General features: G+C 33.5%; 1 protein-coding gene across 4 annotated transcripts; it reads right to left on the bottom strand.

The window, feature by feature from the left end:
* Positions 1–815: 815 nt before the first annotated feature.
* Positions 816–63,464, bottom strand: NAA35 (N-alpha-acetyltransferase 35, NatC auxiliary subunit). 4 transcript variants are annotated; one of them, XM_051966067.1, is made up of 24 exons: positions 63,169–63,464; positions 61,781–61,915; positions 51,419–51,452; positions 49,262–49,376; positions 48,638–48,712; positions 47,587–47,739; positions 43,585–43,752; positions 35,068–35,134; positions 34,931–34,974; positions 32,879–32,929; positions 32,082–32,165; positions 29,888–30,002; positions 22,715–22,893; positions 21,678–21,737; positions 20,802–20,908; positions 15,891–15,957; positions 12,898–12,996; positions 12,070–12,248; positions 10,293–10,429; positions 9,238–9,305; positions 8,981–9,121; positions 7,724–7,846; positions 2,349–2,429; positions 816–1,251 (listed from the first exon to the last, which is right to left on the bottom strand). In XM_051966067.1, the coding sequence occupies exons 2-24, from the start codon at positions 61,908–61,910 to the stop codon at positions 1,192–1,194; spliced, it is 2,337 nt and encodes a 778-aa protein (XP_051822027.1). In that variant the 5' UTR covers positions 61,911–61,915; positions 63,169–63,464; the 3' UTR covers positions 816–1,191. The 4 variants fall into 4 exon arrangements, with proteins under 4 accessions (XP_051822027.1, XP_051822016.1, XP_051822032.1 ...); XM_051966056.1 differs by having other exon boundaries at positions 63,029–63,464; XM_051966072.1 differs by lacking the exon at positions 47,587–47,739 and having other exon boundaries at positions 63,029–63,459.
* Positions 63,465–111,121: the final 47,657 nt, after the last annotated feature.

Genomic DNA, 111,121 nt, shown 5'->3' on the forward strand with positions numbered 1-111,121 from the left:
GACCTGTCCATGACTTTCCTAAATCTTCTTTAATCATCCCTTCATCATAGTTTCTTGGGGCATGAAGGTGACCTGAATGTTCTAAGAGTCAGATAGCAAGAAGAAAAAGGCTGTAATGCTTGTAAGGGGAAGAGAGCACCAATAACTTATAGTTTAAAGAAAGAGTTGTATCCCATATGCAAAAATAGCATTATCTGGGATGGGTATCAATTCCCTATTAAGGGAAGGCTCAAAAAGGGGAATAGAATAAAAAACTTTTCATTTGTATGGTCATTTTTAAGTCTGTGATTCACATGGCAGATGTTGAACACATAACCAAAGAATGCTGGTATGGGCATCATGCAAAAGAAAATCATATTACTAAACTTTGGGGGTTTAGTAATGGGGGAAGAAAATGGAGGGAAAAGTTCAACATTCAGTTATGTGAAATCAGCTCCCAAATGTAAGCAAATTCTTTTTTAAAAAATGAAAAATTTGCATTTTCAGAGATTATTATTATTTGGCTTTATGTTTTATCATCTTCTATATTTTCACCTTCATTAAGTCTAAGATTAAAATTTATTACTTAAAACCATGTCTCCTATACATTATGCTTTCTCCTTACCGTTCAAAAAGCCTTGTTAAAAGGTACACTTGAAATTTAAAGAAAGGAACTAAATCCAATTTTAAGTATGAACAGGCTTGCATATAAATGTATTCACTGGCCAACAAAAGCTTTTATCCTTTTGTTTCTGAATGACCAAACCTTTAACTTGATAATAAAAATAGAATAACTTCTCAAATGTAAAAGATCAAAAACACATCACTCAACTGTATATCAACAAAGTGCTATTGTATTTTCTCTCAGGCAGTGCATTTTCAGTCAAGAATTTTATTAACCTTTACAAACACCATTTCACTCAATTCATTCATAAAAAATGATTTATGATTAAATCTGTAACAAAACCATACAATGTTGTTCATCAATAAAATCAGTTTCATCCATGGAACATAACAACAAACCACTTTAAAACAGCAGTTTTCTTTCAGTCATGTGAAGCTGTCAGACTTAAGTACTCCGTATGAAGGTTCTTTATATAGAAATCCATTTCACCTCAAGTATGTGGTAAGATTGATAGATATCTGTCTGCTCTCTGGTGGAATTAAAAAGTTTATGTTCTATCTCTTTAGGGTCAGTTCTTAAAATCCCTTTCAAACAAGTTTCACAACTGGAAAGTATTTGTGAGCAGTGAAGTCAAACTCAGGGGGAACCTGAAAGGAAAAATCACAAAGTCAATTCATCCATTCACAAACATGAATTGTATCAAATGCTTTTTGTCAGTGCACAGTTTTGATTTCTGTATCTTGTTACTACAGGGATGACACAAGAACTAGAGATGAGAAGAAATAGGTTTTGTGAGAAAAAGCTAAAGGAATTAGAAACATTATTAGGGAATACATATTGGCTAAGCTGTTTTTCATCTCAGTACTTAAACAAAAGGAAACAGACTGAAATTTGGTGAGTTTAGCAATTTAACTAACTCTGAAAACCACAAGGAGAGCTTAACAATGTCAGTGGCATTTGATTCATTTGAAAAAAAAATGAAAAGAAAAAAGGGAGAGGACAAACATGGAATGAAAAAAAGGAAGAGGAAAAAAAGGGGGGCAGAGAGGGAGAAACTAGTATATTGAGTATTACAGAGCTCCAAAAACTTCCTCAGATGTCATTCAGTTGTATTAATGTAATGTCATAGGTTAAAACTACCTAAATGGTAGAAATTTCCTATGAGGGTAAACCCTGGAATCTGAAGAATGCTATCAATAGAAAACAATGGATAACTGTTTACTTAGATATTCTTCTGCTTGGAGGCAGAAGAGTTCTTAAAAAATGTCCCTTTTGGCAATATATTTCTATGAATATTTTTTTCACAATTTGCATTCTTACATTTTTTCCTGAAATATAAAACCTTCTAAAATTTATAATTTTATTCAACTACATTTGTAACTCCCAAATATTAACGATTGATATAAATACAGTACTTTTAGGTATCTGGGCCTCAGCTAAATATGAAGTGAGTTGGTCCAGCCTTACTAAAGAAGGGTCAGAGTTAGCATTCAATCTTTTATCTTTCCTGACTTCAAATCCAGATTTCCTTCCATCATGTCACACTGCTTCCAGGTTTAGTGCCTCTCTGCTTTTGATAAGACATTCTATAAATGTTAAATTAACTCTTTTTTGGACAGATACTCTATTGGGTTTCACATTGTTGAGCAGACATTCAGTGCAACATAATGTGTAATGATTATATGAAAATATATTTTCATAGGTAAGAGATAAGGGCATTTCGGGTTTTCTGTAATGAACTTACCTTAGATTCTTTTTTGTGCCCTCCTGCCAACAACTTCATGACCACAATGTTAGGTTTGGCAACTTTTAGAATCCGACTGACCTAAGCAATAAGCAAAACAAACTGTCAGAACACAAAAGATATGGTCACTGTGTCTTACTTTTTAAGACACCAATTAAAATATTTGTAGTATGACACCATTAGTTTTTCACAGGAAAAAAAAAAAGGCAGAACATATTCTGAATATTGGTATCTAGAATTAATACCTTTTGTTCCAGAAGTACCCACTTCTTTAATTCTAATTTAAGATAAAAAAGAAATTCTGGGGCTTTTGAGCATACAAACAAACCAAGTCTCCATAAATCAATGGCTTAGCCATTATTGTCCCTCTCGATAATAAATATATTTTTTAAATATAAAGAAAAAAAGTATAAGGATATAAAAATAGACCATCAATAAAGCATGAACAACATGTTCAACTATGTAATGTTCCATTACATTTAAGATGAGACTTTTTTGTGAAGGATCCAAGCAACTGTTTTCTATTCTTTCTGATGTAAGCACTCTCAGAAAACAGAAGACTAAATAAAGTGATAGTTCATATAGACTCAATACAAAATACCAAAAGTCCAAATTTTATTTTCAACTCTGGGAAAGATGAACTTGTCAGTTCTTTATTCATCAGATTCTTTTGGTTCACTACACTCTGCCGTCTTTCAGCCTCCAAATAAGCTGAATGACTCTCTCCTCCTTGGGAAACTTCATTAGCCTTAGTGCTTCCCAGATTCACTTAAACCTAAATATCTCCTAAATCATTCCATTCCAATTCTACTGATGCTGACGTTATTCAGACTACTGCAGAGTTTCACTACTATATTCTGAGTTTTATTAGCTACACTGAGTTGGGTTTTTTCCTTTCCCCTAAGACATTTTTTTTCATTTATTTTATTTTAAAATAATTTTTTGTTGACAGAACCCATGCCAGGGTAATTTTTTACAACATTATCCCTTGCACTCTCTTCTGTTCCGATTTTTCCCTTCCCTCCCTTCCCCCTCTCCCCCAGATGGCAAGCAGTTTTATACATGTCAAATAGGTTACAGTATATCCTAGATACAATATATATGTGCAGAATTGAACAATTCTCTTGTTGCACAGGGAGAATTGGATTCAGAAGGTATAAATAACCCGGGAAGTAAAACAAAAATGCAAGCAGTTTATATTCATTTCTCAATGTCCTTTCTTTGGGTGTAGCTGCTTCTGTCCATCTTTGATCAATTGAAACTAAGTTAGATCTCTTTGTTGAAGAAATCCACTTCCATCAGAATACATCCTCATACAGTATCGTTGTTGAGGTATATAATGAAATCCTGGTTCTGCTCATTTCACTTAGCATCAGTTCATGTAAGTCTCGCCAGTCCTCTCTGTATTCATCCTGCTGGTCATTTCTTACAGAATCCCCTAAGACATCTTAAGAAATTTCTTTTTTGTTTACTAATACCGCTTCTGTACATCTTTCTTCTGCTACTGCTACTTTTTTGGTATTTGGTTTTTGTTGTGGTACAATATTCTGGAAGTAGAATATCCATGCCCAAACACTTCAATCAACATTTCTTTTACCTTCTATTTAAATATAAATCTGGCTTTCCATAAAGACACCACTACACTAGAGGTCACTCTTTCTATTTCTCGATTCATAGAGCCAGGAAGGGAAGTTGGTATATTCCTAGTCTTCCCTACCATTTCTCTATCATTTATTTATTAATAACTTGTTCCTTCTAGAACCACTTAAAACCCATAACTTCTATCTTGTTACTACTACCTACTATATTCCGCATTGACTTTCTAATGATTTTAGGACTTTGCTCATGGTCTCCACCATCCCATCGGCTTATGCTCAGGTACTTTACGTTAACAACTTCTCTAACAAACTGACCACAAAATTTGATCTCATCGGTTCTAATGAATTCCTTTACTTCAGCTCAATCAACTATACACAGTCATTAAGCATTTAGGAAGTACTTGCCATGTGTCAGCCACAGTGCTAGGGACAGAAAGAAAGGCAAAATCAGTCCCTGACCTCACAGAATTAACATTTTTACCAAGGGAGACGATACAAATAAATAAGTATATAAAATATTTAAATAGAGTGTAGGCAAAATAATCTCAGGTAGGAGGAAAGCATGGGAAGCTACAGAAATTAAGAAAGACATCCTGGTGAAAAGTGAGTTCAGTCTGACGCTTGAAGGAAACCAGGGAAGCTAAGTGGAGGTGAGGAGGAAGGACATCCCAGAAAGGGAGAACAGCGACTGCAAAAGCATGAAGAGGGGAGATAACATATTATGTGTGAGAAAGATCAAATGGGAAAGCAAAGACATTATGGAGTACATGCAGGGGAATAAAGTAGAACACTGAAAATGTACAAAAAGTCAGATTAGAAAAGCTTTAAAGTTACCAAACAGTGAACTTTAGAGGTAGTAAGGAGCCAATGGAATTTGAAGACATGGGAAGCTGACATAGAACTGTTATTTAGGAAAATCACTTTGGCAACAAGAGGATAGGCTAGAATTGGGGGGAGATTTGAGGCAAGGAGATCAATTGGGGGCTATTTCAATAGTCAAGACTAGCAGTGTCAAATGCTACTGAGCTCAAGAAATGAGGATTGAGAAAAGACCTTAAGAGTTGGCAATTAAGAAAACATTGCTAAGTTTGTAGATAAATATGATGAGGTCAGAAGAATAAACACTTTGCTATTTCTTGAAACTAAACTGGTAAAGTTTACTAAACTATAAGATTCAAGATGATGAAATTCAAAAATCTAATTAAAACCAATCCTCTCTTTTTGCTCACACAAAATTTCACTATGAGATTTTTGATACCTGAATCGATCTATATTAAGCCAAAATTTCTCCTCTACTTTGACTTTACTTACCTCTATACACAGCTTAAACTCCATAATTTGCTATTTTAATACTGTTGGCTTCTACATTTAGAATCCTTTCTTTGTCCCTTGGATTTTCTACTATTAGTAATCTATTATTACACCTTATCCTTTAGGAATATCAACCATCTAATTTCATCATTAATGTTCTTCAAATAAAAATCCCTAGAGAGTCACAGTCATAATTATTTCACCCACTGCAAATTCCATGGACCATAACTAAGCCTTGCTACTAACAGACAATTCATCTGCTCTATTCTTAATGATTTACTCCATAACAACTATTTCAAATTTTTTTGCTCAAACTCCTACCCCTCATACTTAATGCAAATGTCTTGGTATCCTATTGTACTGAAATGATGGCTTTCTCAAGAAAACCCCTTCAATATTCTGTCTCAACAAAGAAGAAAGCTTTTTTTTCAATCCTCACCTCTCTGTGTAGCATATGACACTCCTGAGTGACTATGCCCTACTGTGGGATATTCCTTCCTCCTTGATTTTAGACACACCATTCTCTTTGTACCCAGCTGTTTAATGCTTTTCTGCTTTCTTCACTGGCCTTTTATCTACTTCCAATCCCATGAGTTCCCAACTGTTCTATGCTCAGTTCTTTTATTCATTCTGCTGTTATGAGCTCTCTTTTCCATCCATTCTCCATAGTGCTGCCAGACTAATCTTTCTTATACATAGATGGAAATGTCTCATTGTTGTGTTCTTCTTCATAGATTTCTTATTGTATACTGAGTAAAATTCATTCTTTCTGCCTGATACTAGAAACCCTCCACAATACAGGATAGCCCTATTTTCTCAGATTTGTTATTTTTCCTCCAAATATTCTATACTCCACTTTGTTCCTCCAACATATTATTAATTTCTTGTTAGTGCCACTGTTTACACTACACTCAGAATGCCTTCTCTCCCACTCACACGTGTTACCTACTGGATTCTTTAACCACCTTTTATAGCCCAAATCACATGCTCTCCCAAGTTTTGTCTGAAGCTTGCTTCTGGTGACAATTTAGATGCTTGGATCTCACACAGCACTTTATTCTGTCCCTCTTTAAAATTGTATCTGTTTTTTCACTTCATCTTTTGACTATACTGTAAGATACACAAGGGTAGAAAACATACCTCATCTAAACTCGTACACCACCTAGCATTTTACAAAGTAAAAAGTATGCTGAATTAGTTCACTGTTAATCCAATAAAGATATCTGACTGAGGCAGAAGTACAAACATCATCAAAATTTAGTTGGATTTAAAAAAATATTACAGCAAGCTTTCACCATATAAACACAGGCAAATCCGTATATTATATATTAATATATGTATATAGATACAGTAAAGCAAATCTTAGTGAATTCATAATAATAAATTTTACTATACACACACACACACACACACTAAAAGCTTGCTATATATAATGTGTGAATACTGCGTAAAAGCTTACAAAAGTATCTAATTTATACACATGTATAATTTATAAATTTACACATAAATAATACTAGTATTTTAAGATAGCATGATAACTGATCATTTTTTTTAATGACATTAGTAATTTCAGGCTATGATACCCCTTGGGTCAAACTATCTGAATAAAATTTTGAACCTACAGAACTTCCTAAATCTTTTGACAAAATATGCTCTACATACTTGGGTAGAAGGCAGTTTTTTCCCTGAACCAAAGATACCTATACAAAGCCAGAAAAAATATAATTATATTTTTAAATGGTAGTACTGAAGAATGTGGGGATGGAGGGAGTGGAAATATAAAGGGGAGAAAAGAAGGAATAGAGACAAACAAGAGTAATAGTGAGTGTGTGTGTGTTTGTATGAGTGCGAAAGAAAAAGAAAAAGAGAGCAAGCATATTTTTATGCTGTCCAATTTCAATTTTAATACACCAGTTTTTATATTTAATAAATTGTGGCTAAAACAAGTAAAGAGAAAACTTTAGCATAAAAAGTTGCAGGAAGCAAGAACCTGGTTCTTAGTTTCTTACTACTTTTCTTACTGCTTTAAGTTTAGGTTGTATCTTTAACAAGGCTTATTCAAAAGCCATAATTTTAGTCAAATTGGTCTGCAAGAATGTGTTAAGAGAACAATCAAAACTTTTTAGATTCTTGACAATAACATGGCTTCATAAATGAACCAATGCTAACTGGTTTGACTGTAAAATTTATAGGATTATTTCTGTCATACAACAATGTATTACAAAAAAGTCATCCAACTTCTCTATGTATCAGTTTTACTTACAAAATGGTAATAACAATATTATGATTGTAGTGATATCTGAAAAATTCAGAAAAAAGTAATAGATATTTTATCAATAATAATCTTTAATTATTGATTTTTAAAATAATTCCAATTTTCATCAAGAACTGGGAAAGAGGGAAGGGGAGAAGCAATGTTCTGAAAAGTTGAGTTGTTTCTAATATCACCATTTCATTTGGTCTTACCTCATGGTCTGGATTTGGGATATTCTCCAGTATCATTTTTGCCTGTTGAAAGTGTTTACTAGCTGCCATATATAGGTCAGCAGACTGAGGAGGTGGACTATATTTATTAAGGTCAGACATTTCCTAAACAGAAAAAGAAAACACACTGTCTAGAATATGTACTATATGCAAAACCTTAAAATAGTCTTTTTCAAAGGCTTTTACATTTGTTGACTTTCTATTTTTATGAATCATAAATACATTACACTACCCTATTTGTTTTTCCGAATACAATTCAATTTCCTACCTTTATAAAATATAAAAAAGGCCATTATAATTTAAATTAAAAATCTTTAAATAGAGATAGTACAGCGAAGTGCTAGATCTTCAGTAAGAATATTTTGGTTCAAATTCTATCTCTAATTGCTTATTCTTTGACTTCAGGCAAGTAACTTAACTACTCTGTACCTTTTCCATCAAGTTCATGCAGTAAATCAAAGATGCGTTGCCATCTGCATTTGTGGAAGGTTTCCCACAATGGGAATACCCAACACTTTTCAAAGTAAAGGCTGTTCATGTATTCACAAATTCTTTTGTTGTTCAGTCTTTTCCAGTCATGTCCAACTCTTTATCATCCAGTTTTTGGGTTTTCTTGGCAAAGATACCAGAATGGTTTGCCATTTCCTTCACTGGCTCATTTTACAGATGAAGAAACAAATGGAGGCAAACAGGATTAAGTGACTTTCCCAGGGTCACACAGCTAGTAACTACCTGAGGACATATTTGAACTTGGAAAGATAAGTCTTCCTGAATACAGGTCCAGCATTCTACCCATTGTATTATCTAACTGTTCCCAATGAATTCTTTAAGATACTAGCTGTTCCCAGTGAATTTTTAAAGATACAATAAATAAAGTGTTGCTAAACAAAAACAAACAAATAAAGCCAAACAATTTTTAGGTTTTTCAAAATCTTGCCTCAACATTATGACAAGATTCCACATACTATTCAAAATAACTGATGGTGCTTAGACTGGACTTTATGATAATAGACCACATTGACACAGTGCTTTGAGAATTACAGTGTTTTCCTCATAGTATCTTCAAGATAAGAAGTGCAAGTAAGATCCATATTTTGCACACAAAACCCTGATGCTCAGAAAAGTGATCTGACAAGGGCCAGTGCTGGAGTTGGAAGGGGATCAGGGATCCTGTGGCTCTATCACACCAAGCTGCCAGGTATATAGAAGCAAGATTATCATTCAAATACCAAAGTTTACCTTGAATTGCAAATAGTGCACCGGGGGTGGTGTAATAACACTGTTGAATGGAGCAAATCTATGTTCATATCGAACCTGTTCACTATCCAACTCAAATTTGGGTTTTCGTACTTTACCATCCATGTCAAAAGCTATCATGGTCTAAAAGGAAAAAGAATGGTTATATCAATATCAAGTGCAATCACAACTATACACACATAGTTATACAAACAAGAAGCAATAAAACATAACTTCATATTCGCCAAACTGTCAATTACCTTATACATTCCAGCACACATGTTCTGATATGCTTGACTCATTGTGATTTCTCGACTCAATGGGCGAACTATAATATAGAAAACAATTTCTGATGTATACAAATATCTTGTCTGTTAATACAAAAACAAAGTTTATTACTCAAGGTTAAATTTCACTTTAAAAGAAGTTGTGAATAAGATGGCCAAGAATTTGGGTACTAGTCTCTATTTTCTATGCTATTCAGTATGAGAAGATTTCAGCATAAGATAATCTGGACAGAATCTTTGAATTTACTGTGATGTTTGCCTCAAGAATAACACACACACAAGGTTACTTGAGGGCAAGGATTATTTAATTTTCACCTTATAAATGCATCTGCCTAGTTTGGTATCTTGTGCAGAGTTAACTACTTCATTTCATTTTGAAATGAAAAAAAATAGCATTCTGTTATCTACCCATAATTATGTAAAGCAGTCTCATTTGGATATTAAAAACAATAACAACCAGTCAAATTCTTACACCCTCGCATACCTAAATTTTAAAGAAAAGCAAAAAAACGAAGCTTCCTAGTTCCTACCTTCATGGATCATAAGTATAGACTACTGAAAGTTCCTTAACCTTCCTAAGCAAACTCTCAAGTCCTAAGATATCCAGAACACAGTAGCACACAACTTCCTCTAACATTGTTGGTCTATCCCGTATCAAGAGAGGAAAGGAGCAGAAAAAGTCAATCTTGGTCTATCCCAACCTTTTTGGTTTAATGGAAAGGCTGAAGTTAGTGAACTTGGAACCTGGAACTGGGAGTTCTAAGCTGCAGTAGGGCTAACACTACTCTAAGCACCAATACAATGAACCCACAGGAGCAGGTAGCTACCAAACTATCCAAGAAGAAAGGAAACAGTCTAAGCAGTAAAGAGACAAAGTCAAAATTTCAATGTTGATCAGTAGCCCATGACAGGGAGGGAAGGCATAAACATCTATTAAATGCCTGTTATCTGCCACAAAGAAATCTTTTTTTTTAATGTCATTCCATAAATCTTTAATTCTTTTTATGTTTTAAAATAACCCACAGTACCTTTTTTCTTTTTCTTTGTTTTTTTACTACTACGACCTTTTTGCTGCTCTTCCATTATTCTTTCCTCTGCCATTTGTGAGCTATCAGCACGACTCAATGTTGACATCAACCAGGCATAAAGAAATTCAGATAGATACCTAAAATCAGATAATCCTTGGTTTAACTATTAAACAATTTTATAACTATAATTTCACAGATGCTATTTAGTGATAATTTACTAGGAAATATTCAAGTTATAATCTGTTAAAAAAAATTTAACTGGTTCTTATTTTAACAGTATAGACCTAAAAAAGGAGGTTTGAAGAGTAATTAGTTCGATTTCTAATTTTCATGGTAAATCTGTGCTATTGTAAGAATTTTCAGTTTCAAATTTTAGAAATTGACATTTCATATGAGGTTTATTTCAAAAATATTAATGAAATGTTTTCTATTAAGTTAACAGTTGAATCTAACTCAAAATACTTATAAGTCTAAGTGAATTTTTCATGTTAAATGTTTTATTATCTAAAATGATTCAACGGTACCTATATTATGTATAATATAAAAGAAATGAGAAATGTTTTTCACTATTTCACAATTAAAAACATCATTTTTATATTTATACTTCAGTTTACTCATCTCACTGGAATACTAAAGAAGTACAATTCTATGTACTTTTTTTTTTTTTTTTGGTATTATAAGCTAGCATCACATTATATTGTATTGAAATAGTTTAAACTCTTTGTGTATTTTGAAATTATCTAAACCTCTACAACACTAAAGCTCAATATATGTAATCATTTGAAACAGACCAGAGCATTATGTTTGTTTTTAATTCCTAAAGATATTTTATCTAAATACATTTTAAATTCCATTCAACTGCCTTCTAGGATGCATAAAATAATTTTCATCATCATTACCCAATGCAAAAGAACCACAAAATGTCTACTATAAATCCATGGCAACTCTCATGGCAAAATCATCAAAATGCAAATTCCATCTATCCTTGATGGACTAGATTATAAAATTAAATGTTATCAACTGCCACAAGATGGCAATATTGCTAGTAATTTTTCCATTTTGTTGAATATTAAGAACTCTAAATTAAGAAGTATCATCAAACTTCACTAGACCAAGAAAGTGAGTTTTAGAAGACTGAAATATTAGCTCTGCCAGCTGTTTTTCTCCAATGATTCCACTTCTATACCTGGAACTTCCCAAATAACATACTTGCTAGGCCTGCCACAGCTCTCATTATCAAGAGAAATGTATTATTTCAAAAACATCATTTCTAAGTTAATTAATTGTTAAGATATGGAACTAATCTTTTATTCTAAATAGCAGTAATTCAAATCAATGTGTAATTACTTTTTTTAGTAATTTTTTTTAAATTACTAATTCCAAAATATGAAAAATCTATTCACCAGGCTATCTGAATCTTATGGCTTAAAAAGATAAAGCAACAGTAATATAATCATAGATAACAACTTTGCATTTACATAGAACTTTAAAAGTCTTCCAAGTTCTTGTTTTACAGAACAAACCTGTTTAGTACTTAGGGCAACTGCTATCCCCTATCTTGTGAATGACAAACATGAAGATCAGAGAGGTTAAATAACTTGCCTATGGTCCCAAACCTATTAAGTGTAAACACTGAGACTTCAACAAATTGATCCATTTTTCAAGACTTATTTAAGTCTTCTATTTGGCTCCATGAAAAAGTAACTTGTAAAAATATTTTGCAATGATCTCTTCTTTCTATTTCCTTAATACACAACTTTAAACAGTGTTCCCTTACCAATATATGTAGTAGTATTCATGCATACTGTACAGTTCCAATTCAAAGCCACTTAGAAGATATTGTATCATAATTCGAAGGTTATGATAAAGGACCCAGGTACCTAAACAGGCCAAATGCTGTCTTTGAGGTTCCTGTTTCAACAACATACTGTGAAGTGCAGCATCAACTTTTTCTGCCTATGAGAATAAAATATTTTAAAACATTGTCATAAAATATAATTTTAATTAAGATAGTAAAGAAACTTAAAGAAATGAAGACAGGACAATAAATTACACAAAAATAAAGTACAATCCCATCTTCCCATAAAAATTGTATTTTCTAATGGGCTTCATATCACCAAATTCTAATTAAAGAAAACTAATTCTGTTCAATGCTTTTTGCTATTATCATCTCCATATGTTACAGAAGATAAAATGCAAAAAGAGAGTTTCAATCAACTGTGCTCACCACTAAATAATGCTTTATTTAGAAGTTTATGAAATTTAAATCTTTTAGCATAAAGTAAACTTGGTACAAATGCTAAAACCCAATTTATAAATTTCTTTTTTTTTAATGTTGAAAAAAACCCTTCATTTTAAAAATATCTATTTGCAAAGTCATTTCACTGAAAACATTAAATTAAATTTTAAAAAATCAGATTTCTTTCATAATGAAATATTTTATATTTGTTCTTTAAACACAGTCTATTCTGTGAGATGCATTAAAATAGAAATGCTGGCTCAAATCTGGAATGGTTTTTAAGAATACAATCATTTTGCTGACAATTTTATTTGTAAATTTTTTTTTCTAGTAGAAAAAAAAAAAAACTTCTTGGTTCTTACTTACCTCGTCCTGCAAGGTAGCAAATTCTTCAAGAATATGACCCAATTTATCTCTCTGACGAGCCCTGTTATGTCCATGGATCTGAATAAGACTACAGAATGGCTGAAAAATATATCACTTGTTAATCATTAATGTGAAATTAAATCCATAGAATTCACATTATAGAAATTTGACATTTACAAGATTTTTAATATTTGGAATTAGGATAAGATGTCACATTACTTCATATACCTATTATATATATATAGCATATACATGTATATATGTGTATGTATACATATATGCACATTATATATATATATACACACATGTATCAGTTACCAACAATGATAATAAAGTAGCTACTTGTGAAGCTTCTATGTGTCCTGCAATTGCCCATCAATCTATTAGAAATTTTTAAAATTGTAGCTGATATGAAGAGGTGCAAATACTAAAAAGGATAGAGTTCCTTTACTGTTTATTTAGGCCAGTCTGTGTTAAGTGCCTTATCTCACAGGCAAGAGACTTGAATATTGGTCCTTTCGATCCTACTAATCCCCCCATAGTATGCTTGAATAAATATAAACTAAAACTTAAATCATATAATTTTTAGGGGTTAGTATAAAGGAGTGGGGAAGAGAAAGAACAGTATAATATTTTCTGAAATAATCTATCACTTTATATTTTTATCTTAAAAATCTTTCATAGAAATTATGTGATTTACACAATCCTGTAATATGGGTAAATACAATTATGATTACTCTCATTTTGGCAATATAAGCCAAGTGATTTGCCTAGCGGTCACACAGTGAGAATGAATAGCAAGGATGGGATCCATTTCTTGACTTTTGTTGTTTTGTGAATTATATCATTTAGACCAGAGGTGGGCTATGTTTTTCTGCCTAGGCTAATTGGATATTTATAACAATCATTTGTGGACACTCAAAATTATCAATGTGTAGAAGTCAAATAGTGAGAGATTGTTGTACCTAGCTTTTAGCTCATCACCACCTGTGGTTGCCTTAGCAAAGGATTTCTCAGACCTTATATGGCTTGTGTGCCAGATATTTCCCACCAGATTTAAGCCATTTTACATCATATAGCACAATAAATTCCAAATGTATTATGTGACAAATAGAAATGGTCACAATATTAAAAACAAAACAAAAACTGAGGAGAATGGAAAGAGGTATTTCAAAGAAGTTAGGGGAGAACTCCTATCTGAATAAAATAAAAGTTTGACAATCAGAATATACAGGGGATTAACAAACATATAAAGAATCATTCTATAATATAGAATTAAGTAAAAAAATACAGTTTTCAGGAGAATAAAATGAAAATGATCACTAAGCTTACACAAAAAAGTACTCAATCATTCCAAGTTTAAAACTCTAGATTTCATTTCACACTCATAAAATCAGCAAAGATGACTAAAAATACAAACATTCAGTGAAGCAATTATAGGAAGACAGAGCATTAAGGAACTTTTGCTGAAACTATGAATTGATACAATGTGCATAATCTTTGATCCAAAGATCTACTGAAAACTCCAATGAGGTTAATGGCAAAAAATAAAATAAAATAAAATAAAAATCAATGACAGGAAAAACATGTTATATATTGTGAAATATTCACATCCGTACCCTGTGGTATCACAAAAAACGGAAACAAAGTAGATCCAACTGACTGAAAAACAATTGATCAAATTGTGGCATGGGAACACAGAATAACAGAATGCTATAATAAACAACAAATATAAAGTATTCAGAAAACTTGTACAAATTCATACAGAACAGAGTAAGCAGGAATAAAACAATCATATTACACAATAAGCCCAATAAAGTGAAAGAAAACAAAGACAACTCAGATAAAATGCAAGGTCTTGAGGATTGAGGAAACATACCTACTTTCTCCTTCTACTGGAGAGTACTATTATGAAATAGTAGAGGTATTTTTTAAAAAAGCATTACAAACAAAAAACCTGCTTGTATGATTAGGAATAAAAAGGAACAAAATTATACGAATATGTATTTGCATAATATAGTAACCTTAATAAGACCAAAGAGCCACCTAGTAAAGTGCTTCATTATTTTAAATCATACAAATTATTAAGCACAATAAGTAACACCAGCTCCAGGAGGCTGCTCAAAATTTTTTATCTCCTTAAGCATCTACTAGGAGGCACTTACACAGGAGGCACTTAAACTTAAGTGTCTATTTAATGTGTCAATTCAAAGTACTTTAAAAAATACTTGAAGATGGCTCCCAAAGAATTCATACTTGAGTAATAACCTACTGAACATCTTAATTTCAATCTTTCCCCCCCAAAAAAAAATCTTACTTGTACTATTAATTAGCTCAGCAAAACCATTTATTTGGAGGTAATATGGCAGTAATTGGGAAGCAGCAGGTATAAATTTAACAGAAATCCCACATTAGTGGTACCAAAATTTTTTTGAAATAAAAATAATTTATTATTTTTCAAGTTACTCCTACATTGTAGCTTGGCTTTAGAATATTACAAGCAACATTAAAAAGTGATCTTTCTGCTTTGGAATGAGGTATCCTCATAAAGGAATTTAGAGGTTGATAGAGGAATATGGCAAATGTAAGGTTTCAGTTTGGGGGAGATATTTAATTTCAAGTAAAAAAAAATATGTTCTTAACATGCTTTAAAAAGAAATAGGAATGATTAATGGCATACTTATACCCTTATTTTTACAAGGAAAAATATGGTTATTTTAGACAGAATATCTACTGAAGCTTATCAAGTAAGAAGTGAGAGAAATCTATTCACTACTGGTGAAGCTGGATGACAAACCAGTTTGGGCAGCACACACTACAAAATTCTAATATTGAAAGATTATATATATATATATGTGTGTGTGTGTGTGTGTACACACACACACACACACACACACACACACACACACACACACACACACACACTACATTGTATTTTACCAACATTATAGTGACCTGTTAGTCTATGCTGTCTATACTAAGTGAATTCTTACCCGAACACAGTGAGTAACAAAGGAGTCAATACAGTCCTTAGCCTGGTGATTATTATACAGACAGCACCTGTAAGACATTGTCAGGAAATAAAATTAAACTGTATTTGGCTTGGGACAAGAATCAGCAATTTCTTTAAATCTAAGTACCATCAACTGGACTATATGCCTGTGATTATCTCTGGCAAACCTAAAACAAAAGTAGAGGAAAAAGGAAAAAAAGTACAAGAAAAGAAAATAGCAGGAATAGTAAAATATCAACAAATGTCACCTTACATACTGTTATGGAGCATCAGGCCAAAAAAATTATCTTATCATAGGAGCCCTGATGAGAAAAACTTGAGATTTATGATAACTTGAAATTCCATCAATTTGATGTCCACTTATAGTAAGGACTCCCTAATCTCCTTAATATATGTATTCTCTCTCCAAAACCTCAGATCACAACCCACATGTTTTCTTATCCTGTGAACATCATATCCAAGGGCTCCAATAAATTCTTATGGGAGTTCACTCAATTGGTTTTGGGGTCGTCTTCTCGGTTTCAATATTATACAAATTCTAGTTTAACACACATTATATTTTGTTATCTGATCAATTTTCTTTCTGGTCATATCTTTTTATTTTACTTATTGCATACTATGTGTTATTGATGATATGTTTACAGTCTGCCTGCCATATGTCTCTACCAATGTCTTTTGAGTAACTCACAATTTTGATTCTTCAGAGATTTTTTATTCCATGGACCACAGTCACCTTAAATCAAATTTTGTTTATAAAAGATGATTCTTTTGTCATAAGGGCAAGGTTTGGGGTTATCAAAACCTCCTATACAATTACACAAATGTAATTGAGCCCAATAGATTTAAATTCAATTCGGGGTCTACATTCTTATACAATTGCACCACCAGAGACATATGTAAACATATATACATACATACATATATATGTATGTATGTATATGTATATGTATATATACACACAACACAAGGATATGGATAGTTATAAGTAGATAGTCCAACTATATAAACCATGCAACTATATGGATAGTCTGGACCACAGATATTTTTTATCCATTTAGTTTTTCCTCAATAGACTGTTACATCAAACTCTTGAGTATTTTAAATCTCATTCAGGAGACTTTCCAATTGTGTATGGCCACACAATCAACATGTCATGCATAAAGAGGAACAATTGGAGAATCTCATCATTAAAAAGGAAACCCTAATGCTTTGTAACTGACAAATAGATCTGGCAAGCATATACCTACCTGTTTAACATTTTATTAACAATCAGCAGATCAATGAACTAAGTTCTCTCTCATTTCTATCAAGACATCTTAGTATCTAACTGGATAACTTTAATATATGCCTACAGAATAACTCTGAAGGATCTATTTTATTCTGATGACGCAAATGTTTTTCAAAAAAACAAACAACCCTTCTCCCACCCCATAATCAATAAGCACTCAGGTCTTATATTCTATACATCTTTTCATCAACTTTATAATTGTAAAAATGTAGTTGTTCATAGCATTCTCATTCTTTCTGTTGTTGTTTGTTTGCATTTTGTTTTCTTTCCCATTTTTTTTCCTTCTTGAGCCAATTTTTCTTGTGCAGCCAAGATAACGGTATAAATATGTATACATATATTGAATTTAACATATATTTTAACATATTTAACATGTATTGGACTACCTGCCATCTAGGGGAGGGGGTGAGGGGATAATTTGGAATAGAAGGCTTTGCAAGAGTGAATGTTGAAAAATTACCCATGCATATGTTTTGTAAATAAAAAGCTTTAATTTAAAAAAAATCAAACAAGGAAGAATAAATGTATTGCCACATGTAAGAAAAAAAAAAAAGTTAAGATATTATCTCTAGATGTCGTTGACCCTGTTCAAGAAAGAAGAATAACAATAAGCAATGAGTAGGTTTCCTTGAAATATCTTTGGTTTAGGAGAGCTGACAATGTTCATCCTTTTATTCATTACTTGCTAGAATAATTAATAAAGTGATTAATTACCCAGAAAATAGTATAGTTGTTAAAGATATTGGAAAAAAAATTCTTTCTACCATAAACAGTTATAAGTAGAGTGCTGAATTGGTTCAACTTTTCTGTAAATCAATTAGGAATTATGTATGAAGTTGCTAAAAGTAATCATACTCTTTGATCCCCAAGACACATTACAGAAAGGCTTCATATTTTGAAGTCAAAATACTCATAGTATCATTTTTTGTGGTAGCAAAGAAATGGAAACAGAGTAGGTACCCATCCTGGAGAATGACTGAATATGCTGTGGTATGTGAATATAATTTAAAAATTACAGCATCATTATCAACAAATATGAAGAATAACAAAAACACAGGAATACAGGTATAAGCTGATGTAGAATGAAGCACACAGACTAGGAAAACAACATGCATAACTACAATAGTGTTTACACAATAAAATGAGGCCAGTCACTATTTATAATGATCAGATTTTGATTTTAGAGAAGAGGTAAAAAAATGCCCCATCGTCCTTTTTTGGGGGTGGGGAAAAGAATACAGATATAGATTGCATCAGATTCTGTTTCTGTGCCAACTAGGGCTGAGATGCCATAGTTGTGGCAATTGGGTTTTATTTAACTGTTTTTCTGCTACAAGACAAGGCTCACAAAGTGAGGAATTCGGGGAGAGTGGTTTGAAGCTGGAAATTATATTAAAACAAAAGGTGCTCTCAGTATGTGTAGATTGCTCTCAAAATTTTATAGATAGGCTAGTAGGTACATGAGTATAAGTATGGGGAAAACTGCCTTTTCTTCACAGGATTATTGTCTATGTTTTCCAATTCTTTGTGCCCCACTGTATTCATCTTCAGAACTTTTCCCTTAATATCCTTAAAATTGTGTCACCTCTACTGCTGATCTTCTTTCTCTATACTTACTTGGCTTGGTCCAGTGGTAGTTTCTATCTTGGTTTTCTTTAGTGTCATTTCTACTTCTAACATAGGATATTGAAAAATTAATGCTAGAGTTCAAATATGATAAATCCACTGCCAATAATGAGGGGGGGGAAGTTGATTATAAAATCCTGTCAATTTTTTCCTTTTTCTGTTCACTATCTTCTTTACAATTTAGTGTAAAATATTCTGGGTAAAACAGTTAATTGGATCTGAATCTAAGAATTCTACATTCTTCCTCCCAGTGCTTCTCATTGATATAACTATTCATACTTTTCCACCATACTCCACCACAAGACCTCTCATTATGCTTGCTTACCATACATCTGTATTTGGAAAAGAATTTGTTGGCTAAGATGTTACCTAAATAATTTTTGGCTTGTGGCTCTAAATTTTACATGAAGTACACTACCACAGGAAATGGTAACAGTATATGTTGATAAGTTTCCTTATTCATTCCCCATTTTCTTATGTTTAGCATCAATATCCTCTTTAAATGGCTCAGGTAGTGTAGTGTATCTTCTTATCATCTTTATCTTTTCTTCTACTTTGTGCTTTCATATTGTTCCAACAATTTAATAGTCTGGCTATGAGAAAGGGGATGATCTGGGAACATCTCCTCATATCAGTAATGAGTTAAGATAGAATTAATAAAATTCTTTGTGATGTTATTCAGACATATCCAGTTCCTTCTAACTCTCTTCTTGAAGAAAATATTTATGATCTATAAGTATGACAACTTCTATAAACATTAATTTAAATGCCATGGTTCTTGAAAGATCCTTTTCCAGTGACTAAAAATCTAACTTATTATTTTAATTCAACTATCATTTCAATATTGTTATATACTTATTATAGATGAAATCAGAATATAGGAAGATTAGACTAAATGGAAGGTTGGTTCAGTTTTTTAGAAAGGTAGATAACAAAATTGGCTGAGATGACTTTATTATGGATCCGAAGGCAACAAGAATTCATTTCACAGGACACTTGGATCATCTTACTTTGTGGTGCTAGGGATGAGCATTAAATAAAACATGCCACAATGAAGATAATCATGCACCATTTATTTGTCAATATTTATCATGGAGGATACCAAAGTAGGGAATTCTACAAAATGCTAAGACCTTACAGATTAAAACCAATTTTTGTTTTTTGTATTCAATGACATTACTAAGAGTAAAGACGCTATCAGTGACTTATACATTTATACATACTATTATTATTTCTTCCCTTATAATTTAGCAAGAAATTTTGGAGCACAAAACACATTGGGGTATAAAAAAGGTTCGATGAGTTGCTGCAGTGAGGGCATTTAGGGCAGTACAAAAACACTGAATACCTAAAGAGAGAACTATGATGTCAGAACAAGGTACAAAAATGGAAGAAGTCTAATGAAAGGGGATGGGGGAATTCCATTCTTTCTCTTCCTCTCTCCTGTACTAATTGGCTCCCAGGACTAGGGATCAGGTTAATAATATTTTTGGGACTTGTAGGTTGGATCCATGAAACTACCATTTAGATGACCAACATTCTATAAGAGAAAACTCCAAAACTGCTACCCAATCTGCTCATCTTGAGAATTATAACTCAATCATAATTTGCACAATATATGCATCATATTTACAAATATATTTCATTATTATAATGGCGTTTCTACTTTTATTTTAAACTCAGTACAAATTTGACCTCTTAGAACTGGGACAAAGGAGATCAAATTAAAAAGAATAGAGTCCCATGCCTAAGTCTTTTAAGTTTTATCAAACTTGCCTGATCAAAGTGGTCACTTTGATTGATAAAGAATTTTCTTTTTCTAGGTAACAACAAATTTTCTCTTTTCTCTGTACTTTATCACAAGTCTAATATGGAAAATATAATCTTTATCTGCCTGATAAAGACAGATGATTATCAAATGATTGAGCCATTTGCTTTAAGTAAACACTTCATAGTAAAATTTCTTAAGATACTTACTTAGGAGAAAGCACCGGAGGACTGACAAATGACCGAAGTGCATCTTTCACCATGTCTTGCATGAGATGGGTCCCAAAGACCTTTTTATTATCCACTAGAAAAGTAGTCTTAAAGGAAATGTTAATTTATTAGAAATTTTCCCACAATTATCACTACTACACACAGCTGCCATTATTGTGAAATGAAAGACTGTTTAGACTGCTATAAAGAAAGATACCAGGAGAATGAAGAACTGTGACTAAAGTGTCTAACTACACAAAAACAGTATGTTATTGATTCACTGATAAAAGTTGCAAATTATTTTCAAACTGGGTCATAATATGGTATAGGAAGAATAAGAAAATGGTGCTCCTTGCTCTCAAAGTAAAGTTAACTAAAATATAAGAAATAAAAAAGCACATAATAATTTCACTGAAAAGTCAGAACTAGACTATAAAGCTAGTAAAACTAAGTTGAACAGTGAGGTAATCTAAATATGTTTAAATTAAATCTAGTAATAACAATATCATATTGAAAGTAGTATTACATATGTAACAGAGGGTTTTATTTGTAAGGATTTTTTCTGTTCTTGTACACAGAAATATTCAGATTTGTTAAGTACACAGTAAAATAGGAACCCAACAGTACTTCAAAGTAACTTTCTTAAGCATGCCAAAAAATAAATTCTTAACTACCAACAATATTTTGCATAGCATTTTAAAATATTTAGCACACAGTATTGATTTACTGATACTTACATTAAAAAAATCAATTTTTCAAGTAAAAGTACAGTTTTACAATAACTGAATTTTCTTTAAACATCTACTTTGCTTATTTTTAAAAACACATAACAATAATTCAGTGGATAGGGAGATAATTCAAAACTAACTAACTTACTTGAAGCAGTGATCTTGAAAGAACACAGGGTGATTGCTCACTAAATTCACAGAAAAAATCCTAATACATGTTCAGGGAAAAAATTATATTATTAATAAAAATTCAAAAGATCACACAATTCACATAAAAATTAATGACATGGATGTAGCTAACACTTTTTCATGGCTACAACAAACGTTTCAAGATGACAATCTGTCCATTTTGCAAGAACTACCAAATTTTATTTATAAGCACAATGGACAATTTTAAGTCTTTTCCCTTATAAAATTAGCCAAGCTTGATACAATCCAATAGATTCCAAAAGTTATTTTTAATTTTTACCAAGTATAAACATTGATATGTCAATATTGACAAATGCTTGCTTATTTCAGAGCAAAACAAAGAACTGGAAATGGTTCTTCTAAGTTTTTATCACTGAAGTTGCTAACTACTGTAAAGACTTGAAAAATATTTACATTTTTGTAAAATTATTCTAAGAATATAACATTTCAAAAAGAACAACAATACACTTCAGCTTTATGAGGTCCAGAAAAATATGTTTTTGTTGATAATTTAGTAAGGGTGGATAATTAAGCATATCATCCTTGCAGAAAGAAAGAGGATGGAACTCAAATATAAAAGTTCTAATTTTTTCTCTTACTAAAAAAAGATAACCAAGGGACAAATGACTACTATCAAGCCTCATTCCTTCAGTGATTCTTGGTATCTCAGTTTTTAATGTAAAAAAAAAAATCTGCTTGGGCCTACTTCTACTTGTGTTTAATTTCCTTTTCCCTCCTTTTTTATTCAATTTCTCAAACCTCTTGTTTACCTCTGCATGCTACCTTTACTTAATATATATAAGAAGTCTTCTATAACCTGACTTCTGCTCCCATTTCTGTAATTAAATAGTTCTAAGGTGACCACTAACTTCCTTCTTGGGAAAGCACTTTTTTTTTTAGTTCTCAACCATCCCTAAAAGCTCAGAGTTCCATTATCAAAAATTCATATGAACTAAAGTGAAGTTCTTTTTCCACACCAGAAATTTCTCTACTTACCAGGATACAGTGTAAATTTGTTAGATTGACAACTTCACAGACAGTTTTTATTCTATCTATAAGTTTTGCAAAATAGTTGACCATTTCTTCCCTTTTGATTATTTTTGCATATCGAGGGAAGGTAGGAGGAAGCAATCTCTGGTTAACAAGAGGCTCAAAACCCATCATAATAGGATGATCTAAAAGAAAAAAAAAGATTTTTTTCCTTCATCTTTCCTTTTAATTTTAACCTCTGCATTAAATAAATTTAAATATATTAAGTGAACCTCTGTAAAGCAGAGCAAGATGCCAGCTTGAAAGTTTCCCAAACAAATCTAGATGTATTTTTTCCATATGTTTTGCAATTTTCTGTTCCTGAACTTGCAATAATAAATAAAACTGTTATTTAGGAAATTCAGTACTACAATAGGATTCCTATTACCTTTAAGCAGTGTTACAGTCTGTATAATACATCAAGTACTTTAATTTGATTATATGTATGTATGTGAATATATATATGTGGTGCTCTTGGAATTCATGTAATTTCAACTAAAGACAACTTATGTTAAGAAGACAGAATAAGGAAGAACTAGTCTAATCCATTCTATAAAAATACTTTTTAGGCTGATAGATACAAATCACCTGCCTAAATCCCACCTCTCAAATTTAAAAGTGAAGTAAGTTGTCCTTGAAATAAGCTAAATAATCAAGCATTTTGTTTTTAAAGAATTTCTCTGCTGTACTACATGCAGAGACAGGATTCAAACTAGGTCTTCTATTTCCAAGTATACTGCTGCTCTTTACATTACATATAACACTGCATCTAATGACTATGTTTACTATGACAAATACTTAGTGTCTCTCTTTATTTTACATAGTTTTAGAATATTTGAGAGTATACTATCAAGTAGGTCTTCCCTCCCATATTATCTTGACATTTATTATAGATAGGTCAAAGGACAGATACCTAACTTTTCTTAATCAGCCTCTACTTTCACTCTCTCATCTCTCTAATACAGCTTTCACATAGCTGCCAAATTAATATTCTTTAGCCTGAGGTGTAACCCAACCACTGTCCTGCTTAGAAATTGTCATTCACTCTTTAGAATCTTTAAAATACAAAATTCTCAGCCTGACATTTAAAACCTTCCTCAATATAGCTACCACTTACTTTTCCAGAATTTTTATTCTCTTTTGTGCATTCTATTTACCAACCAAATTAATTTGCTGGTCTCCAAAGTCACTATTCCATTTCCCATCTCTGTGACTCTTCACCCTCTCTGGTTACCTTCAAGATACAGCTCAGTTTTCTCATAACTACTGGAATTTTCTCCTTCCTCAAATTATGAAATTAGCTCATACTTATTGATCAGTATAAATGTTTTACCTCCTCTCTAAATTGTAAATCAAGAGCAGGAAATGTTTCAATTTTGTCTTTGTACCCCTGGTTTCTATCACAATGCCTTGCCTATATGTAAAAGTGCTGTTCAGTAGTTTTTTGTCATGTCCAACTCTTTGTGATCCCTTTTGGGGATTTTACTGGAGGAGGCACTGGAGTGGTTTGCCATTTCCTTCCCAGCTCATTTGATAGATGAGGAAATTGAGGCAAATAGAGTAAAATGACAGGCCCAGGGACACAAAGCTAGTAAGTATCTGAGGCCACATTTGAACTGAAGGCCTCCAGGTCTGGAACCCTATTTACAGCACCACATACCTGCCTCATATATAAAACAGACAATTTTAAACTGTTTGTTGAACTGAACTGCATCTTTGAACATAAGTATAAACATTTTCATTTCCTAAGCATTATCAAATATACATCTGAAATGATTAACCATAATTACTTTTTAAAAATCTTATTTATCTTAACACCACACTTCTAACTTTGAAATATAAGCAGTAGATTAAATAATAAACACAAACTCGAAGAAAACTAAAATATCATGGTAAGTAAATATTAATGAGAAATGATTACTATGAACATGTTTGTATAACATGTTTTTCTTGCTTAACAACAATCTAATTTAACATCCATTTTTAAACCAATTCCTTAAAAGTATATAAAATCCTCTGTCCTGCTTAACTTACCAAAAACAAATTATATACTAATCAAATAAATCTCATTTCTTGTATTTAGTTTTTCATCTTAGTTCAGCTGAAAGATGTTTATACATTATTACTCAGTAACAACTAAATTATATGTACATGACCAGCAATAGCCAAACAGGAAAAGAAAGAATCAAAGTTTTTAATTGTAAAATTTCTAGTAAAAAAAAATTAATTATCTTCTTAAATTTTCAGTTCTTTGATAGTCACTTAGTCTCAAAGTCTTTAATTTTTTACCTAAAACCAAATCTTTCTGGTCATTTTTCAGACAGATAGTTTGCTCAAATTACACACCTGGAAAAAAAAATCTTGTTTTCTAAATCTTAATTAAGAATTGTGTCAAGTTGACGTAAGTACAAAGTTTAAACATCTGTTGAAAACATCCTAAGTCCCTAGACTTAATGTAATAAAAGTGCAAACATATAAACATGACACACACATACACACATGTATGTGCACATACAGATATACAATATATGCACATATATAAGTTTGGTACAAGATTACTACCAAACTGGAAAAGGAAATGAAAACTAGAATGTAGAAAAGAGATAAAGAAGAAATTATTTATATCCTATTAGGTTCCAAAAAGGATTTAAAGAAACACACACACACACACACACACACACACACACACACACACACACACATACACACACATGAAATATGACACTTGAGAGTTTAATTCAAGAAAATTTAAATAAATTGTATTCAGAGGGTATAAGATCTTCAAGTCAGTTGAGAATATATATATTTTATTACTGGTTATCGAAGTAACCTTGAAGGTTTTTAATTATGCAGTCACAATCAAAATAAAACACATGGAGATTTTTTTAAAAACTTAGCAAACTTGAAGCCAGAAAGACTAGAAGTTTTGTTAGAAGTATACTTTTAATTTTGTGTTTGTGTGTGTGTGTGTTAAACTCCTTTAATCTATGTTTACACTGAAAATCTACATCACTTAACTTTTTGCTCCCCATTCCAATTAAATTATAAGCACCTCTGATGCAGGGAATATCTGCTACAGTTTTCCCTCCTCACTAAATTACTTTGAATAGACACTACATATTTAAAACAGACATTCAGTAAATACTAATCAAGCTTAGAATAAAGTTACAAATAATCCAAAAGTGAAATTATCAGAGGCCAGTTAAAGTATAAAGAAATAAAAATAGGGAAAAGGGACACTGCTGCCAAGAACAAAATACCAAAATATATGAATCTGATAAACCACCACACAATGATGCTTCTCCATTGGAACAGAAACATGGTGATTGTTGATTTAAGAGTATAACAGGTTTTTTTTTTTTTAATCCTAATTATGCTACAAATTAGAAATATGTACTTGGCCAACTCATTCAGCAACTCTGACCCTCTGAATTTTCTCACCAGTGAAATGAAAAATTTTTTGATAGTCTTACTTGCTGTTTATTAAAAATTAAGTTAACAGCCTAAAAGCTGCAGAATAAAAATAAAAACATGGTTAAGAACAAAAATTCAAAGTTGAATTTCAAAGTTATAAATAATTAGCTCTTTTAAAAAATTGGCTCATTCCTTTCCTTTGCCTTTTTGTTTCTTTTCTTTTTTGGAACCCTCTTAAATTTTTCCTTTTTTTTTTTCTTCCTGATAAGACTTTTGACATTTCTGTCATGAAGCCAATCATGTCATTCAACTCCCCACTCAAGTTGTTTGATACTTGCATTGTATTTATTAGCTCTGGCATTCATCCCAACATCATCAAACTTGCAACCAACATTTCAGCTGGCCAAACACTTCACCTAAAAAAAAAAAACCTGGAATCACTGAAGAACTGCTTCTTTTTCTGTCTTAGTCCTCAAATTGATCCAGCAAAGTCAATATCATCTGCTCTTTTCCATGTTTTTTTAAAATGCTGACTTTGCTGCTGACTTTGTCATTTAGATTTCCTTCATTTTCTTCAACCAGCCCATTCATGAATGTACCTTCATCAATCTCCTGAAATTCTTCATTCATATGAACACCAAGGAAATCTAGATCCCTTCTTCATCCAAATCACTGAGTTCATCATCAAATATGATTAAATCTAAAATGCCCTGTTGGATATTTAAAGCCCCTACTCAATAAATTCTATCATCTCCAGAATCGAAATCAAAATTCTACTTGGCATTTAAAGTCCTTCACAATCTAACCTCCTTCCATTGTCTTCCCCTCCCAACCTTTCCAGTCATCTAATCTTACACTCTCCCACATATTCTGCAATCCAATGACAGTGGCCTCTTTGCTGTTACTTGCAAAGAAATCTCATTTTCCAACTCTCAGCATTTTCACTGACAGTTTCGGGCCTGAAATTCATCTCTGCCTCCTTAGCCTTCCTTCAAATTCAAGTTCAAGATAAAGCCCCACCTTCTACAAAGTCTTTTCCTGATAATTTTTAATTCTAGTTCCTTATTTTGGTTACTTCTAATCCTCTACATAGCTGTTTGCACAATGTCTACCCTATTATATTATGAGAACATGGACTAAAAGATTTTTGTCTTCTGTTATATTCCTAGTAAGTGGCATAAAGTAGGCATTTAAGTGTTTACTGACTCACTACCTCACTGCTGCTACCTTTCCAAGTATCTTACATCAATTCTCCTCCATGTACTCTAATATCTAGCTAAACTGGCCTATATGCTATTTCTTGCACATGATGACTTTTCATCTCATAACTTTCCTTTCTCTGATAGTCTTTTCATTGGCAGTGCCTGAAGCTTAGAACTCTGACTCCCAGCTTCTTTATATTCCTTCAAAACTCAGATCAAATGACAGCTTTTGCAGGAAATCTTTCCCAGTTCCTTTCCTCCCCTCTCCTGCCTCACCTAATGGTTTCTTAATAATATTTACACCTTCCATCTACATTGGATTTATTATATATATATAAAATTACTTCTGTTGTTTCTCCCATTAGAATGTAAGCTCCCTGAAGGCAGGAGACATAATTTTACCTTCTTTGTATCCAAAGTCCTTAAGCACAGTGATTGACAATAAGGTTTCATATTCTAATGAAGGATTTTCAGAAATTAATGAAATAAGTATTTTTAAAAATAAAGATCTAGTTAGAAGGATTTTTATTCTTAAATAGAAAATAACACAGCCTTCTTGGATTAAAAAAAGCAAGTTGGTAACATGTTCTGTTTATACCTGAGCAGAATAAGTCACAAGACTAAAAAAAGAATCAAATTTCAAAATTAAGGTTTTAAAAATTGATTTCTTAAGACCACTTTTAAGTTATTCTCTCTTATGAAATAATTTTTCCATAATTAGGTAGATGACATAAAATTAGTAGTTATTAAAATAAAAATCATCATCATATACACTGAACTAAATAGGTTTAGGTTGGAAAGGATTTAGAAAACAGTTAATAGGTTGCGAAGGTTTTGTTACATTGCCAGTTCCTGTCTATTTGATTCCTGCCACAAGTTTCTCTTTAAAAAATAATCACATGAAAAGGCCAATGACCACATTTGGACCTTGTGAAATTGTTCTGATTAAATATACAATCTCTAAGATAGATTAAAATAACCTTAAAATGGATAAAGCCAGATTATATTTTAAGATACTTTAAAATTGATCATTTCATAAGGCCCAATTGCTGATGCTCTTTCATTGATGTTTTTAAGCATCTCAAGAAGTTCAGCTTGGTGTACCATGTCGGCATTCAGATGTACACAAGCAAACAAGTTATCTAGATTCACAGGGTATATAGTATGATGACATTCAATCTTTAAAATAATCTTGTTCCAATTAGACCAACTAGGCTGCAGATAGACTAAATTTTTCTGTAAGATTGCACAAAATAACTCTCCATCCTTACTAACTAGCCTTCCTTCTCTTCTATGGGTAAAGAATCACCCACCCCTACTCTTTATCACCACTACCATCAAGATAGGATACATTCAGATTTTCAAACACTACCAGTTCCAATGTCTCAACCAAAGTAGTGGGATCTGCAATGACTGTGAAAGGAAGACAAAATATATACAAAATAGATTTTGTCCCTCACCCCTATAACTTAAGTTCTTCTCACCAGTTTCAACCATCCAACAATAGATGACAGCCTTAGAGCAAAGGGAAAGGCAAGAAAATTCCATAAATCTACTTAATTAATCTGACTCCCAGCTTCTTTATATTCCTTCAAAACTCAGATCAAATGACAGCTTTTGCAGGAAATCTTTCCCAGTTCCCAGTTCTTAATTAATCTACTCCCATTCCAAGCTCTCAATCCCTACTTTTCTGCTTTAGTTCTAGCTGTTTTGAAGGAGAACAGGAGAAAAAACATTGACTGGACATGTTTTCTAATGATATCTTCCCAATCCCCCTTAAGCTACTAACTTAAGACATATAAGTCACAGCCAGTGCCTTGAGACTGAAAAGATCTGTGTTTCTATTGTCAAGGATGAAGAAAGGAAGAGGTATCCCTGGCACCTCTTGCTGGAATTCAGAATTCATTTCCCTACAGGAATATTGTTACAGATTGTGATATGAAGTTAGATTCTATGGTATCTAAGAACATAACTTAAAGAGTCAGGATTCCTGGGTTCAAATCCCTGCTGACAATCATCAACTCTGTGATTATGGGCAAGTAAGTCACTTAGCCTCTCTACATTAGTTTTCTCAACAATGAACAAATACATACGCAGACTATCTCAGGATTGTTTTTTTGTTTTGTTTTGTTTTGTTTTTGCTGAGGGAGTTGGAGTTAAGTGACTTGCCCAGTGTCACACAGCCAGGAAGCGTTAAGTGTCTGGACCAGATTTGAACTCCGGTCCTCCTGACTTCAGGGCTGGTCTCTATCCACTGCGCCATGATTGTTTTAAGGAAGGGACTTTATTAAACCTTAAAACACTATAACGATTAGTAATGAATCATTACTATTCTTCAGTTAATATGATGATTAGAACAAGCTTTTAATCATTGACTTGCGCATTTAATATTTTTTTTATTGTTCTTATAGGAAAAAGCACTGTAGATCCAAGAAACTTACATACTTGTGTTTCAAAGTTTGTCTAAATTGAATCGTCTGGTATTATATTCCTCAGAAAGAACAGGAAGAAAAAGCATGATTACCTCCTTTTGTAGTATCATTCTGTGCCTGGATCCCATGATGTAATGAATTGTGAATTGCGGACAGAAGATCTGCTGCTTGAATCATCAGTTTCTGAGCTTCTGCAACAGCACTTGTCTGAAAAATTAATGCAACAATGTTTCAATATTAGGAAATAATTACCATAATTAATCATATTTGAAGCAATAATATGTATTCATATCGTGAAGTTCAGCACAGAAAGGTTAAGTGATTTGCCAAGGATTCACAGAACCAGGATATGTCAGAGGCAAGACTTGAAAACAGTTAGTGTTGACAAAGCCATTGTGCCATTCTGTCCCTCAGGGAATTACGAATGTGAAGAAATCAAAGAAATGCCCAAAAAATGGGTGAACCAATAAAGAGCAAAGAAGTATTATGAGAAAATAATACACACATAATATAAAATAATTACAGCAATGTACAGACATCACTAGATAACAGAATTTGTTATTGTGCACAATGTATTCCTGTTTCACTCAGCATCAGTTCATGTAAATCTTTCCAGGCCTTTCTAAAATCAGCTTGTTCATCAATTTTAATAGAACAATAATATTCCACTACTTTCATATGCCATAACTTAATCAGACATTCCCCAAATAATGGGCATACACTCATTTTCCAATTCTTTACTACTACAAAAAGAGCTGCTACAAATATTTTTGCACATGGGGATCCTTTTCCCTCCTCTATAATTTCCTTGGAATACAGACCCAGTAGAACTGCACTGCTGGATCAAAGGGTATGCAACTTTCTAAGTCTTGGACAATGACCAAATTACTTTGGAGGCAAACGTAGGCATATGTTAATTATGGTATCAGGAAATGATTGTAGCACAAAAAACAATGAGGATAAAATATTTTTTAAAATAAATCACTGGAAAATGAGTGGATGCTCATCAGTCAGGGAATGGCTGAATAAGTGATGGTATGAATGGATTGGAATATTATTGTTCTATAAGAAATGATCAACAGAATGATTTTAGAAAGGCCTGGAAAGACTTATGTCAACTAATGCTAAGTGAAGTGAGTAGAACCAGATATCATTGTACACGGCAACAAGAAGATTATATGATGATCAATTCTGATGGACGTGGCTTTTTTCCAACAATGAGTTGATTCATATCAGTTCCAAAGATCTTGTGATGAAGAGAGTCATCTACCCAAAAAAGAGGACTGTGGGAACTGAATGTGGATCACAACATAGTTTTTCACCTTTTTTGTTATTTGCTTGCTTGTTTTTCTCTCTCACTTTTTTCTCTTTTTCATCTGATTTTTCTTGTGCAGCATGATAATTGTGGAAATGTGTTTAGAAGAATTATACATTTAACTATTCGACTGCTTGCTATCTTGGGGAGGGAGGAAGACAAATTTGGAACACAAGATTTTGTAGGGAGGAAATGTTGAAAACTATCTTTGCATGAATTTTGAAAATAAAGCTATTATTGTTTAAAAAAAAAGTCACAAAGTATCATTACATATTTTCATTGATATACAAGATATCCCAAAAATTTTTGTGCAATTTTAAGCTATTAAACTTTAAAGCAGCATTTGGGAATACTGTATGATGGGGAAAAAAAAAAAAAGACAAACTCATTCCATTTAAATGCTTTAATAATATTTTTGGTTTTTATAAATGAATGATTTAATACAAGACTATCCAAATCCAACTAAGCAAAGAACCAACTATTTACTTCCATTTTTAGCATCTAATTATTTAAAATTCTATTATAAAATATTCTTGGCTTTTTAAGGCATATTTCTATACAATTTAAGCCACATGAGATTGTAAGAAATCGACAAATTGAAGTAGTGACATTTCTGTTTTAGTGTAGACTACAGTTTTAAAAAAATTGGATAAGGTAGAAAACATTTGGAAGACCACAATTATAACAATTAGGTGTATGGATGAAAACTGGCTCTTCACATTAGTGATAACTTGATTATTTAAAAAACTTTATTGTGGAATCAGTAGCTAGTTCCATACCAAACAAATTAAAAAAAAAAAAAAACATACCCAAGTTTCACTTTTTGTTCATGGATATTTCAGCTGGGCATAGTAACAATCATTACTTGATCAAAGAAGAAAGTTTGGCCTATATTTTTAAGATATAACTTTTCTAGCACATAAAGATATTTCATCAGAAACAAATGACAAAATGAAAGAGAGTGTCCTTACCTCCTTTTTAGTAAAAGCGATGAGAACTGTCAGTAGCACTCGAGTAAATTTCACTCTGCTAAATACAGCTAAACATTGCTGATGCTAAAACAAAAGAAATGCCTCGTAATTAGCAGATGTTTTCCAACACTACTAAATTATTTATTTTAAAATACTAAATATTCCTTTAATTAGAAAGTCTTTTTCCATTGTAAAACACTACATTCAAAGACATTCTTGTATGCTACTTTGAATTCTTTTGAATTACTAACCACATAGCAAACTCTAAACCTAAATTCTGATCTATGAGTCCACAGAAAAGATAAACTTCCAATTTATAAAAATGATTATTCCTGTGTGACTTCAAAATACCATCTTTTACAAAAATCTAATTTATCTAAATCCAAAAAACCAAAAATGAGCAATTAAAAACAACTTTAGGCAAGAAGTAAGAAGTTTAGACTCCTTTTACCATTAATTTTGTGATCTTGTGCAAAATCCTAGGACCTTCTAAATCTTAGTTTCATTAACTATTTGGAAAAAAAACATAAAACTTCTTCCTACCTCATACAGTAGGATATCTGAAACAATATATTTGAAAATGCTTTGGCAGTCTTTGGAAGAAAACACTAGATAAGCCCAACAGATTATTATTATATCAATATAAACACAAGGGAAATAAAAGCCCCTTGCAAGGTCCAATTTTTTGAAGAAATACCTTAAAAAGAGCTTCCATATATTACAACGCAGTTCATAAAACTATAATATTAAGAGGTAGACTTCTCTGATATTATCTACCAGAAAATAAGTTCAATTACTTCAAGTTCAACTTCTGGATCTCTTTCTTCTCCTTGTCGACTTCGAGTGCTCTAAAATTTAAAAAGTTTGAATTACAACCCCAAACAGTGCATAAAGTAGAAAAAAAAAAAAAAGAAGAAATGTCAATAGGATATAGCTATCATCAGTTCCATATTAAATTCCAACCAGCATTAAGGAGTATTTAAAAATAAAAGCAAAAGATTTTCTTAATATTAATTCAATTTATAAAAAGTACTTATTAGGAAGAAAGCTACCAAGAGTTGCCTAATATAAATAAGACAATTAAAACATGAACAATAACTAGGCAAATGCACTGTCATTTTATTTCTTGCTATTCATAGAATGAAAACATTGTAAAAAATATATTTCACAAATCTCATGGGTAGAAAAAAAATAATAACTTAAATGTTCCCATAGCTATTTCCAAAGGATAGTTCCTACCTATGTCAAGTTTAGACATATCTGGGAAGAGTAGGCTCTTTTTTTTTTTTTTTTTAAATATAAAGCACTATGGAATTATTGAAAGGGCATTACACAAAGAATCAGTGAAGCACATGAGTTCCACTATCACTTATTAATAGTAAAGTAAATGTATACAAATCCTAAGGCCTTTGAACCCAAGTTTTCTTATTTGTAGAAAGTGAATAATATCTGCTTTGTGTATTTCACAGGATTACTATAATGATCAAATGACATCATATGTTATATACCTAGAATGCCCATCCCTACACAGCTCCAAAATCTTTTGAAATCTTTCTATTCCTTCAAAATCAGTTCAGATGTCACTTCTCCATGAAACGTTCCCTGATTGCACCAGCTGAAAATGACTGGTATATATCACCTCAAAATTTTTTTAGGATTCTCTTTTGCACTTATATTCTACTTTCTATCAATATTCATTTGTGTATGTCTTATTCCTCTTTGTCCATATATCCATTACTTGAATAAATTCCTTGAGAAAAGGGGCAATGTCACTTTTCACCTATCACCTAACATAGGACCATGCATATACAAGAAAGTAGTAAGGTACTAAACAAATCTTGTTAAATGAAGAAAAATACTGTTCAAATTCAAGAAAGTATCATAATTAACTATAAAAAGGTTACTGCTATCAGCAATTTAGTGATAGATACCTATAAAAATTCTCTTAAGCTTTCTCTTCAAGGGACAAACAGATAAATGTCTTCTGCTTAAATAATAAATGGAGGTTTTTAGTTTTTTTTAAGTTCAGTAAGAATAGGTCAGATATTTCCTTTCACAATCATTGGGACATCATCTTTAATGGAGTTACATAAAAATATGACACTTATTGTGTATTCAATTTTTGCTAACAATCTTATAACAAAGTTATAAGATAATTAGATTTTCATCAGTTAAAATAAAATCAAAGTCCTCAATATTAGTTCACATAATCAGAATAATTTAAATAACCAATAATTCTTACTACTATCCTTTAGCACCTTGTAGTGTCTTTCATACAAGAAACATTTAACAAATGTTCCATGAATTCAACTAAATTGGTATTAACATCCTGATTAACACTAAAAGTATTTTAGTATTTTTAATTAAAATTAAATATAAATATCTCAAACTCTCCCAAGACTTTGAAGGAATTAATCCAACAACAAGGATTTATTAAGCACCTACACTAAGTACCATGCATTGTAGTGCAGATATACCATACAGATGTATGGTATAAGATTTCAAGGAGCTTTTACTCTAAAAGCAGACTATAATACATATAAAGTAACATCCAGGAAAGGAAGTTATTCATCTAAACAGGCACAGGGTTTGAGAAAGGAACCCACAGAGTAGCATATTCTCACCCTTCCAGGAGCAGGTGCATTATTATGTGATTACTATTTTAATAGCAAGATGGGGAAAAAAGGCACAGGAGCAAGATAAATACTAAGGTATCCATGTTGGATGATATCTAGTGTGTCAAAGTAGTATCTCCTAAATTGTAACCTCAACTTGCAAGAAGTAAAAATATACTCTAATAATGAGGACAAAGACATGATGATAAAGAAAAATAAGAGGAAAATGCATACCTTTACTCTTCTTTGCATGTCATCTTCTACATCTTTTAGCATGCCTAAAATAGACATATTGTGATTAAAAGGTAACATATTAGTTTCATGAAGGATACATGTAAAAATATAAGGCTACTTCACATAAAAAGCCTCACCGGTAACTCGAAGATCTGTCACACTATTTGCCATTTTAAATCCATAGGTCATTGACTGAAAATCTTCCTAAAGAGAAAAGGAATATTGATATTAAAATTCAAAGATTGAACTGCTAAGTCATTCATTATATTTTTCTAATATAATTATTCCTTGTTTGTGAAGAAGTATTTCATGCTGTTTGTTTAAATACATAAAAATCTAAACATTCTTCCTAAGAACGTACTTGAAGTAATGAATATTAATCCTATGTCTGTCCCTAACTTATTGTTACTCTATAGGCAAGTTAAACATGCTTACCATTTAATAATTTCATTTGTGAAGTATAGTTATTATTAATTTTAATTCTTTAAGTGAAGTGAAAGTTCATATTAATAAAGAATTCAGATACCAAAGATGAAAGGTGAATTTACAATTGTTGTTACAAGATAAGAGTGCAGTTTCAAAGATTACTATGGAGCAAGAATGCCTCAATTGCTAATAAAATTATGATTTACCTAGGCTAATGAAAAGCAAAAATCAAATACTGAAATTGGGTGGAAAGGGAAAAATTATCCACCTAGTTCATTCCACTGATCCAAGAAAAATTTCATGAATCACATTTAAATATCATTCTTTTTGGTTCCTTTTTGGTTCCAAATTCCTTTTTGGTTTTTAATGAATCAAAAATAAATTTCTGTCATCTAAGATTTAAATATTTGTTAAAATTTAAAGACTGTTAATTTAATATTATCCAGTTGACTGAATTAAAAAAGATATCATAATCAATACAGGTTAGCTTAGGCATGAATATAATTCTTACTTAAGGGTGTATATGCAGATCTTCCTAGAATAATCTATCTTAAATTCTTTAGAACTGCAACTCTTAAAACTTTCTAGTTGTACTTAAATCTAATGAGAATTATCTTACACCTTAAAATTTTGGGGATGAAATGGTTATTGTATTTATGTTAAATCAGAATAAAGAAAAAGCCTAAATATATATATTAGATTCTACAGAGAGACAAAGCAACTTGTATCTGCATTGACAAGTGAGTCTTATTGTGACTATTAGTGTGTGTGTGTGTGTCTCAATCATCCTACTAGCTTCCATAAAAATGCAGATTATACAAACAACTCCTATATACAGGGATATAGATTTGTAGACTTGAGGATAAAATTGTCAATGTTGTTATCTAAAATGTAATTCAAAAAAGAAAGAGAAGAGAGATACATGAGTATAAAAATATTTATAGCATCTCTTTTTGTGGGAGTAAAAAAAAAAAAAAAGAAATTGAAGGAGTGTCCATTAGCTGGAGAATGACTGAACAAGCTAAAATATAGGGATATAATGGAATATCTTAAGAAATGAAGAAAGGGATGGTTTCAGTAAAACCTGACAAGACTTGTATGAATCAATATAGAGTGAAATGTACAGAACTAGAACAATTTACAACTATCCTTTCCACATGGCAATTTTCCCCATTTTGGTTTCCATATATTGCAGGCTAGCTAAGAATGGGAACCGTTTGGGAATTTTGCAGAAGCCCCAGCTGATGTGTGAAGTCCAGTAGATGACACAGAGCCTATGACTAAATATTTAATCCAAATTTTACAATAAGGTACAATAAACATCTCAAAAAAGAAAAAATTCAGACTTTTTTTTCTGTTATAAAGGGAGGGCCAAAAAATTTTACATGAATTTTCCAGATCATGAAGACACCATACCTTGACTCCATGATGTAGAAGAGATAATTGTACATAATAACACTCTAGGGGAAAGGGGGGGAAAGACCAGTGCACCCAAAACATAGAGGAGCCAAGATGTGGAGCGGGAGTAAGAACTTAGCAGAACTTTCCAAAATTCCCCCCAATTTAAAATAGTATCTCAAATTTAATTCTTGAGCAGCAAAACAAACAAACAAACAAAAAAGGTCAGGTCAAATGATTTCTGGCCTAAGACCAACTTAAGGAGTTGGCAAGAAAGGTCTGCTTTGCCCAAGGTAGAGTAGCTGCCTTGATACCAGCAGCAGACATTGAAGGCAGCTACAAAAGCTTCAAATGGTAAGGATGTCTGACAAATGGTCAGAAGGAAAATACAGGGGACTCTTTGCCTGTTGTATTGCCAATAAGCAGTTCTGGGGTGAAGCACTAGCAGTTGCAGAGGAACAGGGCTCTGGTCACAGTTCAGAGAAGAGAAATTCCAGTTCAATTTCAGAGAAGAGTGCTTATGACCACTCACAAAGGAGCATGGGTCCTTCTCTCAGTTCTAGTGAAAAGAACATTAGTAATTACAACTTCAGGACAGCAGGGGGACCTTTTTGTCACAGTGCGCCAAGAGAAATTCTAACACTTTTGATTACAGAGTAACAAGTTCCCTTTTTAGGTAAAGATCATAGCACCATGGCCACGGTGGAGAACAGCAACCACACCTCTCTCTGGATCACACAACCTTGGAAGCAGTGAAAACCTTCAGACTCTTAGACCTATCTCTGAAAGTAACAGCACAAAAACCCCTGAAACTGGGAAAGTTCCCACTCCATCCCAGAATTGGAGCCCAACTTTAATATAAAATTAAAAAGTCAAGAAGCTAGAAAATTCAACAACAACAACAACTTGACCTTAAAGAATTACTTAGGGGGCAGGGAAGCTCAAGACAAACTCAGAAGAAAACAATGTCAAAACAGCTATAAGCAAAGATTCAAAGAAAAATGTGAAGTTGACACAAGCTCAACAAGAATTCTTAGCAAGAGTTCAAAAAAGATTTTAACAATCAATAAAAGAGGTAGGGGAAAAACTGGGAAAAGAAATGAGAAAGATGCAAAAAAAAATATGAAAAGAGAGCCAAATGGCTTGATAAAAGAAGTACAAAAAATAAAGAAAAAACACCTAAAAACTGGTCATGGAAAAGGAGAGGTACAAAAGCACAATAAAAAAATTTTTTCTTAAAAATTAGAATTGGGCAAGTGGAAATTAATGACTCCCTGACACATTACGAAACAACAAAGCAAAATCAAAAGAATGAAAAAATAGATGAAGTAAAATAGCTCAGTGGAAAAACAATTGACCTGAAAATCAAATTGAGGAAGAGATAATTTTAAAATTATTGGACTGTCTGAAAGCCATGATTAAAAAAAGAGCTTTTACATCATATTTCAAGAAATTATCAAGGAAAATTGCCCTGATATCCTAAAACCAGAAAAGTAAAATAGAAATTGAAAGACTCTATCAATCACCTCTTTGCAAGAAATCCCAAACAAAAATTCCTGAGAATACTATAGACAAATTCCAGAGCCTCCAAATCAAAGAGCAATATTACAAGAAGCTAGAAAGAAATAATTCAAATATAATGGAGCTGTTTGTAGTGGCTAGAAACTGGAAAATGAATGGATGCCCATCAATTGGAGAATGGCTGGGTAAATTGTGGTATATGAATGTTATGGAATATTATTGTTCTGTAAGAAATGACCAGCAGGATGAATACAGAGAGGACTGGCGAGACTTACATGAACTGATGCTAAGTGAAATGAGCAGAACCAGGAGATCATTATACACTTTGACAACGATATTGTATGAGGACATATTTTGATGGAAGTGGATTTCTTTGACAAAGAGACCTAACTGAATTTCAATTGATAGATGACGGACAGAAGTAGCTACACTCAAAGAAAGAACACTGGGAAACGAATGTGAACTATCTGAACTTTTGTGTTTCTTCCCGGGTTATTTATACCTTCTGAATCCAATTCTCCCTGTGCAACAAGAGAACTGTTCGGTTCTGCAAACATATATTGTATCTAGGATATACTGCAACATATCTAACATATATAAAACTGCTTGCCATCTAGGGGAGGGGGTGGAGGGAGGGAGGGGAAAAATCGGAACAGAAACGAGTGCAAGGGATAATGTTGTAAAAAAAAATTACCCTGGCATGGATTCTGTCAATATAAAGTAATTATTAAATAAAAATTTTAAAAAATACATATAATGGAGCATGGTTAGGGTCACATAAAATATTCCATTTTAAAATATAATTAATTGTGGTGATCTTTTTCTTCTTTAAAATATATAAGATGATGGTTCTCTCTGGGAGAAGGTAGGTTTCTCGGGAGAGGTTTTCTGGAGGCAGTCTTAGTTGCAGTTGAAAGTAATAATCACTCAAATGCAGCCAGCTGGTAAAAATACAAACGTTTATTTTCTCCTTCCAAAGTAGCCTGGTTAGTTGAAGCCTATATCTCTGCTTGGTTCCAAGAGCTCTTGCACACTGTCCTTTGCTTCTGCCTCTTGGTTCCAAGAGTTCCCTCCAAATGTCTCCAAACCCAGAGGTTTGTCCTTCAGTCTCTGCCTCTGCTTCCTTCTGCCTCCAGCCAGCACAAAGATGGAATGAATCTCTTGTCTCCTTCACTTGGGGCTCGGCTAGCTTTCTAGTGAGTCTTTCAGACCAGCTTGGTCTCAGTGGGGGAAGTGCAGGAGCCCAGCCACCACAGTGGTGTGAGATGAAGATGAATCTGGTTGTGCCTCCAAGAGAGTGCTTCTCCTCAACTGAACTGATGCTCCCTTCTCAATCTTCCGCTGAACTCTCGACTCGTAGCTTCTTCTGACTTGACGCTCCTCTCTCCATGTAATTCAGCTGAATTCTGTCTGAGAGCCTCTTTCTGTATCTTATATATGAGAGAGAGAAATTGTGGGATACGAGAGAGAGGGATTATGGGTTTCTTCTCAGAGTGCTCTCTGGCCCTAAGAGCTTCAAGGGAGGTGTGAATTCACAAAGTTACAAAGTTTACTTTGTGAATCTCCCATACTTGTGAACTCCAATGAGTAAAGGTGTCAACACAAGCATTGTATCAATTAGTTCTACTTAGTATATTGTTTCAGGTTCTGGCCCAAAATATCTTCTTGTAAGATCAGATCAATAATCTTATCAACTCTAATGAGTTAGCAGTTTGTAAAGATTCCAACAATTAATAATATAATTAAAATATAATATTCCATAAAAAAGGATCAGAGGGTTTGGAATATAATATTTTGGAATACAAAAGAACTAGAATCATATAACTTATCTACCAAACTGAGTATAACTCTTCAGGAGAAAATATGGACATTCAATGAAATAAAAGATCTTTCAAGTATTCAAGTTTCTACTGAAAAACAAATTTTTGAAGAGGGGAAGGCGAAAGAGTATAAAGAAGTTGGGAAAAAAAGAGAAGAAAAAGAAGAGAAAGAGGGGATTAGGGGAAATACAAAGTAATCCTAATTGTGAATGTAAATGGGACAAAATCATCTACAGAACAGAAATTGAAAATTGAATGCATTAAAAATCAGAATCCTACAATATGTTAGAAACATACTTGAAACAGAGAGATGCACTGAAAAAAAAAAAGGGTAAGGGCGGGGCTGGAGAAGAATCTATTATACTTCATTTAAGGCAAAATAAAAAAGCAAATAATTACAAAAATAAAAAAGGAGAGATAGCAATGAACTAAGACTCAATTCAAAAGCAAAAATAAATTTAATTGAAAGAAGTAGGGAAGTTACATTTTGCTAAAAAGTATTATAGATCAGGGCTTCTTATATTCTTTCCACTAATGACTCCTTTCCGTCTGAGAATTTTTTATATCACCTTGAATATATACACATATAAAATAGGTAAACAAATGAAACATTTAGTGATAATAAATCATAATTTCATGATCCCTACATTCAGTGATAAGACCCCATATGTGGTCATGAACCACAGTTGAAGAAGTTAGATCACACAACTCTTGAGGTACCACCTCACATCTCTCAGATTGGCTAAGATGACAGAAAAAAATGGTGATAAATGTTGGAGGGGATGTGGAAAACTGGGACACATGCACTGTTGGTGGAGTTGTGAAATAATCCAACCATTCTGGAGAGCAATTTAGAACTATGTTCTAAGGGCTATAAATCTTTGATCCAGCAGTGTCTCTACTATGTATCTCAGAGAAATAATAAAAGAGGGAAAAGGACCTACATGTGTACAAATGTTTGGAAAAGCCCTTTTTGTAGTTGCAAGAAAGTGGATACCCATCAGTTGGGGAATGATTGAATAAATTATGCTATATAAATGTAATGGAATATTATTGTTCTGTACAAAATGATGAGCAGGCCAATTTCAGAAAAGCCTGGAAAAACTTGCATGAACTGATGCTGAGTGAAGTAAGCAGAACCAAGAGAACATTGTAAACAGTAACAAGATTGTGTGATGATCAACAGTGATGGATTTGGCTCTTTTCAACAATGAGGTGATTCAAGGCAATTCCAATAGATTTGTGATGGAAAGTGTCCCCTGCATCCAGAGGCTTCATCAGGAGCCTGAACGTGGATCAAAGAATAATATTTTCACCTTCTTTTGTTATTGTTGCTGTTGTTCGTTTGCTTTTTTTTTTTTCCATTTTTTTTTCCTCTTCTGATCTGATTTTTTTTTGCACAACATGACAAATATGGAAATATGTTTGGAAGAATTATACATGTTTAATTTATATCAGATTGCTTGCTGTCTTGGAGGGCACAAGAGAAGAGAAAGAACAAAATTGGGAACCCAATGGGAGGAATATTGAAAGCTATCTTTGCATGTATTTGGAAATACTATTCAAAATAAATTTTTAAAAAAAGAAGCTGGATTATAGACAATAAAATAGCATCAATACTAAATATACATATATCAAAACAATATAATATCCAAATTTTTAAAAGGAAAAATTAAATGATTTACAAAAAATAACTGACATTTTGAAATGTTAGATATAGACCTCTGGAGAAAACTGGAAATAGGAATATGCTTTTTTCTTAGCTATACATGGGACCTTCACAAAAAGTGACTATATTAGGACATAAAAACCTTACAAGCAAATGTAGAAAAGTAGAAATATTAAATGCATCCTTTCTAGATTATAATGCACTAGAGATTATATTCAATAAAGGGCCATGGAAACATAGATCAAAAATTAATTGAAAACTAAATAATCTAATCCTAAAGAATGAGTGGTTCAAAGAACAAATCAGAAATAGTGATTTCAGTAAAGAGAATAATAACAATGAAATAACACACCAAAATGTATGGGAAGCAAAGCAGTCGTTCAGGAAAATTTTATATCTTGAAATGCTTACTTCAATAAAATAAAGAGTAGATCAATGAATTGGGAATACAACTAAAAAAACTAGAAAAGGAATAGAATAAAAATCTCCAATTAAAAACCCAATTAAAAATACTAAAAATCAAACGTGAGATTAGTAAAACTGAAATTAAGAAAGTATTAAACTAAGAAAACTAGGAACTGATTTTATGAAAAAAACAAACAAAAACCCCCCAAAACAGAAAAATCATTGGTTAATTTGATTTAAAAAACAAGAAACTCCCAAAATGTTGGCATCAGAAATGAAAAGGGTAAATTCGTCACCAATAAGGATGAAATTAAATCAGCTGTTACTATTTTATCCAATTATATGGAGAAATACTTATAAAAATATAAATTGCCCAGATTAAAGCAGGAGGAAACAAATAAATTATAGAGCTAACCAAACATTTCTGATTATATGAAATTAAAAAGTTTTTATACAAACAAAATTAAAGCAGCCAAAACTAGAAAGAAAGAAGAAAACTGGAGAAAAAAAATTTTTTAAAGCAAGTTTGTCTCTTAAAAGTCTCATTTCTCAAATATATTAAGAAACTGAATCTTATTTATTAGGATATTAGTAATAATTTAGGGTCTGAAATGAAGTTTACCTTTGCTTGGAAAATTCTCTTCATTGAACAAATTAACAAAGACTTTTTTCACAGTATAAATTATAAACAAGACTTTGGGAAATGTTTAGAATGTTTAAGAACCAATTGATAAAGTGCTCAATCATTTCAGAAGTGCCTATTTACTGATTTAAATGTTCATTACAAATCACTTATATTTATTCTTTAAGAACCTTGATAAAGCAGTATTTTCAAAATTTGAGTCTCTCTACATACTATGTCTCTTTAAAAATATTCTATAAGTGACATGTTATTAAAGCAGGCTCCCTTCTTATTAGTCCAAAGTAGTGAGATTTTATTGTATAAGTGATTTTTAGATGTATATTTTATATTAATATGTATGCTGCATTTTTATGAATTCTTCACTTGTAATTATATATAAAGTTAGAAAATTCCATTAACCTGAAGTTGCTGGTCATACAACACACTTCTCTCATTCTATACTAAAAATAGTTTTAATGAGAAATTTAAGAGTAACTTAAGTTTAGGGACATAATATGATCACTTATGAAGAAAGATGTCAAAGTAAAAGAGAATTTTTTTTCTAATGTATCGGACTTTATTTAAAGAAGAGAAGATAATATTTCCACTAACATAGACTTCTATATTACCATCTTAGGAGACAAATTCTGTATCTATAGTTTAAAGTGGTCCTAAAATGAACTCTTAAATTTCTATGCTAATAAATTCTTACAAAATAAACTGCATGCACATACAAATTTACACATACACACACACACACACACACACACACACACACACACACACAATTTACCTCTTCAAAAACAGCAGCTTTATTTACTTTTTCTCTTGCAATGTCACAGATTTTCAGGATACCAAGAGCAAAAGCTTTCATAGCAGGATCTTCTATGAAGTCTGGATTATGGATGTAAAGGCAAGTAAACACTGTCTGCGCCAATGAATGACCTTCTAACCATGTTATCTAAAATGGAACAAAAATGTTTATGACTCAAAAACGAAGTCTATAAAATCTAAAATGTTCCTATAGTTAATATGACAGACCATTCCCCCAATATAATAACTATTCCTCCAAAATGCAATGGACCCAAAATATAAAATAAGTAATGACTAAAGGATTGTTGAAAAAAAAAAAGACTCGATATATTCAGTGCTGACTATCTTCTGTTATTCAGATTTACAGAAATCTACATACTAAAATACAATTAGCTGTCTCTAAGAAATACTCTCAAATACACTACATCCTTGACTACAAATTCAGGCTATCTTCATTTTTATAATTAAAGTCAGAATCACAGACTCTCAAGACAGAAAAAAATCTAAGAGGCCATATGGTTAACTGATGAATAAACATTTATTAACTGATTACTATGTACTAACCACTATGCTAGGTGCTAGAGATACAAAGTTAAAATTCAATCAGTACCAAAACAAGAACATACTCAATAAAACATACCAGACAAATGGTCACCTAGTCTTTGCTTGGAAAAGAAAAACCTCTACCAAACTCTTGCATTTCTGGAGACTTTGATCTCTGTCTACCACTTATCTAGAACTTCAATATACCTCATATTTCTATAACATACACAGCCCATTATTACTACTTTGAACATTGTTAATCCAGTCTATTTGTCTTCCTATTCTTAGATTCTTTCCTGAAGCCTACTAATCCAAACCCACCCAACAATGTATATTGTCCAGTACTTAAATCTTTCTCCTCTCCCAAGATCCATGAAACCCAGTTAACTAGACTAGTTTTAAATACGTTATCTGTACCTGATCAACAACACAAAATTTCTACTAAAATCAGATTCTCAAAAGCTGTGCGAATAGAATACAACTTTTGACCTCTTATCAAGCTAAAAAGTCATTAAGTATAAGCCTAGTGATATTTTTGCTAAGAAAGACCTTATATATCTAACCCAATACCCTCATTTTACAATGAATCACTGAATTCCCCATTGTTTCTTCCAAAACATTTCCAAACTCTATTTTGTAACCAAACTCAACAACAAAAAAACTTGCCTCCAACTTTAATCATGACCATCCTAAATATATTTACTCCACTTCCTTTAACTCTACATTTCAGAATTATTTTGGCTTTATTCATTCCAAGACTGACCTCTCAAATATGCCTTCAACTCCATTTCTTCTCCTCAATTCCTCCCCTTCATATTCTCTCATATTCATTCTCTCTCTCCCCCCCCCTCTCTTCTCTATCTCCCTCTCTCTTTTCTCTCTCTCTGTCTTTATCTCTTTTTTCTCTCTCTCTGTCTCTCTATCTCATCTGTAATTCTTGCCACTCAATACCTTTAAAAAAAAAAAATCTTCCCTAAATCCCACTACTCTTTTCTCTTCTTCCTCTCACTGCTCAGATTCCCAAAAGAAACAGTCTGTAATACCTGTCACCACTGCAATATTCTTCAGTCCTTCTGAGTTCCCTCTCTACTATTCCACTGACACCGCATTTTTCAAGTTTATCACTAACCCCAGTAGACTTTTCTTGGCTTGTTTGTAGCATGCCGACAGTCCTAACTATTGTTGCCTTCTGGATACTGTTATTTCTTAGCTTCTGTAGCTCTTCAATTGCCTGGTTGTCCCCTGATTGAGATGGCAGCATCTCCTGCCCTGTCTTTCTGTTGGTACTCTCCACGTTCTCTATTCTATTATTCTTCTCTTTGAGCAATCATTTTCAAGATTTCAACAATCACATCTATGTAACTAACTCCCAAATCTAGATCCCTAATTTCACTTATCTTCCAGCATTGTGGTAGTCTCAATTTCCACCATCATAATGTTTTTACCTGAATTTCTAACACCACCTCAAATTCAAAATGTTTAAATACAAAAATAAACTTTCCCTTATAGCTGGCTTTTTTTTTTTTTTAACTTCTTTACTATTAATGGCAACCACCTTCCTTTTTTTTTACTTAAGCTTAAAATTTCAATGTCATCTCTGATTCTTTCTCCCTAGCTCCTATATCCAATTTGATGTTATGTACAACTTCTCTCCATTCTTATTAACACTAAGCTAGTTTTGGCTTTTAGTGTGGCCTCCCTGCCTCTTATCTTTCTTCTGCTACATTCTGTTATCAGTTGCCACATTAATTATCCTAAAGCATTTCTGACCAGGTGCTCCCCTTGGTCCCTGCACTTTTCTGTTCTACTAGCATTGTTGACCAGGGACAGGGGTTAGAAGATATTTTCTGATTTTGTTTGTATAGGTAGCTCCTTGAAGAACAGCCTTTACCCATGACGTTCAACACCTTCTCTACAACTTAACAGTCTTAAAAGAACTGCCTAAAGGACTGATAAGCAATCTACTCAGAGTTACACATTTAATGAGTTTCAAAGGAATAAGGTGAAATCAGATGTTTTTTCTAGCATAGAAAAATTCTCTATTCAAAACACTAGATCTGCCTTTCTCAAGTAAATTCCAAAATCATTAATCTGAACTCCAAGTTTCCTCAAATAGGTCATAGTTTACTTTTTAAGTGTTGCTTCCAACTATTCCCCTTCTTGTACTATATACTCCAATCATACTGGACAATTTATTACTTCTAGATATAGCGGCTTACTTTCTCATCTCCATTCCTTTAATCATGCTATTTCTTCTGTGGACTTTTCCTAAAAATAATTCTTAAGGCTCAACTTTGAATTCTACCGTGATTCCCCTCACTAGAAGTATTAACTTGTTCTTCCAAACTGCCACAGCCCTTTTTATATCAAGCAATTTCTTATTTGATTTTGTAGTTAGTTTTGTGTATATATCTTATCTCTCTTACTGCATTATATGGTCCCAAGAGTTGGGACAGTGCCTTTTCCTCTTTTGTATCCCTCAAAATACCTAGCACAGTAGCCTGAACATAGTAAGCTATTTTTAATGCTATTTGGTGATATTGTTATTAATATAATTAAGGTGTATTCAACCACCAGAAAAGAAGCAATTCATAATATAAATTAATTTAAAGCAATCTATAAACTTGGTAATCTACCTATCATCATCAAATGATTTTAGGTAACATCTATTTCAACGCTCTCATTTTACAGAATTACAATAAAAATATGTTGAAAAGGAGAATAATGAATGAGTTGCTCAAAAAGAAGAATAAGCAAGAAGTATAGAAAAAGGGGAATTGGAGAATAGGAATGTTCCATTTATACAACACTGTATAAGAGACAGAAATGCTATATAGCAAATATAAACCAGTCAAGTATACTCTAGTGGAGTAGACAGAAATGTGATCTGGGTATTATCTTATGAATTTTCCCAAAATCAGTCTATTCCCTCTGCTCTGATTACACTCACCAGATTCTCATTTCTAGTTAATAATCTAAGATATCAGGAAGAAGGTACTGTGAATAGTGGACACAAATGCTGTGGACATTAAAATGGTATAGTCCTCACTGCAAATTGGCATTTTACTTTATAAATCAGTCCTTTGTGAATTTGTATGGAATAAATCACTGCTCTAGGAGTCTGATAATGGCAAATTGTTAAAACTGAGTTTCTGAAATTGTAAAGCAGAGACCTGAACTGTGTGTGGTTTTGATTCCATAATAGTATAGTACCTTGAAGCTTGGTCTATTGTAACCCCACAAAACAAACAAGGAAGGAAACGAAAGAGCTAAACCAAGTTTTTATGGAGAAATAAAGGCAGGATTACTAACTACTCACATTTATATAGCATTTTAAGGTTTGCTGAGTGTGCTCTTCACAATAACCTTGTGAGGTAGGAAGGGGAACAAAGGTACCTATAGTAAGTATTTTAGAAGTGTAAAATTCAATACACACTACCTTTAAAATATGTAATGTGAAACCATGAATGGGATATTGCCAGGAGTAATTATAATATCCCATGGATGGGGAGGTAAAAGGAAGCCTCCAGCTAGGCCAGTTGAGTAGATGATGCCCAGGAGACAGTTGTGCAGAACCTGATAAAAAAAAAAGCTGAGACAGAAGAAGATGGAGTAAGGATCCAATAGTGGATCCCAAATGCAGTGACAGCAGTTAGAGCCCCCTAGAATATCCTCAAAGAGGAACAAGACAGAACATCCAGAATGTTTCACTGGAGAAAATAAGGTCTAAGGCACAAAGCAGAAAGAAGTGAGTGAGAAAAGAAGAAAGAATCTTACTCTCATGAGGACCCGATAAGAGGCTAAAAGACAATAGTTTGCCCAAAGACTGGGAAGTAGCCTGCTCATTACAATTATATTTTTAAAGTCTGGACTTGGAATTGACTAAAAGACAGTTATGAATCTGGAAAGCACTTAGGGCCACTGTTAGCAGCAATAATAAGAACCATGCTTTAAATCTGAATGAAGATAATTAAATAATAAACGATGAACTTGACTCGTGAGATAACTACATATAGTTTGTAGCCAATGACATTTTTTATGTTAGAAAGGTTTAGTATTAGTTATATTTAAATTGCCATAAGTGCCAGACTACATTAGTGGAAAAAAATGGGGAGGAAGAATACAAATGCTGGAGGAGCTAAAAAATAAGGGAGGATAAGCTGAAATTCAGAGGCTTGGTCATCAAATGAAATAAACAACCAAAAAAAACCATTTCCCTTCTTCCTTGCCTTGCCCCTCCTCTACTTTTAATGGGAGAGGGATCCTGGTAACAAAGAAAGAACCTCTCTCTGATCCTGTAGTAAAGACAGGATATAACAATACCCCAAGTTATGACATACTCTTACTAGATTTTACCCATTTCTTACTGGAGGTACAATATTAGATACTTTATTGTCAAAATATATACTTATTTTTAGAAACTGAACTTTAAAAAATTAAATCCTAGTTTTGAAAGATGAAACAACTAGTAAACTATATCCAGTTCTTACCAAGCAACAAAAACATGTATCCATAATCCCTATCAATTCAGGTAAAGTTAGGTCTTTAATTTTTATGGTGCCATCCTAAAAAGGAAAAAAAGACCATCAGATGTTTAAACAGTAACCAAAAGTTTATCAATCAATCAAAACAAAATCATTGCCCACATATATATGTATGTATGTGTATGTGTATATATATATATATATATATATATATATATATATATATAATATATATATATATATATATAATATTATAAAATAAAGCTCCATTTTAGTTATAATTGAATTCAAAATTTTGCTTCACAAAGATTTTAAATTGATGAGGTCATACAGTACCATAATGTATTTTACTTGTATAGTGACAAGCAAATTTCAAATGAACTATCATTCTATCATTTGAAATGAATTCTAAAAAAAAATTAACAAAATTACCGGGGTGTGTGTGTGTGTGTGTGTGTTCCAAATGGACAGTGGTAATAAATATTAAGTAGCACTTATCTAAATGTTTAAAGAAACTTGGAAGAAAAGCTGTCTTTAGAATAAATATGACAGTAATACAAATGTTTCTGATTATCATTTTATTTAAAATTTTGAAATTATGAAAATTAGAGTATAATGATAATCACGCACCTTGATAGCTTGCTCAAAATTAAGAACTTTCCGATTAACTTGGTTTCCAATCATGCCAGCATCCATCTTGGGATCCATCATTTCAATGGCAGACATAGCTTCAAAAAGACCAAAGCTGCAGAAAACCCCCCAACATTTTTACAATCCTTCAACCAGTCCATAATCATTAATTACACATCATTATGTAAACAATATGTAAAACAGTCATTAATTACATATTATTATTATTGACAAAGATTCTTTTGATCTCTGAGACTTGCATTTCACCTGAATGTCATCTACTTAGTTACACAAAAATTTTATACAAGTAAACCCTATCTAACATAATTAACTGACTATGTAAAAACACAATAATAGGAAAATAGCTATCTGAGAGATAATTCCAAAAATTAAAAAAAGACTTTATACATTTGGGTAGCATTATAATAAATAGGTTGATAATGACTCTGGGATTCAAGCCCTAACTTGTATTAATTACCAGCTGTCTGATTCACAAGTCAAGTTATGTTACAATAGGGTTTATTGAATCATTAAAGTAGGATTTGGTTAAGATGCTAGTGAACACTTTTTCTTCTGTATGTTTTCCTCCTTTATTTCCTAAGACACAGTTCATTCAAACTGTTTCTTTTCAATCACCTTGTCCAGACACTAACTAGAGAATATTCTTGTTTACCAAGGTTCTGTTTGCTGTCCTTTTCACTCTTTCCTTTGATATCATTACAATCTAACCCCATACTCCCCAAACTTAGCTCATGTTACTTCTTTCTATATGCTCTCCAAAAGAATCATTCACTGTTGCCCAAGCATATCGAAATGTTCCTACCTCTATTATCTTTGCTTATGCTATTCCCCTGCATCTTAAATGTTCTTTCTCTTCCTCCTAATTATCTATTAAACACTTAAAACATTAAGATTCACTCAAATTATCTTCCTCTAGGAAGCCTTCCTCCAATTGTTAACAATGAGAAGTACCAAGGCAACAGCAAGATTTTACGATGATCAATTCTGATGGACATGGCTTTTTTCAACAATGAGGTGATTCAGACCAGTTCCAGCAGACCTGTGATGGAGAGAGCTTTCTGCACCCCGAGAGAGAACTGTGGGGACTGAGTATGGATCACAACATAGTATTTTCACTCTTTTGGTATTTGCTTGCATTTTGTTTTCTTTCTCATTTTTTTCCTTTTTGATCTGATCTTTTTTAGGCAGCATAACTGTAGAAATACTTATAGAAGAATTGCACATATTTAACATATATTGGATTACCTGCCATCTAGGGGATGGGTGAGAAGAGAGGGAAAAAATTTGGAACACAAGATTTTGTAAGGGGATGAATGTTGAAAATTATCCATACATATATTTTGAAAATAAAAAAAACTTTAATAAAAACAAAAAACAATGAAAGCATTAACATTTTGTGAGCATAGCCTGTATTACTATAATTAATCTCTCCTTTCCTAGACTATAAGCTCTTTATTAAACTTTTTATCTCTCCTAGGGCAACACAAAGAGTAGAAACTTTATTGTTTGCTGAAAAAATGCAAAATTTTTTGTATATATCTCAAGTCCCTAGTCAAAGGAAGACATGTATAAAACCTGTTACCTGTAGCTAAAGGGTAAGAATTTGGAATTTCATACTGTAACCCACAAAATTTCAGCAAAGAGATGCTAGAATAACTGTGTATAGACACTTTGTTGTTGTTGCTCAATTGTACATTGGAAAAATCATAAAACCAGATCCTATCCACTGCCTAATACCATTATTTTTGCATTGCCACCTGTTCCTTGGGCAAAAGAAAGTAAACAATTTACATTCTTAACACACTTATTTCTACAGATTCTACCTTCTACCAAATGAGCAGTAAGGGACAACCATAAGGTCACAGGTAATCTTATATTGAAGTTAGGCAAGGAAATAGCCAAAAATGGCATCATCAAATTTAAACAAGTGTTATGATTATGAATGTACATGGTATCACAAAACAGTTCACTAGATTATATAAATGTTTACAAATATTCATTTTTTATAAATTCTAAAGCATATGATTAAATAATTCTCCTTGAGAATACTATTCTCCAAGTTTTATAATACCTACAATTATCTGAAACAAATATTAAATCAATCCACTTCAAAGATAACTTCAATAATATACTTACAGCTTGTCATGAAGCAGTTCTCCCAACTTCAATTCTAAAAACAAAGTTTAAAAAATCACTCGCATATCAATTGCATTTATGTAATACTTTTAACTTCAGAAAATAAATTTTAAGTGGTATCAAAAAAGTACATACACATTTTAACCTGTCTCATGAGAGAATCAATTCAATGCCTAGAAATGTGCCTTATATAGATGTTCATATAGTGATCTAACTATACCACACAAACTAAATGACTTATGTCATTTGTCATTATGTCATTGTATGACTTGAATTGGCCATGGCTCACTTTGAATCCCAAATGTATTCAAATCATTACTGCTTTTGAAAAAAGGACACTGGTATACTTATGACAAACTGAAACTGCTACTTTAAAAAGCTGTTTTGAAAACATTTCTGCCACAAATAAATCTTTTTGTTCAAATGTATTTGAATCTAACATTATTTTGCACAAATATAAAAACTGATTAAATCCATTAATACTTGTCAATGATAAAAAAAAAATCAATCTAAATAATGCTTTTTTCCTAAAGATATAAATACATTAAAATTTGGAAAAGATATAGCTTTTATTTTTTAATTTAGAGGTTTTTAAAAGTTTTTTTTAAATAGGAAATTAAGGGAGAATACTTTCAAGACTCAAATTACATGTTATAAAGTAGACACTGGTTTAAGAAAACCAGTTCTTCTTAACTGTAGTACAATGAGCAAATTAAATACAGAAGAATGACAAAAATCAAATTAACTAATTCAGTTTCAAAACCAACTATAAATTACTTCAGGGTAAATTACTTATTTGATAGAACTGAGCAGAAACCAAAAAAGAGTTTAGCAGAAATTGATTCTAGATTAACAACACTTCACAGTATATACAAAAATCTCTAAAACCTAAAATGGGTCACATAAGAAAAAAAGCTAATTTCAGTTAGATAAATCTGCAAACCTTCTGGAATAAACAAAATCAATGTGGCAGGGATAAGAAATAAAGATATCAATGGGAGGGGATCATTTTCATCAAATAAAGTAAAACCGTTCTCAAGAATTTCTAACCATTAAGAACTATATGAAGAATTAATCACAATGAAGTCTTATCTTTAAGACTCAAACCAAGATTTTACCTCATGCTAGTAAATTAACAAGATGACATAAAATAAGAAATCAGCAAGAAAAATCAACACTAGAAAAGTCACTGAAAGACACAAAAGTGTATTGTTGGTAAACCCTAAACAGCTCCCTACTGGTCTACCCTTTCTAAAAGCAATCTGGAATTATGCTAAGGAAATGAACAAAACAGTTAACACCTTTTAAAGCAAAGATCCTACTGCTAGGAAATGTACCACAAGATGGTCAAGACAAAGGAAAAGTCTTATATTTACCAAATGTTCAAAAGCAGGACTTTTTTTTTTTTTTTTTTTTTTTTTTAAAGAACTGAAGTTAAGCAATACACTGTGGGAAAAGCTAAATAAACACATATGTAACAGAATATTACTGTGCTCATAAGATACAATGAATAAGAAGACAGAGAAGACATATAAGTTAAGATTTATATGATCTGATACAAGTGAAATAAGAATTAGGAAAATAAAATGAAGGCAACAATGTAAACAAAAAGATACAAAAATGAAACTGAGCAGCATCTAATCATAATGGCAAAGCTTGACCCTAAAGAAGAGCTGAGAAATTCTCTCTCCCTTCTTTCAGAGGTGGGGAAGTGGATAAAGTTATGAGTATGAACTATTACATATATAATTATAGACTTTTATATATTTATTATTTTTACTGGGCTGCTTTGTTACCCTCCTCCCCCTTTTTAATCTATTACAAAGGATGATTTGCTGGAGACAGCTTTATTCTGAAATAAAAGCAATGTAAAAACTAAAGATGTGAATGTAAAAATTGTCTACCTCACTAACACGTTTCATCATTTTTTACGATTCATTATACTTGCTCTTCCAATTGCTGAATCATCCATATCTCAACCCCTTTTAATCTGGCTTCTAATTTCATGACATAAATAAAAATACCCTATCCAAGGTTACTGATGATCTTACTAACAAATCTAATGGCCATTCTTCAGTTTTTATCCATCTCAACCTTTCTATGGCATGTGACACTGTTGAACATCCTCTTCCTTTCCCCAAAGGATTTTCATGAGTCTTTTTCCTATTTGACCACTCCTTAGTTTCAAAAATATGTACTGACATAACAGCAATATGGGTTGCTAATTCAACTGTTCAATAAGATGCCCTATTTCATCTAATTTATGAATACAGGAAAGATAAACAGATTACTAATCTCACTTAAAAGAGCATGAAATGTATACACTGATACATCATATCAAGCAGGAACAGCTGGAGAAAATCCTCTTCTACATGGACTCTGCATTAGATGCTGTCTAAATTGTAAAAAATACCTTTAATAAGACTACATTACCCTATTCCATATTGTTTAATATTAAGTCAGAGAAGTTATATTTCTTAAGAAACTATATAATTTTTTATTTTTTCAAGGAAGATACCTGAAGGGTTTTTTTTTACATTTTGTTTTACTGAAACAAATGCTTTTTTAGATAACAATGAGCATAGTGCAACTTTTCAGTTCCCATACTTTTTAGCTAATTGTGAGATTATGAAGATGTGATCCATTCTTCCAAAAGTCAATTTGTCTAATTTTCATATATCCATCTAGAATGCCCTAAGGAATTCAGAGGAACTTAAGATTAATAAGAATTTATGCAAAGTAAAATAAATGGACTCAAAACCATAATAACTACAACTATGCAAAGGAAACAATTATATACTCCTGAGGATCTGAACAATGAAACAAAGTCCCAGAGAGCAAATAATAAAAGAACTCTTCCCTAACAGCAAAGGAGCACAGGAATACCAGGACAGACTATTGTTTGTATAAATTTTAAGAGGTTGTCAAAGCTTCTGATGTTTTGCTTGTTTATCTTTGTTCCAAGGGAAGCTTCAACGAAGGAAAGTGTTGAAATGACTAAGATATAAAGGCAAATAGCAAAAATTAAACATGTAAGTTTTTAAAAGAATGCTCTTAATAATTAAGGTACAATTTTTTTTTCCAAAAATTTCCTAAGAAACTGTAAATTAGGTGTAAGGATTAGTTACTGATATTTTCTGGATCACCTTTTCCTATTTCTTTAGGTAGTAATAAGATTTGTGCCTTTTCCCGAGTGTTTAGTAAAAATTGTTAATTGAAAAAGAAATCTAATTTTCAAAAATGTAATTCATTTTCTCTATTTCCTCTCACTTTTCCAAAACAGAGGAGAAAAAAAAAGACATCCTATGTGTGTGTGTGTGTGTGTGTGTGTGTGTATTATATATATATATATATATATATATATATATATAATACACACACACACACACGTATATGTATATATCATTTGTTGCTGGCCCCATATTTAAAACCTGTTGAGTATAGCAGACAGATCTTGAATTTGGTGTTCAGAATCCAAGGCCATCTCCACACAATAAGGCATCGAGGGATAGCAATGTGGAATCATCTTTTCTAATATCATGGAAATTACAAAGAGTCAAAGTATTATTACTCTTAACTTTACATCGGACCAACCCAAAAGACTTTAAAATTCTAACAAGAAAAAGGAAGGAAAATAAAATCTCAGAATCACAGAAATAATACAACAATGCATATTTTTGTAGCTGTTTAATTCTGTAATAGACTAACTTCTTCATTCTGCCTTCATTTATTAAAAAGTCCTGTGTGGTCAACAACTGCTAAATGGGAAAAGATCATGATCAAAAGTATAATACAAAAGAAGAAGAAACAATGAATATGAGAAACTGAAACATGAAAAGATTCATGTGAACTGATATGGTACAAAATAAGAACCAAAACCAAAATATACAATTATAAAAATGTAAATTAAAAGATCTAAAAAACTCTGGGCAATTGAAAAACCAATTATGAAATACTTGCTTCATAGCAGAGAGGTAGAGGAAAATAATACAGAATGCCACATATCATTTCAGTTTCAATCACTGTATCAATTTTTTTTTTGTTTAATTACTCTGTCACAAGGAAGTTAAGTCTGGAATAGGGACAGGAAGATGTTTTTCTATCTGGAAATGACAAGTGTTGCATAGACAAAACACATCAATTAAAATTAATTTCACTTTTCATGACAGTACCTTGATATAATTGAAGATACTCAGATGTAATAGAACTAGGATTAAGAAGCACTTGTACAGAATAAATTTGATTTCTATATTTCTAATTCCAAATATTCTGAATTTCAGAAGCAAGAAAAGTCAATGCAAACTACTGAAAGTAGTCCTCTACATAGTACAATATTCTATAAATGAAAATTAGTAAAATTATTTAAATTAATTGACTTTCTTCAGTACCTAGAGTTCCTTTCAATACTTCATTTGCTCTTAAGGAATGATTTCTGCCATACATACTGACATACAGTATGTCATACATACTGCCAAAAGTTAACAACTTTTGGAGTGCATTTAGATTTATTAAACAGAAGTAAAGACCTTAAGTTAACACATAAGGTTGAAAAGAACATCTTAGATGGTAAATAAAAACAATGAAGATAAAATCAGAGGGACATGTTTCTGACATTAGTAGAGAGTAATTACAGGAGATTCATGTGCAATGAGAACATTGGACTTAAGACTGAGGTTCTAGTTCTCCCAAAAACTTGCTGTGAAACTTTGGGTTTCCTTTCTTATAAATCTCTTTTCTCATTTATAATCTATATATAGATCTATAAAGATTAGATTAACTTTAAAGGTCTTCTCCAGTTCTCAGATTCTAAGATTACAATGAATGTGTGTATTCCTCTAAGACTATCTGAGGTAGAAACATAATGTGAAGCTAGGAAAAATAAAAATCACAACATAACAGTTCCTAAAGAAAGTAATATACAAAAGACTCTGGGTCAGAAGTTTCACATTTCTGACCACTTAAGTAGCACTAAATATCTCAGGACAGTTTTATTATTACCTAGTTGTTTGTTTAGTAATCCAAGCTGGGCGAAATGAAAATAGCATACAACTGTTCATGAATGTAAACTCTATTTTTTAAATCTAGGAAACGCCTATTTAAAAAAAAAAAACTAGCAAAATATATTGAGATAGACTGAGTTAAAACAAAAACAAAAACAACCACCACCACCACCCATAAAACAATTTAAATCAAGGAAAACTTCCCAGAAAAGAGAAGCCTTGAAATACCATGAAAAGGGAAAAAATATAAAATGACAAGTAAATTATAGGCATGCCATATTCTGAATAAAGCAAAAAAGGAAGATTTAAAGGAAGGGCCTTTCACATTCAATTCTGATAAGAGCTAAATATGTGTGTTTAATGTAGTACAGGATGAGAATATAGGTACAGTGAACTAATTACATATAGAACCATAGGGTAAGAAGGACTATGAAGAAATATGGAAATCAACCTGGTCATTACTGCAGAAGTTTGGAATGAATAAAAACAATAGCAATGGATTTATGTATAAAATTATTAGAACCTAGAACAAATTCACTATGTGATTTAGTAAAGATGAGAGAAAATCCACTACAATAAAGGAAAATACTTAGTTGTTTCACTATTTTTATATTAAGTGCATTTTTAAAAAATAACAGAACAAATCATGAGAACAGCATTCTGAACTGGAATCTTCACTATGAACCAGTTTATTTAAGATGAGGTAAAAAATATCTCTTAAAAAGAAGAAAAACCTAATTCTCATGGTCATTAGTTCCAGAACTAGCAATAGGTTATAATTCTCACCTAGAAAATGAGTAAATTTCTTTCAGAGGGTACATTTCTTATGATAATAAGTCAACCAGGTCCTAACTCTAAAGTCATAAGACATCTTCAGAAACGACAGTTTCAAAAGACACACCACTGTTCTTGAAACTACACATAGGTTGATGGTAAAGGGATGTTGTTCTACTGCTATGTCAGGAATGAATCTATGTCTCCTGAAGATTATTCCACAAAACAGCTTCTTCAACAAGTCAAAACAAAATCTTTCCCCTACCATAACACAGTTTCTTCAATTTCTTGGAAAATCCAGAAGGGAATAAAGAAACAATAGGAGTAATACCAATGGCAGCTAAGTGATACAGTGGATAGACTACCAGGCCTGGAGTCAGAGAATACTCATCTCCCTGAGTTCAAATCCAGACTCATTCACTTACTAACTGTGTGCATCCCTGGGCAAGTAAAATTTGCTTTAGTTTTCTTATCTGTAAAAATGAGCAGAAGAAAATAGCAAACCACTCCGGTATCTTTGCCAAGAAAATCCTAAATGGGATCATGAAGAGTCAGGCACAACTGAAACAATTAAGTAACAACAACAAATAGAAGTAGGAAAAGTAGCAATAGCAAACATTTATGGTAGTGTTTTAAAGTTTGCAGAACACGTTACATATGCTATCTTACTCGAGGAATTTAATGTTTCATTATTTTGTCCTCAGACTCCAAGACTAATGCCCTAAAATCTCAGATACTTAAGACTGTAGAGATGGTTGGCTGGGTAGACTCTGATTTAAATTTTGCTTATGTGGATCTTTTAATTCCAAATGGCAGTAGGAAAAAATCAGCCAGAGTCAAATGAAGTATTTTAAAACCAAATGCAGTGAATCATCACATACTCAAAAGATAATGGGAAAAGCAACTCTAATGAACAATCTTTTCTCAGTCTTTAATCCTCAAGTTTCTCAACAACAGTTCTTGCATTTGATCAGTGTCTTTTAGTTGGAAATCTCCTGTGACTCTATACTACTTTGATTTTCTTTCTAACTTTGATTTCTTCTTTTTCATTTACTGACTTCTAAAATGTGGATGGACCTTCTCAAGGGAGGTCTTTAGTTCTCAGCTCTAAATCATTCACTCTCAGTTTCAGCCTTCTTTTGCACCTCACATATAAAGCAGTCATTTAAATCCTGTCCATTTTTCCTTTGTATTATTTCTCATGTGTCTTTCCTTTACTGTTTTCACTCTGCAATAATCAATCAACAAGCCTTTATTAATCACTTAGATGCTGCCACATACTGTATTAATGGAGATTTAAATACAAACAATCCCTTTTCTCAAGAAGTTTATACTCTATGTAGGGAAGCATGTAAACAAAATTAAATATAAATCAGAGACACAGTAGATACAAAGTAATAACCACCTACTGGTCTCTCTCTGGTTCAGTCCATGTTGTACACAATTGCCAATTTAATTCTTTTGTACTTTTATCATAGCATTAATCTGCTCAATACTTTTAATGATTCTTTACAGCCTATACAGTTAAAAGATTTTAGCCTGTTATTATAAAATAAAATTTAAAAAAAAAAAGATTTTAGCCTGGCACTAAAACTTACCTTTCCAACCTTATTTTCTACTACCACCCTTTATATGTGCCATGTTGGTCTAGTCACATTTTAGTGAATATGTACTTGTGATCACACTGGTTTTTCTCCCCTTCCCCCACAACTGAAAGTTTTTCCTTCTCATTTCTGTTTTTCCAAATTTTATCCCTCTTTTAACACTTGCTATGACTATGAATGACCCAGGCAAATCACAACTTCTCTGAGTTCAGTTTCCTCATCTATAATATGGGAGTAATAATAGTACTTATCTCATTTTCTAAGAATGTGTGTAAGGTGCTTTGAACATTTTAAAAATATTATAATAATGATAGCAGCAACAGCATTTATGTAGCACTTTAAAATTTGCAAAGCTCACCCACACATCTTTTTTTGCATTTCTAACATCCTAACACTTAAAGTGTCTGGCATACAATAGATGCTTAATATTTATTGACTTATTTCATAGGATCCTTGAAACAATACTGTGAAGTAGATATTATCCTTATTTTACAAACTAGGAAAGTGAGATTAAGAAGTTAAGTAACTTGCTTAGGATCACAAAACTAGAGTCCAAGGAAGTTTCAAATTGGATCTTCCTAATTTCAAATCCAGTACCAAATCTACTATGAAAAGCAGCTATTATTCAATGCCCAACTCCTAACTCACCTTCAAAATGAACCTTTTGTCAATCATTCCAGTTGGTATTCTTTCTCTCTACTTAAATCATATGCTGCCTTTCCTTATTATTTAATTATTCACTTACGTCTGATTTATGAAACAGTCTACAAAATTCTCATGGACAGCAATCTACCTCACTAGATATCGGGTTCCTCTCCTACGAAAAGAAGCTAGAGGTCTACATCAGGGGTTCTTAATTTGGGGTCCAAGAACCTCAGATTAAAAAAAAATGACTTCTAACATCACTAACTTCTAAATTGAAATTGGGCATAACCTATCAATTATTCTAAAAAGCTTTCCATAAACTTTGTCAGATTGCCAAAGAGGTTCACAAATCATAAAACAAAAGATATTAAGAATCCCTGCTCTAGATATCTCCAATAAGTCATTCTAAAATTCCAAGATTACATTTAACTACTGAGATGTTGCAAAGAGACTAGCAGAGCGCTGTGAGCAGACACACTTCATAGTCCACAAGTTCCAAAAAGGTTCACTTGAGCAATTTTAGACACAGACTGTGCTGGGTCTTCCCCCATTTAATATCCCTGAAATTGCTTGTGTTTATATAACTCAGGTTTTACACTATTCAATTCCCCTTATAAGGATAATGGTCACCTATGCTGCCATGTACCTTCCCTAACGGATCATTCCTCCATGTTGTGAATCAACTGATAAAGTTATGCTGATTCATCCTGCTTTATCAAAAATTTCCACCCTGGGTCACCTCAGTCAAAAAACACTCAGGTGTGGTTCTGAGGCATCTCCAATTTGGAACAAGTCTTACCATTTGTGCTACTGTCTATGGCATAATTCAGAATCCTGGGAGTTCTGAATGACAAAAATAGCACATATCCTTACGTGTCCTCTGTCCAATGAAAAGTTGAAGCAACTCATTACTAACTGAAGATGATATGATATTCCTTGGCTCAATCCTTATCCCTATGAGCACATTGTCCCAATCAAATATTTTTACTAACACAATTATCTAGCTACATTTAAACTTGGCTATGTTTATTTGTGAAAATTGTTATCAGAAGGCCTTTACAACCCTTGTTTGAACTCAATTGTTTATTAGACAACTTCTTTATTCAAAGCAAAGATTTTCTTATTTCACAAATATTAATAACCACAACATACAATACAGGAAGGCCACAATGGTTCAGTAAAATAAGTACTAGATATGGAAGCTGAAGACTTGAGTTTGAGTTCCAGCTCTGTGACTATTAGTGGTGTAACCCTAGAGAAATAATAGTGTCTCTCAGTCCCAGTATGCCCATCTATAAAATGGGTATAATGTTTTTCTTTATCTACTTCAAAAGTTAAAAAGACCAAATGAGAATGCATGAAGTGTTTTGTAAACCTTAGAGCATCATTTATTATTACTACACATAAGAGTGATATATTCTTTATACAGCTTTTAAAATCCCTTGTACTTAATAAATGTTTAATTTTTTTTTAAAGAGTTAAACATCTTAAAATTGAAACCTAGTTATTTTAATCATTATGACAAGGTAGAGTTTTTGTTCAATAAATATGGCCATAAATGGTATACAGAAAATCCAGGTCTGCAAAGGTATATATTAAAGTCTTCTATTATAACAACTGTGTCACAAGTTAGAGAAACTCATATACCACAGGTCTAGTATAAAAATTCTGAGTCTTGCACATAAAAAAAAAATCATCCATTTTCATCAGAATGAATACTTAGCATTTCTTAATTCTAAATTAGTCAAGTATCCCTCTGACTCATTGCAATTTTAAGTATCAGTCCGGCAATAATGGAATTCTTATCTGAATAAGCTTTCTTTGTGGATAAACAAGAAAGTAAAGAAAGATCTGTGGCTGACTTCATATGTAGGGTTCAATCTTTCTGCTGCCTACAGAATTTAAAAATCAAACAAAAGAATAAATGAAGTAAGAAAAAAATGAAAGCAAAGAAGCATTATAGGTACTCCCAGGCTATATTCTTTGGAAAGATAACTTCTAGAGTATTTCTTCTTTACACCCATAAAAGACTACCAAATGATTTTATTTGTTGTAAAGGATTAATCCTTAAAGGCAGAAATCTCTGACATTGCAAAGTACTTACTATACACACTTATTAACATTTTTTTGTAGAAAACATTGTTTTACCCAGTATCTGCCCTTAATACTTCTATATTTACAAGGTACATTTTAGTTTTCATATGTATTTAAAATTAGAGGCAAGTGGAAGGACGATTACAAAGATACTTTATGAATACAAACTGTGAGGATTTAGAACTAAAATTAGTTTTTTCTTTTCCCTGATTTGTGCCACCTCTGAGTCAATAGTTAGCACTTACCTCGACAAGCCTCTTCAAAATCTTGAGTTATATCGACCCAATTTGTACTTGTACTGTTCTTTTCCATCTTTTCAGGTATACTGAGCTCCCATCCTGAATCATCATCTTCTACAGAAGCTTTCATAACCATTTTACCTGTAAGGCATGTCAAAATGAAAATTAACAGCTTTCAGTATTCCACAAAATCAAGTATTACACAATGTCCTGTTAAATTATATATATTTACAAGGGTTGTAGATTGTATTTTACCATAGTCAGAAAATGCAGGTTTTTACCACTTACTATGTGTGATCTCAGACAAATCATTTCTCCTCTCTATGGAGTTAATGATCATTAAGGTCTCTTTCATTCAACTCTTAATAAAGTCTATGATTTTAACTCATACCTTAAACTAGCAGAGAACTGGGAATGTAATTACGTACATTTTATATTATCTATTCCAAGCCCCTCATTTTATAAAGACAGACAACCTGAAGCCAAAGAGGTCCCAATAGTAATTTGATTGGTTGGGTACAGGCACTCAAGTTTAACTCTGCAAAGTGTCCTCCTCCGGGCTAATTCTCAGAATCTGCCACTAGTCATCGGTCCCCTTTAACTATGGAACTGCTTGAGAGTTGGGCACATCTCTCCGGTTACAGATTGGAGGCCAAGGTCATGCAAGGGACCCAGGTTTGGGCAAATCAACTCTGACAAGGTTCATTTCTGGAAGGATCATTATAATCTCTTTATAAAAGACAGCCTACAACGAAGACCAGCGAACAGCACGATTACTGTCTTTCTGAGAGACTAGAAGACAACAAAAAGACTAAAAGCCACTCTGCTGGTTCCGATGGATGCAGTTGGAGCGCTCTTAACTTTGAGAGCTGGTGGTCACCCGACAACCTCCTTCCCGGGGTGACTCCTCCTCCTCTGGATCCCCCTCTTCTCTTCCCCCCTCCCCCCACGACAGGACCACGGGCTGCTGGGCACAACGCCTGGCCAGGGGGTCTGAAACGACACCCACACCGCCGGTGCCAGGCTTCCCCGACCGTCTCCGCTTCTCCCCCAAACGGGTCGCATCTCCGGTGCCCGGTGCCTCAGGGGCACACCAGGTCGGGCCCGATCCCTGGTTCCCCGGCTCTGGTCGGAGGAGGGCGCGTGGTGGAGCAGGCGGGGCAGAGACAGGGCTGGCCAGCTTTCGCCCGGCCGCCGGTTGTCGCGCCGGTGACACCGGGAGGGCGGGGCCGGGCTGCTCGGGGGGCCCCCTACCTGGGGCGAGGCGGGCTAGGGGCCGCAGGGTGACCCGCCGGCTCCGAGGGTCCCCCGCACCACGGAACTCAGCGCCACGACCGCGACGCACCGAAAGGCAGAGCAAAGGATTTCCGGGGCTGCCCTGTAACCGTCCCTACCGACTAGTTCGGCGGCGCCTCAGCCGCCGCGCACCGTACCGCCGCCGCCGCTGCCGACCTCGGAAATAACGTCGCCGCCACGGCCGCCCCCTCCCCGAGCAGACCAGCCCGGCCCGGCCCGGCCGCGTGCGCGCATGCGCGCATGCGTACGCCCAGTTCATGGGACCCCGCCCCCTCTCTTACTCCCAGGGGCCTTGCTCAGCACGCCACACACACGCACACATGCACGCACCCACACATACACATGCACATACTACATACACGCTCGCACACGCACAGCCTTCTCCACCCAACTCCCTTCCCCAGTCTCGGCAACTGAGCCTTCAGTTCTCGCGAAACAATGAGAATCTCGCGATAGCAATTTATTCTTTTCCTTCTCAGGCCTCCCTTTCCTCTCAGTCCCTTTTCCAGTAGAGAGATGGTAGAGTGGGCGGGACTAAGGGAATGGGCGTGGTCATACGTCTATAAGTACGCGTGTTGCGGGGGCGGGGCCCTGGCTCGTGTGCTGCTACGCTCGTGGGTCCTGTCACTGTTTCAGGAAGGATGCACGTGCTGAGGTGCTGCGTGCATCCCTGGCTTCCTCCCAAATCTCTTCCCCGGCTCGTCCCTCCCCACAGCCCCCTCAGTCTCGCACCTGAACCAGCTCAGCCTAGCTCACTCTTCTTCCCGGCGCCAGTCTCATTCATCACTTGTTCTCTGGGTGATGGTTCAAGTGCGGGAAAAGTACGTTCAAAACAAAGGCTTATCAATCCCAGTGGTTCTAAGAGAACGGAAAGAAAATAAAGGGGCCTTTGGAACAGCCGATTTATTTGATCTAACAGTGTATGGTACACAATAGGCGCTTAATAAATGCTTATAGATTGATAGGTTACCAACTTCTTCCTTCACTAAAAATTCTAGAGGCTTTATTAGAAGAAAAATAATCCCCCTCCACACAAGTAAAATTAAGATATTTCGATGTCCTATCATTATTTTTAAAGATTTGTTATAACTTACACAATATGGAGTTATATGTTATATATGTTGTTGTAGGGAGTAGCTAGGTGGCTACTTTTCTGGAGTCAGGAAGACCTGAATTCAAATCCTCAGTTACTAGCTGTGTGACCCTGAACGTCACTTAACCTGTTTGCCTCAGTTTCTTTATTTGTAAAATGAGCTGGAGAAGGAAGTGGCAAAGCACTCTAGTATCTTTGTCAAGAAACTTCCCCCTCTCCCCCCATAGGGTCATGAGGAGCTAAACAGTATATATAATGTGTGTTATATATTTTGCTATTTTAAAGATTTATTATATCTTAAAACTTTATAAGTAAAACAATTTAACAAAATGATAAACTTGATTTATTTTTTTTTGGTCAGTGTCTCTTAATCCCTTCTTAGTATGTGTTTCTAAATAAGTAAAATAAAATACATGATTACAAAAGAAACCAATTATATAGTTATAGATATCAAAATGACAAAGCCCATTTTTTAGTGATATACATCATTATCTATCAACAGATGATTTCTATATCTATTCCTCATCTCTCTCCTGAATTCCACATTTATTTCAGGTTGCAAGTAATTCACAATTGTCACTCGTGACCTTAGACTCCTGGTTGTTCCATGAGCAAGACACACTGTGCATTTTGTCTTGCTGTCTCTCATATTTGAAATGCTCCTCAATCCTGTTCCCTAACTTCCTTTAGATGTCAACTAAAACCCCTCTTTCCATAGGAAATTTCCCTGACCTCAATTCTAGTGTCCTTTTTCTGTTTATTTCCTATTTATTCCACATATAACTTGATTTGTATATATCTGCTTGCATGTTGCTCATGCTCATCCACATTAGACTGTAAGCTCCTTGAGGGCAGGGACTCTCTTTTGCCTCTCTTTATTATCCTAGTTCATGGCACATAGTAAGCATTTATTAAGTGTCAGTTGATTGACTAAGGAAGTATGGTGTAGAGACCAAGACTCAGGAAAACCAAGATTCAAAAGATGCCAGATTTAGGCCTGCAAGAGAATTTAAAAGCATCTAATCCACATGTCACAAGTGACAATAAGTGAACCACAAGAGTTAAACATATATTCTCTATTCCAAATGCAGCACTGTCCAATGCATCTAGCTGCCCAATCCTTTCTCGTACACATGCTATTGGTGTGACCTTGGGGATGTCTCAATATCTCAATACTCTGGGCAAACTGTAGAAGAGCTATCTATCTACAATGGTAGAGGGGATTTCCACCCAGGAATTTCCTAAACTGGTAAAGTAAATTTGAGCAAAAGCAAACCAGCAATCCTCAGAAGGGTTACCGAAAGGAAAATTTCATAAATTACTAAGTGATAACACAAATACCTGTGAAACAAACAATCTTTAGTTTCCATTTTAGACATTATTGAGGAAATTACTCTGTAGTCAATTAGCTATCAATTTATACTAGCAAACATAGCCTGCTATTCACAATACTATCTGTGAGTTATGCTTTAGGCAGTAGACCCACCATATTTCTAAGCCATTTTAAAGTAACAAAATAAGACTTTATGTAATGTGAAAATAAATTTTCTCCAATTTTTTGATGCTTTAATCCCAATGCCAAATAAAATATATAACATAAGGTGCCAGCATATTTGATTAAGTGTTACCACTTTCTACAAGCAAATGTAGTCTTGCTATTCATAATACTATCTATGTGATACAATTTAGGCAATAGGGTCATAATATTTCTAACACATTTTAACATGAGTAAAACTTTACACAATGTAAAAATAAACTTTCTCCTCTTATTTATGAGATCTCAGTCCCAATGAAAAATAAAATATATAACATTAAGTGTCAGCACACCATTTAGTTGTGTTACCATGCTAATAGTATTTCAAATAAATAAACTCTGCAAATGCCTTTTAATATCTACTGATAAGCTTTACACATATAAAATGTAAACACAAAATAGTAAAATTTTGGTGACAGCTACAAATGCTAAGCTTAAGATAAAAAGGCAGGTCCCAGCCCACACAGAAATCAAAAAGGAAAAAAAGTCAGTTCATCAAGGGAAAACCTAACAACAATGAATTAATTATTTTGACCAAAAAAATCACGAGGAATGAATCAATTGTAAATGTTGTGTTCTGTTTTATTATGACTTCAAGTAATAGGCAAGTAAAAAAAAAAACATTTAAAATTAACTGGTACTTAGACTTCTCTAATTGGACACAGAGCTGATTGTTAAATTGTTGGTGTAAGCATTCTGGAATTTCTCATACTACAATAGGGCTTCATTTGTTGTTTTGTCTAGTTTTAAGAGAATGATAGAGAAAATGTTCATAATGCTAAAATTTAAGATTAAACTTAAAAGCATGTTGTTTTTTAGTTTTTCCACAAACATGAAGCTTCATACTTGAACAGGGAGACTTCTGAAGTTAAAGAAAACAGTTACTTGGTTTCCTCTACTCATGCAAGAACTCCAGTGTTTCAAATTCCAATCAGTATGTAGAAAGGAATGTGTGGGACAGTGACCCTTACCCAAATTAAAATCAGAGACTTTCACAGCAAAAAGCAAAAAGAGATTTATTACAATCTCCTCAGAAAGGGTAACTCACAACAGACAAGTTGTTAATAGAGAAGTGCAAATCACAAACTTCGACCATAGGATTACATAGACTCTAATGCAGAAGCCCCCAACTCCCCTTCTGACCTTTTCTCCCATTGGCTGGTGAGTTCTAATTTACCCAGAGACTAAATATGGACCCCAAAACATACTTTACCATATTAGGTACTTAAAGTCTAATGGAAAAGGGCAGGGAAGATACAATGTTTATTTATCTAAGATAATCGAACACCTGCAGCTTTTAGATACAGCTGTACTTGTTATTGCAGTCTCAAGTCACAATTAGGACATAGGTCAAGGCCACATTTTTATGAGGTCTTCATTCAGTTTATTTCATTCCGAGAGAAAAAGGTATTCATAATATATGTATATCCTTCAATGTAATGGTACTTGGGTTTAGGGCACAAAAAATGTTTTGTTAAGGTTCAAGAGAAGCAATGAAATCATTAAAAATCAAGAGTATGAAAGCTTGAAGGGACCTCAGAGATCATCTAATGCAACCACTTTATCTTACAGATAATGAAACAAGCCCAGAAAGGTTAAATGTATTGGATAGAATCAAAGCTACTCCTTGGTGGCAGAGTTAGGGTGGTAATACAATTTTTCTGATCCCTAGAATGAGTATGCTTTTATTAATTATGCATAAGAAATGATTAGTTCAAAGAATAAGCATTTACTGAACTAGCATAGGAGGAATAGAAGTGATTACAAAATAACAAAGCGGATAGTTTTGATTTCATGTAACTAAAAAGCTTTTCTATTAACAAAAAAAATGTAACAAGTATAAAAAGCAAAAGTGTCAACTGGGAAAAATTATCCTTACCTCAAATATCTCTGCTAAAAGGCCAGTATCAAAGCTATACAGAAAGTAACACAATCATATTAGACCCCAAACTAATCAACAGATAAATGGTCAAAAGATACAAAATAGAAAGATGTAGTGTCATATTCAGGTGGGATTAGCAGTCCCATAAAGGAGAGTCCTATTACATGATATATGTATAAGAAGACTTGATTCCTTATTGATTGAAAAACATTTAGAGGAGAATAGCAGAGAAAGAAGAAACAAGGCATGGATTTTAAATGGTAAATAACTAACCTCCAGCATTGCAAGCTTATGGAAAAAATTAAAAACTTCAACATATCCCTTGACTTTCATTCCCTACATCTTCAGAGACTAAAAATGAATTCATGGGGTAAGAGAATTCTTTCCTTGGTGGGGTTGCTTCCAGATCACAGATCCCTCTAATTTTTAAGTATGGTCTAATCCAAGAGTTGGTAACTATAGCGATTCAAGGACTGAATCTGGCCACCTATATCTGCACTGTCCCTAAACTGAGTGGTTTTCACATTTATAAATAAAAAATTGTATCTTAAAAATGTAAATATCATTCTTATCTTGCTCTACAAAAACTGGTTAAACGCTGAATAGGAGTTATAGTTTGCAATCCTTATGACCTAAATTAGTCTGTTTGGCTTTCCTAATTAATTTTTTATTGCTTGCTTTGATAAACTTGTCTACTTACTACCCATAATTATTTTTTATGTAATAAGTGTTGAGTGGGAAAGGAAACTAAACCTGCTTAGATTAAGTTAAGTATTACCCTCCAGGTAAATAGTAAAAATTATTTACCCCAGAAATGACCCCAGAAAGTAGCTTTTATCCTAAGTCCCAAAATAATACCACTCAAATTTCTGAGATGTAATAGATAACAATTTCAACCCAATATTCCTCTCAAAGATAAAACAGTGAAGGTACAAGCGCCTATTAGGTTGTCTACCTGTTACCTATAAAAGTGAAAATCCATATTTTTAGGAGAAAAGGTCGGGGCATCTTCATATTCATCTATATATTCCTATTACATGTGGTCTGTCCAGACTTTTGTCATATGTCTCATTGTTACAAAGCTTGTATCACCATTCTTTTGAATGGTTATAAATTATCAGTAGTAAGAAGAATGCAGATAAAAACTCTGAGATTTTACTTCACATTCAGTAAATTTGCAAAGATGAAAAAACAGGGAGTTTGAAGGTTACCTAGTCTTGGACCAATTGGTTTCTATTACTAGGATGTAATTACAGATGATGAGGTGTTAATGTCTTAACAAGGTGTGAATACCTTTCTGATTGTGTCTGAAGAATTAGAAATTGACCATGTTTCTGATGGCCCATAAAAATTAGGAGCTCAGATGCTCTAAGAGGCCATCCAACTAGAAGCAGCTTTGGGAAAGAGACCCTTGTTCTTTTATATCAGAGTATGAGAGAGGTTAATTATCCTTCACTATTTTTACCTATGTCATTTTGAAGTACAAATAGTCACCTACTAGGAGATGTCACATCCATCAGTAAGTAGAGACATTCTCCAGGGATATCTAGATAAAAAGTGTCAACATTCAAGCAACTTCAAGAAACAGGACTTCTGGCAGGAAAGAAGAAATCTGGCTAAGAATTCAAAAGGAAGCTAAGCCTTAGCAATTGAGAATAGAGCGTCAGAGAGGGATCTGGCTACCAACCTAATTGAGATGCTAATCTCAAGGGGAAATTTCATGAGGACTCCAAGACAAGAGAGGGATCATTGAGTTACTGCCATTCCAGAGATATGAGTTGTCCATAGCTACATGGATTTCCTATATGTGTGCTTTACTTCCATTGTACTCCAAATCTGTGCCCACTATTTGTATGTCTGTACTCTGGCAGAGAGGAAGAAAAATGAGTTGGAAGGATCTAATTTTCACTTTTATGATAGTGTAACATGTAACTGGCCAATGAGTTCAGCTCTCATAAGTATGTGGAATATGTTCTGTTACCACACTATTCATGTGCACCTGAGAATGTGCAGGTATATTTTCTGGTCTGCTTACTACATGAAGAAGTCTTTTGATTCGTTGCTGAACTAGAATTGGGAAAGCATTCAAAAGATACTACCCTGTCAAAATATTTTTCTTGCTTGGCTGCATTCCAATGAGAAAGATATGGTGTAAGCCTCTTGAAGGGGAAAGGCATTAAGTCTTCCCCACCCATCTTTCTATGTGACCTTTGAATGCAAGCTTCTGTTCTTATTTCTTTGCATTCATTCTTTTCTGGTTTTAAGCAAAAGAGTATGGGAGATATACAAGGAATATTATCTTTTGAGCTTTGAAAAGTTGGATTGTAAATTCTAGAAGTCTGTACTTTGGGTCCACGCCAGAATTTGCTAGAGACTGGACATGAATAAGGTGGCAGTTTAAGCTTTGAAGAGCAACTTGTTTGACTCAGTCCAGAGGCAGGGAATGATAGCAACTTAACTCTCAGCGCATGTCACAATTGGAAAAAAAAATTTGGTGGAGGAAAATGGATTGTAGCAAATGTTTTAAATATTAACTTACTCTTTCCCGTGGGAGGTGATATATGGGAAGAGTATGACTCCTTGGTTCAGGAAGGAAATGCTTTATATTGTTCCTGCTATCTGTTTGCAGTAAAAATCCATTTGTAAAAGCTAATTGGTGTTAATTGGTTAAATGATACTAGGGTGTTAGTCTCTACAGGAAATTGATGTTATAAAGAAACTATGAACTGTAACAGGCAGTTAATATTGTGAAAGAACATACAAGAATGGGGGCTCAAGCTGACAGTTTTAGTAAAAATTCAATATGACTCCTCATAGGCACTCTTGGATCCCAAGGGAGTGTTGAGTTGGGAAGGGGACCCCAAAAGTTTGGGGTCACAGACCAAGGTATCTCAAAGGAACTTTCAGGCTTGAACACATTTCCTGGTGAAGGGGCAAAGTTTATTGGAATTGTAACGTCAATTGAAGCAGACTAAACTCCAGAAGAGATTAGCAAGGAACTGAGAGAAAGGAGATAAATTTATAAGACAGAACTGGATCAGAGTTTCATGTTACTTATTTGCTAATTTTATGGCTTTCAGGTAGTTTTGAGGAGTGGTCTTATTCACTATTGTCTTGGGAACTTGGTAATCACAGACCAACAGATTATTTTTCTGTTAGTAATGTTTGTAAGACTATTCTAAAGCCAAAAGACTTTAGAATCATTGACAGACATATTGTCAGAACAACAGCACTCTAAGGTTAAAGGGTCTCAGAAACACTAATATATCTTCCCTAAAGTCTAAGGAAAGAAATATTATTATATTACACTCCAGAAACCTTTTACAATTATTGACAGACAGATTGTTAGAGCAATAGCATTCAAAAGATACTACCCTGTCAAAATATTTTTCTTGCTTGGCTGCATTCCAATGAGAAAGATATGGTGTAAGCCTCTTGAAGGGGAAAGGCATTAAGTCTTCCCCACCCATCTTTCTATGTGACCTTTGAATGCAAGCTTCTGTTCTTATTTCTTTGCATTCATTCTTTTCTGGTTTTAAGCAAAAGAGTATGGGAGATATACAAGGAATATTATCTTTTGAGCTTTGAAAAGTTGGATTGTAAATTCTAGAAGTCTGTACTTTGGGTCCACGCCAGAATTTGCTAGAGACTGGACATGAATAAGGTGGCAGTTTAAGCTTTGAAGAGCAACTTGTTTGACTCAGTCCAGAGGCAGGGAATGATAGCAACTTAACTCTCAGCGCATGTCACAATTGGAAAAAAAAATTTGGTGGAGGAAAATGGATTGTAGCAAATGTTTTAAATATTAACTTACTCTTTCCCGTGGGAGGTGATATATGGGAAGAGTATGACTCCTTGGTTCAGGAAGGAAATGCTTTATATTGTTCCTGCTATCTGTTTGCAGTAAAAATCCATTTGTAAAAGCTAATTGGTGTTAATTGGTTAAATGATACTAGGGTGTTAGTCTCTACAGGAAATTGATGTTATAAAGAAACTATGAACTGTAACAGGCAGTTAATATTGTGAAAGAACATACAAGAATGGGGGCTCAAGCTGACAGTTTTAGTAAAAATTCAATATGACTCCTCATAGGCACTCTTGGATCCCAAGGGAGTGTTGAGTTGGGAAGGGGACCCCAAAAGTTTGGGGTCACAGACCAAGGTATCTCAAAGGAACTTTCAGGCTTGAACACATTTCCTGGTGAAGGGGCAAAGTTTATTGGAATTGTAACGTCAATTGAAGCAGACTAAACTCCAGAAGAGATTAGCAAGGAACTGAGAGAAAGGAGATAAATTTATAAGACAGAACTGGATCAGAGTTTCATGTTACTTATTTGCTAATTTTATGGCTTTCAGGTAGTTTTGAGGAGTGGTCTTATTCACTATTGTCTTGGGAACTTGGTAATCACAGACCAACAGATTATTTTTCTGTTAGTAATGTTTGTAAGACTATTCTAAAGCCAAAAGACTTTAGAATCATTGACAGACATATTGTCAGAACAACAGCACTCTAAGGTTAAAGGGTCTCAGAAACACTAATATATCTTCCCTAAAGTCTAAGGAAAGAAATATTATTATATTACACTCCAGAAACCTTTTACAATTATTGACAGACAGATTGTTAGAGCAATAGCACTCTAAAGTCAGGGGATCTTGGGATCACTAATATATCTTCCCTAAAGTCTAAGGAAGAAGTATTATTATATTCCCAGGCCAGAAGCCTTTTACAATCATTGACAGACAGATTGTTAGAGTAATAACACTCTAAGGTTGGGGGACCTTAGGATCACTGATTCTAAAACCAGAAGACTTTAGAATCGTTGACAGATTGTCAGAACAATAACTCTCTAAGGTTAGAGAGTCTCAGGATCACCAATATATCTTCCCTAAAGTCTAAGGGAAGAAACATTACAACATTCCTACCCCAGAAGATCCTTACAATCATTGACAAACAGATTGTTAGACTAATAACACTCCAAGGTCAGGAAACCTACTGTCTCCCCTAGAAGCTATATTACACCAGGAGTAATGCCACATTTCTCTTGGAAAATCAAATCCTTGAGAATGGGAATAGAGAAAAGAAGCCCAGTATCTCTACAAGCTATATTCCGTGAATGCTGGTAATATTTAACAACTAGCTCTCCAGAAAAAAAAAGAGCATACATCACATACTTACAATAATTAATATTTATATAATTCTCACTATATACATTGTGCTAAGTACTTTATAATTACTTTATTTGATTAATATTTTAAGTTTAATTTGTATTATTAACATTTTTATCCTTTACTTTCTAGATGAAGTCTAGAAGTTCAACAAAACAACAAAGCAAGCATTTGTAGCATTTACCAATTTCCAATGTAAGCATACTCATGCTGAAAATTTACAGTTACAGGATTCTGGGAAGATGGTGGAATTGGTTAGTAAATTTCAAGTTCTCCCAATTTGCCCCCCAAAAAGAACAAATTTGTGCCTCAGGGAGAACAGAGATTGGTGAAAAACCAAGAAGACTTGAGGCAGAACAGGGGGCCTCTCAATACAACCAGAAAAATTTTGAAGAAAGACCAAAGCTGGAATTAACCTGTTTGAAGTGCAAACACCTCCAGGCTAGCTCTGCGGACTGATCCTTCTAGCTCTTAGGTTGTGGGAGCTCAGCAGGAACCACAGAGACTTTCACTTCCCTGATTGTTTGTCTAGTAGAGATTTGAGTCTGGGAAGACAAAATAAATTTTAGCTGATTGGGAATACCAGGCCCAACTGCTCTGCTGAGAGGTAGATGTGGGTGAGAAGAACTAGTACCCAGTGAGTGCAGAATCCCAGGGGGTCCTGCTGGTTGGGAACACTTGCAGGAAGGTGGATCTCTTGGTTTGGGGTTCCTACTCTAAGTGGAGAGCTGAAGGGAAGCTTGAAGTACCATCTTCCAACCCCACGATTAGAGGAGATACTTACACTAATAACTCACTAAAAAAAAAAATGAATTGGCAAAGAAGAAAGAATCCCACCATTAAAACACTTTATGGGAACAAGGAAGACCAAGATTTATCTTCAGAGGAGGACTCTTTAGTTAAAAAAACAACAACAACAACAACAAAAATAATCCTTCTATCCCCCAAAGAGTTATGTGAAATGGCTCCCTCCCAGAGAGAATTTGTAGAAGAACTCAAAAAAGAATTCAAAAGTCAAATGAGAGACATTAAGGAAAAACTAAAGAAAAAAAATTAAAATCATCCAAGAAAAACAAGATTATAAAAAAAAAGTTAGCCAATTAGAAAAGGAGGTACAGAGTCTCAAAGATGCAAATAACTCTTTGAAAATTAGAATTGGGCAAGGGGAAGCTAGTGAAGCTATGAGAGACCAAGAAATAACAAAACAGACTATAAAGAATGAGAAAATAGAATATGTGAAACATAAGAAAAATGAAGGATCTAGAGAACAGATCAAGAATATATTAGAATATAAGAATAATTAGATTTCCAGAAAGTTGTGACCAAAAAGAGAACCTTGACACAATAATGCAGGAAACAATCCTAGAAAATTGTCCTGTAGTGAAAGAACATGAGAGGAAAGTAGAAACAGAAGAAAAAAAATCTACCTATCACCACCTCAGTGAGATCCTTTGTGGAAAACACAAAGGAACATTATTGCCAGATTTTAAAATCCCCAGATCAAAGAGAAAATTTTGCAAGAAACAAGAAAAAAATAATTCAAATAAGCTGGAGCTACAATTAGAATCGTACAGAATTTATCAGCAGCCACAGTAAAAGACCGCAGATCCTGGAATCATAGCTACTGTCAATCAAAAGAAATAGGCCTATGGCCAAAATTTTCATATCCAGCAAAATTTTCTATAATTTTCAATGAGCAAAAAACAGACATTTGATGAACTTGCAGATTTTCAGGACTTTCTATCAACCAACCCCGAATCTAATAGAAAATTTAACATATAAGAGACAATATCAAAGAGCAATTTTAAGGAACTCAAATCAACATGGACAAATAGTTTCTGGCTTTTTTTTTTTTTTGTTGTTCTTTTTTGTTTTTGTTGTTGTTTTTGTTTGCTGAGGCAATTGGGGTTAAGTGACTTGCCTAGGGTCACACACTTAGGAAGTGTTAAGTGTCTGAGACCATATTTGAACTCAGGTCCTCCTGACTTCAGGATTGGTGCTCTATTCCCTGCTCCTCTATTTTTTTTTTGTTGTTGTTGTTGTTGTTTTTTTACATGGGAAATGTATATTTTATGTTTAAGATTTACATCAACAATAGTATGAACTCAAAAGAAAGACTGGCAGAGTAAAAGTAAAAATAGAAATTATGTTAAACAAATGAGATCCAGAAGAAGATTAGACACAGAAGCATTAGAAGGAGAGAGAAGGGCTTATAGTTCTGAAAACCTGCTCACATTAGGAATGGATTCAATAGGCAACACTACATATATGCCATGAAAGGTATAGCACCCTCCAAAATCTATAAAGAAATAAGGTGGGGAGGGATACATGAATGGGGAAACAAAGGGTAAAGGAAGAAAACAAGGGAGAGAGCCCTGGGTGGAGAGGTTAAGTAATAATAAGCCTAGTTTTTTTTTTTTTTTTTTATTAAAGCTTTTTATTTTCAAAACATATGCATAGGTAATTTTCAACATCCACCCTTGCAAAACCTTGTATTCCAAAATTTTTCTCTTTTCCTCCCATCCTCTCCCCTAGACAATAAGTAATCCAATACATGTTCAACATGTTCATTTCTTCTATTCATATTTCCACAATGATCATGGTAGGCCAAGTTATGGAGCAGAATTTAGTGAAACAATCAGCAGGGCATAGGAAAGATGTGTATATCTCTGTATATCTGGGATACGTGTATGTGAAAGTGTGTACATGTATGTATGTATCTACATATACATACATAAATATAGCTTTTCTTAATGTAGCTTGTTTGGAGGTAGTAGGGGAGATGAAAGGGAGATACATGTATGTTTATAAATGTGTATTTATATGTATATGTATATATCTACATATGTGTATATATATATATGTATATATAAATATATCCTTTCTTAACTATAGCCTACTTGGGGGTGGTGAGGGTGATGAAGGAGGGAAAAAGTATAAAGTAAATAAGGCATGCAACAGAGAACAAAAGAACAATTTACAAGGAAATAAAGACAGACATTCATCAATATAATTTCTTCAATTAACACACACACACACACATATACATTTCTTAAATTGGTATTTGTTGTTATATATTTTGAATCCTTCCTGATGTTCTGTTGGATACATGATAATGTTCTCTTTTGTTTCATTTTGTTTTGTATTGCTTTTCTGTTTTTCTTTTTGCTTATTCTATTTCTTCAAATAAAATGGAATTGAAAAATAAAAAAAAATAAAATAAAAGATTAAAAAAAGAGAAAAAAAAGAAAATTCACAGTTGGCACTCTGGTGTAGATTCAAGCTGGTTCCAATACAATTTTGGCTGGAAATAATTAATATTGGAGAAGTTGTAGAAATACAGGTTCTCTAATATAGTATTGGTGAAGCTTTGAATTGATCCAACCATTATGGAAGACAATTTAGATGTATGCAAAGAAAGTGACTAAATATCTATAGCTAATTTTATTCCTAGAGATTTACCCTGAAGAAGATAAAAGATTAAAAACAAGGTCCCATACACACACAGATATTTATACTTCATACTAGGAAAAAAACAGTAACAAAGTAACTTACCAACTGGGGAATGGCCAAACAAAACCATACACAATGTAATAGAATATTACTGTTCTATAAGAAATAATATGAATAATACAGAAAAGCATAGGAAGGCTTATATGAATTAATATAAGATAAAGTAACTAGAACCAGAAAAAAAGATATATGCAGTGATTATAACAATGTAAATAGAACAACAAAGGAATATATAGTTGTAGTAATCAAATTTGGCGTCAAAGAAGAAAGAAAAAAAAATTATCTCCTTTGAACAGGTGAGGGATTATGAAAGTGAAATGTCACATCTACTGTCAAGTTTGGCTGATTAGTTTTATTGAATTGATTTTATCCTTTGCTGTAATGGATGACTCTCTGGGCATAAGACTGGGAAAGCCTATTTAAAAATGAAATTGGTGTAAAAACAAATAACATCAGTAAATATTTAAAAAAAAATTTGTGTTTATTTAATATTTTTACTTTCTTCAGTTGCATATAAGATAATTTTTTATATTTGTATTTAAAACTTTGAGTTGCAGATTCAATTCCTTCTTCCCCAAACTCCCTTCCCCCATTTTAATAAAAGTTATGTTGTAAAAGAAAACATAGATTTCCTCCCCCACCAAAAAAAAAAACCCTCAAGAAAAAATAAACTTTAAAAAACCAGTATGCTTCAATCTATATTTAGATACAATCAGATCTTCGTATTTTACTTCTTTCTATCTCATTTAATTTTTTTTAACATGATAAGTGATGATGAATTTTTTTTTAAAGCTTTTTATTTACAAAACATAAGAATGGGTAAATTTTTCAACCTTTACCCTTGTAAAACCTTCTGTTCCAAATTTTCTCATCCTTCTCCCTTCTCCCTCCCCTACATGGCTGGTAGACTAATACATGTTAAATATGTTAAAATATATGTTAAATTCAATATTTGCATACATATTTATACAATTATCTTGCTGCACAAGAAAAATCTGATCAAGAAGGAAAAAAAAAACTTGAAAAAGAAAACAAAATGCAAGCAAACAACAACAGAAAAAATGAAAGTGCTATATTATGGTCCACACTCAGTTCCCACAGTCTTCTTTCTGGATGGAGATGGCTCTCTTCACCTACTACTTCATCAAACTAGAACTTGTTTGAATCATCTCATTGTTGAAGAGAGCTATATCTATCAAAATTAATCAGATGATGAATATTGTTTATGGGGCATTTGAAAATACAAAGACATAGAAGTAGCTATAAAATGAATAGCTTGAATTAGATTATGCTATTTGTGTTTCTTCCAAAGGCAATCCACAAGTATATGTGTATTAACTGCAGTTTTTTTTCTGCTAGAAGAAAAGGTAAAAGAGCTAGAGAAAGATTCTTCTTCTCTCTTATTTGTTGGAAAAGATGTTTCCCTTCTCTAGAGGAAATAAAGTATGTGAAAAAGTGAAGAGGAAACAAGATTTTGAGGAGACATATTCTAATGTGTCAAGAGATTGAAAGGTAAAATAATGTGATAAGAAGAGAATAAGGATTTCTAGAAAGTTAAGGTCACATAATTAGTTTTCCCTTCAATTAATAGATTTGGACTATCTGAAGAAAGCATCTGATTCCCCAGATGATAAGCAACTGCAGATTTCATGATGAGGAAAGACATTTGTAACTGGTTATGGGAAGATGATATAGTAGTTCTTCCTTTTACTCAGCTGTAGAAATGAGCTTCCTAAAGCAAATCTGACTATGCTATCTCCCTTATTCAATAAACCCCATTGACTCCCTGTCACCTCTAGGATTAAATGTAAAATTCTTTCTTTGGAGTTCCCTTCATATCCTGGTTCTCTCCCCTCCTTCCCAATCATTTCAATCTTTTATACTTTACATCTCTATATCTTTGTTTTCATCAATATAATGATTCAGACCTCCTTGCTCTTCCTAGAACAAGACACTCTATATACTGACAATCCATTTTCACTAACTGTTCTCCATGCCTGGAATCCTTTTTCTCCTTATCTTCCCTTCCTGTTATCTTGGAATAGTAACAGACCAGAACCTCTGGCACTGGCTTTTTTGGGAAGGTAGCAGGAACAAAATATTGGAATCTAGGCTTATGGACAGTATTTAGAGCAATTTGGATGGAACAGGAGATTTCTCTAAGCAAGTAGTAGTTTTGGGTAGTCTCCTTGCTAAAGATTTGATATAATGAATATATCCTAAAATGATGTTTACATTATTTTTTGTTTATGAGAATCTCAAATATGCATGAAAAGATCCAAATGTTATTTCTTTAAAGGAAAAAAAAAAACTATTGATATGTAGGATTACCCAGAAAAGGATCAGAAAATTGCAATATACCAGTATATAATTAAGGCAATAATTTGGAACAAAAAAATTGAGGTGGAAGATTTTTGTTTCTTGCCTTTCTCCCTCCCTTTTATTTGCAAAAGAATCAAAGACATTTGGACAGGGGGAATGAAGGTTCCTCACACTCATAAAACTCCTGTAGAAGTTCTTTGGCAGAACCTTTGCTTATGTAATAGTTTGGAGGGTCAGAATCCTCATAAGGAATAACTAATTCTGAGTTAGGTAAATGCTTAGAATAGAAATCTTACCCATGGTAAAGAATGAGAAAATGGTTCAAGGAGTGCCTATAGGTATGACTTAGCTAGCTGGCTATTTTCTCTCTCTCAAACATATTTGCATATTTATATTTTCTTAACTTAAAGAACTTGGTAAACATGGATTAATATGACTTAGCTATTTTAAGAAGACTATTGTGTACTTTATGTAGTTATTTATTTCTTAATCCTAATCATACCCTTGTGAGTTTAGCAGGAAGCATATATTATTATCCTCATTATACAGCGAGCACAGCTAAAATACAGAGAGATGATGATGTTAGAGTCACAATGTTGCAAAGCTGTCCTAGACTAAAGATTTGTTTTTGCATTTAGATTGGTATGAGTTGTATTACCTAGTAGATCTGTATTATGTTTACTACAGATTTTCTGCAGAGGAAAACAAGCAATATAGAACTTATATTTTACTTTGGAATATGATTTTTTAAAAAAAGGAGTACCTCTATAATAATGCTATAATTTCTATATCTCACATTTTTTCTAGTATTATTATTTATCATCATATTTCACATTTTTTCCGGCCTTACTATTCCAGAGCTATGTCAACTATATCTTCCCTCTGGGTTTTAGAGATACCTCTGAGTTTTAAGATGTCTTCTCAAACGCCTATAGTATGGCTTGAAGGGAAGCAAGAACAGACGCTTCTTCTTCTTCTTTTTTTAAATAGCTTTTTATTTACAAGTTACATTCATGGGTAATTTTATTACATTGACAATTGCCAAACCTTTTGTTCCAATTTTTCCCCTTCTTTCCCCTACTCCCTCTCCCAGATGGCAAGTTGACCAATACATGTTAAATATGTTAAAATATAAATTAAATACAATATATGTATACATATCCAAACGGTTATTTTGCTGTACAAAAAGAATTGGACTTTGAAATAGTGTACAATTGTCCTATGAAGGAAATCAAAAATGCAGGCAGACAAAAATAGAGAGATTGGGAAGTCTATGTAGTGATTCATAGTCATCTCCCAGAGTTCTTTCGCTGGGTGTAGCTGGTTCAATTCATTACTTCTCTATTGAAACTAATTTGGTTCATCTCATTGCTGAAGATGGCCACATCCATCAGAATTGATCATCATATAGTATTGTTGTTGAAGTATATAATGATCTCCTGGTCCTGCTCATTTCACTCAGCATCAATTTATGTAAGTCCCTCCAGGAGTTTCTGAAATCATCCTGCTGGTCATTTCTTACAGAGCAATAATATTCCATAATATTCATATACCACAATTTATTCAGCCATTCTCCATCAATTGATGGGCATCCACTCAGTTTCCAGCTTCTGGCCACTACAAACAGGGCTGCCACAAACATTCCAGCACATACAGATCTTTTTCCTTCTTTAAAATCTCTTTGGGATATAAGCCCAGTAGAAACACTGCTGGATCAAAGGATATGCACAGTTTGATAACTTTTTGAGCATAGTTCCAAATTGCTCTCCAGAATGGCTGGATGTATTCACAATTCCACCAACAATATATGTGTCCCTGTTTTCCCACATCCCCTCCAACATTCCACATTATCTTTCTCTGTTATTCTAGCCAATCTGACAGGTATGTAGTGGTATCTCAGAGTTGTCTTAATTTGCATTTTTCTGATTAATAATGACTTGGAGCATCTTTTCATATGGCTAGAAATGGTTTCAATTTCTTCATCTGAGAATTATCTAAGAATAGACACTTCTAACATATCTTTCTTCTACACATTTCCAAAAAAGACTTAGATTCCTGTAAAGAGGGAAAGCAAGAAGTTGGGGCCAGCAGCTGACCATTCTCACCATTCAGAGAGAAGAGGTACTGAATTAAATATTTTTAATCTAGGTGTAGAGGGCCACAGTCAGTGGGGAAACTCTGTGTGAGGTATAAGACTTTCATCCCAGAGGGAACCTGTTAACAATGTCTGGTTCAGCTCCCCATCTCCCTTAAGGGCTCTCAGCCTTCCTGAGAAATCGGGGGTAGTGACAACCTATGTTGTGATTGAAGCGGAGTGATACCAGGTGGAAGAGTGATATCAGGCGGCAAACTACATAGCAAGTTGTTTGTGTGGTCCTATGTTAAGGACTATGCCTCAGTGAAGGGGCAAATCAATTCTTCAAGAGCTTCCACAGCTGTGGATCATAACACTTGAAGGAGTTGCAAAGCAGCCTTTCACAGATGTTCCTTGTGGATTGGGAATGAAATAAATTAGAGGCAAGAGGGAAGAGGAAAGATATCAGAGAACGCAACTGTCTCTCAGTCTCCTTGTATCATCATCATCCTCGCACATGAAGAGATCTAAGTTAGACCTCCAGCAGTCATTGGCAGGTAGCTCCTGTATCACAACAGTCCCATGTGTGCAGTATATACTTAGGGCATGCGCAGTGTTGCTTTGATTATATAAGGGTATGAAGGCATATAAGGATGAAAGAACTTGGAATAAATGAGCTCCATATTTTAAACATCCTCAGAGTCTCGCCTCATCACTTCTCCACTGAGACAGTATATTTTTTTCACCCCAGCATGGGGGCTCTAGAAAGCACAGTATGTTTTGTCACCCCAACTTGGGGGCTCTAGAAAGCAGGACACAACATCTAGGAAATGTAATTTTTAGAGTAATGCTAAACTCCTGATCTCTTTTCCTTAATTGGGAAGGAGAACCCATGTTTTAAATTGTTTCCCAACAAATGCCAATTCTTCAATGTACACAGAAAAAAAAGCAAAAATAAAATCCAATTATCTAAGTAAATAGCATAACAGAAATTAGAGATACTGTACATAATAGAGTATATGCCAGATAGTACAGAATTAAGGAGGTCTCCTACTGGGAATAAAATAAACTTAGCTCAATGAAGAGAGAATACGAGATCTCACTCAAGAGGAAAATTCCCTGAATTTTCTGGTATAACAAGCTGGGGAATAGGAACATGAGAGAGAGACAGCTATCTCTTCTGTTAGCTTCTTCTCAGAGTCTTTCTCTCACTTCAATGATATAAAAAAAGGTTATCATTGCACATCTTTTTTCCTAAAGTAGGAAGCTAGAAGAAACAAGGATCTTTCTTCTCTCTCATTCTCATCAATTCCTCATGTAAATATGAAATTGATCCCCACCAATGAGAAGACAGCCCATACTTATAGACTCTGGGATTGAAGTTATACAGAACTGGCAAAGAGACTACATGCTATCTCTGGATGGTTCCCTTTTTGAACTGAGAAAGTTCATAATTGTGTATTAATCCTACAGTGCATAAACAGAAAAGATAGAACAGGGCTCTGGTTCTATATCTCTATTTCCCTTAACACATGCACTAGGACTAACCCCTTGGACTCCAAATATTAGGAAGAAAACCTCATTAGGTTATGCCAAGTCACACATGGATGCATAATAAGGTGTTAGGTGACGATGAGGAGAGTGGATTTCAAATCAAGAGGAGCTGAGTTTGAATATTATCTAAGATACAACTCTGAATGACTCTTAGATTCAGTTTCCTTATCTATAAAATAGTAATAATAGCACCTATTTCCCAAGGTTGTAGTGAAAATAAAATAAGATAACATATTCAAAATGCTTTGTGAACCTAAAAGTACCATATAGATTATAGCTATAATATCAATATATTGATACCTTCCTCCCACCAATTCCTACTTCCAAACCCAATGCATTGTCTATGTAATGAAGGCAATAGCAAATAAGAGAGTAGCAGTCAAGCTGATATAAAGTCTACGAAGGGGACTCTGTGTACCCTGAGACTGCTTCATTGACTATGAAGGCCTGGAAGAAATCTTGACATACTAGCAAAATGAATTCTGCTGTTACTAATGATTATCATAGCAACTTGGCTGGTATATCAAAACTGTTCCTATGAATCCAAGAAAAACATCAATGGCATAAGGTTGCAAACTGGCCATACTTTAAAATATCATAGTTGATCAGCTTGACATAGAAGACGGTGGAGTGATTTTCTAAGCTCATGTTTTGATACTGCAAAAAACTTAGATACATAAGGAATACCAGAAATACCATTATCCCATTTACTTCTTTGGTGCTTTGGTGCAGATGGAATGGATGACTAAAGTGGACAAACTATAAGGGTACATAAAATGTACTGAAGCCATGAATACATTTCTTATGTATGAATACTATTTCATAAGAAAATTAGAAGCATCTCACTAGTTATTTGCAAAGACTTCACATTGCTTTTGGTTGATGGCATCCTCTTTTGACTGGTACACAGACAGAGTCAAGAAGTGTCTTGTGTGAAGCCAGAAAAGTTAATGACACTGGAATGTATAGTACACGGAGGGAAATAAAGAGTAAGATGAACGTCAAGGTAGGAAGGGGACAGATTGTAAAGATCTTAAAAAGCCAAATAGAGAATTGTATCATTGACTATGACAAGAGGGAGTCATTGGAATTTACTGAGTAGAGGGTAACATGGTCACATCTACACTTTGATCACTGAATGGAGGATGGATGAGAGTGGGGAAAGGCTTGAGGAAAAGAAACCAACCAGCAGAAGAAAACAATATGCCATGTGTGAGGTGATGAGAGCCAAGATGGTGGTTGTGAGTAGAGAAAAGGGTACATATTCAAAAGATATTATGAATGTAGAAATGACAATATTTGGCAACAGATTAGTTATTGAAAACATCTAATCTGGAGAGAAAGTTTGTATGCCATTAATATGCTATAATGCATGACAGAACAGTTATACCAAAGGAGAGTTTCTTTGCAAGATTGGAAAACAACAGGGCTAGAAATGATTAAGATTCCAGAATAGATTCCTAACTAAGATTCCTTCCATAGGTGACATCCACAGAACTCAGCCAAAAAAAGATGTCTAAAATTTCTAAATTTCTAACAAATGACTGTCTTGCTATTTTGTTTGTGGGAAAAAAAAAAAAGGGTTTATGAGGACAACTCAGGATCAGATCACTGCCATCAAGAAATTATAGAAGAGTCATCCCTCAGGGTTGTTCTGCGGATAAAATGAAATAATAATTGTACTATATAAATGCTGCTGCTGCTATTGACAATGCAGTATTTGTTTTCTGTCACTAGTCAGAGGCACCAGAGATAAAGAGAAACAAAATTCGCAAACACCAATGACATATTCTCTGGTGGAATTTCTAAACTTTCAGTTATCTTTCCATTTGACTGCAATCCTTCTCCTTGAGTATTACAAATAGCCTTTACTATTTTAGAGGTATCACCATACTTTATTGTCACATGTTAGTTTTCATTGGATGATAGCATAAACTAAATTCATGATTGGTTAATACTATTATCCACATCTGGCAGTTAGTATCCAACTTGGCATTGGTTGAAATATAGATCATTAGATTGTTTTTTTATCCATACTTGAAATTTAGCACCATATACATAATATGGTTTTGAAATGATGACTGCCCATTTCAAATTCATCAATTCTAATTTCTATATGGGATAATAAAATTCATTGTCAATAAGTTAACAGTTGGCAAATGCAAGTGATTTCTGACTTCTTTTTGTTCAGAACAATTCCTAAACCTTCTAGGTTAACATTAGTAGGCAGAACAAGAGACTTATGAGGACCTGCTTAGGTCAATATTATACAATACATGAGAAAGCTGACCAAATCATTGAAAAGATATTGTCCAAGAATAGTCAACTATAGCAATCTAGTGTTTGACAAACCCAAAGATTCTAAATTTTGGGATAAGATTTCATTATTTGATAAAAACTGCTGGGATAACTGGAAATTAGTATGGCAGAAATTAGGCAAGGACCCACACTTAACACCACATACCAAGATAAGATCAAAATGGGTCCATGACCTAGGCATAAAGAACGAGATTATAAATAAATTAGAGGAACATAGGATAGTTTATCTCTCAGACTTGTGGAGGAGAAAGAAATTTGTGACCAAAGATGAACTAGAGACCATTACCAATCACAAAATAGAAAATTTTGATTATATCAAATTAAAAAGCCTTTGTACAAACAGAACGAATGCAAACAAGATTAGTAGGGAAGTAACAAACTGGGAAAACATCTTTACAATTAAAGGTTCTGATAAAGGCCTCATTTCCAAAATATATAGAGAACTGACTCAAATTTATAAAAAATCAAGCCATTCTCCAATTGATAAATGGTCAAAGGATATGAACAGACAATTTTCAGATGAAGAAATTGAAACTATTACCACTCACATGAAAGAGTGTTCCAAATCACTATTGATCAGAGAAATGCAAATTAAGACAACTCTGAGATATCACTACACACCTGTCAGATTGGCTAAGATGACAGGAAAAAATAATAATGAATGTTGGAGGGGATGCGGGAAAACGGGGACACTAATGCATTGTTGGTGGAGTTGTGAACGAATCCAGCCATTCTGGAGAGCGATCTGGAATTATGCCCAAAAAGTTATCAAACTGTGCATACCCTTTGATCTAGCAGTGTTTCTATTGGGCTTATACCCCAAAGAGATACTAAAAAAGGGAAGGGGACCTGTATGTGCCAAAATGTTTGTAGCAGCCCTGTTTGTAGTGGCTAGAAACTGGAAAATGAATGGATGCCCATCAATTGGAGAATGGCTGGGTAAATTGTGGTATATGAATGTTATGGAATATTATTGCTCTGTAAGGAATGACCAGCAGGATGAATACAGAGAGGCTTGGAGAGACCTACATGGACTGATGCTGAGTGAGATGAGCAGAACCAGGAGATCATTATACACTTCGACAACGATATTGTGTGAGGATGTATTCTGATGGAAGTGGATTTCTCTGACAAAGAGACTTAACTGAGTTTCATTGGAGAAATGATGGACAGAAACAGCTACACCCAAAGAAGGAATACTGGGAAATGAATGTGAACTATTTGCATTTTTGATTTTCTTCCCGAGTTATTTTTACCTTCTGAATCCAATTCTCCCTGTGCAACAAGAGAACTGTTAGGTTCTGCAAATATGTATTGTATCTAGATATACTGCAACATATTTAACATATCTAGGACTGCTTGCCATCCTGGGGGGGGGGGGAGGAGGGAGGGAGGGGAAAAAAACGAAACATAAGTGATTGCAAGGGATAATGTCGTGTAAAAATTATCCTGGCATGGATTCTGTCAATACAAAGTTATTATTAAATAAAATAAAATTTAAAAAAAAAAAAAAAAAAAAGAAAAGAAAAGATATTGTCCAAAATGCTTGTGAGGGGCAGGTAGGTGGCGCAGTGGATAGAGCACCAGCCCTGGAGTCAAGAGAACTTGAGTTAGGAATGTATTCTCAGACACTTAACGCTTCCTGGCTGTATGATCCTGAGCGTCATTTAACTCCAATTGTCTCTTCAAAAAAAAGTTTGTGGCAGTCCTTTATATAGTGACAAGAAACTGGAAACTGAGTGAATGCCTATCAGTTGAGGAATGACTAAATAATTTATGGTATATGAATAAAATGGAATATTATCATTGTATAAGAGATGATCAGCAGTATGATTTCAGAAAGGCCTGGAAAAACTCATATAAACTGATGCTAAGTGAAGTGAGTAGAATCAAGAGAACATCGTACATAGCAACAATAAGATTATGTGATTAGCTGTGATAGACTTGGCTCTTTTCAACATGTGGTGATTCAGGGCAATTCCGATAGTCTTGTGATAGAAAGAGCCATCTGAATCCAGAGAGAACTATGGGAACTGAATGAGGTTCACAACATAGTATTGTCACATTTTTGGTTGTGTGCTTGCTTTTTTTTTTCCTTTCTCGCTTTTGTTCCTTTTTGATCTGATTTTTCTTGTGCAACATGATAAATGTGGAAATATGTTTAGAAGAATTGTACATGTTTATTCTATATTGGATTCCTTGCTGACCAAGGGAGGGGAGAGAAAGGAAAAAGAGGGAGAAAAATTTGGAATACAAGGTTTTGCAGGGGTAAATGTTAAAAACTATCTTTGCGTGTATTTTGAAAAATGAAAATCTAGTATTATAAAGAAAAATAAAATATAAAAAAGATGTCATTTCCCATTCAATAATCTCTGGATAGTTTCAGAGAATTTAGGTGAAATAGACTTTTCTTTTCCTTTTACATCAGGTTTTCTTCAATAACATATCTTTAGTGGGAATCAGTAAATAATTTATGAATTACAGCCTAGCTTTTTACAAATTTGCAATAAAAGCCACCACACCCTAAAAAAGTCCTTAAGTATCAAAAATTTGTTGGGCATAGATAAGCATTTGAATAGTTTTTCACTCCTTGTTTAGAAAATGCATGTGCCACACATTTGACAGATGCTCTTCAGAAATCTTCAAAACCAGCTTCTTTCAGCCAATTTGATCTATTAATCAATATTACTTCAGATTTTTAAATAACTTCCTAAAGACAATGATGTCATTCAAGTACACCAACATTCCATGTAGTTTATGTCTCTGGCTACTTTCTCCACAAACTATTCAAAAGGATGCCCTGGAGAGTATGCTGAAGTTAGTAACATTCAGCTAAAAAAGATCAAAAATAAAAAAAATAGAGGCAAAAGAACTCCCATATGTAAAATGGCATGAGCCCACACATTGAGCCTATAAACATACTGCACTGGTTCTGATACCTGGAGTTGGAAGTGGGAAAAGAAATGTTTTAATAGTTAGTCAAATGCAACATTTATAAAAGCCACAAGGTGGCACTCTAAACATCGAGCAATCTTCTCATGCAACTGTGCATTGTATCCTTGTCACTTAGCCACCCTTTACTCATCAAGTACAATTAACATTAATCAGAACTGTAACCCTAGCTGTATTAGCCTTTTGCTCTGGTTTCTTCCCTTGGCATTTTTTTTTTTGGTTTTTTGTTTAAGGATATGATTAATTTCCAAAAATGACATAATTTATCAAAAGGCTTTAGCCCTTATAGTCACAGGTTCTATTTGAAAACAAAATTTTGATATCTTACTTCACTTGCCAAGAGTTCATTTAAGTCTTTCTGTGCTTCTCTGTTGTCCCTTATAGCATAGTAACATTCCATTACGTTCATGTACCACAATTTGTTTAGTTATTCTCCAATGAGCATCAATACTTTCTATATTCCCTCGAGATTTTTGCTATCACTGAAAATGCTGCTATAAATATTTGATGATTTTTTTTGTTGTTAAGGATCTCCTTGCAATGTGTGCCTATCTCTGGAATTTTGAGCCAAAAAGTATGACCCTTTTAGCCACTTTATTTGCATAATTTCAAGTTGTTTCCCATAATTGTTATGCTAAAACAGCGTACTACAATTTATTTTTGCTATTATTCAGTCTTTCAATCAAAAGGCATCTATTTGATTTCCAATTCTTTGCTATCACAAAAATATTATTCTTTTTTATGAACGATCTCCTTGTCATATATGCCTATGTAGCAATAGATTTAGTCCTAGAGCATTTACATAAGACTCTCCTTATTGCTGGAGAGAATGAAGACTCAGCTGTGTCCCTTTGTGAAGGGTGGAGTTGGTGTGAACCTTTTGGAGGGATCTTCTTTAGGCCTCCTTTTGAAGAGTATATCCCAGACCCCTTTCAGGAAGAAATCGGAGAAAAAGAGAACAGAATTTGTGAAGTGGCAAAAAATATAGAAGATGTAGCACTTCAGCATGCCTCTATTTTCCAAGGTGCTTCTTTAAAGACTTTGGAGGATTTCTCCTGGAAGATCTTATTCATTTTATAGATTTTCTGGTATATTCTAATCTATTTAACTCTCTGAATCAGACTTGTTATCTTCTTAGATAACTCGGATAACTTATTCACTATTTGTGATGGTTTTTGATAGGAAGGAACCAATCTTTCAGCCATAGTTTTAAGGTTTCCTTTCTTGTTTAAGGCAGGAAAGCAATTTGAACTTGGGAAATAATTATTTCCTCAAGACTAGCCGTATCGAGAGAAGCTAGTCTTGTATTCTCTGTCTCGGATCACAGGGTGGCTAGTTATAGCTCTATTTCTAGTTTCTCTCCAAGTAGTTATCAAAATCTATTTTGGAGCAGGATAGGAGAGATTTCATATATATATATATATATATATTTTTTCCTGTATATTTTTCCATAAGCTTCATTTGCAAAGCCTATGTGGACAAACACATAACATGCACAGGCTACATATACCCTATTCCTAATAGTTCCATAATTTAATTTCTTAATTTATTTACTACATCAAATGTGACCTCACCTTCCTAAATCTTTTTTCTCATCATATATGAAGTACATTTGTTGATGTGAAATAGAAAAATAACAGAGGCAGTGTTAAAAACCTACCATGATTTTAGGGAACCTTTAGTTGCTTATCTTAGAGTAAGGGCATTCTAGTCTCCCCTATTTGCTTCTGGTTTTCAATAGACTCATCCAGAGATCTTTGTAGGGAAACATTCTGATTATCTTCCTCATCCTTCCTATCATTAGAGTCACAGTAGAAAGAAAAATCATTTTGCTATCCTTGGCTTTCATTCTCTGGATAGTCTGGGTAGATACATAAGATCTTCATGGAATAATCATTAAATGGTCTGAGGATGTCTTCTCCCTGGGTAGTCATGTAGCTCTCAGCTCAGCTCATGACAGTATACATTTCCCCATTTTTTTGATCACTAGTTTCTAGTATCTCTGGTATCTCATGTATATAAGTATCTTCTTCAAAGAACAATGACTCTTACAGTATAGCTTACTCAAAGCAGGGCATTTGAATAATGTTGTGTCACTAGATTCACATCAAATAGTGAACACATGCCAACCTTGCATTATCTATTGTTTCTAGTTCCTAAAAGATTTTAGAAATGCATAGGGGGAAAGAACATAACTATTGACTGAAACAAAAGCTACAACAACTAAAAGTTACATTATTATTGTTTTAGCTCCCTAACAACATTGAAAATACCTTAAGAATTCTGTTTAATTCTTCTGTTGATTGCCCAAAGATACTTCCCACACTTTTTTACTACATGAATATTTGATAAATTCTTGCTGAATTGAATATGATAGTTGTTACTAATCAATTTCTGATAAATATTTATTAAGCATCTATTATGTGACAGGTACTATACTAGACAATGAAGACAAAAAGACAAACAGAAATATGAATTCCTAGCTATTAACTCTCTGCTATCAAATAATATACATTCCAATGGGAGAAATGTCTCACACATTTACTAGCTTATATGACTCAAGAAAATCATTGAACCTCTCTATGTCTCCATTTCTTTATTGCTAAATGGAGGTGTGGGACCAATATGTACAAAAATATTTATAGCACCTCTTTTCTCAGGGGAAAGAATTGGAAATTGAGGGGATAGCAATCAATTGGGGAATGGTTGAATAAATTGTGGTATATGATTGTGACAGAATACTATTCTGCATGAAATGATGAGCAGGATGCTCTCAGAAAAACCTGGAAAGTCCTCATGAGCTCATTAAAAATTAAAAGGTATGTATACAAAATATTAGCCACATTGTGGGATGAGCAATAAAATGACGCAAGACTACTTGCAGGACTTATGATGATAAATGCTATACATCTTCAGAGAAAAAACTGGTGGTGTCTGAATATAGATTGAAACATACTTTTAAAAATATTTTTCTTCAAGGGTTTTTTTTGAGGGAGAGAGATCTATGATTTCTTTTGCAACTTGATTTTTATGGAAATGTTTTGAATAATTTCACATGTGCCTTCTTAGAAGGAAAGGAGAGAATCTGGAACTCAAAAATTTAAAAACAAATATAAATTTTTTTAAAGTATAACTGGGGAAAATATTAAATCTAAATGGGTGTGTGTGTGTGTGAGCTCAATAATTTCTAAGATAACTTCCAGCTCTAAATCTCTGATTCTATGCATGTATATACAGAGTTGGTAAACATTTCTTAAATGTCTACTATGTGCCAAGCATTGTGCTAAGCACTGAGAATACAAAGAAAAGCATAAGACAACCTCTGCTTTCAAAAAGCTCACAATCTAAAGGGGAGATAATACATAAAAAAAGCTGAAAGTGGAGGGGGGAGATTATCCAGCCCAGCAAACATGATGAATTATGCAGCAGGGATGAGAAATGATCTTGGGCAGTGTGAGTTTCTAAGTTGATTCATTTAACAGAATGATGAGTTCATCATCTGGAGATAATGAAGTCCAGGAAAGCAGATGATGCTTTGATGATTATGGAGAATTCCTTGAATGTCTTCCATATATACATACACACCTTGTGTGTGTATACCTGTATATGTGTGTGTATCTCCTTCTAAATTAATACCAGTCAGTCTATCTTTTATAAAATTCATCAAAATCTCTCAATTTGCTATTCAGACTTGGAGACTATATGTGTCCAGTCTAAAAATTAAATTCCTGAAATTCCCCTAAAAGAAAGTCAGATTTATTTACATGCTTATTGTTAAACCTATTTGAGGAAGACTAAATTCTTTTGTTTGTTGTGTATACTTCAATCTTCTTAAAATTTATTTTCAGTATTTCACATTAAGAGAATTCTTTCCTATTCTAACTTAAATCTACTACTCCCCCCCATCATGTAGCAATGCAGTTAAGATTTGTCCTCTTATTCCTTGTTTAAAGTAAATTAAAAATACATGATCATGAGTTAAGGTAATCTTTCAGGTGCTTGTAGCCTCTGAATTTCCTTTGAGTTTTAGCCTTGAAATTGAAAGTTATTTTTTAATCAAATAATAAAGTGAAATGAACAAAACCAAGCATCCTTTCCCACATGAACCATATAAAGTAATGTTTTTGCCTGTTAGACAATTTTTATGAGCTATAAATAATGAAGTTTACCTTTTAGCACACAGAAAAAAATCAGTAAGATGTTGTTTTATGTTTTCATAACTCTATGACATCTGAAGTTTTTGGAAAACCATTCAAAGCTAAATAAGGTGAGACAACTCAAATGAAAAAGCAGAAATCATGAAGAGAATTTTGCTATTTATAGATTGCTACTTTTCCATCTTTCTTTGCCAAATATTCTTAAAATATGTTCAATAAATAGAAACAAATGGGTTCTTTCATCTCCCATTGGTGATATTAAATAGGAACCTGCAATGAGAAATTAAAGAGAAGAATTTGACTTATTTAAAAGTAGAAGCAAAAAAATATACAAAATAGAACCATCTCTTGTTAAAAAATATAAATACCTATATGGCATATAAAGGAAGCCAAATAAAATGTACTAGTAAGTGTATGTGGGAAAAAAAGGAATCACCTACTACAAACTATTATTAATTCTTTTCCCATGAGCTATGCTTTAGTTTTCTTCCTTTTTGAGTACAAAGACACTTGTTTCAAGAATTAACACTGTTGTAGCTCTTCTAAGTCATTTAAAGTATCTAGGTATTAGCAGAAACTGAGATATTTGGGGGTTCTTTGGAATTCTTAATAAAAATTTTCAGAAGTCTGACAGTTTCTGGGCTGGATTATTCATTGCTACCATGTTCCATTCTCACCAAGTGCCATTAACCATATTTTCCCTTAAAGATGATGGCATTCACTTCAAGGCTTTTAGTCATAATTCTTTTAAATATCCTTCTTGGTGGCACATCTTCTTCCTCTGAGTATAGATATGATTTTGGAAAAAGCCTGTAGCCATTCAGAGCCAAGTCTGGTAAGTCAAGCTATTTTTAGTTTCAAGGAAGGCAGGAATAAAAGGAAATGAGAGTAAATATCTTTTCTGACTTTGATTCTAAAAGAAGAATCTGTGAGAAGTTTTAAAAATATTTAGTAGGATAGCAGCTTCATTTTAAGGAAGATAAAATTTCTCAGGGTAACTACTTTGAGAAGAGCACCTATTGAAGGTGCTCCATTTCTTTTTTCCTCCACCAAGAAAAGAAAACAAAAATACTGTCCTTGTATTTGATCACCACACAACTTTGGGAGGAGAGGGGTAGAGAAAAAAAGATTTTCATCCATTCTTTATTAACCAACAAATTTCATGCAGCCACCAGTTTCTGAAGTATCATTGTTAGTTACAAAAGTACTAGATGTTATAATCCTAATACATTATTCCCTTCACCTCTAGCCATCTGGATTCTAGCAAGAGCAAGAGGATTAATTATAGGGATGAACTGTCTTGTATTTGTCTCTCTAGACAGACTGCAGATAGGAATAACAACCTTTCCCTTCAAAATAATGGCAGCTCCCCAAGTGACAATACTGATTGGGATGCCTGTAACTATTTTTTCTTCCTTAATCTATTTATTATAAAACTGACCCAGAGTATTCCCTAGCTGAAAGCATAGCAATAGAGGAATGCTAGCATCCAGGGAAAAAATTAATTTGAAGTGGGAGAGCAGAGTAGGAAAGAGAGTCATATCTACTCTTATATTCTTGCAGTAGAATGGAAACAGGATATAGGAAATGAGAAAGAATTCAAGACTGGAGTGTTTGAAGTGGGGCAAGTTTTAGATAAAGTAGAAGTCTGTGAGTTAGGTAATGGAGGAAGAAAGGACATTAACCTGAAGGTCCAAAGGTATCAGTAACAAGATTTTGGATTGAATGTAGTGAACTTTAAAACTTCATTAAGAAAGAATTTATTACTAAATGATGATAGAAGGATATTCTAAAAGTTACAATGGCAACAAAAGAACATGTCAATATTTCTTTTCTTGACCTTGGGGGCCAAAGAATATGAGAGGAGAATTGAACCTTGGAGAAGAACCAAGAGAAGTGGTTTTCAGGAGAAAGATAGTGTTCAGTAAGCACTGGAAAATGAAAGGAATTTGAGAAGAATAAATCTAGGGTGAGAGGGAATTTGTTAGCATTAGGAGAATGTAAGGGAGGGAAGAGGAAGTTAGGAATAGAGAGTAATAGCATTTATATAGTGCTTAAAGGTTTGCAAAGCATTTTAAATATGTTATCTTATTGTCCTTCATAAAAACTTTGGGAGTTGATACTATTATCCTCCCCATTTAACAGATGAAGACTCTGAAATAGACAGAGGGTAAGGGACTTAGCCAGGATCATACAGCTAATAAGTATCTGAGGCAGGATTCAAATTCAGGTCTATTCTGACGTGTTCTACATACTGTGCCATTTTGTTGCCTCTGGGCAAGGTTAGGGTTACTTTAATTATGGATGGTAGGGTAGAAACTGACACATGCTGCTTTTCAAACTGATCTTCTCATTGGTTCCTTGCCCATCCCAGGTTGTCACAGAGTCACATTTCTAGACCAGTTAATTTATTCATTGACAGGGGAAGTACAACCAGATAGGAAGGAGGGTTCTGGGACTCTGGAGAGTAACCTAGAAAGCCACCTGGTAAAGGGGAAAGGATCAATCCCATCATCTCCTCAGTGACTGAATGATAGCCACATATACCTGGATTTTATTGATAGTTTTGTTTTTGTTATTTAGACCTATTGATTACATCTAAAAGTTCTGTACAATTCTAATAATTTATGAATTATTCATTTCTGGCCATACATTTCAGACCTTCAAATCATCAAAAGTTTTTCTTTCTTTTCTTGACATCTTTGGCCCCACCCCGAGCCACTGCCTCCCATCATTTGTTGCAGACAGTTATTAGTAAATCAATCATGATGTTAGAATTTTGTGAGTTCATTTTTACATTTTAAAATATTTTCTTCTGAGGTATACAATCCAAAACTAAGGAGGGCAGTATTTCTTCACACTCCTCACTTTTTCATTTATTTCTCAAAACTCTCCCCTACTTTATAATAAAATTTTCAGAATTCTGATTTGCTTACTAACTAAAATAACAGTTTTAAATAATGCCAATTGCATTTCTGATGTCTGATTATCCTATGTTAAATACTATAATTTTCTCAGCGGGAGCTTGGCTATGGATATGATAGCAACAATTTCTTCAAAAGATGTACCATTTTAACAAAGAAACAGCATATGATAATATAAAGATGATACATGAAAACTTGTACTTCAGCAGAAAAAAAAAGATTGAAGCCTTTAAACTCTATTCCCTTTTCATTTCTATTTTCCCCTCATTGCTTCCCTTGATATTCTAGATTTTGTTGTTCTTCCACATAAATGCTGTAATTTTGTTTAGTCTTGTAAAAATATATCCTAATAGTTTGATAAGTATAGCACTAAATCCATAAATTAATTTAAGTAATAGTCACTTTTGTTATATTGGTATAATTTAGCCATAATTATTGAATATTCACCAATTTATTTAAAGTGTTCTCTAATTCTTTATGGAGAATTTTATAATTGTCTCTATGTGTTGAGGATCGTTGAGGACCACACCTAAGTGTGAAACTCAAAAAGTCTGAAAAGGGTTAAAGGAGACTATACCAACAAGGGGGCTGATCTGTTCTCTGAAGCCCCCATAGCTGTGAATCATAACACACTTGAGAACAGAGCTATCAGAAGAGAGATATCAGCCTTTACTGTTAACAAATTTACTGATGAAGATGTTGCTCATGACTTGTGAATGATATAAATTAAAGGCAATAGGGAAGAGGAGAGAGGTCAGAGAATACATCCTCTCACATGAAAGAAAACAACTAGCAAGTGGCTTTCTAACATCTATATACATATCAAGTATGTACTTTAATAAATTGATTCCCAGATGATTTTATGTATTTTGAAGTTTTATTGAATATAATTTCTATTTTCTTTATTTCCTTTTGGATTTTGTTATTGCTATGCCATTGATTTCATCAATTTATTTTATATCCTGGTATTTTCAATTAATTTATTTCTTGATTATTCAGCAAGCAAGGATAAATTTGTTTTTTCTTAGTCCATCTTTGTTCCTTTAATTTTTTTCTTTCATCTTTCTACCATTGCTAGCATTTCTATAACTATGAAAAGTAATAGTGAGAAAAGGGGGAATTCCTACTTTACTACTGTATTTATTGGGAAATCTTTTAGTGTTTCCACAATGTATATAATACTAATTTTTGTTGTTAGTTTTTTTTATCTTCTTGAAAACAGATTCTTCTATGTTTATGTTGTGTAGGGTTTTTTTTTTTTTGTATCATAAATATCTTCTATACATTATCAATGCCCTATTATAATTCATCTATTGAGATAATCATGTGGTTTTGGAATATTTTGGTTTTTTATATATTATCTTTAAAACATTTTTTATTATAGTTTTTTATATACAAAACATATGCATGGGTAGTTTTTCAGCATTGACCCTTGCAAAAACTTCTGTTTCAACTTTTCCCCTCCTTCCCTCCACCCCCTCCCCTAGATGGCAGGTAGTCCCATACATGTTAAATATTTTAAAGTATATGTTAAATACAATATATGTACACATATTTATACAATTATTTTGCTGCCTAAGAAAGATCGGATTTAGAAAGAAAGAAAAAAATAACCTGAGAAGAAAAAACAAAAATGCAAGCAAATAATAACAGAAAGAGTGTAAATGCTATGTTGTGGTCCACACTCATTTCCCAGTGTTCCTTCTCTGGGTATAAATGGTTCTGTTCATTACAGATCAATTGGAACTGATTTGGATACTCTCATTGCTAAAGAGAGCCACATGCATCAGAATTGATCGTCATATAGTATTATTGTTGAAGTGTATAATGATCTCCTGGTTCTGCTCATTTCACTTAGCATCAGTTCATATAAGTTTCTCCAAGCCTCTCTGTATTCATCCTGCTGGTCATTTCTTATGGAACAATAATGGAATATTTTGTTTTTAAAATGATTTATTATATTGATTGCTTTCTTAAGATAAACCATTCTTGCTTTCCTGGTATAAATCCGTTTTGATCATAGTAATCTGAACAACCTTCAAATAAAAATGTTTATAATTAAAAGATTTGATCCCTAAAAATCTGAATTATTTAACTATAACAATGTAAAGGAAAGCAATATTGAGAGACATTCAAATGTTGATAAACATAATAATTGTTCTTGACTTCAGAGGACTGATGGTGAGCCAGGTCTCCTTTCTCTTGGTGAAGAGGTGGTGAAATATAAATATAGAATGAAATTATCAGGTACAATCAATGATTTGGTTTGTTTTGTTCATCTATTTAAGAGTTTTATGGGGGAGGAGAAACTATTGAGAAATGACCAATGCCCTTTTTATAAAGCATCAATAAGTTTCTTAAAATACTATTTGGGGGAGGATTCTGTGAATATGGTAGAGTGGGTCAGAAAATTCTAAGCTCTCTAGATTTTTCCCACACAAAAATATTAATATTATGCCTTAGGCCAAACATAGACCAGTGAAAAACAAATAAGACTTGAGGCAGAACAGGGGTTCTCCTGGGACAACTTGAGAAAACCCAAAGAGACTCCTAGATGGAGGTTTAATCACTTCCAGAGTAATTCCATCGAAATAGCAAGCAAGAAGACTTAGGACTCCATGGGTTCTGAAGTAGTCTTAGCCCCAGCCACAGGAACTTTTCTCAGATAGCTTAGGGAATCAGGGTTCTAAGTCCAGGAAGATTGAGGGACTCTTGGCTGATCAAGAATGCAAGGCCCAGTTTACAGCTGAGACATGACCCTGAGTGAGAAAGAACCAGTAAACTCAGTGAGTGAAGAAGCAGTGGGGCAGGGACACTGTTGGCTGTGGGTACTTGTGGGAGTTCCAGGCCTGAGGGGAGAACTGAAGTGAAGCCAGAGGCAACTTCCCTTACCCCAGCACTAGAGGTGATTCTACTAACAAGTTCTTATTTAATAAAACAACAACAACAACAACAGGAAAAGAAGAAAGAACTTAACCTTAGAAAGTTACTATGGGATTAGGGAAGACTAGGATCTATCTGCAGAGAAGGATATTAAAGTTGAAAAAAAGATTTGGAGCAGCTAGATGGCGCAGTGGATAGAGCACCAGTCCTGAAGTCAGAACAACCTGAGTTCAAATTGCCTCAGACTTAACACTTCCTAGCTATGTGACCCTGGACAAGTCACTTAACCCCAATTGCCTTAGCAAAAAAATAAAAAATAAAAAAAAGCCTCTTGTACTCCAAAGAGTAACACTAAATGGCTACTTGCCCCAAAAGAATTTATGAAAGAATTAAAAATAAAACCTAAAAATCAAATAAGAGAGATTGAGGAAAAACTAAAAAGAAAAAAGAACTATCTAAGAAAAACAATATTATGAAAAAGTCAATCAACTAGAAAGAGATCTAGTCTTAAAAAAAAAAAAAGAAAAAGAAAATGTCTCTGAAAATTAGAATTGAGCAAAAGGAAGTCAGGGAAGTTAGCTTTTTTGACCAAGTAATAATAAAACAAAATAAAAAAAGTGAGAAATTTCATTTTAAAAAATGGATCTGGTGAATAGATCAAGAAGGGTAAACATAAGAATAATTCAGCTATCTGAAAGCTATGACCAAATAAGAATCTTGACACAATAATGCAAGAATAATTAAAGAAAATTGCCTGAAGTGATAGAACAAGAGGAGAAAGAGAAATAGAAACCAAACCCACTGATTATCACTTCAAAGAAATCCCACAAGAAAAATATACAGGAACATTACTGCTAAATTTTGAAATCACTTGAGGAAAGGGAAAATTTTTTTACAACAGCAACTACAAACAATTCAAATATTCTGGATCTGCGATTCAAATTACACAGGTTTTATCAACAACTACAAAAAGAGAGTGCAGTTCCTGGAATACCATAATTTGATAATTTAAAAAAAAAAACTAGGATTGTTGCCAAAAATATTATATCCCACAAAATTAAGTATAATATTGAATGAAAAAATGGACATTCAATGAACTATCAGATATTCAGGATTTTGTCTTAAATCTGAACTCAAGTGAAAATTTCACATAAAAGAGCCATCAAAGACTAATTCCAAGAAACTTAATGAGAAGAAACTGTTTATATTCTATATATGGAAATGTAAACTATATACTTAAGATTGTCATTAGTAATTTTTGTAGTCTAAAAGAAAGACTGGGATAAAGCTGAGTATGATGAGTCTAAAAAAGCAAAACCTTATAGGAAAAGTTAAAATTGTAATTATCCTATAAAATTGAGATGTGAGAACAAGAACCAGCACAGAAAAATTAGATGAGGAATAGAGCTGTTAGTTCTGAAATCCTAATCACATCAGGAATAGATTAAAGAGGGAACTATATATATACACATAGACATAGATAATGCTATAGGACCCTTCAAAATCTATAAAAAAATAAAAGGAGAAGGGAATAGGATAAGGCAGGGTATAGAAGATTGTGTAGATCAAAGGGAGTGGGATAAGGTATATAGATTAATGGGAATAAGATAAAGGGGGAGGGAAAGACTCAGGGGAGAAGATGAAAAGGATCTATGGGGTGGGGGGTGGAGAGAGTGGGGAGGTTAAATAATAGCAAGGCAAGTTAATGGGTAGAAATAAAGTAGAAAGGTTAGCAGGAATAGGAAATAAGAGATATACAGAAACACTAACAATGATTAGAAGAATAATTTTTTAGAAAAAAAAAAAGTAGGGTAGTAATCATTGACCTTAAAGTCAAACATAAAAAAGATTGAATCAAGAGAGAAATCTATATTACCTCAGCCATATTATATTGCTTTAGATATGTCTATGCATATATATTTGTGTGTGCATGTAGGTGCACATGTATGTATATGTGCAAATAAATATATATATATACATGTATGTATCTGTGTGTGTATACACACATTTTTTCTTTTTCTGTCTTTTTCTATTTTTTAAATTTTGAATTTAAGTTAAAAATACATTAATAAAAAAAGAAAAAATACTATTTGTAACTCATAGTGATAAAGAACTATAAAAATTGACACATATTTATATCATACTAGTTTTTCCCCTGAATTCTTCAGAGAAAAATAAAGGCTTTTTAAAAAAATTGTTAATAATTTAGATTGAGTTTAGGAGACCTAATTTTGTGAATTCATTGACACTTTAGGAAAATTAGAAAATTAGGAAAAGTTTATTTATGTGTCTACATGTTATATTGATAGCAAGACCATTTTTCCTTGCTTGTCTCTTAAGTCTTCCCTTACTTTTTCTTGAGCCTGGATGGTAAATACTATATTAAGATTTAGCAACTAAGACTCTCATGGACACATTCTTGCTGAGTCAGGCTAGGTTTGGAAACTTGATAAGTGTATATCTTCTACAGAACACTGTTTTGTAGGGAAATACTTAATGCTGATAAGTATGTTTATTAATCCATAAAAATTTTATTTATTTTTGCATCCAAAATGACTACAGATCTGTGACAACTACATAATAGCCTTTCTGCAAAAGAATGGCTGACTTTGCCTTTTCCTATTCTATTTCAAAACCAGCCAAACACATTACAGCCAAAAGTCCCTCTGTTTATTTAATAATTATTATCTTAGGCCAATGGGAAGATGCAACAAAATGCAAATTAGCTTCTGGGCATGTGGGACTTGATCAGGTTTGTCATAGGGAGATAATTGCTCAGCAAGTTGTTTTCTTTGCCATCTGGAATGTTTTCATGAGCTGTGAAGAGATAATTAGGATATCTACTAACCTCATGTTCTGCTTACTGTTTTGTCAGCCCATGTGAAAGAAAGTCACTGATCAGCAATTCCCAGGCTTGAAGATCAACTGTGAAATGAATTTATTATTTATTTCAGAACCTGATCTTATATGAAATAAATCTAGTTCCTGTTTGAGGAAAAGAACATTTCACATCAACAAGGTTAACTTTTCCTAATGGAAAGGATATGTATACCTATAATATAGATATATAGGCAACAGTGAAGGATGAGATGACTCTGATATCAAAATCCTTTATTTTTCTATCTGTATGCAGAAGGTTTTGGGCACAGATGTGTTTTACTTATTCCTATTATGGATTTAAAATAACTTTTAAGAATATTATTCTATTCATTCATCTTCAGAAGGTTTACAATATTAGTGAGATATTGATGCTCAGTATAACAATACCTAAATGAGATGTCAAGAGAATTAAATGATATAAATTGATCAGTAAAAGTGAAATTTGTAAAAATAAATAAATAAAAATTTGAAATAAATTTTGCATTTTGTTCATCCATTCTTTTTTTTCTGCCTTGTGTTAACTATCAGACACATTCCTGTTCTGGAAGCAGATTCTCAAAGTCAATGGCAATTTCAAACTTTGGAATACTGAATGCAAACTACAATTACAATTGTAAAGAAATGTAAAGAATTTACAAATCTTTGCACTTATAACTCCCCTGAGATAAATGAAATTTATTTTTCATAAATGACTAATAAAGAAAAAAATGTGTTTTCTTTTACAGTAACTCTCAAATATACCCTCTTCTCTGATACAACAACTACTAACATGGTACAGGCCTTAATCTTCTTATGCCTGAACTTTTACAGTTAGCTACCATCTGATCTGTCACTTACCTCTCCTCACTCTATTTAGCTATTGGGTAATCTTCCTAGAGCACAGATCTAACCATGTCACTCCCCTTCTTAATAAAGTCCAGTAGTTCAACATCTCTATCAGGATCAAATACAAAATCTTCTGTTTGGAGTTTGAAGCCCTTCATAACCTAGCCTACGATCTTCTATCTGCTCCCTACACATTTCTAGAGTTGTACATTTACACTTCCTCTTCTTTTTTTTGGTCCAGTAACACTGGCCTTTTTGCCAGCAACTACCATCACCTCATGCTTGGAATGCTCTTTATTCTCATCTTCATCTCCACCTTTCCTGACTTTCAATTTCCAGCTAAAATCCCACCTTCTATAGGAATCCTTTCTCAATTCCTCTTAATTCTATCATTTTCCTTGTTGATTACTTCCTATTTATCCTATTTATAATCTACATAAAGAGGTACTTTTGTCTTTTGTTATCCCCAATGCCAGGTACATAATAAGCATTTAATAAATGATTTTTAACTAAATTGACAGGAGAGGTTGAATTATCATTCAACAATCAATGTGAATATTATCATTTTTACCTCTAGCTCTTCAATATCACCATTACTATCACTGCCACTACAATATTCATCATTATAGTCATTAATATCATCAACAAATGTTTATTGAGTCTTTGGTGTAACCTACAAAGGAAAAAGCTAAACGCTACGTTGGGGGATAGTATTCAGTAGTTCATAGGGCTAAAGAACAGACCCAAGATCTAAATTAGGAATTTTCCTTTTAGAGCAGCTATTTATTTGGTCTTGGTCTCATTTAAGTCATTTGACTTTTTCCATTTCTCATTTTCTCCATTTGTAAATTAAAAATGGTGAAATTAATTCATCATTAAAATTCTTCATTATTACAGAAATAGTACTTTATCAGATACTTATGAAAATTAACCCAATAATGCCATTGTAGGTAATATACCTGTCAATAAACATTTATTAAGTATTTGTTACATACCAGGCCTTATCACTGGAAATAAAAAGGAGTGTGTGTGTGTGTGTGTGTGTGTGTGTGTGTGTGTGTGTGTCCTGAAAGTATTCTCAAAAACAACAAAAAAAGAATCTTATTAAAAAATCTCTGTTCAAAACCACATTATACATAATTGCAAAACAAAACAAAACTAGAAGCAAACTTTACATTTTACTGTTACATGTTGGCTATGCAGCAGCAAAAACAATAACAAACAAGTATTTATTAAGCATCTGCTATAGGCCAGACGCTATTCTAAGCACTAGGGATACAAAGAAAGGCAAAAATATTCCACTCTCAAGCAGCTAACAGGTTAGTGCAACACATCTGGCCTATGTTCCCAAAGACCTGCAAAGTCTCTTGCTATTGGGAGTGTAGACCAAGAATAAAGATACTTTGGTCCAGACCTAGGAACCTTACTCTGGCACCTAAAGATAGAAAATGCTCCTAGGGAAAAAATGTTTCTACATGATTCTGATTCTTTTTAGAAGGGTTTCCAAAAATTCAGGCTGAAGCTTGCTAGGAAATACCCATGATAACTTTTTTTCCCTTGTGGATCTTGGAGTAGAGTGGAAATCTTTAAACTGTTCTGAATTGTAATTATAATAGTTCTTGTTACTTCTCTACAGAGATTAATGTTTTTCTACAGAGATTATTGCTTTAACAGTGATAGCCTAGACCAGGCCATTTCTTAGACTTACTCCTTCCACTTATTCAGTGACTTAGCTTTTGAAAAAGTGAATAGCATTCATTAATTTTTTACAGCACAATAATAAGATACTATTACATTTGTGTGCTATAATTTGTTTAGTCGCTCCCTAATCGATAGGTTTCAATTTTATTTCCAATCTCTGCAATCATAAAAAATGCTACTTTAGATATCCTGGTATATAGGGGAACCTTTCTTTTTGTCAGTGACCTCCTTGGGGAGTATATGCCTATCATAATTTTTAGGTCAAAGGGCATGCATATTTTAGTCACTTTATTTGAATAAAGGAAGCTAATTATATTGTAATAGAGTTATCTATTTTTTTTTTTTAAACAACTTCACAATTTCCAAATTAAAAACTCTTGGAATAGGGATGTGGAATCATCCCTACCTCATTATCTATAGCTGCTGTTGAGAGCTCTGCTCAGCTCTATTAAGGCCATTTATTTGAATTAATCCATCTTCACTTTAATACCCTAAAGAATGTAGCTGCTGACTGTTGCGGTAATGGGCTTATGTAATATAGCTTATGACTTAGCTAAATCATTTAGTGGATAGAGTGCCAGTACTGGAGTCAGGAAGAGTCAACTTCTTGAGTTCAAATCTGGCCCCAGACGTTTACTAGTCTGGACCTTTTCAAATCATACTCATGAGGACTGTGTCTTAGCATATTGGTTTCCTCAGGCTGATTGCAATTCTAAATAAGCTTGATAGTGGGTAAGAAGGAAGGAAAGGGAAATATCTGTGCTCATAGGCTATTGTTATTCTGTCACACTCGATGCTTTGTGACCCCATTCCTGGATTTCTTGACATAGATACTGGAGTGGTTTATTATTTCCTTCTTCAGTTTATTTTACAGTTGAGGAAACTGAGGCAAACAGGATTAAATGACTTGTCCACAGATAAATGACAGGCATTGGCCAATCCCAGTCTGCCACCAAACTACTTTACACCTACTCCCCTCCAATTCTCTAGCATCCTTAAATATCTTGGTGGAAATGTCAATGTCTTTATTTGCTCCTTATTCCAGCTGTTTCCCTCAGTCACTTGAGCATCTAAGAGACAGCTTCCCTCTGCTGCATATGTCTTAACTTGTTCTTCTCTTCTCCTCCAAGCCCTGTAACCCTTTGATCACCTGACACAAGTTTCTCTATCTTAAAAAATACTAGATGTTATCAAGTATCTCGAATATCAGGCCACAGAGGTATAATTTTTTAAATTAAGTTATCTATCTTCACCATTTCACCACTCGTTTTCCTCTAAACTTTTGTAATTTGGCTATTAATTCTACCATTGTACTGAAACTGCTTTCTCAGTTCTGCCATAGCTCCTGGATGGGATATGTTAGGCAATCTATTCCCTTAAGGTCTCACTCATCATTCCCATAGCTTTGTTCCCTGATTACTGTTGAGGTCTAGATTTGGGGTACCTAAATGAAATTAGGGTTTAGTTAAGGTCTAGTGGCAGTTTTGGGGTACAGGTGGTCAAGCAAAGCTCCCGGCAATCCCCTTGGATTCGGCGCAAGGATACGGCAGTAAATGGAGTCTAGTAGCGGCTTGAGTCCCCAATAAAAGCATTTATTGGCCCGGAGAGCTAGACTAATAAAAGAGGTTTATTATTGGGTTTGGAAGTAAGGAGATAGGTGAAGATAGAGATAAGGAGGGCACTGGACAGAGGGTCCAGTGGACAGAGGGTCCTCACATGGTTAGCATGTTTGGAATCTCTGCAAAGAGGGGTTCCCAGCGTGGCCTTTTTATAATACTGTGTTTCCCCGATAATAAGACACTATCTTATTAATTTTTTTGGACAGAAAAACACCAGAGGGCTTATTTTCAGGGGAGGGCTTATTTTAATGAACATTGACAGCAATTTTAATAAACAGGTAAATGTGAAAAAAAAAGTACCTTTATTCAGTAATGATCATGTCATCTTCTTCAACAACATCGTCATACATGTCCATACCCTGAATTCCATCCTGGATGTCTTGCGCCTCTATTTCCTTCAGAAGACGTGGACCCAATCTGTAATGTCCAGCAATATAGCTCTCTTTAAATGAACATGTCTTGTCCAGGTAACCTGCTCGTAGTGCCTTGGCGACACAGCTGTCAGTAATTTTATCCCATGACTTCTTCACCCAAGTCACAACTTCTTGCAGACAGGGCTTCACAAAGTTTCCACGCTGATTTCTTTCCATTCTATTTTCAATGTAGTCATTGACTTCCATGCGCAAATGGTCCTTGAATGGCTTGTTTATTGCAATATCAAGGGTGTGGAGATAGGCAGTCATTCCTGCAGGAATCATTACTTGATCTATTCTTCTCTCTGCAAGGAAGTTCTTCATTTCTTTAGCGCGGTGAGTGCTGGCTGAGTTCTTCTTTTATCCTCCATCATACCCCCTGAGTTCTTCTTTTATCCTCCATCATGCCCCTTTTATCCTTCGTCATGCCCCCTCACTCCCACTTACATACCGGGTTTTTATGTTGTCCTGCCTCAGCTCTCCTCCGCGGCACTGCTCTCAATGGTGTCAGCAAGCAAATCACTGGGGAAGAATAGAATGACGCACTCACTGCTGCAGCTCTGATTGGATGCAGCTCAGAGCACGGCATGCGTTTCACCGGGGGCGGGGAGGAGGGGGGAACGGTGCATACAGAGGGTACCGTAATGTAGCGTGTAACACAGGGGATCATCTTCACTACAGTAGCAATCTCAATAGGGCTTATTTTTGGGGGAGAGCTTATTTTAGAGGAATCTTACACAGTAAGGGGAGGGCTTATTTTTGGGATAGGTCTTATTATCGGGGAAACACGGTAGGAGACTTAGCTCGAGGGACTTTTGGGTTAGCCCCAAAGTTGGCTCAGATCCGGGTGGGGCCGGGACAGGTCTGGATCTTCTATTGGAATTCAAAGAGACCAGGATTTGTGAGTCAAAGGGTAATTACATTCACTAGGAGGGGATGGGAATCTAGAGACAAATCTTTCCCACATCAATTACCACTTCCCAACATGTGTTTCCCCCATTAGAATGAAGTTCTTGAGGGCAGCTACTGTTTTTGCTTTTGTTATCCTCAGTGTTTAGTCCAGTGCCTTGCATTTAGTAAGTGCTTAACAAATGCCTCTTTATTTATTCATTCATTGTCACCAAAGCCCTGCTAACTTCTAAATTCAATGGCATTTTTATTTTTCATCTTCTTTGGCTACTCAGATTTGCTACTGTTATCCACTTCCTCCTATTAAATATTCTCTTCGTTGGTTTTAGAGACTACCCACTTGTCAGATTTTCTTCCTACTTCAATAAAATCTTTTGGCCTTCTTCTGGTTCCTTGTCCATTTTCTAGTCCTTTTCTTTTTCTTCCTTCCTTCCTTCTGATGCAGGTCTAGTGGTAGAGAATTGATGTGAGAATCCCTTCTGTTAGGAGACATGCAGGTCCAACATGAAAGAATTCATGAACCTGAAAAGTCTGAATGGCAAAAGGGAATTGAAGATGAACTGGTGGGATGTGCAGGTAGACATATTCTTTAAGCAGTTAGAAATGTCGTTGTATAAATTAGAATCAAGTTCAGGATTGAGGGTATAGATTTGGAAGTTATCTGCATATAAAGAAGATAATCAAAGCCATGAGAATGATTGCAATGCCAAAGAGAAAGAGTAGAATGAGAAGAGAGAGAGGAAAAACGGGGAGAGGAAAAGAGGGGAAGGAGAGGCAGTGGAGGAAATGAAATCTTGGGAAACACCTACATTAAAAGATGAGAGGCTAAATTCTTTTCAGGACTAAGCCCACTATGAGGTATGCTCTTTCTTTCCCTCATAGTGCCTTTCCTTTAGTGGTGTCTTTCTTCTTACTCTAGCTAATTCTGGTTAGTCTAATCTGCCAGTCAATGGCTTTCTCCCATCTCATGAAATACTTCCTTTCTTCTGGTTAATTGTGAGTTTCCCAGAGGAACTTGTCTTTTTCCTTGCTCTCCCAACGCTATTTCATATGTATCACTTCTGATGTGGCTATTTTATCTCTTATTTTTGATTGTAAACTCTTCTAAATAAACCTTCCTTTTAACAACCAAAAAAAAAAAAAAAGGAAGGAAAGAAGGAGGGAGAAAAGGAAAGAAGGAAGAAAGAAAGGAAGGAAGAAAGGAAGGAAGGAAGGAAGAGAAGGAAGTGTAATGTTCTGGTTAGCTTTCTGGAGGTCTTTGGATTAGCCTTCATTTCAGCTGAGTAATTACCCCGAGAATAGCCAGAGATAAAGTCTTTATTGTCTCCTTCAATTAAATATATAAAATTGAGCTTATAATCTTTCTTCCTAAGATACTCACTAACAAAAGTGAATAGCTGCACTTGGGCCTTCCTTAATTCCTTATCTTGCCTCTGTTCTTCTTGTATTAGGTTCATTAAAAAAGAGAAAAGAAAGGCATTAGCTAACTGGCTGATGTTTTTAACTGGCTCCAGAGTGTACAGTTATTTATTGTCTTACTCTTTTCAGAATCTGTCTGTTTAGCAACTTGGGTTTAGCCTCATCCTCAGCTCCATCTAATTATTTCCAATTCCAATTACTATCTCTATCAGCCTTGCTTATTCTCTTCACTGCTGATATCTTCTTGGCTTCTTCTGAGAAGTCCATTCAATATCAAAACAAGACCACCAAAACCCGGGAAATGTTGGATAATCTGCTTAGCTCACAGATGAATGCCTAGCTCAGCAAGCTTCCATGATGCTATAAGAAGGTTAAATCATATTCTATTATAGTTATTTCTCCCTAAACTCCATAAGAGTAGTAATAGAGTCTTTGCATGACTTCATATTTTCCCCATAGTTAGTGCAGTTTATCACAAGGTAAGTAATAAGTAAATGTTTGTTAAATTGAGTTGTGTCTATTTTGATTAAGTGCACTGAAGGCTTTAGATTTCTGGAAAAAGCAAGAGAGTATTTGCTTTCACCAAGTATTCAGTTTCAGATGATGATAAGAAGTATGTATCTTTTTTCCCTTATCTCTACCTCTTAGAATTCTCAACTTCCTTTAAGATTCAGCTCAGGTGCCAACTTCCATGGCAAATCTTTCCTGAACTTCTCCTTGTTGGTGCTTAAAATCCTCAAATTATAAAGAATGCCCTTATTTGAGTGCCTGACATCTCTCCTAGGAGAAAGAATATAAGCTCTTTGAGGGCAGGGACTGTTTTCATCTTTGACACCATCTTTAGTGGCTAGCACAGTATCCTTAATAAATGTTCATTGAATTGAAATATACCATTGTAATAGTAATATACATAATATCACGATGTCTTATTTTACTCATTGCGCAAAATTGTATTTAGTTGTATGAGAAATGTTCTCCCAAGGCAATTAGCATGTTAAAAACACTCAGAAGTATTTGGTTGATCCTGGAAAAATGATACATTGTTTGAATAATTTAGGAAAAGTAAGGTATAAACTTTAATATAAAAATCAATTGGAAAAATAAAAAGCATGTGGAATTCCAATGAAAATCTTCTTAAATCACCAAATTTATTAGTATTTTTTATATGTATCCCACATGATACTTCCTTCTTCCTACCTCTTCCATCTCTCTTCCTCTACAGCTATTACAGCATAATTTCATGTTCTTCGGTAGAATCTTATCTTGCTATTGACATTTCACTTTCTTGATTTTCTCTCCCCTTGATTTCCACACTTGTAAATGACTCCCTTTTAAAAAAGAATCTTCTTCTAATGTCATTCAGGTGAAGGAAATAATTGGGTTAATGTGAGCAAGCAGCATAATATTTCAATAAGAAAGAAATCCTTGCTATAACTATAAATAATAAGAAAAAAGTCATTGGTTACATATCAAATTTTCACTTAAGGACAAAACCAAAACTTATACTTTGTTATATAACAATAATTAAGTTTCATAATCTCTTTAGTGTTAACTTTGAAGAACTTTTCTCCCACAGATTTACTAATATGTTTAACAAATGAAAGCATACATATTTATTGTCTTCTTCCATTAGAATATAAACTCATTGAGGGCAAGGACAATCTTGCTTGCATGTATTCCATTTAGCAATGTCTGTCACATTGTAATTGATTAATAAAGGCTTTTTAATTCATTCATTCTTCAAGGTTCTATTAAAGTCATACTATTCTTCTGCTATAATTTTAAATATTTATGTTTAAGAAATATTTGACAGTAAAGATTTAGAAAGAGATCATTGCTTTCAGTCCTCTAAATTATTATAAAGTCAGATCTCCATTCATGTAGCAGCTGTAGTCTTTGACTATAAATAAGTGTTCCATATTTTCTACTTCCACATTAAAATCAATATTTCATATTTGTGATTAAATTTGTGCTAAATCAACAGACATACATTCATTATTTTTATAATTTCATGAATAATGAAGATTGGTTTCACTCTGACAGTTAGCATATTAAAAACATCCAGAAGTATTTGCTTGGTCCTGGAAAATAATATTGTTCGAATAATTTAGGGAAAATGAGGTATAAATCTTAACATAAAAATCAATTTGAAAAATAAAAGAGTGGCTTCTCAATGAGTCTCGTTAAATCATCAAATTTATTAGTATTTTCTATATGATATCCTACATGATTAATTCAACAAATATTTATTAAATGTCTATTGTATGCAAAGTACCATGCTAGATTCTAACTTTGTGAGATTTATAGATTATCAGTAGAAGGATCTGAGAGTAAAACATAAGCTCCTTAAGGACTTTTTCCTTTTTCCCCTTTGTATACTCAGCTATAATTCACAATAATACATTAAAAGTATAGAAGAGAGGTATAAGCAAAATACTATTGCCAAGGTAAAAAGAAATTTTACCTTGCCATTTTAGGCACTTGAAGCAATGTTTCACTGAAGAGTTTGTATTTAAACTGCGTTTTAAGTAATAGGCATTTCAGTATCAGAAGAGAAGGGAACATGGTATTCCAAGTATAGAGAAAATAGTTTGAAAGGCACTGAAATGGAAAAGACTTCCAGACATGTGTACTATGACCAATAGCTCTAGCAAGACTGATCTCAGTATTGTGTACATGAAGAAGAGTAAAAGAGAAGACTGAAAAGGTCTAGGAGAATTAGTCTGTGGATGGTCTTAAAAGCAAAACTAAAGTTTGTTCAGTGGGCAAGAGGAAGACATTGATGAATTTTGAATGAATGAATGATATGACTAGATATGTGTATAAGGAAGATTAATTTAGAAGGATATATTGAAAGGAGGAAAGTAAAAGTGACAGACTAGTTGGAAGGTAATTGAAATAGTGATGGTAGGTGATAACAAGGGTGTCAAATGCACATAGAAACTTGGCCAGTAATTCATATATAAGGATCTCTGCAGGCCGCATATGGACTTGGTTTTAAAATGTAATTTTTCTATGTTTAATTGTATTTTTTATGTTGTTAAACATTTCTTAATTACATTTTAATCTGGTTTCTATAGCACACAGGAGTGTTGTGGTACATAAATAGGATGTCAAATACCTCTCATCTATGATAAGGTTGTAGAATTGGTAATGGAAAGGATAAGACAAGTGTGAGAGAGATTGATAATGTACTTCATGAGTGATTTGTGCATAAGCAAATGCTAAATTGAATTAAAGTTGACAGAATTTGCAATGGACTGGATATAGTAGGTAAGGGAAAGAAATAGTTCAAAATAATACCAGGTTGTAAACAGGAACATTGGATAGTACTAGTGACACAAATGATGAAATAATAAAGAGGAACAGATTTTAGGAGTAAGAGAAGCTTATTTTAACTAAGTATTATTAAGACAGTGATGAAGCAAGATAGGGATAACTAGTGTCCAAAGTTTGAATTGTAGAGAGAGAAGAAAAAGAAAGGAAGATGCAAGAAAGGACTAGAAACTGAATTTCTTTTATTTAAGCTTCATTTAAAAAATTAAATTAAATTTTCCAATGAACAAAAAACTATTTTATTTCTTTCTTTTATTCACTCCTCCCAACATTAAAAAAAGAAAAACAAAACCCTTTTGACAAACATGCATAGTTAAGCAAAATCAATTTCTTTATGGCTATGTCCAAGAAATGTGTTTCATTTTACACTCTAAACCCACCAATCCTATTAAATGGTAGATTAAAAACCTTCATCATCAATCCTCTGGAATCACGTTGGTCATTACATTGATCAGAGCTCACGAGTCTATTAGAGTTTGTCTTTACAATATTTTATTATTGTTCTGCTCACTTCACTCTGATTTAGTTGATAATGTTTCATTAATCAATTTTTTTCTATTCTTTAATCAATAACAAT

This window comes from Antechinus flavipes, chromosome 1 (genome assembly GCF_016432865.1).
Source record: "Antechinus flavipes isolate AdamAnt ecotype Samford, QLD, Australia chromosome 1, AdamAnt_v2, whole genome shotgun sequence".
Classification (NCBI taxonomy): Eukaryota; Metazoa; Chordata; class Mammalia; order Dasyuromorphia; family Dasyuridae; genus Antechinus; species Antechinus flavipes.

What these genes read in the sequence shown, in the direction of transcription:
- NAA35 (XM_051966067.1), bottom strand. Translation starts at nt 61,910, where the DNA reads ATGGTTATGAAAGCTTCTGTAGAAGATGATGATTCAGGATGGGAGCTC. An exon ending in GACAGATCTTCGAGTTACCG is followed by an intron (nt 34,975 to 35,067) that starts GTGAGGCTTTTT and finishes TGTCTATTTTAG; the next exon opens with GCATGCTAAAAGATGTAGAA. An exon ending in CCTCCGGTGCTTTCTCCTAA is followed by an intron (nt 15,958 to 20,801) that starts GTAAGTATCTTA and finishes AATGTCTTACAG; the next exon opens with GTGCTGTCTGTATAATAATC.